This window comes from Copidosoma floridanum, unplaced genomic scaffold (assembly GCF_036245765.1).
Source record: "Copidosoma floridanum isolate Cflo_tuat_1 unplaced genomic scaffold, Cflo_Japanese_pri ptg000004l, whole genome shotgun sequence".
Taxonomy (NCBI): Eukaryota; Metazoa; Arthropoda; class Insecta; order Hymenoptera; family Encyrtidae; genus Copidosoma; species Copidosoma floridanum.
In genome coordinates, this window is record NW_028321881.1 from 38289482 (window position 1) to 38433660 (window position 144179).

Consider the following 144179-nt stretch of genomic DNA (forward strand, 5'->3'; position numbering starts at 1 on the left):
AGTAATTTTCTACAGTCCTTTTTAGCTGTACGTTTTGATGCATCGTTATCTAATAATAACCGTGTGAAAAGCTACTTTAATTTCATTTGTATTTTCAACTGTTATCAATATTAATTAAAAAAAAAATACCAAAAAATACAACTGATACTTTTGCTTTTTAATAGAAAATGATTTTCGTCTCTTTGAGCGCTATATGTATATATATGTATTTTTTTTTCAATGTTCAGTTAATAATAAACTAATGAAATGCTGCTTTACAGCTGTATTTGTAACTGTTATTATTAGGAAAAATTATTGCTAAAAATGCAGATAAAAACTTATCTTTAATCAAGAGTATTATTTAAAGTCCTGTATAGCTACATGTTTAGTTAAACACTTAGTCAATATATGATACTGTAACTTAAATAGTTCACTTCAAATGCAAGGTTATTTCTAATTTCTATTCTACGGCGTGATGACAAGAAAATTGAAGGGAGTGTAAATAATTCAGCATTATTTTGAGCTGATACAGCAGATACAATTTAAGGTAGATTAATTTATTCGATTGTACAATTAATAAAGAAAATTTGATACATGAAGATATTTTTAGAGTGAGTTGAAATAATTTTTAGGTACATAAGTAATCGGAAATGAACAAGAAATATATGTATGTAATTTGTCTCTTATCAATTAGAAAATATTTTCCTAAATTATTTTGCCTTCTACGAATACATCGCCGTAGTTGGTTCGCAATTAACTTTATATACGAACATACCTCAGTTATACCATTACGGGCATTTAATCTATTGTAGATAATTAATTGCCGATTATTAAGTGGATTAATTAAAAACTCTAAGATTTGGGCAAATTCGCCAGTTTCTAATTAAACTATTGAGTTGTTAGATTTAACCAGGTTTTTTTTGTTGATTGATATAAGCAACCATTCATAATCATTCTGTGATAACTTACAGTATCATCTAATAATTCACATTGATCTGATTCAATACTTTCTGGTATTTTTGGCACTCCAAAATATCGACAATGACCAATTTTTCTATAGTTTTCAATGTATATCTACTTGACAATTCTTCGCAATATTATAGGGCAGGTGATAACCCTGATAAATGGTTTCGGTACAACATGATAAAGTCTGATATAAATTTCTTTTAGTATACCGGACATAAAATTGTGAGGTATCATATTTTATCAGTAAATTTTTTGTCTTTCCAATGTATCGGTGTATATGATGTAAAAATATTTACCATGATTCGGAACTGTCAAGAAAGTGAGCTTTGAGCAATCAAAGTTCCCGTCTTGCTCACACATGCGCCGCCTTATGGATACATCGGGCACTACAATCACTTGAGCTCTTCGTGGTCGTCTGACGACTCTCTCTACTTCTCCGGCAGCCGACCGATACCAGCGCTCGGAGACAGAATATTTTTTCCGAGGATGCAAGGTTTAAGTTGGTAGCACCTTGCATCCAGCACTCTCAAAAGTAACTGCCAAACTTGCGGGAAATTCAAATTGGCTATATGAAGCAAAACGCAAAACCCCAGATAACTCGACAACATTTCATACACCATAACTCGATAAATTAATCCTAAGCTATTTAACCCAATAACCCAACGCGCCTAAAAGCAGTACCACAAGCTTTAATGATTAAAAAAATACAATAAACAATAACGCAAGCGCCAATCCCCACACAACCCAGGGCGCTTACTGGCCGCTTTGTTTATTAATTAAAAAAAATAAAATAACACAAGCACCAATCACCACACAACCCGGAGCGCTTACTGGTTGCTTTGTTAATTAAAATAATAAATAAAATAACACAAGCGCCAATCCCCACACAACCCGGGGCGCTTACTGGCCGCTTTGTTTTTTAATGTAATAAATAAAATAACACAAGCGTCAATCCCCACACAACCCGGGGCGCTTACTGGCCGCTTTGTTTATTAATTAAAAAAAATAAAATAACACAAGCACCGATCACCACACAACCCGGGCGCTTACTGGCCACTTTGTCTATTAATTGAAAAAATAATTAACGCAAGGGCCAATCACCACACAACCCGGGGCACTTACTGGCCACTTTGTTAATTAAAATAATAAATAAAATAACACAAGCGCCAATCCCCACACAACCCGGGGCGCTTACTGGCCGCTTTGTTTTTTAATGTAATAAATAAAGTAACACAAGCGTCAATCCCCACACAACCCGGGGCGCTTACTGGACGCTTTGTTTTTTAATGTAATAAATAAAATAACACAAGCGCCAATCACCACACAACCCGGGGCGCTTACTGGCCACTTTGTTAATTAAAATAATAAATAAAATAACACAAGCGCCAATCCCCACACAACCCGGGGTGCTTACTGGCCGCTTTGTTTTTTAATGTAATAAATAAAATAACACAAGCGCCAATCACCACACAACCCGGGGCACTTACTGGCTGCTTTGTTTATTAATTAAAAAAAAAAAATAACACAAGCACCGATCATCACACAACCCGGAGCGCTTACTGGTTGCTTTGTTAATTAAAATAATAAATAAAATAACACAAGCGTCAATCCCCACACAACCCGGGGCGCTTACTGGACGCTTTGTTTTTTAATGTAATAAATAAAATAACACAAGCGCCAATCACCACACAACCCGGGGCACTTACTGGCTGCTTTGTTTTTTAATTGAATAAATAAAATAAGGAATAACATTCCGGAATGTTATTTTATTTTTTTTAACTAAAACACAAAGCAACCAGTAAGCGCTCCGGGTTGTGTGGTGATCGGTGCTTGTGTTATTTTATTTTTTTTAATTAATAAACAAAGCGGCCAGTAAGCGCCCCGGGTTGTGTGGGGATTGACGCTTGTGTTATTTTATTTATTATTTTAATTAACAAAGCAACCAGTAAGCACTCCGGGTTGTGTGGTGATTGGTGCTTGTGTTATTTTATTTTTTTTAATTAATAAACAAAGCGGCCAGTAAGCGCCCCGGGTTGTGTGGGGATTGGCGCTTGCGTTATTGTTTATTGTATTTTTTTAATCATTAAAGCTTGTGGTACTGCTTTTAGGCGCGTTGGGTTATTGGGTTAAATAGCTTAGGATTAATTTATCGAGTTATGGTGTATGAAATGTTGTCGAGTTATCTGGGGTTTTGCGTTTTGCTTCATATAGCCAATTTGAATTTCCCGCAAGTTTGGCAGTTACTTTTGAGAGTGCTGGATGCAAGGTGCTACCAACTTAAACTTTGCATCCTCGGAAAAAATATTCTGTCTCCGAGCGCTGACCGATACACTCTCTCTTCTTGATCGCCACGTTACCGCTGTTAAACTACTTTCACTGTAACAGCCTAAAGCTGACCTTGCTGTAATACGTTTATTATAATACTTTGTGAGATCAAATCTTTTGTGTTTTTTTCCTTCGCGAGTGCCTACCGTCATCTCTGAGCCACCAACTCTGACAGGAACGAAATATACCTATATGTGGATGTCAAGTACATATGGTCATTTACAAAATAGTTGTACACATTATTTTATATAGGTTATTTTCTGATGGTTGCGTATGGCGAACCTTGAAGTTTATTTACAATTTTTCGACTTGTTTGTATTACCCGTCCAGAATTAAATATCCCTATTTAGTGACGCAAACTTTATGACATAGGTTTTTCTTGATACACTTCTGATAAGTTTGTATAAGAAAATTCTTTATACATTTGTATCATGTCTTAAAAGCAAATAACTATGCATAAACCATACAGGATCATATACATTTAACTTCATGTATATTATTTTTTTCTTAGTATTTTGATGTATTCTCGGTATATAAGGTCTTATAAAATATGTCAGGTGCAAATAATACACACATTTATTCGTATAATTTTAGTCATTAAATGGTGTCATATGATGTTATATGATTCTCGTCTAATTTCTACCGGTTTGGTATTCAATGCAGATATGACTGACAATGTCAACATGAAACTTCTTGTCTTAGGGCCCACGGAGCTGAGCTTGCCAAAATATTGTGTAAATATTAAACGAACAACTACAATTGTGATATACACGTTCTGACGTGTGCTTCAATGTAACGGATTCACAAGATATCGAAAGACTCCCGCGTGACGTAGGTACATTTATATCAGTTAAACAATTTATATCAGTTTTTCTTCATTCGAATCCAATGTTGCCATAGCCCAGCGGTAACGCGTCGGATTCAAACACCTGTGGACTCCGGTTCGATTCAAGCTCACGGTAAAATTTTTCAAATTTAATTTTCAGGGTGGTAATTAATATAAGGTTATGTAAGTATACGTGATAAACAATAATAATTGTAAGATTAAAATTTATAAACTACATTGCATTAAATAAATACTTAGTAATTGAGATATGATCTATGTTGAGGCTCTTAAGTAGGTAAAAACACATAAAATTTATGTAAAGATAGTCTAGTCAAAGGCAAGCCACAAAAAAAGGCACGTTTAATACGTTTTTTATTTTTATAAATGATTATTTTAAATTTCAATAAAGTATTTTTATTTGACTGAAAATTGAATCTTAAAATAGTGTGTTAATCGAATTTCCCAAAAGATTTGAGTTCTAGTCAGACATCTAAACTCAGTTTTAAAAAAACATTAAATTTTCAGTATCACGCGTATCTTAATAATTGAGTGGATCCTGATAAATAATTTGGTAATGTAATTAATCTTATACGGCATGATACAATTTTATGTCAGCTCTATACTCTTCATAAAAAAACCTATAAACAATTGTAAGTCGTATGTTTGAATCGAAAAAAATTCATATATTTTACAATACTGTTTAAAACTTGTATGATCCTATAAAGTTGACATAAAATTATCCTGGGATATTCATACGAAAACACTGATCAATATATCAGGTTTTGTTGGTGCAAAGACACACATCTATCCTGATATAATTTTTTTTATCGTGTTTTATCGGAACCATTCAACAGGGAAGGGTTCCTTACTTTTTATGTAACTAGTCAACGAAATAGTATTGCGGCTTATGCACAAATGCCGACCAATTTGATGAATGACACCCTTTGCTGCATGTACCACCTTAACAATTTTTCCATTACCAGACTCAAACGGATATCCACTATGAGACCATAATGGTCCCCAATTTGAGATTTGAGACGCTTTGAGATAAGTGTATTAATTGATGCACATTCTAACTCATTGCTCTCTTCGTGTAGTAGTATTCCCTCTTTGCAACAAATTCCCTCAACATTTTATTTGCTTTCAATAATTTTTCAACTTCAATACTGTCACTTATTAAAATAGAAATCCCCTGAACCAATAGACTCCAATGATTCACATAAGGTGTAAAAGATGGATTTGTTATTGAAACGGCATTGAGTAAAGGTAAACTGTAAAACAACAGCCAATTCTCCCATTCGCGTGATTTCCATACTTGTCTACCAGAAATAGATCTTGACAATCTTGATAAGTGACTTGGTACTTTAAAAAGAGAAAATCTATTTTGTACAAGTTTAGTTTCACTGACTGACAAAGAATATTTTTCTCCACTTGAGTCAAACCAGTGTTCAAAAAATTGTTTTGCAATACCTGGAGCAACACAATGCATGTAGTCGGGTACAAATCCGTTGATCATGTCAAATCCTTTTAGAAGCCACAGTGGAGAAGCAGCTTTGAAACCAGAAATAGTAGAACCACTTCTTAAAGCTTCTTGCACATGAGTTAAGGTATTTTTACTGTTCTTAACTAAATATATTCATTTTCATTAGAAACTGGAAATTTTAGTGCATGGCCTCGACCATAATAAACTGTCTCTCCACGTTGCAAACACCAGTTGCAACCGTAAAAACCATTAAACTATACAATTCCATGCATTTGTGCTCTTGAAACGGAGTCCACGCAACAATACAGACAATACAGTTTTATTTTTATTTTTTAATTATTAAGAGATTTCCTCTAGAGAGTATTTATTCATATTTTCCACAAATGATGTCAAAAACCATATTATGTTTGGTTTGTCACGTCCGAATCAGAGTGCTACCGTAATTGACTCATTTCTGTTTGACATGGAAACTTCATTGATATTTATTTGAATTGGCCAGACGGAAAATTTAGAACTTTTAAATACTGGTGATCCATCGCGTCACTACTGAATACAAAAGTGGCAAAACTATTTTTTTCATCGTTAGGCAAGGACTTAAGAAAATCCTGATAGCACCGACCATCATAAATATCGTTAATATAACCACGAACTATTTCATTTGTACCAGAAACAATTGAATTACAATATACAGCATTATTAGCAAAGAAATGCTTTATATCCCGTTCAACGTCATGTATAATAAAATAATCTGTGCACGATGGGTCTTCAATGTTAATATTTTTTTCGCAGTCACTGCAAAAAATAAAACGTTAATTACGATCAAATTCACCTACGTAACCTTTGCAGTAACAACAATTTGCATGATACTAGATATTTTCCGTGTGATAGAAGTATTTATCAAAAAAATATCTACTTTCTGGTATTATGTGGTCATTAAACAAACTATTCATCATCTTACACAACCATACCATTCCGTCGACGGGAAGATTGAATTTCTTCATAAAAATCGAATTCAGAAGTAATATTTAATTTACTGAATATTACATTTCTTTCTATGCGTTCATTGAATTCAGGATTTAAAAAAAAATCTGATAAGTTATGAATATTTTCTTGAAAAAATTCATTGTCTTCGTGTCCCAAATCGGGATCACCTGGGTTATCTTGGTAAATATCATTATATAATATATTATCAACGGATTCCTCGTGCAACAACTGAAAGTTTATTTTTACTTAAATCATTACGTTCAATCTATTTTTTCTCACCATAGGAACAAAGTGAAATACCGCTTTGCGCCCTTTTATCCACTTTGAGCCCATGGGCAGAAAAGTTTTTTGGACTCTCCAGGCCCTATTACAGTATTTTTCTTTGCTAGGGCCTAAAGTGATTTACTGGGCGCAAAGTGAGAATCAAGGGCAAAAAATACCACTTTGCGCCTTCAATCAGAAAAACAATATACGTGACTTGGGCACAAATATACAACTACTACGCCCTTCGAGCGCTTTTATTAGTACTTTCTGCCCTAATGACATAATATTACCGAAAAACTATTGTATAACGTTTATTAGAATAATATTTTAATATAAATACATTATAACATCGTAATAGCTAACATCAATCCAAACATTTTCTGTAACCACTCCGCAATTTAGGTCAATACATAAAAAAAAAGAAATTCTAATAATTTCAAGTTTTCACGATAAATTTAAGTTTCCTGGAGTAATAAAAACTATGCAGTAATGTATACTTTTTAGTTTTTAGGGCTACTGGTGTTATGAACGTTTCGTGTAATTATGTGAGCAAATGATATATACATCTCCCTATATTATATAGGTGTATTGACGAAAGTGAGTCTCAGCCCCCCCCCCTGCTCCCACTCAATTTACTTAGTTATTTGATTGTTTTAACGTCATTTTTGATCAAATTATATTTAAGTAAGTTCCACCCACTCCCCCTCAGCACCCCCTCCACCTTTCCTCCAAAGAATACTTATTTATAGAATGTTTTACCATCATAAATGTTAAAAAATATACGTAATTTAGTACCCAAGTCATACCTCGTTTTTAGGGTATTTTAAGTCACTGTTCATAGGTCTCCCTCTGTCTATTCGCTCCCCCTTACTCACTATATGTCTCTGAAGTACCATTATTTGTTTAACTTGATTGACCTTTTACATTTCAAATCTCCTTCTGGTCCATGTTTACTTTACCCAAATATGAAATTCTTGATTACCTGAGGACTTTATGAACAAACAGACAAAATTCAGAAGGAGGTATAATTAAATAGACAAACACAATTAAGCTTTTCTTATCTTACTAATATATAGGGCAAATTCTCTAAAACCGTTGTAATCGCTAACCACGAAAACTACTGAACCGATTTTGCTGAAATTTTGCACACTGATTCATGATACTTCCTAGATGGTTTTAGTATAGTTTTTATCTTAAAGAATTTAATAACAATAGCAATAAATGAGCTCAAAGTTTTGCAAAAATACGCCAGCTTTTCACTTTAGTTCAGTAAAATCCGCTAGGTGGCGTCGACATAAAATCAAGACTACCTGCAACAGAATTAAATAAGTGTGGTTATAATACGCCGAAGCGTCTCGATAGTGATGCGACGTGCTTCGGCAGGTCAACGAGCTGCATAGAGAATGTTGATGATAGTCTTGCAGCTGGATATCCCGTTTACGGACGACACTCTTCTGTAAGGGGAAAGGGACCTAGGTTTCCATTCACCCTAAATCTCGACGAGTGCGATCCAAAAAAAATTCATTTCAACCGATGACGTCTCTGGCATAATACCAGGAGACATATCTAGCCAGAGCACATTCTGCACCAACTCTTCAGAGTTGTGTGGCAGTCCCACCATCCCAGCTGGTGCAGTCAGATAATTTTTGGCTACAAATGTAAGCCAGGGAAAACAGCTCTGAGGGGCACGGGTAGCCACAACGGCTACCTTCTTAGTTGTCGCGTCCCCAACGTGCTTACCCACACGTTCCCGTCTAACGATGAGCGGTTGGTTATCCGGAGAACGACCCGAAGACGAGATATTCTTTGGTCAGCGGCGTATCTCCCTTCATCACAGTCTCTGTACATCGAGACTCCCAGGGTAAGAATCAAGCTACCCGTAGCCAGCTCTTCATCATCAGGAATAATAATAAAGAATAGCCTGGAAGTTTCACCACTGGCGCTTTTTAGGGCCATTATAAGTATTTACGTTCCCTACTTAACCATGAATTTTATCGGTTCTTTTTAGGGGCCACCTAAGTCTAAACTACCTTGCCAACAAATACATTTTTATTACCATTTCCGGAAGCGATTCGTCGACTAAAAGACTATATTAACTAAAGACGGGCACTATTAAACCAAGTCAGCCATTCACTAGCAGACGTCACCTGCGGAGTTGTTCTTCGCAAGGCTGGAAAACCTGGTGACCGACGACCTTATACTACCCTCTCGACTCTAAGCATTCAACCAGGAATCACTGATCCTCTCTAAGGTCTGCATTGGGCAAATCTATAACAGCTATGAAGGAAAAAAAACTTGAGCCAACGGGACAGCCTCCACTGGACAAGTATCACCAACCAATCTCCCCATCTAAGATCACCAAAACAACTGAATCTGCAAATTCAAAAGGTGCTTTAGACACCAGCGTCTTCAATGTTATACCGGGAGACGTTGGGAAAGAGCACTACAACTAGCCCCAAAGCTTCGGACTTTGTAATTTTTCTCCCAATCAGTCTGGGTCTTCAACAGCAAGCCAGAGAAGATCACCCTGAGGTATCCAGGCAGTCACAATTGCTGTCAACTGCAGTCAAGAAAGAGTTAACTGAAGAAGCTCACTGGTCTTTTTTAGGGCCATCAGAGGTCGAACTACCTTGCCAACAAATATATTAGAACTTAACAAAGTTGACAGAAAACAGCCTTTAGGGGTCACAAAAATTTTAAGCATGCCAAAAGTCTCAAGAGGGTGAATTGTAAGAAAAACTTCAAGTGTATCTAATAAATACAATTTTACTTAGGCGTCAAGAAACTGACGCAGAACATTTTTCGAGATTGAAACAGCAGCGTCAAAATCGACAACTAAAGAGTCCATTACGTGAGAGATCAGCTTTTCATTGTACCCTCACAGCAATCTCTGAAATCTTTAAAAATCCTACTTCAGATTTTTTAATGAGTAGAAAATGTATTTGTGTTTTTGTGGCAATAAAAATGTAGGGTTTAAGGTCCAGGACTTTGTTGCTCTGGTAATAAAGTTGTCAAATATGAGGAAAAAAATTTTTTTTTTAATATAAATTTTTTGTGGGTTTAAAATCTTAACAGCTTTAAAAAACAGCCGTTTTCGTGAATAACATGGAAGAAACTGTAAATCAACGGCTTCTTATGGCCACCGATTATTTCATGGCATAAGGAACGCGCGGTACTTTTAAGCATAATTATTTTTTTGAATTTTTACACCTTATTATTTAACCAAATAAACTATATGGATTCCGAAAAAATATGTTTTTAATAAGAAGATTTTTGTTCTGAGATGTATCAGGAATATGTGTAAAATTTCTAACTGAAATTGTTTCACATTACATGTCAACACACTACGGTGTTTTATTTAGTAAGTCTCGGGCGAAGCCGAGACGGGGGGCTGCTAGTGAAACAATAATTCATTCTGTTAGCTTAATGTTGTGACATTTCATGGGTCGTTTTAACCCATCTGTTCTTTTAAAACCATTTCCACATTTCTCACATATTTGTTTTTCATAATTTTCATGAATTAACATACGTCTGTTTAAATGTGACGATCTTCAAAGTTACATATTTTTGAATTACTGAAAAATGTCTTGCTAAGCAATATTTTTAATTTATGATTTATTCTCGGATTCAATTTGAATTAAAATTCTTTTTGGATTCTTACATCTTAATAAAGCAATATATAATTGTCCGTAAGAGAATAAAGGTTTTTTAATATACAATCTTAAGGAATCAAAACTCTGTTTTTCTATTTATTGATAAACATAGAACATGCTAATACAATGGCAAACTGTTTCCTATAGAAGACAAAAGGTAATGATGATAAGGTGCCAGTATTCAATGTTTTTCTAGGAATATAAACTTTGTTTTCTTTTTTTTCTTCCGTTAATATTTCTGCTTTTAAATTATACTTAAATAATTCTATTTTTAATCTTATTTTACATATCGTACAGCTAAATTTTTAGCGAAACGTTTTAGATATATTTTTAGCTGTTAATTTTTTCCCAGCTCATGCTGAAGTTCTACTGTCTTGCGATCCATGTCGGTAAATTGTTATTAATACGTATTTATTGCAAAAACACTCTGGATTTGCATTTAAGTGTTCGAGAGTTTTAGAATCCTTGTGGTTTTTTACATGTGTCCTCAAAATCACAACCCAAACGGTTATCCTCCAGAAAATTTAATGTGGCTTGGGCGGTTGGTACCGTACCTAGGGTAGGGTGCCATAAGAGCCCCTAATAAATCAACGCTCTTCGACGGTAAATTTTTCAATAAATATAGTTATTTCGACAGAACCTAAGTACAAGATCAAGAAATTGCCAGAAAAGTACCGTCATAACTGTGAAAATTGGGAGATGCTGCAAAGCAAGCCAGATTAATATTTCATACTTTTCTTCTGATTTTCTCTCAAGTTAAGTCGTTGACCCTACATTTTTAAGAAGTTGATAGATTCTTTGTAAAAAAATACACTAAAACTGTTTTAAATTTTTTAGGTTAATCAAAGATTTTTGAAGGTATAGTCGATTTTGTGACCACTTTCCATAAGAGTGGGTGTTAAGTTGGTGAATTCTCAGTAGCAATTTGTGAAACAATTAAGTCGCTGACCCTAGTATTTTCTTATCGCAAATAAATTTGGCAATCTTTATTAACATATCCCAGAATTTTAGAGGTTTTGATCAGGCCGCTAAAAATTGCTCTAACCACCTTAAGCTTAGCAGCTTGTTATATTTTCCAATCGCACGGATTTGTCGCCCAGAAAGGCCCAGGCCCCAGCGTGAAAGGGCGAAATTGCTCGTGTCACAAATAATAAATTGTGTATATGTGGCAACTCAGCAATGCTTGCGAGCTGCACACTCAAGGCTCAAGCTGCAGCTGATACCTCGTGTCTCCTTCTAACTGCAAAGTAGCATAAGCCGATCCAACCCTACCATTCGTCGCTTCAGCTGCGGAGAAGAGAGAAGAAGATAGAACAAGCAGCAGAAACGCCTAGTTCAGGCACTTTAGTAGATTCTTTCTTCTAGCCAGCGCTATCGCCGGAGACGCACGTTACACCAGAGATAAGTAGGGAGATTGCCAGTGCCTATGCTAACGAGTGTGCCCATGTTTTGGCGCTGATTTGAGCGCCAATCCATGGTGGCCAGCAGAGGAACTATGCTTTTGTTTTCTATTGGATGGCAGCTCATCGGCTCAGCTCGCGGGAGAGGTGAGGGCAGCGCTCGGAGACAGAATATTTTTTCCGAGGATGCAAGGTTTAAGTTGGTAGCGCCTTGCATCCAGCACTCTCAAAAGTAACTGCCAAACTTGCGGGAAATTCAAATTGGCTATATGAAGCAAAACGCAAAACTCCAGATAACTCGACAACATTTCATACACCATAACTCGATAAATTAATCCTAAGCTATTTAACCCAATAACCCAACGCGCCTAAAAGCAATACCACAAGCTTTAATGATTAAAAAAATACAATAAACAATAACGCAAGCGCCAATCCCCACACAACCCAGGGCGCTTACTGGCCGCTTTGTTTATTAATTAAAAAAAATAAAATAACACAAGCACCAATCACCACACAACCCGGAGCGCTTACTGGTTGCTTTGTTAATTAAAATAATAAATAAAATAACACAAGCGCCAATCCCCACACAACCCGGGGCGCTTACTGGCCGCTTTGTTTTTTAATGTAATAAATAAAATAACACAAGCGCCAATCCCCACACAACCCGGGGCGCTTACTGGCCGCTTTGTTTTTTAATGTAATAAATAAAATAACACAAGCGCCAATCCCCACACAACCCGGGGCGCTTACTGGCCGCTTTGTTTATTAATTAAAAAAAACAAAATAACACAAGCACCAATCACCACACAACCCGGAGCGCTTACTGGTTGCTTTGTTAATTAAAATAATAAATAAAATAACACAAGCGCCAATCCCCACACAACCCAGGGCGCTTACTGGCCGCTTTGTTTATTAATTAAAAAAAATAAAATAACACAAGCACCAATCATCACACAACCCGGAGCGCTTACTGGTTGCTTTGTTAATTAAAATAATAAATAAAATAACACAAGCGCCAGTCCCCACACAACCCGGGGCGCTTACTGGCCGCTTTGTTTTTTAATGTAATAAATAAAATAACACAAGCGCCAATCCCCACACAACCCGGGGCGCTTACTGGCCGCTTTGTGTTTTAATTTAAAAAAATAAAATAACACAAGCACCGATCACCACACAACCCGGGGTGCTTACTGGCCACTTTGTGTTTTAATTAAAAAAAATAAAATAACACAAGCACCGATCACCACACAACCCGGGGCACTTACTGGCCGCTTTGTTTTTTAATGTAATAAATAAAATAACACAAGCGCCAATCCCCACACAACCCGGGGCGCTTACTGGCCGCTTTGTTTTTTAATGTAATAAATAAAATAACACAAGCGCCAATCCCCACACAACCCGGAGCGCTTACTGGTTGCTTTGTGTTTTAATTAAAAAAAATAAAATAACATTCCGGAATGTTATTCCTTATTTTATTTATTCAATTAAAAAACAAAGCGGCCAGTAAGTGCCCCGGGTTGTGTGGTGATTGGCCCTTGCGTTAATTATTTTTTCAATTAATAGACAAAGTGGCCAGTAAGCGCCCGGGTTGTGTGGTGATCGGTGCTTGTGTTATTTTATTTTTTTTAATTAATAAACAAAGCGGCCAGTAAGCGCCCCGGGTTGTGTGGGGATTGGCGCTTGTGTTATTTTATTTATTATTTTAATTAACAAAGTGGCCAGTAAGCGCCCCGGGTTGTGTGGGGATTGACGCTTGTGTTATTTTATTTATTACATTAAAAAACAAAGCGGCCAGTAAGCGCCCCGGGTTGTGTGGGGATTGGCGCTTGTGTTATTTTATTTATTATTTTAATTAACAAAGCAACCAGTAAGCGCTCCGGGTTGTGTGGTGATTGGTGCTTGTGTTATTTTATTTTTTTTAATTAATAAACAAAGCGGCCAGTAAGCGCTCTGGGTTGTGTGGGGATTGGCGCTTGCGTTATTGTTTATTGTATTTTTTTAATCATTAAAGCTTGTGGTACTGCTTTTAGGCGCGTTGGGTTATTGGGTTAAATAGCTTAGGATTAATTTATCGAGTTATGGTGTATGAAATGTTGTCGAGTTATCTGGGGTTTTGCGTTTTGCTTCATATAGCCAATTTGAATTTCCCGCAAGTTTGGCAGTTACTTTTGAGAGTGCTGGATGCAAGGTGCTACCAACTTAAACCTTGCATCCTCGGAAAAAATATTCTGTCTCCGAGCGCTGGGTGAGGGGAGATGGATGGCTAAAAATCTATAGCTATAGTTGTATACTCATACGCACGGAGAAGAGCTGCGCGTATGACTTACTTTTCTTGCTTCTTTTTTCTGAAAGCAAGATAAAATTTTTAAATGAAGTTGATTATTCATTCAGCTGTAAAAATAAAAACATAATTGTCAAGTTATTAAAATTTTTTTCTTTCATTTTTCCAAAAATGACGAGCTCAATATAATTAAATTACTATTGTGCTTAAGTAATAATCAAGTGCCTTTACTCCAATGGCCCAGTGCACTCAATTCTTCTTCACTTTTATGACAAGTGAAATAATTGAATAATAAATGAACGCATTTATCACAATGACACAGTACGCTCAATTTTTTTTTTCTTTCTTTTTTTGTAACAAGTAATATATTATTTAATAGTATACGAACGCCTTTAACCAAACGCCCCAGTGCGCTAAAGTCTTTTTTATCTTTAAAATGATGTATAATAGTTAACCATTACTAGAAAGCTTAACTGTAACAATACAATAAAACTTAAATTAAATCTTAAATTAAAGCTTTGGAACTTAATGATTAACATATGTAACTTTTAATCTTATTCTATGCGTTGATAGCTCAGATGGCTAATACACACATCGAGGCCCATTGTTTTACGGCACTGGGATCGAATCTGACTCAGAGCAAATTTTATTAAAATTTATTTATTTATTTTTATTTTTATTACAAAATTCCATTAAATGTTGTACAATTTTTTTTTTATGATAACTAACGTATTATGTTTTACCAGTGGCCAAAAATTTTTTTTTTATTTCACAATATTATTATATGAACCAAGATAACCACTTGAAATTAAAAAAATTCATTTTGAAAGCAGTAGTAAGCCTTGATATGTCTTACATTCATATAAATATTTTTTTAAAGCGCTTGTGTAACGGTTTTTGGATAATTTACCAAGAAAAATCTGTTCTATTTATGGCTAAAAAAATCATTTGACGAATTACGTAAGAATTTATTTCACGATAAATGTAACCCATAGTTATGCGTCAAACGTTATTGTTTTTTTGTTAAATTATTATTTCGGGACTCCAGAGAGGCTGTCGTGCCTAAAACATGAGTAACTGGGAGTGATTTCAGCGAACTTCTTTTTTATTTAATGTGTTCAATGAGAGGGGCTAATCACTTCCAGTCCTCTTAAAGTTCTCTCCAAAAAGTCCTCTATAGTTTCCTCAGTACTCTTTGAGTCCTCTCTGTCCTCTTGAGTCCCTATCTATGCATTACAGTTGTGGTAACTATACAGAATATATACAGATAACCAGAAAACTAAAAAGAGTACCAAGAGGACTTAAAAAGAACCAAGAGTACCGCAGTGAGAATTCAGTAGAACAAAAGTAAGTTAGAGAAAACTTCGAAAACGATATAAATCGTGAAAGTAAGGAAACAAAGTAGATTAGTTACTCAACAGTTTTTTAGTGAATTAATTGATAAAATAATCTCTTTGGCGAGCAGACATCAGCGATTAAAAACCCAAAAGATTTTTATTAAATTTATTAATATACCAGAATCGTTGGCTAGATTAAAAATCCAATAGTTCACCAGTAAATTTTATATAAAATAATTTATTTGGCAAGTAAACATCGGCGATTAGAAACCCAAAAGTATTTTAGTGGATTTAAAATTAAAATAATTTCTTTGGCGAGTAATCTTCGATGATTAGAAACCCAACATATTTAAAGTTAATTCATATGTAAAATAAATTTTTTGGCGATTAAGTATCAGCGATTAAAAACCCAACAGACTTTCAGTAAACTTAAAATAAAATAATCTTTTGGGCGAGTAAGCATCGGCTAGTAGAAACCCAAAATATTTTTAATCGATTTTTAATAAAAGAATTTCTTTTGTGAGTAAGCTTTGGCAAGTAGAAGCCCAACAGATTTTTATTAAATTTATTTATAAAATAGAATCGTTGGTGACTAATCATTAGCGATTAGAAATCCAGTAGTTTATCAGTGAATTTTATATTAAAAAATTTTCTCAGCCGAGTAAACATCAGTGATAAGAAATCCAATAATTTTTTAGTATATTTATTAATAAACTGCCGAAGAGATAATTTTATTTATAAATGCCCTAAAAAACCGTTGGGCTTCTAATCATCGATGCTTACGTGCCTTAAAGATTATTTTATTTATAATAAATTCACTAAAAAACTGTTAGGGTTCCAATCGCCAATGCTTACTCGCCAAAGGATTATTTTATATAAAATTTACTGATGAACTATTGGATTTCTAATCGCCAATGATTAGCCGCTAACGATTCTTAAATTTAATAAAAATCTGTTGGGCTTCTAACCGCTGAAGCTTATTCACCGAAGAAATTATTTTAATTGTAAATTTATTAAAAATCTGTTGGGTTTCTAATCACCAAAGATTACTCGCCAAAGAAATTATTTTAATTATAAATCCACTAAAAAAATTTTGAGTCTGGAATTGCCGAGCTTACTCGTCAAAGAGATTATTTTATTTTAAGTTTAATAAAAGTCTGTTGGGTTTTTAATCGCTGATACTTAATCGCCAAAAAGATTATTTTATATATGAATTTACTTTATTTATAAATTAAATAAAATAGTGTTAGGCTTCTTTTCGTCAATACTTACTCACCTAAAAGATTATTTTATTTCTTAAATTACTAAAAGTCTGTTGGGTTTTTAATCGCCGAAGATTACTTGCCAAAGAAATTATTTTAATTATAAATCCACTAAAAAAACTTTAAGTTTTCTAATCGCCGAAGCTTACTTGCTAAAGAGATTATTTTATTAATAAATATTCTAGAAAGCTGTTGGACTTATAGTTGCTGATGCTAACTGGCCTAAAACCTTATTTTATCTATATATCCACTGATAAACTATTGGGTTTATTATCGTTGATGCTTACTTGCCTAAAAGGTTATTTTATTATTATTATTATTATTATTATTATTATTATTATTATATCCACTAATAAACTTTTGGGTTTCTTATCACTGATGCTTAATCGCCAAAGTGAGTATTTTATTAATAAATTATCTGGAAAGCTATTGGGTTTGTAATCACCAACTTTTACTATTTTTATTTAATTTGGGTTTCTAATGCCCATGCCTAGAAAATGATTTTATTAATAAATCTATTGAAAAATGTTGGGTGTTGAATAACCAATGCTTAGTCGGCTAAAAGCAGACATTATTAATAAATCCACTGGTAAATCATTGGGTTTCTAATCGCCGATGCTTACTCGGCTAAGAAAATTTTTTCTTATAAAATTCACCGATAAACTACTGGATTTTTAATCGCCAGTGATTAGTCGCCAACAATTCAATTTTATAAATAAATTTAATAATAATCTATTGGGTTTCTAATCACCAAAGCTTACTTGCCATAGAAATTATTTTTAATATAAATCCCTTATGAATTTATTGGGTTTATTAGCACCCATTTAGAAGGAAAAAATCAATTGTGTGATATAAATAATTAAACTGGTTGTTCATTGCTTAAAAATGGTACATCGCACGTTTCAAAACGCGTTGTGCGAGTTTGAGTAAATCTCAAGAGGTCGTGTAGTTTTTTTTAACGAAGTGTAAGAAATATTTTATTTCATAATATCAAAAAATTAAAAAATTTTCGGTCACTGGTAAAATATAATACCTTAGTAATCATAAAAAAAAAAAATTGTAAAATATTTGATGGAATGCTGTATTGAAAAAAAAAAAATTAATAAATTTAAAAACAATTTGAACCGAGTTAGATTCGATCCCGGTGCCGCTAAACAATGGACTTCGATGTATGCGTTAGCTATCTGAGCTATCAACGCATAGGATAAGATTTTAAATTACATATGTCCATCATAAAGTTCCAAAGCTAAAGATTTATCGTATCATTACAGCTAAGCTTTCTATTAATGGCTAACAAATATAAATCATTTTAAAAATGAAAAAGACTTCAGCGCACTGGGGCATTTGGTTGAAGGCGTTCGTGTATTATCAAATAATATTACTTGTAACAAAAAAAAACAAAAAAACAAAAAGTTGAGCGTACTGTGTCGTTGTGATAAATGCGTTCATTTATTATTCAATTATTTAACTTGTCATACAAGTGGAGAATAATTGAGAGCACTGGACCATTGAAGTAAAGGCACTTGATTATTACTTAAACAAAATAGTAATTTAATTATATTGAGCTCGTCATTTTTGGAAAAATGAAAGAAAAATTTTTAATAACTTGACAACTATGTTTTTGTTTTTACAGTTGAATGAATAATTACCAATCACCGCACAACCCGGGGTATTATCTGGTCCGTTTATTTATTTAAAATAAATTAAATAATAACACAAGCGACAATCTCCACACAACTCGGTGCGCTTACTGGTCCCTTTATTTATTTATAATGAATAAAATAGCACAAGCGCCAATCACCGCACAACCCGGGGCGCTTACTGGTCGCTTACTTATTTTACAATCAATAAAGTAATAAGGCAAGCGACAATCACCAGGCAACTCGGGGCACTTACTGGTCGCCTTGTTGATTAATAAAATAAATACAACAACACAAGCGCCTATCACCACACAACCCAGGGTGCTTACTGGTCCCTTCATTCATTTATAATGAATAAAATAGCACAAGCGCCAATCACCGCACAACTCGGGGCGCTTACTGGTCGCTTTGTTAATTAGTAAAGCATTCGAAAATAATATAAGGGCTCATGATTAGGCTACTCAAGGCACTAACTTGCTTTTTTATTAATTAAGAGAGCATTAATTAATAACGCATGCATTATTTATCATAAAACAACGAATGCTTTAGCTGCGGTGTATAGGTCAACTGATTTAGAAAGCGAACTAAATGCGCCTCAAGTTGCTTAGTGATTGGCGATTGTATTATTTTATTTATTAATAAAACGACCAGTAAGCACACCGGGTTGTGTGGTGATTGGCGCTTGTGCTATTTCATTTATTATAAATAAATAAAGAGACCAGTAAGCGCCCTGGGTTGTATGGTGATTGGCGCTTGTGTTGTATTTATTTCATCACCAAAGTTGTGTGGTGGTTGGAGCTTTTGTTATTTTTTAAGGGGGCTCCTTCACGAAAGTCCCCAAACAGAGATACATTATTTCTTGTAAATAAAAGTCTACTGAATTTAATGGTGGTCTAAATTATATTTCGAATGGGTCAAAATTTTGAGAAATCCGAGCTCAAAGTTGTAACTATTAGCACGTGTTCCTATGGGGCAGCGTGAAAAACAATTTGTTTTCGTTTATAATAAACCTAAATTAAATGTCCCAGCAGACTGAACATATACGTTTTGTAGATGAAGTCTTCCTCTGTAATATGCTGTATTAAAAATTGTGGATAAAGGACCATTATAGCGAGATATTTGTGATGGAAATAAATAAATAGTGTCTGGGAGGTCAGGAGGTCACGTGGGTAGCAGACGTACTTGTTCACCTAATCGCGCGAGTTTTCAAAAAGTTGAGATTGCCTTTCCTCCATCCTCTTGAGACTCTATGTGCGTGGTATTCTTTTTTTTTAGGCGGATTAGAAGGACCGTCATCCATTGTTTATCAATTAAATGATGTTAATGACATACAGATACTAAACACTACAGAGATAGAGTAATAGCAGAAAGGCATGCAAACACGACATATATATACCATATACCTATATATTATATCGCTATACTACACCAACACAGGTGGTGTACCACTGTACCCTCGTATGCACTAGACTGGTCAAAACAATAATTAATTTTTCGTACAAAGTTAAACTACATACATAAATATCATTTTTCCCACTTCATACGTTATTAAAAATATCATAATGATTTTCAGACACATTTGTTTATTGAAAAACAAAACTTTATTTTTTGTTTGTCTTTGACCTCAGCAGTAGTCGTAGGAGCCCCCTTAATACATTAAATTTTAAAGTGGCCAGTAGGCGCTCTGGGTTAACTCATGAGGGCCATGATGTAAGTAGATAAGGTGTGTGATGGCGCAACTTTCCGATGAGTCCGAGTTTCTCCAATAGCGTGCCTCATCCGCACATCGTCCATATTGGGATTTAAGCCAATCCGAATGTAGCGGTATTTCAAAAATATGTGATTGTCAATGGTTTCAAAAAGGTTTTAGCTTACGTTACAATGTTAAAAGTGATGCTTAAAAATTGTTGCTGAAAACGAGAAAACATCATTGAACAGTTATTTCGAATAGTGATGAGACAATAAAAATAAGTTATTGCCGGATTAAAGACAGAAATTATTTCAAGTAAGTCATGTACATACGTATTTATGGTAAAAAAATTATCAATAAGTATATTAATTATAATTTTTTTTAAATTAATGAATGAATTTTGGTTGATTGTGATTGTTGTTGTGGTATGATTGTTCTCATCCAGTTATAAAAATATAAACAGCCCGCAATGCAATAACAAAAATAAATAAAAATTCAAAAATTGATAACAAATTAACTTTACTATTAGATAATATTTTAAAGGGATCATGACTTATGCACAACAATAGTTAAAAAATCACAGAGAGCTTTCAATATTTTAAAAGCTGCTGTATTCAGTGAGGCTTCAAGCTGTATTTTTCTTTTAGTTGCACATTTGAGATTACTACATGAGTTTAAATTTTATTTCAAAATTGAAATGTAAAGAGCATACCCTACTTACGATAGAAAAATGTTTGACTGTTCATTCATTCGTGTGAAAATATTTACATGTAAGCGAACACGATGGCATATTGTAAATATTAATTTATTACACCACTCATGTTCTCAAGTAAGTGTCATGAGTGCATGTATATATATTACAGTAAACAAAGCAGACAACATAATTCAACATGGCGGAATTACGGATGTGCGCAGGAACAGTCTTAATTCTCAATTTGAAATTTGAACCAGTTGGGTTACACACATTTACTTGCATCATGCTTTAGTGCAGTACACAAGAACGAGCAGTCTATTTCTTATCACTCTATGGTTGCATCAGCTGGCCTTAGTTTACTGACCCTCATCTTTGGCAATGTGCAAAAGAGACAGATACCCACGTTCAATGTTGTGTCTTTTTTTACTCGTGCTTCAGCGCCGTACATAAAAACGAGCAATCTACATTTCTTATATGTCTATGGTATAATGAGATTGTGGAATGGTAATGGTGGTGTGATGTGAAATGTTATTTACCATTTCAAATTGACCACCACTGACATGTACTATAAATGGCGGCTATCTGCCGCATAGGGGTCTGATTAGGGCATTCAATATTTCAATATCTTCCTTGAGTAAGCAGTTATTTCAATAATCCCTATAAAATCACTATAAATATTAAAATAATGATAATGCGCATGCGCAGTTGAGGAATCATCGCCGATAATCGACAAAAAAGCTTACTTTTGCGAGATATCAAATGCCTCGATCAGACCCTTAGAGAATATATACATGGGAGCTGTTCACATAGACATTTTTTGCTTAATTCAATGTGAACGTTCATATTGAAAAGGGGGTTCCACTGCTCCGCTAAACTCAAATTGAGTGAACAGACTGAACAGACCTATGCTGTGTTCTCTGTCAGTCAACCAGTCAACGTAGTTGCGACCATAGGCTTTTGTTGCCTGATGGAAAAAGAGGTATAGGTCTGTTCAGTCTGTTCACTCAATTTGAGTTTGGCGGAATGGTGGAACCCCCTTTTCAATATGAACGTTCACATTGAATTAAGCAAAAAATGTCTATGTGAACAGCTCCATGGAGGAAGCATTGTATGCTCCGACCGCGAGACGAGATGAGAGAGACAAAAGACAAATAGCGGTACAACCTTTCTCTCTCTTACATGCCTCGGATTGGTTGGCCCCCTTCCGTATATATATGTGTAGTCGTATCCACGAGTGGCGGTCGTGGGGGAACAGAGCAGATATATGTAACCTAAGCTCTGATAGTCTGATAAAAAAGAACTTACACATTACCAGAGAATATAGAATATATCCTCTTTAAGTATAGAAGGCCAAAGCGAAATTCCGAGCAATAAACACTAAAACAATAATCTTCCATTACAACATAAATATAACAACAAAATTTGAATAAAAATTTCCAATTTCAATTAAAGCCCTCATATCTGGTTAAACAGTTCATGTATGGCTAATGACTCAATTGAAATGTTTGTCTTCAATAGCTGAGCGGTCAAGAATGCTGCCTTAGCTTTTGCGCTCTGGGCTTCGGATCTGACCTATGCTTTTTTTTTTTTTTTTTTTTTTTTCAGGTATACATTTTCATAATACTTGTTTTATTACGTTTGGTTTGTTTATAATTTTTATATATTTTTATAAATAAATTTATTTTATAAGATTTTACACTGTGATAATAAGATTTAAAAAACTACTCTTGGCTAATGCCAATAAAATACTAATGCGAGGATAAATTCAATATTTTACTATTACAATACGTCGTATAATTTATTTTATTTTGGCATTATTCAATGGAAACCGACGGGAAGGTGGCAGTATTTTTCATTAGGATAGAATACATGCAGGATAAAGGGCATATTAGATATTAGAACCCCAATAAATCCGTATCGATCAATGCAGTAAATAATTAAACAAATAATATTTACACTTGTAATAATAATAATATACAAAAAGTATTTACACATTTTTGCATTAGTATTTTACTGGCATTAGCCAAGAGTAGTTTTTTAAATCTTATTATTAAAGTGTGAAATCTTATAAAATAAATTTATTTATAAAAATACATAAAAATTATAAACAAACGAAATGTAATAAAACAAGTATTATGAAAATGTATACCTGAAAAAAAAAAAAAAAAAAAAACATAGGTCAGATCCGAAGCCCAGAGCTCAAAAGCTAAAGCTGCATTCTTGACCGCTCAGCTATCGAAGACAAACATTCTAATTGAGTCATTAGCCATATATGAACTGTTTAACCAGATATGAGGGCTTTAATTAAAATTGGAAATTTTTATTCAAATTTTGTGGTTATAATTATGTTGTAATGGAAGATTATTGTTTTAGTGTTTATAGCTTGGAATTCCGCTTTGGCCTTCTATACTTAAAGAGGATATATTCTATATTCTCTGGTAATGTATAAGTTCTTTTTCATCAGACTATCAGAGCTTAGGTTACATATATCTACTCTGTTCCCCCACGACCGCCACTCGTGGATACGACTATACCTATATATACGGAAGGGGGCCAACCAATCCGAGGCATGTAAGAGAGAGAAAGGTTGTACTGCTTTTTGTCTTTTGTCTCTCTCATCTCGTCTCGCGGTCGGAGCATACAATATATATGCTTCCTCCATGTATATATTCTCTAAGATCAAACCCCTGTACGCCGAAGCATCGGCACAGCACACTCTTTGGCATAAGCACTGGCAATCTCCCTACTTGTCTCTGGTTACACCTGTATGACTTGTACGTTGAAATAAAAGTTTTTTTATGTTTATCGTTGTTGAAAGTCTCCTATCTCGATCTAGTGCTCCTCCTTCCGTACCCGGACACGGAGGCACCTTATTATCCAGAGCCTCAGTGCCTTACCCGCGCTTCATTCCCCATATTTATACTTTTTTTATCAGTGTAGAACCATGATTATAGGAAAATTTATGCTTTTTGGGCCATATTTCAACAATGAAGAACGATTCAATCATGTCATGTACTTTAAAAAAAATAATGTTTGTAATATTTATCGATAAAAAGAGACTTGCTGCTGACTAAAAAACGCTAAAAACTGAGACAAAAAGTTTTTGCTGTGATTGATCAACTTACATAGATTTCGTTAAATTGTCAGTTTGTAATATAGTTATAGACCAGTAAGCATCTGTATTGGCTTAGCCATTTTGAGTCGGAGCTCAAATTTTTACGGGAATACCTCCGAAATGTTGGTAGAAACCAGAATTGTGATATGCTCCCACCCCAAAAGTTGTGCTACGCTCGGTATAGACAATGTAGTGAAAAATGTGTCGTTTTGACCCCTATTTTTTGGCCATTTAGGCCAAATATCTTGGAAAATATCGCGTCTACGTGAAAAATGAAAAAAAACAAAATTGTTTGTGAGAAAATTTCCTATCGGATAAAGATTTTAAAAGTTGAAAAAAAAATTTTTTTGTTGCAAAAAATCCGAAATTAAAAAAAAAAAAAAGCGAAAAAAAGTGCAATTTGGAAAAGTTGGAAAACAAACTTGAAGACAACATTATATTCGGTTGAAAATACTGTCAGAAAAACTTCAAGTTATAATAAAAATAATGGCGCAAAAACCAGCTCGATATTGTTTTTTGTTTTTGCACAATAATTTTGCAATTTAGGTATCTCCGAAAAATATCGAAATTTTGAAAATGTTGCTAGAGCTTAAAAAACAAATTCCACAAATTGCTGATTTTTTAACGTATAGTAGATCATTAGACCTTTCAAATCCATTTTGAAAAATTAAAATCGGATAGTTAGGAGAGCGTACATAATTTTTTTAAATTTGCTATCATTTTTTTGCTTATAAACAAATTGAACATCTTCGCGAATTTCCCAGTTTTTGGATTTAAATTTTGTAGGATGATAGTATTCGGCAAGACGCTTCTCCCAAAAAAAAAAAAAAAATTGAAATCCGTTCATCTGTTCCTTAGATATAGCTAGTCAAAGTCAACTTAAGTTTAACAATAAACAATAGCAGCTATCCAACTAATTATAGAACGAATGCCCTCGTTTTGTCCAGTACTTTACTAATTAACATTAGGCATGCTGAAATGTATTATTATTTAACGATAAATGCGCAATTCAGTTGATCCTATTGCGAAAAAAATTGCTGCGAGGTGGTGGTGGGGGGCGACCATCAGACCTTGCTTCAAAAGTGAACCAGCAATCTTAAGGTGGTTCTTCACGATGGTGCCGTATCAAAGTGACACGGGACCCTGTGGTTTTCTAATTTTCGATTAGCGTATTATTTGCAACATAAAATATGTTGTACTGGCACTTGACTATAATATCATTGCATTTACATACAAATAAACAAGCTAATAAAGTCAGAGTAAGAGTTATAAAAAAATTTTTTTTTGACGCAAGGTTCTGAAAATGGCATGTACGCTCCTACTCAAGCAGACGTTGCCGCAGTTTACACGGCAGACATTTCGTTTACGATTAAATATCGTATACTATTTCCCTGATTAGCCCAAACTTTTGTTATATTATTAGAAAGCTAAAAAGTTCTTCTTTCACTACAAACTTTTTCTATTACGATCTTAAGTCTACTTTACGAGATATTACATGATATCGTAGTATGGAAAAGTAACCTACGTAAGAACACATGTTAAAAGTGCATTTTTTGACTGACTTGTTTTCAAAAATTTGCCTGATAAAGGGACTTGAAATTTTAAAGAAAGATGCCTTATAACTTTAATAACAATCCCTCCAAATTTCCCTGTAAGTTTAAGTAAATGGGTTAGGTGAAGAACCACCTTAAAACGAACGCGCGCTTCAAAATTGACAAAATCTCGGCTTCTAATGAACGGATTTGAACGTTTTTTTTTTTAATCTGGGGTAGCATTCAACAACAAGTTCAACTGTGATATTTGTATTTGCGTAATATATTAACAATATGCCTTAATTAATTAACAATTATAAATGAGCTGGAAATTTAGCGTTTTACGCCGGATAGAAATTTTTTTTTTCCTCAAACAGCATTAATAATCTTTATAAATTATAAAAACCAAACAGTAACATGTTTAGAAATTGTTGTAATAAATTTTTTAAACATTTTTATTGCAAAAAAACATTTTTCTTTGGGATACAATTTTTTTTTTATTTTCAAACAAAAGAAATTAATTGATTTATGATAATTGATTATAATGTATCTTTCTCTTCATCAGAACAGCACATCTATACGCGACCATCACTAATTCAACGAGACACAAAAGACGTGCAACGCTTAGTAAATTTTTATAACAAATGGAATCCTTTTGCACCATCACCTATTCTGGATTCTCTCGTGACAGGAAATAAAGCAGGGGAAAATATTAATTGTCACGTTGCTGTGGAGGAGGGCGTAAAAATGATTGATAAAATGGTGGGTCTACAAATCACTTCTTTTAAGTTTAAAAGGAAGGATCGCGTTGTTCCTCTGCAGCAAGCTAATATGTGTAAAAAAGTAAAAGACAAAGAAATCGTAATAAATCTCACGCTAATTTTTCAAAGAATAAGTGCCACAATGCATGACAAAACAACCGAATTGGAAGATTATTTTAAATACGAATTAGCTCCGTATCCTCTCTCGCTATTTAAAGATGGCTGCCTACGGACAGATAAGTCGCAATTTTATAATAATTTGAAACATTTTTCAAATATTCCATCCACAGATAACTCTGTTCATGTTATTGATGGAGGTTTTTTGTTGCACAGAGTTGTATGGCCTCAAATAAAAACTTTTGAAAACATTTTGAACAGCTATGTCGATTATGTAAAAAAACACTATGCCTGTGGGAGTTACATAATTTTTGACGGCTACCCAGACGACTTACCAAGAAGTACCAAGATCGTAGAGCAGCGTCGAAGACAAGCACGAAAATTCTCTCCTGACATACAATTTGACATACATACGACCAGCACAGTACCTCAAGATAAGTTTTTGAAGTGAAAACTTCTTATGGCGCGTTGGGCACTTTTGTGGGTGAGCATTTTCAGCCGTTCTCGCGACAGACGAGATTTTACACAGATATACTCCGCGTGTATATGTATACTGTACGCGCTCTTTGCATGGGCATTTGTTCGTGCTCTCGCGACAGACGAGATTACATACCTATATGTATACTCAGAGTGTATAGGTATGCGAGTGCGCTGCATGCTATGAGGCTCTTTTACCGTCAAGCTTGAATCAGATGGCGCCAGGGCACGTCGCAGCTGTCATGGCCGTTGCACTTACACACCGTCAAATTTACAGTTGTGTATTGTGTTCGTGAGCCTATCTGTGTGATGAGCAAAGCATAAGGCATAACCTTTGTAAATGATTGCTGTTGTTTGCAGACAATTTTTGTTTGCATTTACGTTTAAAGATAGTAGGAAAAATGAAGTGCAGTGTAATATCCTGCGATAAGAAAGTGAAATTTAAATTTCCTTCTGATAGTGTGAAAAAAAAAAGTGGCTCGAAGCAATTGGGAGACCAATCATTAGTAAACAAATACATAAATAGCCTTGTAAATATAAACTAAAATGTACACTTACCTGTCCACGAGTTCTGCTTTTCTTCCACTGACTCTTGCTCCTTTCCCTTTTAAAAGCTTCTTCAATTCTGAAACTTTTAAGCTCCCATAATATTCTTTCTTGTCTTCCTTATTCATTTCAAAATTTCAAATATTGCGCTTTACCACTACACTTTAGTTTCCTGTATACATACAATACTAAAAAGTAATGTTGTGTGAGTGAGACGGCCATGACAGCCACGACGTACCCTGGCGCCATCTGATTCAAGCTTGACGGTAAAAGAGCCTCATACGCAGCAGCGTTGGTCTTTGGTCTGGGCACTCTGGGCATTATTCCTTATTCCCAGCGTTGGGTTTGGCGGATTCAATATCGAAACTTTTTCCCTAGATCGTATATATAGCTATACGATCTAGGGAGAATGTTCCGTCGAGCACACAGCACAGCAGTGAAGGGGCATTGCCAAAGACACGCGGAAATTCAAAATTGTAATATTAATAACACAAGCGACTATCATCCAATGACCCGGGGCGCTAACTGGCCACTCTGTTAAATAAATAACTTTTAATAACACAAGCGCCTATCACCCAATGACCCGGGGCGCTAACTAGCAACTCAGTTAAATGAATAATTATTAATAAATAACACAAGCGCCTATCACTCAGTGACTTGGAGTGCTTACTGGCCACTCTGTTAAATAAATAATTATTAATAACACAAGCGACTATCACCTCATGACCCGGGGCGCTTACTGGCCACTCTGTTAAATAAATAATTATTAATAACACAATCGACTATCACCCAATGACCCGGGGCGCTAACTGGCAACTCAGTTAAATGAATAATTATTAATAAATAACACAAGCGCCTATCACTCAGTGACTTGGAGTGCTTACTGGCCACTCTGTTAAATAGTTTATTATTAATAACAGAAGCGACTATCACCTCATGACCCGGGGCGCTTACTGGCCACTCTTTTAAATGAATAATTATTAAAATAACACAAGCGCTTATCACCTCATGACCCGGGGCGCTAACTGGCAACTCAGTTGAATGAATAATTATTAATAAATAACACAAGCGCCTATTACTTAGTGACTTGGAGTGCTTACTGGCCACTCTGTTAAATAAATAATTATTAATAACACAAGCGACTATCACCTCATGACCCGGGGCGCTTACTGGCCACTCTGTTAAATAAATAATTATTAATATAACACAAGCGACTGTCACCCAATGACCCGGGGCGCTAACTGGCAACTCTGTTAAATGAATAACTTTTAATAACACAAGCGCCTATCACCCAATGACCCGGGGCGCTAACTGGCAACTCTGTTAAATAAATAATTATTTATAACACAAGCGCCTATCACCCAATGACCCGGGGCGCTAACTGGCCACTCTGTTAAATAAATAATTATTAATAACACAAGCGCCTATCACCAAATGACCCGGGGCGCTTACTGGCCACTCTTTTAAATAAATAATTATTAAAATAACACAAGCACCTATCACTTAGTGACTTGGAGCGCTTACTAGCCACTCTGTTAAATAAATAATTATTAATAACACAAGCGCCTATCACCTAATGACCCGGGGCGCTTACTGGCTGCTCTTTTAAATAAATAATTATTAAAATAACACAAGCACCTATCACTTAGTGACTTGGAGTGCTTACTGGCCACTCTGTTAAATAAATAATTATTAATAATACAAGCGACTATCACCCAATGACCCGGGGCGCTTACTGGCTGCTCTTTTAAATAAACAATTATTAAAATAACACAAGAGCCTATCACCTCATGACCCGGGGTGCTAACTGACAACTCAGTTAAATGAATAATTATTAATAAATAACACAAGCGCCTATCACTCAGTGACTTGGAGCGCTTACTGGACACTCTGTTAAATAAATAATTATTAGACTAAAAACACAGAATCTCTGTGTGGGAAAAAAGCAATGACTAGCAATCTGCATCAAATGCTGCATCTTCTACAGAGTATAATTAATTGGGGCCCATTGGTGTATCATAACGGTTACGTTTTTGAAAATGGTAACGGTAAAATCGTAAGACTGATAAAAGCTGCTAGAGAAGTACTTTTGCAGGTATGTCGTTTTATTAATTACAAAAACAGTTGCGAGATTTTGGAGGCACATGTCAGAAAAGCAGGCGATTCTGCCACTGTTGATTTTATAAATGATTTTGGACAGCCGTATACCAAAAAATCCATAAAAATTTCAGAAAACAGATATACAAGTAAATTATATCGCTAACAAATCGGAGAAATAGATTCCAGTTTCTTAATAGAACCAGAATTTTTTTCTAGATTAATAAAAAACACGGTTCTGTTAACATCCTGTAAAAGACGTACTATTAGATCGAATAATTCTTTTGCTACTCTGAAAAGTGGTGAATTTATTTCTATAATTGCATTTGCTGTTGATACACACGATGATAAGGAGTATACATTTTTCAAAAAAATACTTGTAGAAGATGGATTCGAGTTTTGCAAAGCCATTAAAAGGGTACTTCATATTGAAGAAGATATAAACCATATTGAAACGTCATTTTTAAAACACGTTGCAGTTTGCCTCAAGGTTAATGGAGAAAATTTTATTGTTAATATCCCTAATGTGTGTCATTACTCGTAACTTCAATTGTAGGTTTTTTGGATGTATCAGTAAATATCGATATTGTAAAAAATTATAATTGTATGTATACTTTATATTTCTGGTCTAGTATAAGCTTATTTTTATGAATTTTTTTGAGAATTTAAAAAAAAATTGTATATGATTAGAGATTCGTAAATAAATATCGTTCAAAAAATAAGAAAGAATTATATTGAATATGTATGGTAACCATATAATTTAACCTTACTTTTCTAGTAAAAAACATTTTTATCATGCAGGTATGCATAAAAAAAACTCCAATTCAATAAATGTACATAGATGATATTATTCTATTTATCAAACTACCTTAAATTGATTATTCTGTAAGAACATCACAATATATTAAGTGTGGGTTTTATGCTGATTGTGAACAACTAATTAAAATGGATTGAATGCCGAATTACTGCTAATATTTAATATTCCAGCAGCGTTGAATCAATGTTGAATCAACACTGAATCAACGTTGATTCAGTGCTGAATCAACGTTGATTCAGTGCTGAATCAATACTGATTTAACAATGTAATTTAGGTCCGATTTCAATGTTCCGTATTCATTGATTCAACGCTGAATCAACGTTGATTCAGTGTTGATTCAACATTGATTCAATACTGAAATCAGCATTTATTCAGCATTGATTCATCACTGATATTTTTAATAGGGCAGTATAAACCTGGAATTTCTGCCGATATTATTACTCATATTTCTACTATCGTTGAACAAGAATCAAAAAAGGGTAAGAATCTTGTTTTTAATCTGACGTTTGATGAGATGCACATCAAAAAACATCGAGAATGGGATAAAAATACCCACTCGTGGAAGGGTTTAGTTGATTTGGGGGGTCAATTACAAGAATGTGAAGATAATGGTGAATTGAAAGTTGCTACGAAGGTTTTAGTTTTTATGCTGGTAGGCATATAAACGTTGGGTTTAAAGCTCCCGTAGCACACTATCTCATACATTCTTTAAGTGGCGTGGAAAAATCTATCCTTATTAAAGACCTGCTGATTCAATTACATGAAAACAAGATAAATGTTGTTAGCTTAACTTTTGATGGCGATAAAGCTCACAAAACTGCATGCGAAGCTTTAGGCGCACAACTGAATTGGACAAAACAAAATACATTCAAACCTTTTTTCGATCACCCAAGAGATTACCATCCCGTGTACATTTTTTACGACCCGTGTCATTGTTTGAAACTCATCAGAAATTATTTTGGTACTAAAGGGCCAATTATATACAACGGTACTTCTTACATTGAATGGAAATACGTCAAGTTATTAAATGAAAAGCAATTGAATGAAAAACTGCACTGCGCGTGTAAAATTCCTTGGATTTGTGATATGCTTGACTAATTTGTACAATTTGTCAAAATATTTATTAGAGAATAATTATGTTAGTTATTTTTTAAGTTACAAGATCTCACAAGATCACTTGGAGATGTTTTTTTCCATTATCAGACGCATGAATGGATTTTGTAATAATCCGACTTCGACACAGTACTTATCTGCTTATAAAAAATTACTTAGCAACAAATTAAGTGTCTATGTATCTCATTCTGCTAATTGTACCCCTTTAGATGATACAACACTTATGAGTCAAGATTGCACGATAGAAGAGATGATACTAATAGTAGCAGTAATGAAAACAGTATTAATAAAAATTGTGATGATGATAAACCAGAGAGTATTCGTGCACCTCAAATACAAGACTTGATTGGTACAAATTACACTCTTATTTGGGAACATGATTATAGTCAATCATGCACATCGTTTGCTTCAGAATATGCTGAAGAAATAATTAAGCACGTAGCAGGTTGCGTAGTCAAAATTATAAAAAATAAGATACATTGTACCAAGTGCTGTGATATTTTAGATGGCTCAAACACTGGTAGTGTAAAAACTGATTCAGGTACTATTAAAAATGACTCGGGCAATAAATCAAAATTAACTTTGATAAAAAATCGTGGAGGTTTACATTTTGCATCTGAGGATGTTGTTTGCATTTGCAAAAACACAGAAAAAGCAATTAGGCAATGTTCTAATTTATTGCAAAAAAATGTCAATACGCTTTTATTGCACGCAACATTAAAATCTTTACCGCCATCCATTTTAGATGATAGAGATCATTTTTTAGAACAAGAGCCTCTGCGTGATCATCGTAGTCAATTAATTTTACTAATAATACAAAAATACATCGATCTACGATTAAAACACGAGTGTGATATGCAAAACGATGCAACCAGAAGAGTTAGAATGATGAACAATAAATTAACTATATTTCAGGGTCAATAAATAATAATTGCATAAGTGCCTCTCATAAGTTATTAAGACTCGGCTTATAAATAAATAAATAACTATTTATAATTGTTGTTCAATGAACATCGTTTCATATTTACCGCTGCGCTTGTAATTGATATACATTTGTGTATTAATAAAGAAATTCGATAATTAATTGTATACACTCCAATTATTACAATACAAAAATCCGTCTCATATTTTTTATAGCAAACAAATATTACCCTGCATTTGTGCAAGCTCTGCGAACTCCGCGAGCAACTTGCTAATTTCGACTTAAAAAAAATACCCAAAACTGTGGAATCGTTAGCAACGTTTGCAACCGCTTTGTAAAAAACTGTCGGATCAAGCAGTTTTGCAAAAAAAAATAAATTTGATACCGTCGTGCGAGAGACATAAAAAGTATCTCATCCACCCTTTGTAGTGTGTCTATACTATCAAAATTGATATCGATCGTTTGCAATTTAATTGTCGTTTATGTTGAACAGTTGCAAATTGTCATATTTTTATGTATAGCAGGTAAAATAATTATTTTTGTCGAATGTGGAATGTGCGATTTTTTCTCAATACAATAATACATAATACGTATTGCTGCGCATGCGCCGTGTATACAGTTCCACTAGCGATGGGATATAGTTCCGGCCAGATTTGGGAATTCTCTAGGACCCAACCTCTCTGACGTGGGAAATCACTAGATCAAAAAAAAATTAGTACCAAAGGTGACGCGCGAGATTCAAATAAGGTCCAATAACACAAGCATCCATCACCTGATGACCCGGGGCGCTCACTGGCCACTCTTTTAAATAAATAATTATTAATAACACCAGCGCCTATCACCAAATGACCCGGGGCGCTTACTGGCCACTCTTTTAAATAAATAATTATTAAAATAACACAAGCACCTATCACTTAGTGACTTGGAGCGCTTACTAGCCACTCTGTTAAATAAATAATTATTAATAACACAAGCGCCTATCACCTAATGACCCGGGGCGCTTACTGGCTGCTCTTTTAAATAAATAATTATTAAAATAACACAAGCACCTATCACTTAGTGACTTGGAGTGCTTACTGGCCACTCTGTTAAATAAATAATTATTAATAATACAAGCGACTATCACCCAATGACCCGGGGCGCTTACTGGCTGCTCTTTTAAATAAACAATTATTAAAATAACACAAGAGCCTATCACCTCATGACCCGGGGTGCTAACTGACAACTCAGTTAAATGAATAATTATTAATAAATAACACAAGCGCCTATCACTCAGTGACTTGGAGCGCTTACTGGACACTCTGTTAAATAAATAATTATTAGACTAAAAACACAGAATCTCTGTGTGGGAAAAAAGCAATGACTAGCAATCTGCATCAAATGCTGCATCTTCTACAGAGTATAATTAATTGGGGCCCATTGGTGTATCATAACGGTTACGTTTTTGAAAATGGTAACGGTAAAATCGTAAGACTGATAAAAGCTGCTAGAGGAGTACTTTTGCAGGTATGTCGTTTTATTAATTACAAAAACAGTTGCGAGATTTTGGAGGCACATGTCAGAAAAGCAGGCGATTCTGCCACTGTTGATTTTATAAATGATTTTGGACAGCCGTATACCAAAAAATCCATAAAAATTTCAGAAAACAGATATACAAGTAAATTATATCGCTAACAAATCGGAGAAATAGATTCCAGTTTCTTAATAGAACCAGAATTTTTTTCTAGATTAATAAAAAACACGGTTCTGTTAACATCCTGTAAAAGACGTACTATTAGATCGAATAATTCTTTTGCTACTCTGAAAAGTGGTGAATTTATTTCTATAATTGCATTTGCTGTTGATACACACGATGATAAGGAGTATACATTTTTCAAAAAAATACTTGTAGAAGATGGATTCGAGTTTTGCAAAGCCATTAAAAGGGTACTTCATATTGAAGAAGATATAAACCATATTGAAACGTCATTTTTAAAACACGTTGCAGTTTGCCTCAAGGTTAATGGAGAAAATTTTATTGTTAATATCCCTAATGTGTGTCATTACTCGTAACTTCAATTGTAGGTTTTTTGGATGTATCAGTAAATATCGATATTGTAAAAAATTATAATTGTATGTATACTTTATATTTCTGGTCTAGTATAAGCTTATTTTTATGAATTTTTTTGAGAATTTAAAAAAAAATTGTATATGATTAGAGATTCGTAAATAAATATCGTTCAAAAAATAAGAAAGAATTATATTGAATATGTATGGTAACCATATAATTTAACCTTACTTTTCTAGTAAAAAACATTTTTATCATGCAGGTATGCATAAAAAAAACTCCAATTCAATAAATGTACATAGATGATATTATTCTATTTATCAAACTACCTTAAATTGATTATTCTGTAAGAACATCACAATATATTAAGTGTGGGTTTTATGCTGATTGTGAACAACTAATTAAAATGGATTGAATGCCGAATTACTGCTAATATTTAATATTCCAGCAGCGTTGAATCAATGTTGAATCAACACTGAATCAACGTTGATTCAGTGCTGAATCAACGTTGATTCAGTGCTGAATCAATACTGATTTAACAATGTAATTTAGGTCCGATTTCAATGTTCCGTATTCATTGATTCAACGCTGAATCAACGTTGATTCAGTGTTGATTCAACATTGATTCAATACTGAAATCAGCATTTATTCAGCATTGATTCATCACTGATATTTTTAATAGGGCAGTATAAACCTGGAATTTCTGCCGATATTATTACTCATATTTCTACTATCGTTGAACAAGAATCAAAAAAGGGTAAGAATCTTGTTTTTAATCTGACGTTTGATGAGATGCACATCAAAAAACATCGAGAATGGGATAAAAATACCCACTCGTGGAAGGGTTTAGTTGATTTGGGGGGTCAATTACAAGAATGTGAAGATAATGGTGAATTGAAAGTTGCTACGAAGGTTTTAGTTTTTATGCTGGTAGGCATATAAACGTTGGGTTTAAAGCTCCCGTAGCACACTATCTCATACATTCTTTAAGTGGCGTGGAAAAATCTATCCTTATTAAAGACCTGCTGATTCAATTACATGAAAACAAGATAAATGTTGTTAGCTTAACTTTTGATGGCGATAAAGCTCACAAAACTGCATGCGAAGCTTTAGGCGCACAACTGAATTGGACAAAACAAAATACATTCAAACCTTTTTTCGATCACCCAAGAGATTACCATCCCGTGTACATTTTTTACGACCCGTGTCATTGTTTGAAACTCATCAGAAATTATTTTGGTACTAAAGGGCCAATTATATACAACGGTACTTCTTACATTGAATGGAAATACGTCAAGTTATTAAATGAAAAGCAATTGAATGAAAAACTGCACTGCGCGTGTAAAATTCCTTGGATTTGTGATATGCTTGACTAATTTGTACAATTTGTCAAAATATTTATTAGAGAATAATTATGTTAGTTATTTTTTAAGTTACAAGATCTCACAAGATCACTTGGAGATGTTTTTTTCCATTATCAGACGCATGAATGGATTTTGTAATAATCCGACTTCGACACAGTACTTATCTGCTTATAAAAAATTACTTAGCAACAAATTAAGTGTCTATGTATCTCATTCTGCTAATTGTACCCCTTTAGATGATACAACACTTATGAGTCAAGATTGCACGATAGAAGAGATGATACTAATAGTAGCAGTAATGAAAACAGTATTAATAAAAATTGTGATGATGATAAACCAGAGAGTATTCGTGCACCTCAAATACAAGACTTGATTGGTACAAATTACACTCTTATTTGGGAACATGATTATAGTCAATCATGCACATCGTTTGCTTCAGAATATGCTGAAGAAATAATTAAGCACGTAGCAGGTTGCGTAGTCAAAATTATAAAAAATAAGATACATTGTACCAAGTGCTGTGATATTTTAGATGGCTCAAACACTGGTAGTGTAAAAACTGATTCAGGTACTATTAAAAATGACTCGGGCAATAAATCAAAATTAACTTTGATAAAAAATCGTGGAGGTTTACATTTTGCATCTGAGGATGTTGTTTGCATTTGCAAAAACACAGAAAAAGCAATTAGGCAATGTTCTAATTTATTGCAAAAAAATGTCAATACGCTTTTATTGCACGCAACATTAAAATCTTTACCGCCATCCATTTTAGATGATAGAGATCATTTTTTAGAACAAGAGCCTCTGCGTGATCATCGTAGTCAATTAATTTTACTAATAATACAAAAATACATCGATCTACGATTAAAACACGAGTGTGATATGCAAAACGATGCAACCAGAAGAGTTAGAATGATGAACAATAAATTAACTATATTTCAGGGTCAATAAATAATAATTGCATAAGTGCCTCTCATAAGTTATTAAGACTCGGCTTATAAATAAATAAATAACTATTTATAATTGTTGTTCAATGAACATCGTTTCATATTTACCGCTGCGCTTGTAATTGATATACATTTGTGTATTAATAAAGAAATTCGATAATTAATTGTATACACTCCAATTATTACAATACAAAAATCCGTCTCATATTTTTTATAGCAAACAAATATTACCCTGCATTTGTGCAAGCTCTGCGAACTCCGCGAGCAACTTGCTAATTTCGACTTAAAAAAAATACCCAAAACTGTGGAATCGTTAGCAACGTTTGCAACCGCTTTGTAAAAAACTGTCGGATCAAGCAGTTTTGCAAAAAAAAATAAATTTGATACCGTCGTGCGAGAGACATAAAAAGTATCTCATCCACCCTTTGTAGTGTGTCTATACTATCAAAATTGATATCGATCGTTTGCAATTTAATTGTCGTTTATGTTGAACAGTTGCAAATTGTCATATTTTTATGTATAGCAGGTAAAATAATTATTTTTGTCGAATGTGGAATGTGCGATTTTTTCTCAATACAATAATACATAATACGTATTGCTGCGCATGCGCCGTGTATACAGTTCCACTAGCGATGGGATATAGTTCCGGCCAGATTTGGGAATTCTCTAGGACCCAACCTCTCTGACGTGGGAAATCACTAGATCAAAAAAAAATTAGTACCAAAGGTGACGCGCGAGATTCAAATAAGGTCCAATAACACAAGCATCCATCACCTGATGACCCGGGGCGCTCACTGGCCACTCTTTTAAATAAATAATTATTAATAACACCAGCGCCTATCACCAAATGACCCGGGGCGCTTACTGGCCACTCTTTTAAATAAATAATTATTAAAATAACACAAGCACCTATCACTTAGTGACTTGGAGCGCTTACTAGCCACTCTGTTAAATAAATAATTATTAATAACACAAGCGCCTATCACCTAATGACCCGGGGCGCTTACTGGCTGCTCTTTTAAATAAATAATTATTAAAATAACACAAGCACCTATCACTTAGTGACTTGGAGTGCTTACTGGCCACTCTGTTAAATAAATAATTATTAATAATACAAGCGACTATCACCCAATGACCCGGGGCGCTTACTGGCTGCTCTTTTAAATAAACAATTATTAAAATAACACAAGAGCCTATCACCTCATGACCCGGGGTGCTAACTGACAACTCAGTTAAATGAATAATTATTAATAAATAACACAAGCGCCTATCACTCAGTGACTTGGAGCGCTTACTGGACACTCTGTTAAATAAATAATTATTAATAACACAAGCGCCTATCACCTAATGACCCGGGGCGCTTACTGGCTGCTCTTTTAAATAAATAATTATTAAAATAACACAAGCACCTATCACTTAGTGACTTGGAGCGCTTACTGGCCACTCTTTTAAATAAATAATTATTAAAATAACACAAGCACCTATCACTTAGTGACTTGGAGCGCTTACTAGCCACTCTGTTAAATAAATAATTATTAATAACACAAGCGCCTATCACCTGATGACCCGGGGCGCTCACTGGCCACTCTTTTAAATAAATAATTATTAATAACACCAGCGCCTATCACCAAATGACCCGGGGCGCTTACTGGCCACTCTTTTAAATAAATAATTATTAAAATAACACAAGCACCTATCACTTAGTGACTTGGAGCGCTTACTAGCCACTCTGTTAAATAAATAATTATTAATAACACAAGCGCCTATCACCTAATGACCCGGGGCGCTTACTGGCTGCTCTTTTAAATAAATAATTATTAAAATAACACAAGCACCTATCACTTAGTGACTTGGAGCGCTTACTAGCCACTCTGTTAAATAAATAATTATTAATAACACAAGCGCCTATCACCTAATGACCCGGGGCGCTTACTGGAAACTCTGTTAAATAAATAATTATTAATAAATAACACAAGCGCCTATCACCGTATTACCTGGGGCGCTAATTGCAAATCTAGTAAATAAATAATTATTAATAAGTATGTCAAGCACCTTCTTCCTGAGGATCCAGGACACTTGTTTGCAACACTATTAAATGATAAAAAGTTGATCGATAACACATTAATTATATCACAATTTTGATTGCCTATCTAGTACGACAAAGATCTTTTTAATTGGCGCTCTTGTAATTACTTGATAATTTATTATTCAATAGTAGCTAGTAAGCGCCCCGGGTCAAAAGGTGATAGGCGCTTGTGTTATTATTAATTGATTATTTAACAGAGTGGCCAGTAAGCGCCCCGGGTATTTAGGTGATAAGCGCTTGTGTTATTAATAATTATTTATTTAAAAGAGTGGCTAGTAAGCGCCGTGGGTCATCAGGTGACAGGCGCTGGTGTTATTAATAATTATTTATTTAAAAGAGTGGCCAGTGAGCGCCCCGGGTCATCAGGTGATGGATGCTTGTGTTATTGGACCTTATTTGAATCTCGCGCGTCACCTTTGGTACTAATTTTTTTTTGATCTAGTGATTTCCCACGTCAGAGAGGTTGGGTCCTAGAGAATTCCCAAATCTGGCCGGAACTATATCCCATCGCTAGTGGAACTGTATACACGGCGCATGCGCAGCAATACGTATTATGTATTATTGTATTGAGAAAAAATCGCACATTCCACATTCGACAAAAATAATTATTTTACCTGCTATACATAAAAATATGACAATTTGCAACTGTTCAACATAAACGACAATTAAATTGCAAACGATCGATATCAATTTTGATAGTATAGACACACTACAAAGGGTGGATGAGATACTTTTTATGTCTCTCGCACGACGGTATCAAATTTATTTTTTTTTGCAAAACTGCTTGATCCGACAGTTTTTTACAAAGCGGTTGCAAACGTTGCTAACGATTCCACAGTTTTGGGTATTTTTTTTAAGTCGAAATTAGCAAGTTGCTCGCGGAGTTCGCAGAGCTATTTGTGCATCTCCTTACTTTCCTCCCCGCTACGGCAACCCCCCACCCCAGAGGGACATTATGCAGCTTTCTCTCTTGCACCGCCGGACACGACACTGCATTGGGTTAGGTGGGGTTCTGCTACTCTATTCTTTTATATCTCTATGTTAGCCACTGCCGCCGCCATATTGCAGGCGTCGCCGACTTAAGCTCGCGCGCTCTGGACCGCCACGGCCGCCATGATGCCCGTGTCGCGGATTAGAGGTTTGGCTGCTCGCCGTGCGAGCGTTAGCCCCCGCGGCCGCCATGTTGCCCGCATCGCATGACTGCTGCTCACAAGTGTACGCGCACTCGAGACCACCACGGTCGCCATGAGGCCCGTGTCGTGGATTTTATGCAGCAAACTGAGCGTCTGGCGCCTTGCTGCCTCGCTCGCAGAGTAGTCATCCTTTCCGAGCGCCTGGCGCCGTGTCGCCTCGCTTACGAAACAGTTGGCTCAGCAGAGCGACTTATAACTGATCAAGAAGCGTCCGCCTCGAGTTCCGTTGATGATTCAACGTCGAACTCATTATATTCATGATTTTCAGGGAAACCGGACAGGCGTCAGCCCTGTTCGCCACCCAACAACGGCTTGGCGACGTCATCGCTCGGTTCACGGCCGCTGTAAAGGCCACTGAGACAAGCCACTGGACCCCGGGCCTCGTCACGGCTCGGCTTGAGCTCTTGGACGCCTACTGGAATGACTTCCAGGTCAACCACGTGGGTTTGTTGACCGCAGAAACCACCGAACACGGCGACGCCGCGGACGACATATACGCCGCCGCAGAGGCCAACTTCGTCGATGCCCGGTCACACCTGTATGACGCTCGGCTCGCACTAGCCCCGCCTGGGACCCACGGGGAAATCCGCCCAGCCGGAGAACCGGTACCACATCGTGGGCCCAAGTGGCCTACGATCACCATCCCGCCCTTCACGAGACGACGAGAGGACTGGGAATCCTTCAGGGACCTGTTCCGAGCCCTCATACACGACGACAAGCAGCTAACGGACGTTGAGAGACTCTATTATTTAAAGTCACTCACTTAAGGCGATGCCGAGGCCGTCTTGGACTCCGTACAGATCGTTGGGTCCAACTACCCGACAGCCTGGAGCCTACTCGAGGCCCGCTATGAGCATCGGCGGCTCCTCGTGCAGGACCACGTTGCGGCGCTCCGCAACATCAAGCCTCTGCGGGAAGAGTCAGCCGGAGGTCTCCAAGCGCTGTTGGACACGCTTGAACGTCATCGCGATCAGCTTAGTGCTCTCGGCCGCCCTGTCGCCTCCTGGGATGATTGGTTCATCGCGTTTGCAGCAAAGGGCATGGACGCCACCACAAGACGTGCTTGGGAAGACGAGCTGGAGAAGCTGGAGATTTCCAGCTACGGGCCCGGTGATTCCTGGGCCACCTTTACCATGCTTGCTGCGTTTCTCGTGCTTTGAGATCTCGGCCATCTCTCTCAAGCTCGCTCGCCGCCTGAAGGCCCTTTTGGAGGATTCTAGAACCAGCGTATCGGGCATCGGCGGTGAACATGCCGTAAGGTCGACACTCCGCGCCAGCCTGCGCCTGATGCCAGGGAATGGCACCCCCAGTTTGCATCTGGAGGCGCTGTGCATACCCCACCTCGGTCTTTCAACTGCTGCGGCCCTGCTTGACCCCAGCATCCTGCGAGTCTGGGCCAGCCTGCAGGACCTCGCCGACCCCGACTTTGGTCTTCCTCGTGCGGTCGATATTCTCATCGGCGCTGAGGTCTATACAGCCGTCTGCTGCGCCCTGGGTACCATCAGCGTGGAGAGATTGTCGGTCAGCATACAGCACTCGGCTGGACTCTAGTCGGGTGTGCTCCTGGGCGCCCCTTGGACAGCGCCGTCGCGTGTCCGACATTGCACGATGAGCTGGCTCCACCCTGGCATCGCGAGCTTGTCATGCTACTCCAGCGCTTTTGGGAACTTGAAGAATTGCCCTCCGTCTGCCGCCGCGCGCCAGATGACATCGACTGCGAGCGGATTTTCGCCAACTACCAGCGCGACGTGGACGGCCGTTATATCGTGCGTTTGCCTATAAAGCCCAATGCTGCACCGCTCCTCGGCGATAGCCTGGCTAGCGCCCTGGCCTGACTGCGATCTCAACACCGTCGCCTCCAGCGGGACTCAAAGATGGCGACCGAGTATAACCGCTTCATGAGCGAGTACCTCGCCCTCGGTCATATGAAGCAGCTCTCCAGCCGAGAGCTCTCCGAACCGAGCAGCACGGTCTGCTACGTCCCGCACCACGGCATCTGGCAACACGGGAACCTTAGACCAAAGTTGCGCGTCGTGTTTAACGCCTCGCACCCAACCTCGAGCGGCTACAGCCTAAACGACATCCTGCACTCCGGGCCGAGACTCCAGACCGCACTACCGACAGTCCTGCTGCGATGGCGAAGACATCGCGTCGCCTTCTGCAGCGATGTCCAGATGATGTTCCGCCAAATCTGGGTCGACCCGCGAGACGCAGACCTTCAGCGCATCGTCTGAAGCCCCGATCCAAGTCAGCCGCCTGTACACTATCAACTGCGCACCGTCACTTATGGCGCGACTTGCTCGCCCTACTTGTCACTGCGTGTGATTCAACAACTCTGCCATGACGAAGGACACTTGTGGCCGGACGCCGTACCTGTCGTCATGAACGATCGGTACGTGGATGACATCCTCTCGGGTGCCGATGACCTCGAAACGGCCCGCCAGCTTCGGGATCAAGTAATTGGTCTGCTGCGCTCAGGCGGATTTCCACTCCGGAAATGGGTCGCCAATGACACCGAACTTCTGGCTGATCTCACCCAGGAAGCTTGCCTGCGCCCTACGTGGCGTGAACTCAGCGACGCCGGCCTCGTCAGCGAGCTTGGCATCAGCTGGGACCCAGCCTCGGATACTTTCCGGCTCACACCCCCGGCAGCTCGAGAACAGGACACCAAGCGGAGCATTCTTGCTGGACTCGCGAGCCTCTTCGATCCTTGCGGTTGGCTCGCGCCGACCATAATCCAAGCCAAGCTCCTTGTGCAGGATCTCTGGCGCGCCCGGTTAGATTGGGATGAGGTCGTGCCTGCATCAATGGCTCTTCGATGGTCAGCTTTCACCACTGAGCTGAAATCAATCCAAGGCTTCTCCATTCCACGTTGGACTGGATCTTCGGCTCCGTCGAAGATTCACCTCCACGCCTTTTTAGACGCCAGCCGCCGCGCGATGGGCGCGGTGGTGTACTCCCAGCTGCAGGACTCCTCAGGGCAAGTCCGCTGCCACATTCTGCTGGCCAAGACGAAACTTGCGCCCATCCGAAGCCTCAAGCCGTCAGCCACGCCCCAGGCTCGCATGACGATCCCTCGCCTTGAGCTGCGTGCCGCGCTGCTTGCTGCAAAACTACTGCGCTTGGTCGTCAGCGAGTGGAATATCCCTATTGAGCAATGCTACGCTTGGTGCGACTCCCAAGTCGTTCTACGCTGGCTCCGCTCCACCGAGGCGACCAACCACGCTCTCGTCGACAACTACGTCACCCACATCCAGGAGGTACTGCCACCGCACATCTGGCGCTATGTGCCTACTCATGACAGTCCTGCCGATGTGGCGTCTCGAGGCACCGATGCCCAGACTCTACACCGCCAGCAGACATGGTGGACTGGCCCTTCCTGGCTGTCCGAAGGCCCTGATCGTTGGCCCCAGGAGCCCTCCGAGCCGCCACACAGCCCTCACCTCCTCGCCTCTGCAACGTCACGCAAAAGGTCGAGTTCGACCTTCTCCGACTGTTCTCCGATCTGGGCGTCCTCCTGCGCACCCTCACCCACCTGCGTCGGTGGGCAAGACTCCATCTCGGTCGAGCCCCTACACGACCGATGCTCTCAGCACCGACGGCTACCGAGTTGACCGATGCCTACCTCGCTTGCGTGCGCTTGAGCCAGCAGCGTGCCTTCTCTGATAAACTTGCACTGCTTCGCCCGGGCCGCGCTCTTCTCAAGCGGCACCCACTGACATCGCTCGCAGCCTTCGTCCATACAGACGGCGTTCTGTGTGTGGGCGGTCGCCTCCAGCACGCCGAGATGACCTTCGCGGAGCGACACCCACCCATCCTTGACGGTGCTTGCCCTCTCGCCACGCTTACGATCGCGTGGGCCCATCACCGAGCGCTCCACGGGTGCTTTCGCACCACCAGCGCGTACACCGTCAAGAGTGCTTGGATCATTGGTGGCTCCCGGAAAGTCAAGGCTTTCCTACGCAGTTGCGTTACTTGTGCTCGCCTCCAAGCCCGATCAGCTGTCCAATTGATGGCTCCTCTCCCACGGTCACGAGTTACTCCCTTCCGCGCCTTCGGTCGCACTGGAATCGATTACGCTGGGCCGTTCCACGTCCTCGCAGCTAAGGGCCGAGGCGTTCGCACCACGAAGGGTTACATCGCCATATTTGTCTGTCTCACCACGAAGGCACTACATCTGGAGCTCGTAGGCGATCTATCAACCGTCTTCTTTCTTGCGGCTCTCACCCGCTTCTCTGGGCGCCGGGGAAAACCGTCTGAACTCTGGAGCGACAACGCGACGTGCTTCCATCGAGCTGACACCGAGTTGCGCAACGCGCTCCGTCTTGCTGAGCACCAGTGGGCCCTCGTCGCGGGTGCCCTAGCGGATCAAGGTATCGAGTAGCATTTTATTCCACCCGGGGCCCCTCACTTTGGAGGTCTCTGGGAGGCCGCGGTCAAGTCCGTCAAAGGTCATCTCCGACGAGTCATGGGCTCGCAGCACCTGACATACGAGGAGTTCTCAACCGTCTTGGTCGGGATCGAAGCTGTCCTTAACAACCGACCCCTCACTCCACTGTCGGGCGACACGGACGACCTGGGTGTGCTGACCCCCGGTCACTTCCTCATCGGAGCACCCCTCAATTCAATCATCGAGGCCGCGCCACCCGATCAGGATCTCGACCATCTGGTTCATTGGGAGCTTGTCCGGGGCATCAGAGCACAATTCTGGGCCCGATGGAGTCGGGAGTATCTTAATACTCTTCAACAGCGATCGAAGTGGATCACCCCTCATCGGAACCTGACCTTGGGTGATATCGTCGCCGTCCTTGACTCATCTCTACTCTGGACCGACGGCCGCTGGCCTCTCGGCCGTGTAACTGGTGTTCACCCTGGCCCGGACGGCCTCGTACGCGCTGTGACCGTCCGAACGGCGACGGGAGAATACACCAGGCCAATCACGAAAGTCACGCTGCTTCCTGTGATAACCCGGACGGCCTCTCAGCCTGCATCGCCCGGAGGCGAAACCGCTCTGGATACGGCGGGCGGGACTTGAAGTTTCGTTCCTGGAACGAGGCGGGCGGGATGTTTCGTTCGACGATATACTGTCAGTCGGCCCCCCATCCTGATCGTCTCGGCGCTTCATTACGCCGCTGCCGCTGGCATCGACGGCCTGTGCCGGGACCAGCTCAGTTCGTCTCCTGATACACAGGTTTACGCATCAGCTGGCCAGCTACAAGCCTCTACCAGCCAAGCCACACCAGCAGCAGCCAGCAAGCCGCTCGAGACAGCTAGTCCACCAAAAATATCAGCAGAGCATAGTACGCAGAAAGCACGCTATTCATTGTCGCCGGGTCCGCTTCCCTTGTACTCAACAAATAAAGAGTTTCTTAAACACTGTAAATGTTTGTCCAATTGAATAAAAAATTGTATCCCAAAGGAAAATGTTTTTTTGCAATAAAAATGTTTAAACAATTTATTACAACAATTTTTAAACATGTTACTGTTTGGTTTTTATAATTTATAAAGATGATTAATGTTGTTTGAGGAAAAAAAAAATTTCTATCCGGCGTAAAACGCTAAATTTCCAGCTCATTTATAATTGTTAATTAATTAAGGCATATTGTTAATATATTACGCAAATACAAATATCACAGTTGAACTTGTTGTTGAATGCTACCCCAGATTAAAAAAAAAACGTTCAAATCCGTTCATTAGAAGCCGAGATTTTGTCAATTTTGAAGCGCGCGTTCGTTAAGGTAGTTGACAAGGAAATCGATTTTCTATAGATTTTCTTGAAACTTAGCAAATAAGTACATTTTAGTGTCCTTCACACATCAGTACAATTTCAACATAGGTACCGCAGCTAAAAACTAAGATATTAACTTATAAATTTATGGCTTTTATCATGGGACGCCTCTGTTACGCTGATGTGAGCCATGCCGTTTTAAAGATTACAAGAATAGTTTTATATACATTTTTAAAGAAAACTATTTTTTGAATCCATGGAATCCAAGGAATATTTTGCATTATCTCATGATATTCCTTCCGCTACTTGTTTTTGAAGAATTTTAGTACAAACATCGTGTATTTCGAGTGAACGTAACCAATTTAGCAGACAGCTTATATATACAGTTTGAGACTTGACAACGTCGTTCGCCCTCGTTGTATATATACATCTACTGCCGCTATATATACACGTCATTCATGAACTCAAAATATAATTTGAAACTGTGGAATGTAATTCGTTTAAATAATAAACTTCTTAATAAACAGAAAAATGTGCAATAAAATTATCAAATGAATAATCTAGTACATAATTACAGAAATTAACCAAAATATATTTGTATTACAACAATCTGTGAAATAAACTTTTTTTTTAGCAACTTTTGATCTTCCTTTCTGTGCTCACAAAATTCTTTACGAATCACTGCTTTCTTTGCTTCATTCATACGATGTACACAAGTACTGTATTTCTTACCTAACTTTTTTGTTACAAATTTTCCGTTCTTCAATCTTAGATTATTCATATTTATTTGCAAAATAAACCGGCTGAGCACAAATTAAGTAATACGATAACCTAATTCTCAAAAAAAAGGTAAACAAAAATAACATACATGTATGTATACATATACATATATATGAGAATACAACGTTGCCCGATTTCGTCAAGAAGCGCAGACAGCCAATTTTTGCTCTTCTGCGCATGCAAAGAGACGAGTGGTAGTGTGGTACTCAACCATTTCTACTTTGACTATACAGTAATATTATACGCAGTAATCTTCGTTCTCACTGAGCACGACTGCATCACTAGAGCTATGGTGGCGCGTGGCGCGTCTCTTCTGTATCCAAAGGAGCAGTCCCACCAATTCCCTCTCAGTGCACCTTCTTCACTTTTGAAGCAAGGTCTGATGGTCGCCCTCCACCACCACCTCGCAGCAATTTTTTTCGCAATAGGATCAACTGAATTGCGCAATTATCGTTAAATAATAATATATTTCAGCATGCCTAATGTTAATTAGTAAAGTACTGGACAAAACGAGGGCATTCGTTCTAAAATCAGTTGGATAGCTGCTATTGTTTATTGTTAAACTTGAGTTGACTTTGACTAGCTATATCTTAGGAACAGATGAACGGATTTCAATTTTTTTTTTTTTTTTGGGAGAAGCGTCTTGCCGAATACTATCATCCTACAAAATTTAAATCCAAAAACTGGGAAATTCGCGAAGATGTTCAATTTGTTTATAATCAAAAAAATGATAGCAAATTTAAAAAAATTATGTACGCTCTCCTAACTATCCGATTTTAATTTTTCAAAATGGATTTGAAAGGTCTAATGATCTACTATACGTTAAAAAATCAGCAATTTGTGGAATTTGTTTTTTAAGCTTTAGCAACATTTTCAAAATTTCGATATTTTTCGGAGATACCTAAATTGCAAAATTATTGTGCAAAAACAAAAAACAATATCGAGCTGGTTTTTGCGCCATTATTTTTATTATTACTTGAAGTTTTCCTGACAGTATTTTCAAGCGAATATAATGTTGTCTTCAAGTTTGTTTTGCAACTTTTCCAAATTGCACTTTTTTTCGTTTTTTTTTTTTTTTAATTTCGGATTTTTTGCAACAAAAAATTTTTTTTCCAATTTTTAAAATCCTTATCCGATAGGAAATTTTCTCACGAACAATTTTGTTTCTTTTCATTTTTCACGTAGACGCGATATTTTCCAAGATATTTGGCCTAAATGGCCAAAAAATAGGGGTCAAAACGACACATTTTTCACTATATTGTTTATACCGAGCGTAGTACAACTTTTGGGGTGGGAGCATATCGCAATTCTTGTTTCTACCAACATTTCGGAGGTATTCCCGTAAAAATTTGAGCTCCGACTCAACATGGCAAATCAAGCCAGTTTCTAACAGATGCTTACTGGTCTATTATGTAACTTTATGTATAGAAGAGTTTAGAGAGTTAGTTAAGCGCCTGAAGAGAGCGGGAAGTTGTACTGTGTGCTCATGAGCACACTTTGCTCCCAGCTCATTACTTTGGGCCCCCAGGCAAAAAAGTGTTTTGTATTCTGCGGACCCAGTTTTTTGCAAATGGTAATAATAAATTCATAAATTATTGTGATAACAATGTTCTCATATAATACTGACTAAAAAATGGTTCAATTCTACAAAAAAATTTAATGTGATTCTGGTAGCACGTAGCAGTAAACTATAATACTAAAAAATCATTTGATCACAACTTTGAGCATTTTTCTCTTTGCAAAGTCTGTATTGCTAAGTATAAGGACCTTTGAAATTAAATATTCCAGTCTTCTCAAGGCAATAATAGTTTCCAAAATATGCATTCTGTACATAAAAAATGCATTTATATTGCATTCAAATAAAATTAATAATGTGAGGAATAATCAGGTTGAGTCGATGGACTTTTTGATCATATCTCCAATCATTTGTCCCATTTCGACAGAATCCTGCAAAACAAATGCATGACGAAAGCTTCTTTTACACAGATGAGCATCTATATCAGGAAATCTTTCTTTCAAGTCTTTGTAATATCGAATTGGTACCCAGCCATCCATCATGCCATAATACAGATAAAGCTTGTTTTTGTGTTGAGATATTATGGAATCATTCCTGTTTTTTATTTGATGCATCTCATTTTCTCCTAAGAAAAAGGCACTTTGTACAGGCAAGGGACTTACTAATTGTAAGATAGCATCATCCAGCTTTGATGGTATTCCATAGAAAAATCCAAATATCCTGATTAAGGATGCTTGTAAAAAATAAGGAAATAGAGTAAATATCCATGATAAGAATACAAGTATAAATGATATCCTTAAAGCCTGAAATTTTTTATTTACAATTGTATTATTTATCATACTGGTAAGAATTATATTCTTTCACAAGATATTAATGACTTACAAAGTTAATTAAAAATTTTCCATTAACAGTTTCTGCCAGTCTCTCAAGAGTAGGAAACAGTAGGTAACACTTGGATACTTTTTTTTCAATGTCATTGTTCTTCAATAAATTCAAAACAAACCATGCACCAATGGAATGTCCTATTAGGTGAATCCTAGCATCTGCAGGTGAATATTTTCTTACAAATTGTACCTGAAAACATATGTAGTGGTTGTATTAAATAAAAGTTTGAAAATATATGTAACACAACATTGAAACTCACTTTGTGCTCCAAATTTCCATTTAAGTTATACAAGTGTGAGTGAGTTTTTAAATCAGGATAAGAGTGGTTAACATTGTCCTCTGGATTGATAGCATGACCTGTGTGCCCAATAATCCAGATTGGCACCTCTGTAGGTAGCATTGATTGAAGTTGTGATGCAAATTCTTTGTAAAAGGCCGGAACACCAGGATTGCCTGTTATTAAAATGACTATGTCCTTTTTGCCATTTATATCCAGTCCTACTTCTTCTATCCAGCAGTTATAGGCAATTATCTCAGTTGGTACTCGATTAATATTCACTACAGATGTGAACATTTTGTTCTCGAATTGGCTAATACTATATCAATTGCTTGTAGATAGCGATCTTTCTCGAAAAAAGCTTTCAAGCTTGAGAATATAAAAAAAATATTGTAAATGAATATCTAAGACGAGTAAACTAAAAAATGTTATGGAAAAAGAATTACGCTGCGTTTATAGGCTGCAAAACTACGTAATTGCGTTGATGTGAGATTAGAATGTTTAAAGTAATATCACATTACTGTTTCATATTAACGACGCTAATTATAGGCAGTTAGGTACTTATAATGAAGTTTACGTTTGCACTGGGACCGTACCATGTAACTATTTTTCTGTACATTGGCCTATGTTATAAAACACTGGCCCCCGAAGCGAAAAAAAGTTATATGGTACGGCCACTGTTCACTTCGCACACTTAATTACGATAATTACGATATATGCATAGACATATAAGAAAGAAATAAACTGCTCGTTCTTATGTACAGCGCCAAAGCACAAGTAGAAAGAGACACAACATCGAACGTGGGTATCTGTCTCTCTCTCTCTCGCACGTTCCCAACAGTGGGGGCAGTAAACTAAGGCCAGCTGATGCAACCTCCCCACAGTCCCCACCCCCACTGTAAGCAACGTGAGAGAGAAAGAGAGACAGATGTCCCGCAGTTGCCATTTACTGCAAGATTATAATTTATTTACTACTCGAAAATCGACCTTAAAAAAAAAAAAATGAACCTGACGGAAAATCGTACGCGTTCCTGTATTTCGACGAAGATTATCGTACGCATCCCTGTATTTTGACGAAGAATCGTATACGCCGCTACATTCAAATATCGATGAAAGTATTAAAACTATTAAGTAAATCTTAATAATAATTGCGTGCGTGTCAGCGTGTGACGTATCATGCCATATTTTATTTATTACGTTTTGTGAGTGCTTCTTGCTAACAGCAGAATTCAACATTTGTTCTTGTGTAAAACTATTTCATCAAAAAATTGTTTATTTATGTGCACTTAAATTTGCCAGTGGAAAGATAAAAATTAGAGAGTAGAGGTACACATAGCTGTCAGTCAGAAACGTGAGAAAAAAAAAAAATGAAACTGATGTGGACATTTTTGTATATGTCATCGCTTTTGTGTGGAATCTCTGCTTTTCAGGAGCAACCTTTCAAGAAAAGGAACGTTCTTGACTACACGGATGCAGACATAGAAAAGCTCTCCGAAGAGTGGGAGGTATTGTATAGTTATGATAACTGTTAGTTTTTACTTCATTTCTTTTTAACTTTACATTGTTAAACTAAAAGGATGCAGAAAAATGAACCAAGTCCCAGTATTTTCTTAATACACGAGATGTGTTATCAAGCTGTCAAGTATTTTGTCAAAATTAACTATTAACGAAAGCCTAGCAAAGAAGTTTGCATAAAAAAAAAAATATGCAGATGTAATTTCTGTGTTAAAACTACAGCTTAACTGTTAAATAAATTTCAGAATCATTATTTATATTGGTGTAAGTATCTATTAATGTTTAAAATGAATTTCATACCTGAGAGTTCACACAACTAATTGACTTACAATAAGAGTATTGCTTTACATATTTTTACCATTGTACAATTTTGTCCCACTTTTTTCTGAACTTAGAACCAGTTCATTTTCATTGAAGTTAAAAAAATTTGTGTGAAAAAAAATAATTATAGAGAAAATTGCAAATTTCAGAAGGATGATGACCCCTTAGAACCTGATGAGCTCCCAGAGTATAAACGTCCTCCAGCTAAAATTGATTTTTCTAAAGTATGCTTGAGAAAGTAACGAAAATTTAAAAGAAAAAAAAAATGAAATTCATGATGCAGTAATAATAATTTATGTTTAAGTTGGACATGACAGATCCAGATAACGTTCTTAAAGTATCAAAAAAGGGCAAGAGTGTAATGATGTTTGTAGATGTTAATCCTGAGCTCTCTGAATTCGAAGCCGCATCCGTATTAAGCCGTTGGCAAAGTAATCTACAAAATAATCACATAGTTGCCGAACGGTAAGTTCACCTGGTATTGTGAAACTGATGTGTCCATAATTTATTTGCCCATTTTCTTTTACCTAAATTACCCAAAAACCCATTCGATTTTTAGGTATCCTATAGATTCCAAAAGAGCAATATTTAAGTTCAGTGATGGAGCTCAAGCTGTAGATGCCAAAAATTTTTTTATTACAGAGCGTGAGTGTTCACATGTAACTCTAGAAGGCCAAAATTACATTGGACAGCATGCATCTGCGGTAAGCTTATTATGAACTCTAGAGGTATAATCTTGTTGAAATATTTAATCTGAAAATTGTGTTGCAGTCTACTGTTAAAAAACTTGAAAAAATGAATCCAACTGGCAAAGTGGAAAAAGTCAAAAAGGATGAGAAAAAGCATACTGAATTGTAATTTTTCCCCTATTATGTATCTTTTGTCATGAAAAAAAAAGAGAACAAACAACTTCATACAATTTTTTAAAGAAAAATAACGAATAAAAATCGTATGGTTAAAATAAAAACATTTTTAATCCTATTAGCTGAATTTACACTTTAGATGCTAACATACATTTTGAGTCAATCAATGCAAGTTCATCAAGAACAACTTAACAGTGACCAGTCTTATAGACACAATCATAATTGCTATTGTTATTAAGAGTTAATATTTTTACTGGCATAACTCTGGGTACTATTGAAAGCTTTAGTTTCTCTTTGGAGCTCTTTCACAACAGTAGCCAATGCCTGAGGATTGACTCCATTCTCGCACAGCCTGACGCAGTAGCTCAGAGTCCCTGGATCTAAATTGGTGTTAAGCAGCTTGGAAATGCGATAAAGTGCTTGGAAGGTCTTTCTGGCTGTGTTTATTTGATGATTCACTGGCTCTGGCATGTTTGTCTTACTTGGGTCCTTCCTGTGTAAATAAGCATTAAATATTCTTCATGATAACAATACATACAATGAGACGTCAGATAAGCTATGTTAAATACTTTTTTCTAACGACTAAGGGTAAATGCGTGGAGAACCATTGCGCCGCAATATAGATCAGACGAATTTGTTTAACTTACCCTTGAAAGTTGGACAGTTTTTCAACCTTTTGAATGAATCTAAATACTGTATACGTCCTTTTTCGTCGTAGAAATTAAGTGATTTGTATGCGAATAGATTAAAATTTTTTTTTTTTTTCACAAACGTAATTTAAGTAATCAGAAGTTGCAACTGACAACGTATTCGTTGTAAGTTAACCCCACATTTTAGTTGTTGCGGATATTATGAGAAACAGTGGCGCTTGAGTCGAATATGACAAATTTTGATGGCGCAAAATTTTAAAATGGCTATAAATGAATTGGTGGTTCATCTGTGATTGGTCGATAATGATTCTGTATCCATGACAGTCTCAACAAACGTTTATTTGTACCTACCAATTTTTTAAAGTGGTGTTTGTTATTTACGTGGCAAAGCACGATTGTTTCAAGATGTAAGCTGGATTCTATTTTCTTTCATTAATTTTTAACTAATAATAATACATGAGCTATTGAATCAGATAATAATAGGGTGGTGGTTAACTTATTTTTAAGTTCCCGTGAAGCGTTAATCTACGTGACTGTAGTTTTGATATTTCCGAACAACTATGTGTTGAAGGTTCGTTTTTTTTTTTTTTTCACAATAATTTTGCGTCGCGATGACTGCACAATATTTCCGTAAGTGCTTTTAGTATATATTATAAAATTGAAGTTTACGGAAATCATTATACTTCTAAAACTGACAACAAAGTCTTTAATTTTTTAAATCAGAAAACTCTTCACACTTCGCTGTATTTATCTACTTTTTTTCATTTAAAACAAAAAATACATTAAGAAGATGAAGGACGAAGACAACGAGATAACAACTTGCTCTCCCAATAACCCGAAACAGTCGCTTCTAAAAAAATTTGACATACCGATTGGCCACCTGTCTTACGATTACGTTGGAGTGTGCAAAAACGGCAAAGACCTCGAACGCATTGTTCAAATTTTAAGGTATGTTTACCATCTTCTTTTTTCAATCTAAAAATAAGAACCATATCAATTGATAAATTAACAGGTCGGGTGAAGAAGGTTCGTTTCCACACCTGACAAGTACAGCGGAAGCCCGTCTGGCATTAGTGAAACCAGAGAGTGCAGTACTAAGGGTACCTCAGCCAGTGCTAAGTCGAGCTAGTTTACCATCAAATGAAAGGAATGAGCTTGATGCCGAGCTAAATGGTTGGCTTGGCAGGATAAAACTTCTCGAACGTGATCTTGAGGATGAAAAAATAGCTGAAGACTTGCCCAAACCTGCAGTTAGAATGTCAAACTCTATTAGTGACTGTGAGCCCAGCAAGGTTGGTCATATTAATTAATTTTTTTCTAAGGTCAGTTAGAATGATCTATCAAAGTACTTTCCTATGCTTGTGTTGTTCCCACATTAAAAAAAAATTGACTTCTTTCATGGAGATTCGGGAGTAATAATAATGAAACGCAGAGATCACAATAATATTGAGTTTTCATAATAGTTGACAATACTTAAAACTTGTAGGAATTTTTTTCAATATTTGTCACAGGTCATTTTTAAAAGAACTATACAAATGAAAATCATGTGATTAATATAGCCTCTTATGGGACGTTACTATTTTCATGCTTGTATTAACAAAAATTTTAAAAAAATGCAGAGATATAAAAAAAAATTACCTGCAACCTAATCGTTATTTAATAATTCATTGAGCACACGCTCCTGAATCTATTTTATATATTTCCTATGTTTTATATAGTTGTAAGGATTTCAATGGCAGCTAAGACTAAGACCCCTTCCCGTCACCATTCGCCCATTGCCGCCCCTGGCATAATTGTTTTATTTAACTTCATTGATTTTGTAGCGATTTTATACCATGGCGCATTAGCTTTTTAAAAAAATTACAATAAAATTGTGCAAGCCACATCACATCATCATACTATAGTTTTAAGATTAGTATGAAGATTGAAAAATTATGTTAAAATTTAAAAAGCTAGATATAACTTTATTTAAAAAGTTATCGATCAAGTATTTTTCTACAAACAATATTTTTTATTTTGAATTTACTGTTTGATTCATTTTGTATACATACTATTTTTTGATTTTTACGTATTGAAAAAAAAACGTACAATTGACTATGAGAAAAAAACTCCATCTTAAGGTACAATCCAACCTTATCGAAACTTTGTCCTTGTGATTTATTTATTGTCATTGCAAAGGCTAGTACAACTAAAAATTATTTTTTATAGAGAATGAAAAGGAATGATGAAGAATTTCTCGTATTTAAAGTGATTCGCGAGTAAATACTTTATTTCCTACATGTTCATCTGTAATAATTTTTGCTTTGACGTTGTATTCCAAAAGTTTTGAAATTTAGTTAATGTGGTGGGAGGCCTTTATTTATGTTATTCAAAACTTTTGAAAGAAAATTCAAATGTATATCATTACGAGTTTGATCGACATCTTCTAGGGTTGCATATTCGATGCTGTAATAAATTTTAACGAACGTCACCTTTAATATTATTCATAACTTTTTTATTCAATAAAGTACTGTGCCTATTCATTATGTGTTTCTATAAGAATGACATTGTTTAAAAAAGTGTCATTTGTATCATTATAAATTTGTGAACAAAAGTTAGAATAGCTAACCCTGTTGTTGCGGTCCAATAAAAACCAATAAAATTTTACAATGGAATTTTTCTATTAGTTTCTTATCGGTATTTGCACCCGTAAATCCAAATAAAATCCGAAATGGTTAAAAATAGATTTTCTATATCATTTATTATAACTAGGACATGATTGAACAAAAATAAATTGACAAATTTATGTCATACCATTCGGATGGTAACATCAAAACGGGGGGATTAGAGTATTTTATATGTAAATTGAAAGAAAAGTTAGTTATTAATTTTTATTAGAATTTTGTAAAAAATACTTTAGTCCCCCCGTTTTGGTGTTACCATCCGGATGGTATGACATAAATTTGTCAATTTATTTTTGTTCAATCATGTTCTAGTTATAATAAATGATATAGAAAATCTATTTTTGACCATTTCGGATTTTATTTGGATTTACGGGTGCAAATACCGATAACAAACCAATAGAAAAATCCTATGGTAAAATCAATGAATTTTTTATTGGTTTTTATTGGACCGCAACAATAGGGAATATAAATAGTAAAAGCAGAAATGTCTCTAAGATAATACTTTTTACAATCTCCAATTCTAATTTAGAAAACATTTCTAAAATTTTTGTTTGAATCTAGTAGTTTTCGAAAAAACTTAATTTTATGTTATAAACTTATGTTGCAAGAATTTATCCAAGTACTGTACAAATGAGGTGAAAATAATTTTTCTGCTGGTATTTGATACGCACATAAAAGTATTAAAGAGAAAAAGGTAATTCACAACTTTGTTGTAGCGATTACAACAAATTTATTGCTCTTTTAAAAATAGACTACTTTCCCTTGGAATGGAAAGTATATGTAAAGTTAAAGTAAAATCTGTGAACAAAACGTAGTTGTAAAATAAATTACTAGATTTACTGTTGACGAAGAAATTAAGCGACACGAAACAATGTAAAATGTACATTTATAAAATATTAATTATCAATTAGGTAACTAGGGCAGTAAATGTTAATAATGAAATAAACATTAGTTTTAGATGTACTTGATAAGGACGTAAATTCTGTCCCAAGTGTCTAATCCATTCTGACCAAGTGGTAAAGACACTCGACTACCAATGATGCGGACAAGGTTCAAATTCCTTTACTGAAGCTAAGGGATGCTTTTTTTTACTATTTACATTAGCTATTCTCACAGCTTTTAAGCAGTTAAAAGTACAAGTTTTACTTTTTCATTTTTGAATCGCCGAGAATCTAGCTTATAAAAATCCACATGACACTTTCACATGACAATTCTATACATGACACTTCTATATGGTAAATTGGCACAACTTTTCACCTAACATGTCACCGGAAAAATAACATGAAAAGTCACCTGAATATTCTTAGTAGGGGATGTAACTTGACTATACGTTTATTTAATGCTCCTAATTATAAGTGTGCGCTAGTTGGCAGTTACCTTATACGGACTAACTCGCTATTGCTCGCCTTACATGCTCGCAGCCTTACACTCGCGACCTATAGGTTCACACTTCTACGCCATACAAACACAGACCTGCACACACATTTACTCTTTCGCGTTCGCTCTTATGTGTGCGTAAGCATCGACTCTCACGCTCACACCTAACAATGATCTATAACTGTTTTTTATTTTTCGTAAGATTTGAAGAAAATTACCCACCTGAAAAAAAATGTCGGAATTCTATGTAGAATTACTTCTGTAATACTTTCAGGAAAGCCATATGGCATTACACATGGTTTTACATACGGCATTACATAAAGGGTTTCAGCTTGGTGATGCCATATGTAATTCCATATGGAAAAACACACGGAATTACTAATTGGAAAAAGAAAAAATTTCTATCATCTAGAAATAACTTCAAAATACCATAATAGGTTATTTGCAGTTAACAATTTGTCTTACCATCGGGATGATAACTCCAAAACAAGGGGTTCAGCTGATTTTACTTCTATATAAAAAAATTTAATTTTTCAATATTTTTTTTTTTATTCCTGAAATATAACTTGAATCCCCTTGTTTTGGAGTTATCATCCTGATGGTAACATTCATTTTTCACAGTAAATGACGCATTACAGTATTCTGCAGTTATTTCTAAATGACAAAATTTTTTTCCTTCCAATTTGTAATTCTATGTGTTTTTTCAAATGGAATTACATATGGCATTACCAAGCTAAAACCCCTTATGTAATGCCATACGTAAAACCATATGTAATGCCACATGACTTTCCTGAAGGTATTACAGAAGTAACCACACATGGAATTCCGTCTTTCTTTTTCAGGTGGGTACCACCTAATATTATTAGTTTTTCTCTGAATGGGTTTTCACAGTTACATAAATCTTTCAAAGTGTTGTTTACTATATCTGAAGCTTTTTTGAGAATCATACTAGCTTCATCCGAAATTATTACATCTGCTTCTTTCAATACTTTTTATCACAAGCTTTGTCTAAAAGTACACCTTCTATAATACTTATTTCCAATTGCAGCTAAAAAGTACGATGAGTAGTCATCCTTTAGGTAGTAAAATTGACGCAATAATTGTATAAACAATTTTTCTTTTTAAAGTTATACTTCTATAGGCGCGTTCTGCCCTATGGAGTAAATCAACGATTTCAGACTGGTGACTTTAAAAAAAAGTGTAACGGAAGTGGATTTTGCTTGATTCTCCCCCTTTGCCCCGCCCCTCTTGACGTACTTCCGGTCCCTCTACACCACCCACCATCCAACATCATCGCACCACACTACACAACATTATCGTACCATATCACACCACACATTTTGATTTTTACCATTTTTTTTTCTTTTAACTAATTTCTGGAAAAAAAAAAAAGATTTCAAAAAGATTTGTACACCCGTCCTCTTACACTCTGGGCAAGCCCTTTACCCACTTTGCTATGAGCAGTATTTATTCATTTGGTTTCATTTTACATGAAATAAATAAGTTATTTACAAATATAAATTTTTTTGGTACATGTTTTTTTCAGAAATTTTGAACATTCAATTATTTTGTATTCATTTGTTACTTTTAAAATAAACAAATTATTGTTCATACAATTATTTCACATTTTCGCAGAATTTTTATAAATAAAAAAAAAATTTCAGTACTGTATAAATACAATTGATTTTTATTACGTTTTCTTCTTTCACAATTTTTTCTTTGCAATTGCGAACAAAATTCATAGAGGTGTGAGGAGGGCTAATATATGCTGCAACACTGGAAATTATTTTTCTCATAAGGATGAACTTACATACACACTTAAACGCATACTTGACCCTTTTTTTTGTGTTATTAAAAAAAAAAAATTATAGATCTATTTAAAAATGAAACAGGTTTATTGAATGGTAATCTTTCATTCAAACAAAAAATGGGAGCTTTACATAGATTTTATAAATCAAATTTAAAGTGATTTTTCCATAAGGTTACATGTTAAATTGCAAATTTTTAAAATTAAACATGTAAAAAAAGGGTACAGTTAAACGATCTGCTATTTTATAAGGGTATTTCTTATTTTCTTAGGAAGTTGTTTTGAAACCATCGGAAGATTCGATGAAAGAGCACAGTCTGGTACTGGCCATTCACCACATTGTTTATAAAAATTGTTCTGTCATTAGATATTAAAATATTTATTGAAACCACACCCAATTAACGTAGGGATACTCATTCCAACAGTAATTGCACCACCTTTGTACATAATATCATTTCATACGAGGTATAATTATATGTATAATTATATTATTTGCCATATAATTTTATAGATGTATAATTTCTTACTTGGGTACCCAAGCACCCACTGTCCACTGGTTTCGTTTTAAATCTTGTCGACTTGAGCCAGTACGTCGTCAAAGAACATTAATCAAAGGCATTAGAACGGCAGAGGCTCTCTTACTCCCTTCATACTGGATGCCAACCATATACCTTCTGGACGCGTACTTTCTAATATCCCTCGACAGGGCTTGCAGGAAATACGTACGGCTTCAGTTTCAAGGCCTGACATACGAATTTACTTGCCTGCCCTTTGGACTTAGTTCAAACCTTTTTGTGTAAGCAAAGCTGCTTAAACCTATAATGAATCATCTCCGCGCAAGGGGTTATGTATCTATCGTCTATTTAAATTATTTCCTGTGTTTAGCGAAGGGACGCGACAATTACTCGGAAAATACCAACTATACGACCAGCCTACTACAATCGCTCGGATTCTTAATTAACTTTCAGAAAAGCCATTTGGTCCCTTAAACTAGATGTAAATATTTGGGAGTAACTTTAGACTCAATGAAATACCAGGTAGCTCTGACAGACAAAACAAAGGCGAACACGCTACTTGAGGCCGCATCGAAAAGGAAACCTTGTAGCATCTCCAACTTTGCAAGTCTTATAGACAATCTAACTTTCGTGTGCCAGGGGGTAGAGTACGGACTCCTACAAGAGATAGAAAAAAAACAAACTCTAAGAAATATGACGGCAATTTCCATGCTCGTCTAACGTTTTCAGTAAATAACACAACTGCCATTGCCTACGTAAACAGGATGATGGGAATCAGATATAAGACGTATAATTCTGTGGCTAGGAAGATCTGGTTCCGGGATTAAGACCGAAAAATTTTTCTAACCGCTTCCTACATTCCATCGCGTGTAAACACAGCCGTGGACAGATTATCGAGAATAAAGAACCAGGACATGGAATGGTCTTGGGCAAGATGTACTTCAAGCGAGTCATTAGGAAATTTTAGACCCCCGACATCGACTTATTTGTGACCACAGACAACACAAAATGTAGAAAATTTATATTGTGACGGCCGTCGCCAGGAGCGTCCACTGTCGATGCTTTCACCATGAACTGGGCTGGGAAGTTCTTTTATGCTTTTCTTCTTTTAGTGGCATATTAAAAACACTAATAAAGATCAAACGAGAACATGCAAGAGTCATCATTGTATAGTGCCTTACTGACCATCGCAAATTTGGTTCCCTCTGCTCCTTCAAATGTTAGGTTACGATCCCTTGCTGCTAGGCCCAGATCATAATATGTTATCTTATATTTATAGACGACCACATCCTCAGGCACAGCACCTGATTTTAGTGGCCGGAACTGTATGCGGCAGGCGTTCATTGAAAGAACGCGTCCCCTCGATCGTCCTGGACATAGTCTCGGCATTTCTAGCGCCGTCAACAATAAAACAATATACACCAGAGCTCAAAAAAGTAGCATGCATTCTGTACTCGAAAAGATGTGGGCGTATTTAAGCCGAAAAGAGAATCACATCTAGAGATTTTCGTGGACCTATTTTAGAGCGGTGTGTCTTACAGCACCCTTAACCCAGCACAAGCGGCTATTTCATTAATTTCTGGGGACATAAATATAGGCAAGGACCAGCTAGTATTCCGGTTTCTAAGAGATACCTTCAAACTAAACCATCGTGTCCTAAATACGAGTACATGTGGAACGTAAACTTTGTCCTGAAGTTTCTAAAAAGTCTTCATTCCACAGAGACTCTTTATATTCAAACCTTAACGACCAAAACAGCCAGTCTGCTAGCACTCGGTGCAGCGTACCAGATGCAAACTTTAGCGGCTTATTAGACTGGAAACAGAATCGCTCAGAGAGGGGAAGGATCAACTACTCCTGGGCACAAAAAAGCCTTACAAACTGGTAAGCATGTAGACGCTAAGCAAATGGGCGAAATCAGCTGTAAAAGACTGCAGTATCAATGTGAGCACCTTCTCCGCACACTCACTGCGATATGCAACGGTTTTAGCAATGAAAAGAAGAGGGGTCATTTTGGACCTGATGAAAAAAACGTCTAAATGGTCAGCAAATTCCACTACATTGCCAGATTTTATAATCGACCAGTACTATCTGACAACTATACATTTTCATCTGCTGTCTTGCTTAATAGTGCAGCAGATAAGTAACACCATAAAATTTCTTCGAAGCCTAATCACGATGGCAGAGCTATGAAACATTTCGCTGAGATGTAAGATTCGAATATAAATCACAAGACTGATAGTACTAAGGCCATAAAATGCTTATACTTCCGCGTACAATTGTTTTTAAAAGTGGACGTTACAAGGAATTAATAAAAAAAGATCACTTAAAGCGGCGTTGGCTCAGTGGTAAGCGTCCTTGCTACTGATACAACGCTGTTCTAGGGGTCGTGGGTTCTATTCCCGGTGAATGCAGATTTTTTCAAAAACTGTTTTCATCGGGAAAAGTTCCTATGTAACCCTGTCTGTTCTGGGGCGAGTTTTTCCATGGAATCTTCCTTCAGAGTAATTCCAGAGTTTTTTCCTTGCCCCACAGGTCTTCGGGCCTGGGTGAATGCGAAACAGTGTTAGGGCTATAGGTAGAGATTAGCGGATCCAATGCCAGACGTTGGGCAGGGATCGCCAGCCTTACCGGTGAGGAGTATTCCCTGAATCATGGGGCTTCTCCAGGGATGCTTATTAGCCTGGATCCGATGCTTCGGCAGAGAGCGCTGGCTTAACCAGTGAGGAGTGGACGTCCTGGAATAATGAAGTCTTCTCCGGGGAAAGGCTACACAGTGGCGAGTGGACCCGATGCACCATTGGTGCAGAGAGCGTCAGCTTAACTGGCAAGGTGTTACACCGGAGATACTCACACTGTGCCCATGGATTCAAGTATGATATCAATAACAGGGTTGGAAATAGGTGTGTGGCAATACACCCCCACACATAGGTGGTGAGTGGGTAGCCCCGGCGACTAAGCCAGTAGGCTGTCGTGGTAACCCGGTAGAAAAAAAAAAGCTATTAAAAGCGAAAAAAATATAATTATGCTGAAAAGTACCGTCCTTTCCTTATGTCATTAAATAATTGCTCGCCCTACAAGGCCGTTTATTGGCAGTTTTTCCCGTATAATCTACGAAAAAGGCTATTTTTATAAAGCTGAAAAGGTTTAAAACTCACAAAAAATATATCATTAAAAAATTTTTTCTCTTATCTAACAACTTTACTACCAAAACAACAAAGTTCTGGAGCTTAATCTCTCCATTTTTTATATCCACAATGAATACAAATACACATTATGTTACCTATTAAGAAGTCTGGGAGATTTAAATTATTACTGTCAGGGTTATCATGGAAATCTGAGCTCTTATACATTGGATTCTTTATTTGTCGAATATGATGATACTGATTCAATCTTGATGAATGTTCCAAAAATTTTAAACCTTTGATGCATTTGAAGTTTTCCTTCTAACTCGCTCTCTTGTGACTATAGGCATGGTTAAAACTTTTGTGAGCCCTAAGGCTGTTGTTTGTCTACTTTGTTAGGTTGTAATGTATTTTTTGGCAAGGCAGTTTGATGTCTGACAGTGTTTCTAACAACCAAGAGTTCTCGCGCATGCGCACAACGGTTTTACTAGCAGTGGAGAGAGAGCTCCCCCTACCTTTACCTTTAACCCAAGCTCCCCTCGCTCTAACACCTTTAATATAATCTTATATCTTTGAGGGGTATACTCGTCGTTGGTCGAGCGGGCTACGTCTTTTGCCCGCGTATAGAATCTGACCAACATGCCATCGATTCTTCATCAATACACTTTTTTCTTTTTTTTTACTTTTATCATTCATTCAAGCGTCATTTTTTACAATAGTCATTTTATTTATTAAATACTTTTTCGAAAAGCATCACATTTTTTGTTAAAAAATAATCTTTAGATCCCTTTAAATTCGATTTATAATTTAAATAATGTAATGTTAAACACGAAATATTTTTTGGTATGTTTATAATAATATTTTTGACTTGTTTTTAAACATTCTCTTCAAGTAAAAAAACTTTTTTATCATGTATTTACATGCTTGTGCAGCAAATAATATTTTTTCCATACCACGTTGCCGTTAGTATCCAGGTGTGTTGTTTTTTAAAGAAAAAATTCAAATTCCGCAACAATCCTTAGTTTAAAAAAAAACTAGATTATGTGCCATAGAATTTAGTAAAATTCAATAAAAAATACCTTTAGCACTGTAATTATCTTTGCTGATTTATTTTTTCTTCAAGTGGTTTCCTACGCCTAATTCTACTCGTAATCAATATTTTATATAATAAATATTTTTATTACTAAAGGAGACTAGTTAAGAGTTTAATTATTTAAAAAGTTTTTAAGTTTACTATGAATAGTAAATATTGAAAAAAAATAGCTATTCTAGTAGTGCTAAGCATAACTTTAAATAAATTTTACTAAATTCTATGTCACATAATCTAGTTTTTTTTTTAAACTAAGGATTGTTGCGGAATTTGAATTTTTTTTTAAAAAACAACACACCAAGATACTTACGGCAACGTGGTATGGAAAAAATATTATTTGCTGCACAAGCATGTAAATACATGATAAAAAAGTTTTTTTACTTGAAGAGAATGTTTATAAACAAGTCAAAAATATTATCATAAACATACCAAAAAATATTTCGTGTTTAACATTACATTATTTAAATTATAAATCGAATTTAAAGGGATCTAAAGACTATTTTATAACAAAAAATGTGATGCTTTTCGAAAAAGTATTTAATAAATAAAATGACTATTGTAAAAAATGACGCTTGAATGAATGATAAAAGTAAAAAAAAAAAAAAAAAATGCATTGATGAAGAATCGATGGCACATTGGTCAGATTCTATACTCGGGCAAATTTTTGTTCGTCAGGAACCAGACATTGGCCCAAAGACCTTATTTGCTGTTACTTACAGTATACTTTTCTTTGAAATTGTTGACTCGGCGTTGTGGTGTTCGGTTTCATCGAGCGATATGTATGGAGTGGTTTAGGCTGAGCTAACGTTAACTTACTATTAGAATTTATGTCTTATGTCATACGGTAGTAGCGTATCTTATTCGTCTTTTTATCTCACGTCCTTGTAAAGGTCTTTGCCATACAGTGTCTATTTTATTTTTCCTTGATACTTAATTTATTCATTATGATAAGAATTATGTGTCAATTAATCAGAATTTTCAGATCTTGAAATGTTTCATATAATTTAGTAATTAAAATGTTTTTGAATTAATAAAATTAATTTAATCAACAACCAAGTTATGTCGTATCTGATGATTTAATAAATTTAGAAAAGCCAGAAAAAGTTAATTTTACCAGTAGTATAAATAATAAGGTTTTAGATTCGCATTTACAATGTTATACAATATATAGTTTTTCCTAACTTAACTTACTTCTATGATCGTTGGTTAGCCGCACCTTGCGCGCACGCAGTCGTAGGATCTTATAAGTTGACCGGAACGATGATCCTAATCCTACACAAGAGTACTCGTGGTGATGACAATAATTAGGCTGCTGCTTTTAACGCTGGAACCCAAGTCGACGGTCTTTTCTTTCTTGTTCCTCCTTGATTCACTTTTTAGGCGAGTTTAGTTAAAATTCACGCTTTTAACACGTAGCTAAATCACCGAACTAAGTCTTACATCCGCTTAAAAGACGCAACAGAACTCACTCTCCAACCTTTATAGTTACTTTGTGATGATTATTTCCATTTTTAACTCTGATAACAGAATGAGAACATAACCATTAAATACACACTTGAACGAGAAAAAAAAGTATAGTTTTGATATTGACTTGCTTTTTTAGATGCTCTACAGAAATTATATTTGCTTCACAATTCTATGAATAGTCGCTACATTATCAAAAGGCATTGAAATTATATAATTTGAAATTTCTAAAAAAGTTTGCTGTCTCATCCGTAAAAAACATCCTGCAACTTTGACACTTCATGACTGCAGATGGCGCCAGTACACTTGCATATAGCGAATACAACTACTAGCGTCCCCTTCGTCTCGGTTTCGCCAAGGATTCATTAAATAGAACACTAAAGTGTGTTGAAACGTAATGTAATACGATTTTAGTTAAAAATTTTACATCTATTTCTGAAACTTCTCAGAACAAAAATCTTTTTATTAAAAACATATTTATTCGGAATCCATGCAGTTTACTTAGACAAGTAAGCTGTAAAAAGTAAATAAAGTATAATTATGCTGTAAGGTACCATGCGTTCCTTACGCCATGAAATAGTTGCTGGCCCTACAGGGCCGTCGATTGGCACTTTGTCACGTAATAATAAGAAAAGAGCTAGTTGTTTAAAAATTTGAAACTGACAAAAAACGTATGTTTATAAAATATCATTATTATATAAATGTCAGGGCTATTATAAATACACTTATTTAATTTAGTTGCAAGTTGTTTCGATTTTATTTTAACTCCTCCTAGCGGATTTAACTGAACTAAAGCGCAAAGCTAGCGTATTTTTGCAAAACTTTGAGCTTATTTATTGCTTTGGTTATCAATTTTTTCAAGATAAAAACCATACTAAAACTATCTCGGAAGTGTCAAAAATCGGTATGCAAAATTTCAGCAAAATCGGTTGAGCAGTTTTCGCGGTTAGCGATTACAACGGTTTTAGCGATTTTATTTTATTAAAGGCTATTTTTGTCCATCAAAATAATATGAAAAACCATCAATTGTCATGTTGCTAAAGTTCTTAAATACTCTATAACATTCTTTTGGGCTCTCTGAAGTATATAGTGCATATATTATATTATATATAGTATATGTTGAGCCCAAAACAGAGTTAACAAACAAGGGGTTATAATAAAATAACAGTCTAAAACACTTTAGGAATATGTTAGTAAAGTATTTAAGAACTTTGGCAACATGACAATGTTTGGTTTTTCATATCGTTTTTCATAGATGAAAATAGAAATTTTCGTATTTTTTCGAGCTTTAAAAAATAATTAATATCTCATAAGGTATCAACTTTAGAGAAAAGTTGCAATAAATTTTTTTTTAAAGTCGAAAGATGAAAAAAAAAAAAAATTTCCGAGTCAAAACTAACAATTTGCAAAATTTGTTTAAAAAAAACTATTTAAACAATTTTGGACCATCTTTGGGACCTGGCAACATACAAATTCGTTTTTAGAAGATAATTTTATAGATAATGCAAAAAATTATTTTCTCCAAGGAATATCAGATTACGACCTGGACTAATTTTAGCTGTTTAGAGATTAACAATTTCAAACTGATTTTAATTACAGAGTTCAAGTGATATTTTTTTTTTCTGGGTTACCACGACAGCCTACTGGCCTAGTCGCTGGGGCTACCCACTCACCACCTATGTGTGGGGGTGTATTGCCACACACCTATTTCCAACCCTGTTATTGATATCATACCTGAATCCATGGGCACAGTGTGAGTATCTCCGGTGGAACACCTTGCCAGTTAAGCTGACGCTCTCTGCACTAATGGTGCATCGGGTCCACTCGCCACTGTGTAGCCATTCCCCGGAGATGATTCCACATTCTAGGACGTCCACTCCTCGCCGGTTAAGCCGCTAATCCCTACCTATAGCCCTAACACTGTTTCGCGTTCACCCAGGCCCGAAGACCTGTGGGGCAAGGAAAAAACTCTGGAATTACTCTGAAGGAAGATTCCATGGAAAAACTCGCCCCAGAACAGACAGGGTTACATAGGAACTTTTCCCGATGAAAACAGTTTTTGAAAAAATCTGCATTCACCGGGAATAAAACCCACGACCCCTAGAACAGCGTTGTATCAGTAGCAAGGACGCTTACCACTGAGCCAACGCCGCTTTAAGTGATCTTTTTTTATTAATTCCTTGTAACGTCCACTTTTAAAAACAATTGTACGCGGAAGTATAAGCATTTTATGGCCTTAGTACTATCAGTCTTGTGATTTATATTCGAATCTTACATCTCAGCGAAATGTTTCATAGCTCTGCCATCGTGATTAGGCTTCGAAGAAATTTTATGGTGTTACTTATCTGCTGCACTATTAAGCAAGACAGCAGATGAAAATGTATAGTTGTCAGATAGTACTGGTCGATTATAAAATCTGGCAATGTAGTGGAATTTGCTGACCATTTAGACGTTTTTTTCATCAGGTCCAAAATGACCCCTCTTCTTTTCATTGCTAAAACCGTTGCATATCGCAGTGAGTGTGCGGAGAAGGTGCTCACATTGATACTGCAGTCTTTTACAGCTGATTTCGCCCATTTGCTTAGCGTCTACATGCTTACCAGTTTGTAAGGCTTTTTTGTGCCCAGGAGTAGTTGATCCTTCCCCTCTCTGAGCGATTCTGTTTCCAGTCTAATAAGCCGCTAAAGTTTGCATCTGGTACGCTGCACCGAGTGCTAGCAGACTGGCTGTTTTGGTCGTTAAGGTTTGAATATTAAGAGTTTCTGTGGAATGAAGACTTTTTAGAAACTTCAGGACAAAGTTTACGTTCCACATGTACTCGTATTAAGGTAAAACCTGTGGGGCAAGAAAAAAACTCTGGAATTACTCTGAAGGGAAATTCCATGGAAAAACCCGCCCGGAACGGACAGGGTTACATAGGAACTTTTCCCGATGAAAACAGTTTTTGAAAAAATCTGCATTCACCGGGAATAAAACCCACGACCCTTAAAACAGCGTTGTATCAGTAGCAAGGACGCTTACCACTGAGCCAACGCCGATCCTACTTTTAATAGCTTATTATGTGACCAAATAAACTGTGTGGATTTAGAACAAAAATTTTTTTAATAAGAAAATTTTTTTTTTAATAAGTGTCGGGAATAGATGTAAAATTATTAACTGAAAACGTTTCACATTACGCGTCAACACACTTCGGTGTTTCATTTTGTGAGTCTTGGGCGAAGCATATAGGGGGGGGGGTGCTAGTTAAAACATATGCGTAAGTGCTATTTTTACATCAAGTTCATCTCAATTTTTGTAAACCTTAGGATCTAAAGTTATGTTCTTTAAAAAGTTCCAATTGCATGGATTATCTTGAAAGAATTTTAAAATTATTTATTTCCGAAGCCAAAACCTGTTCACCCTGCATGCTGCTTTTAACATAAATTAAATAGTCGCTATACACGCTCACTAATTTATTTTTGTGTACCATTGATTTTCATAAAGGCATATGATGACTAGTAGCCTTAATATACCCCTGATATTTTATTTTGGTCGTAGTGAAGCTTGTCAAATAATCTTTACACTGTAGCGAGAGTTAGCAGATCATTTTTTTTTTTATATTTTCTAAAAAGATATTGACAGATACTATGAGTTATGTTACTCGAAGACAAATCTGAGACATATCTTTTTTTTTGTGATACAGAAGTCACCAACGAGCAACGTTAAAGATAAACGACTATCTAGTTGTGACTATGCCAGTTGGGATAAGTATGATGCCGATACCGAACTTGAGCGCATTGATCTGTTGGAGGAACTTCGCATAGCTAAAGACAAGAAACGTCAACGGATGCGAGATGCTGAACTTGAAAAACATTTCACGGAGAACGTCGTAAAAAAGTGTGAGTGTAATTGATGCAGATTGTAAAGAAAAATTTTTACTATTCTTTGACTAACGCTTGCTCTATCTTTATTGCTGATATATTACAGCACTATTGACAGGTACCGAGCAACAGATACTACGGGTGCGTGAACGCGAAAAGGGTAACGAGGCTTATCGGGCTGGCGATTATATGGAAGCATTGAGGCTCTATAGTGCAAGTATTTTCTTAGATGATGACGTCAATACTTACAATAATCGAGCCATGACTAGTACGTTAAAAAATCATTTTTTTGTTATTTGTAAATGTATGAGTAAAATTTTTAAGCATTAAATATGAATACAAAAAAAGTAAAAAAGAGAAACGTAATCTTAAATATAATCATGAGAGTTATTAGCAGTAATAAGAAAAGAAATATTAAAGCCTAAGTTAATTAAATTATATGAATTAAATTTCAGTGTTTTAACATGTGTATCTTTACAGATTTAAAGCTGAAGAATCCTGAAAAAGCACTGAGAGATTACAATACAGTTTTAGAGGTGGACTGTACCAACGTTAAAGCTCTGCTTGGACGGGGCCTTGTATTCGAACATCTAGAAAAATATCTGGAGGTAATAATATATTTAATATAAGTCGATATCATTATCTTTGATTGAATACTTCAAGTATAGTTTGGATGCTTTTCAATAAAAACTGAGAATTTTAAAATAGTATGAATACTATATTATGTCCCCTATAAACTAAAAATCGATTAATAAATTTATAAGTGAGATAACAAAAGTTATAAACTAAATTAGAGAATATAAAACGATAAAAGTGATCTACTTAGAATTTTTGAGAATTCTAATTTTTTTGGTATCTTATTGATTGCCTATAATCTGCATTAATGTATGTATTAAAACTCAAATTGCTCTTATGATAATAAAGCTCCACGTAAGCAATCTTGTGAAAGTAAGCCTTGTGATTGTAACACAATTATAAGCACATATCATTATACGTTACAACTTCCGCATCTTTCTACCTTTCACCATCTGTCGTCATAACTTCCTCGCCTAGGCTATTTTCTCTTTGCAATTAAATATCTTCTCGTATTATACAGTAATTACGATGGGTCATTCTACACTACTCGCTCCCCTCCACCCCCTTGCCCTCCTCCGATTGAGGTAAAATTCAATTGGTTTTTACCTGATTTTTATTGGGTTAAATTTTTGTTGAGACCCCTCCACCCCTCCTACACCCCATCAGCCCCCCGCTCGATTTTGAAGAGATCTCCTCAGCCCCCTTCTTAATAATTTAAAATTCTGTGGATTTTTGCCTTGTTTTTATTGGGTTGAATTTTTATTCAGCCCCTCCTCCACCCTCCCTCTATTCCTTTCACTGTTTTATAACCCTCTTACCGTATGAATCAATTAGCTTCCCTCAGTATTTTAAAGAACTTCCTCCAGCCACCCTTCAATTGCATCTCTAAATGTAGTGAAAGGTGAAATTACATGGGTTATCATGACGTTTTTAGATAAACTACTTTTTGTACTCCCTCCTCTCTCAGCTTTTCTTATACTTTTGAAGAAACCCACCTCAGCCTCCTTGTAATCCTTAATTAAATTGTCTGAGCAATGTTCTAATATTTGTTCTAGCCCTTTTAAATCACTTTTCACTACTCTCTTAGAAATTACTTCATCTATATAATTTATTAAGACATTTTCTCACCGCCGTTAAGATAGTGCTATGGCACTCTGATTTGTTTTATCTTCGATTCTCAATGAGTTTATTAATTGCATTATTTTATATCGACATAACAGTTGTTCCAATTTTTAAATAAAGTTTATGTGGAGATAAGCCTTTACAGATATTGTTTAGAAATTTATATAAACATGATTATCAGATTTATCATCACCTTTATAAGTAGCATGATCTGTGCTGTAGTATGTTCTCATTTCTCCTTTAATATGAATCAGAATTTTGTTATTTGAAAAGTAAACATATTTGTTATAAGAAGTGAGTATAACGTTATTTGTTGAAAAGTTAATATCTTTATCAAAAATAGTAGAGCGAATAATTAATGATGATTTTAAAAATGTTGTGTTAATGAAAGGCTTTTTCGAAATTTCTTTAAATTTGAAAATTGAATGTCGCTGTAATAAAGCATTTTTTTTTTTTACTTTTTGGGAATCTTTTGTGAAAATTATTTGAAATTTCGTCTATAAATTTTTACCTCCAATATGTTCAGACATTCAGAACTACGCAAAAAATTTATCGATTGGCATGGCAGCATAACTGACTGTACTGTATCGCCTGTCCAACTAACCTTTGCAGAATTGGCGACTTAAATAACTATTTACTCAAAGACTGTCCATTTTTGGGACTTGTGCTTGTGAAAAATTTTATTTAGAAGATCATAATCTACAACATATATTCATTTCAGCCTATTTTACTTGGAACAAAAAGATCATTGAGTGGCTGTAGGGTCCTTCAGAAACATATTTTAAAGATCTTTTCGTTAAGCTCAATAGTGATAAAAAAAATATTTATATAAAATTATTGAAAGTGCAACAAAATTATACTTTATTGATGGTCTAGGAGGTTCTGAAAAAAGGTTTTTGCACAAAACATTTACTTATTATTTTTTGTTACTAAAAAAAAGAGTTAGTTTTATGGCTTTGACTGAAATAGCTTCGATTTTGTTACCCACAGGAATGGCAAATTATAGAATATTTCGATAATCATTAAATTTGACTAACATTGAAAGTTCTGTATTAGAATATGAATGGGATGAAAAAAAAAATTACATGAAGTAGAGTAGTTATTAAAAATAAAGTTTCAATGATCCTTAAAAAAGCTTTGGAAATTGTTGATGAAACATTAAAAGACTTAAGTAATAATGCCTCGCCGTTTGGTGGTGCATTATCTAACAATATAAAAGTACTGATTGATGATAAAGAAATTCATTTTCTAATCAAAACTCTCTATAATATACGTGAAGGCTTATTACCAACTAGACTTTGTATAACTAAATTATTTAAATACAACATTAAAGCAGAAATAATAATTGGAGAAAAATCAGGAATATAGTTTTCATACCCAGAATCACATTGAATACGGTTGTAATAATTCATCTTTACCATTTGTTTTATACAGAAAACATTTTCTCTGGTTCTAGTTTTTTCTATAAAAACTAATAAATTACAAGGCCAAAGTCTCAATAAATTAGGATTTTATTATAGAAGACCCTCATTTTTTCACGGTCAACTTTTTATATTGCTTTTTGTATGTAAGAATCATAATTATATATTCATTTAAAATTATTCTGAAAATATACTATGGGAAGAAATTTGTTATATTTAAAAATCAAAAAAAAATTTTTTCTAGTAAACATTCACAAATATGTTATGTGGGATAAGGTGGCAGGGAGGTGCTTCACAAATAGAACTCAACTCGTTTATCAATCCTGTATTAGCTTCTTGAAGGCAGAGGCGTGTGTCTCTCGTGCTGCATCCTCTAGTTGTCGCCTGGTCTCTTTCCTAGATAACGCTCGAGTACCCCAATTTGTAGCTCGTTGGGCCTTATATAACCTTGTTCCCATCCCGTCGCTGCTCTCTGCTAGAATAGCCTCGTTGATACCAGGATAAGTCAGTATGATGTGCCCAGCATATCATACGTAACACTTATTATTTCATATTCCTCAGTTTTATTTATTTTTTCTCCAGTGGTGAGAATCGCTTTGTACGTCACATATTTTATGTGGACTCACGACCCTTGGAGGATGTTTCCGTGATAATTACTGGAATGTTAATTAGGCATCTGAGAGTCTTCTTCTGCATTTAGATAGATGTTGGCTAAGATGCTGAGGGATTTGTTGCCGTATTTCCATATCTTTCTGTATTGTTTCTGCGTTGTCTACCTGTGAAAATTCTAGCCAAATTTAGTACTATGCCCCCCCCCCCATTTTAAGAATTCGAGCTACCCTGCTGCCATGCCTAGTGTTATTTCTGCCGCCACCCATGCGTATTCTTTCCAATCGGATAATTATCACTGTGTTTGCAAGAGTTCGCGCACGCGTTGGACTATGTTCATTAGCCTTCTGCCTGTTTTTGAGTTTTCTTCAGCCCCGTGCTATTGATTTCCGAGTTCCTGCAATCCATCCTCTTTTATTATTTTACTCATTAGTTCCCGTATCTTGTCCTTTTTTGTTCCTTTTATACCCTATATTATTTTTCTTACATTCAAGTTAAATTCTTTAAATTTGACTATTTGGCTCTTGCTCTCCTCTAATCTCAGACTCAATCTTGTTTCTGACGCTTCAGCTGAGCAATTTTTTGATAAATTTTTAACTCCTGCGTCTACAACTTTAAATGTTTTATGCTCTGTATGCTTACATTGCACGTGTATTTTCTCCTCCCCCGTGGTGCTAAAAGCATGCTGGTTCCTTGCATGTAGGCGCGTCCAGTAAGTGCTTTTAAATTTGACTAATATTATCGGGCGTTCCTTTGGATTTTTCATTGTACAACCTAGGATTAATTTTATTTCACAAGGATGGTCTTCCTCTACCTCATGTGCTGGTTCCATCCGTGTGCAAATGCGCTTTTGTCCTATTTTTATATTTTTCAACCGTTTCTTACGTTTATTATCATCCGGGGCATTATTTTATTAATTATTGTATATTAAAATAATCATTTTTCTTAAATTAGATCGTTACTACATAAATTTGAATTTTGAAATTTCGCGCGCACTTCCAACTTAGTATTTGATAGTACCCCCTATCGCTCGCCAGGTAGCACACTAGTCTTTAGCGAAAATCGCAAATAAGAAAGCGACGCAAAGTATGTAAGACGGACTGTGTGACGACTGATTGTATCGATCCGAGATATGCAAATACGTGTAATCCATACCTCCTAAGCCACTCAATTGATAAGTACATCTTACTAATATATAAAGCAAAGTCGCTAAAACCGTTGTAATCGCTAACCGCGAAAACTACTGAACCGATTTTGCTGAAATTTTGCACACTGATTCATGATACTTCCTAGTATATGGTTTTAGTATAGTTTTTATCTTAAAAAATTTAATAACAATAGCAATAAATGAGCTCAAAGTTTTGCAAAAATACGCCAGCTTTTCACTTTAGTTCAGTAAAATCCGCTAGGTGGCGTCGACATAAAATCGAAGCTACCTGCAACATAATTAAATAAGTGTGGTTACAATAGGCCGGAGCGTATCGATAGTGGTATAGTCGAGCTTCGGCAGCTCAACAAGCTGTTCAGAGAACGCCGGTGATACTCTTGCAGCTGGATATCCCAGTTACGGACGACACTCTTCTCTAAGGGGGCAGGGACCTAAGTGTCCCTTCACCCTGAATCTCGACGAGTGCAATCAAAGAAAAATAAATTACTTCCAACCGATGCCGTCTCTGCCAGAATTACCAGGAGACATATCTAGCCAGAGCACAATCTGCACCAACTCTTCAGAGTTGTGTGGCAGTCCCACCTTCCCACCTGGTATAGTTAGAGAATTTGTGGCTACAAATGTAAGCAAGGGAAAACAGCTCTGAGGGGCACGGGAAGCCACAACGGCTACCTTTTTGGTCGTCGCGTTCCCCAACGCGCTTACCCACATGTTTCCGTCTAAAGATGAGCAATTGAGCAGTTGGTTATCCGGGGAACGACCTGAGACGAGATATTCTTTGGTCAGCGGCGTACCTCCCTCCATCACAGTCTCCGTACATCGAGACTCCCAGGGTAAGAATCAAGCAACCCGTAGCCAGCTCTTCATCATCAGGAATAATAATAAAGAATAGCCTGGAAGTTTCACTACTGGCGCTTTTTAGGGCCATTATAAGTATTTACGTTCCCTACTTAACCATGAATTTTATCGGTTCTTTTTAGGGGCCACCTAAGTCTAAATTACCTTGCCAACAAATACATTTTTATTACCATTTCCGGAAGCGATTCGTCGACTAAAAGACTACATTAACTAAAGACGGGCACTATGAAACCAAGTCAGCTATTCACTGGCAGACGTCACCTGCGGAGTTGTTCTTCGCAAGGCTGGAAAACCCAGTGACCAACGACCCTATACTACCCTCTCGACTTTCAGCATTCAACCAGGAATCACTGATCCTCTCCAAGGTCTGCGTTGGGCAAACCTATAACAGCTATAAAGGAAAAAAAAACTTGAGCCAACAGGACAGCCTCCACTGGACAAGTATCACTAACCAATCTCCCCATCTAAGATCACTAAAACAACTGAATCTGCAAATAAAAAAGGTGCTTTAGACACCAACGTCTTCGACGTTATACCGGGAGACGTTGGGAAAGAGCACTAAAACTAGCCCCAAAGCTTCGGACTTTGTAATTTTTCTCCTAATCAGTCTGGGTCTTCAACAGTAAGCCAGAGAAGATCACCCTGAGGTATCCAGGCAGTCACAATTACTGTTAACTGCAGTCAAGAAAGAGTTAACTTAAGAAGCTCACCGGTCTTTTTTAGGGCCATCAAACGTCGAACTACCTTGCCAACAAATGTATTAAAATTAACAAAGTTGACTGAAAATAGCCTTTAGGGGTCATAAAAGTCGTAAGCATTCCAATAGTCGCAAAAGGGTGTATTGGAAAGAAAACCTCAAATGTATATAATGAATACAATTTGAGGCGTCAAGAAACTGACGCAGAAAATTTATCGAGATTGAAACAGCAGCGTCAAAATCGTCAACTAAAGAGTCCATTACGTGAGAGATCAGCTTTTCATTGTACCCTCACAGCAATCTCTGAAATCTTTAAAGATCGTACTTCAGATTTTTTAATGAGTAGAAAATGTATTTGTGTTTTTGTGGCAATAAAAATGTTGGTTTTAAGGTGCAGGACTTTGTTGCTCTGGTAATAAAATTGTGAGATATGAGAAAAAACAATTTTTTTTTAATATAAATTTTTTGGGGGTTTAAAATTTTAACAGCTTTAAAAAATAGCCCTTTTCGTGAATTACACAGAAGAAACTAAATCAATAACTTCTCATAGCCATCGATTATTTTATGGCATAAATTTTTAGTATAATTATTTTTTTGAATCTTTACACCTTATTATTTGACCAAATAAACTATATGGATTCCGAAAAAATATGTTTTTAATAAGAAGATTTTTGTTCTGAGATGTATCGGGAATATGTGTAAAATTTTCTAACTAAAAATGTTTCACATTACATGTCAACACACTACGGTGTTTTATTTAGTAAGTCTCGGGCGAAGCCGAGACGGGGGGCTGCTAGTATTCAATAAATATCACTGTACCAATACAATACTTTTGTCTATACCTTCTTTTCCCTCGAACCTTGAAAAAAAAAAAAAAAAAAAAAAAAACTAGACACCCACTAATCAACCTGGCGACCAACTCTTCGAGGTCTCTACGAATTACTACTCAATCGCCGCACCTCTCCGATGAGTGGGATTCCGATGAATCAAACAGAGCCTTAACGCCAACAACATTGGAAGCAGTGCCACCATCATTGTTCGACTTAAAGGAACTCGAGAGTGACTCTGATCTCTTCCAACCGCACTTCCCCACTCAAAGTCGCCCAACCCCAACGGCCACTTTTAACAATTAAACGGCCCCACGTCGAGCGCCAAATCTTGTATTTTTTCTTGTTCTACTACCGTTATTTATCCTTGAATCACTTGCATGGTTGCAGTTTGACTAAAAAATCCTTGGCCCACTACTGCTTTGTATGCCTCTAGCACCTTATCTTTCGTTCTTAGAACTTCGTCCATGACCTGATTTATTTGCTCCGTTCATTCGTTTTTCTTTCTTAATGTTACTGCGTACTTCCAGCTCCAACAATTTGGCGCTCGACGTGGGGCCGTTAAATTATTAAAAGTGGCCGTTGGGGTTGGGCGACTTTGAGTGGGGAAGTGCGGTTGGAAGAGATCAGAGTCACTCTCGAGTGACTCGAGCTGTTCCTTTAAGTCGGACAATAATGGTGGCACTGCTTCCGATGTTGTTGGCATTGTGGCTCCGTTTGATTCATCGGAATCCCACTCATCGAAGGCGTGCGGCGATTGAGCGGTAATTCGTAGAGGCCTCGAAGAGTTGGTCGCCAGGTTGATTAGTGGGTGTCTATTTTTTTTTTTTTTTTTTTTTTTTTTTTTTTTTTTTTTTCAAGGTTCAAGGGAAAAGAAGGTATAGACAAGAGTATTGTATTGGTACAGTGATATTTATTGAATATGTACTTAATTAATTGAGTGGCTTAGGAGGTATGGATTACACGTATTTGCATATCTCGGATCGATACAATCAGTCGTCACACAGTCCGTCTTACATACTTTACGTCGCTTTCTTATTTGCGATTTTCGCTAAAGACTAGTGGTCGCCACCTGGCGAGCGATAGGGGGTACTATCAAATACTAAGTTGGAAGTGCACGTGAAATTTCAAAATTCAAATTTATGTTGAAACGATCTAATTTAAGAAAAATGATTATTTTAATATACAATAATTAATAAAATAATGCCCCGGATGGTAACACGATATTGGTGCAAACTTCTTCGCACTACTACTGACTGCCACGTATTCGTTTGTTGGCTGTAAATATGTGACGGTGTATGTTGCATTAAACCCTTCTTATTCTACCGGTAATGGTGATATTCTAAGGAGATCGAAATCGTCTCTTTCTACTAAGGGTATCTCTATACAGCAGATCATTTTGCCATTGAATGCTATGGTCACTGTCTCAGAAGTTTCTTTGATTTCTTCCTCTGTTGTTACATTTTCCTCCCTTGGGAATTTGAGGTCCGATCTTACTTGTCCTACTATCAGTTGCTTTCCTAAATTTTGTAGCGAATTCTTTGGCTATTTGTTCAAATTCTTCTACAATATTTGACATCTTGTCTTTTCCTGTTATGAAGTCTGCAAATATTTTTAATCCTTCCATAATTTTCTTCAAATTTTTTCATATTCTATAATTATTTTTCATGATTCTCAAACGTTGTAATTATCATTTGTTCTATTAGATATTTATTCGTGCCGATTGTGATAGTTAGTTTTAAAACTATCAATTCTTGTATTTTTTCTTTTTCTACTACCGTTATTTATCCTTGAATCACTTGCACGGTTGCAGTTTGACTTAGAAATCCTTGGCCCACTACTGCTTTGTATGCCTCTTGCACCTTTTCTTTCGTTTTTAGAACTTCGTCCATGGCCTGATTTATTTGCTCCGTACATTCGTTTTTCTTTCTTAATGTTACTGCGTACTTCCAGCTAGCCTGTCTCTCTGTCCGTAAAATCTGTCTCGACTTTTCGATTAGCTTACTATAATCTACATACCATATTACTTTCCACGTTGATGTAGCTGGGATGGTCTGGGGGCCGCGAAAATTTTAAGCGCAGTTAAATGTTTAAGGAGGTTCCTTCGTATGCCGCACCCTGTTTGTATTCTCTGGTGGGGCCATTACCATACATGCTTTTTTGATTTTATCTACGTGCGATACTTTTTTTCGTCACCTCTATGTAGTTTTATATTTTTGTTAATATAATCAATACCTGTTATTTCATATCGGCTCTCATATTGTGAATGGTATTTATTTTTTGATGGCTGTTTCAGCACATACACCATTTCTTTTTCCAAGAAACATTTTGTATTCAGTTTGTGGTCATAGTAATACTTCGATCGGTATTTCGCCTAAACTTGGTTCATTGCTGCAATAGTTCTCATTTCTGTCAGGATCAACTAACTCTTTGAAATATTCGTTTAAAGTTTGTTCCTTGGGTGACAGTTCGATACTGGATGGTGTTCTTGCTCTTTGCCCAAAAACGAGTTCGTGAGGTGAGTATCCCCTACTCTGATGGTCCGTTATGTTGTATGAGTGTATACACATCGGTAAATGTTTGTCCCAGTGATCACTTTGTTCTACGTAGGCCTTGATGTACTCCGTGAAAGTATGATGCATACGTTCGATGGCGTCATTTGTTTGTGAGTAGAAAGCTGTGCTGCCCATTTTGTCTGTTTTAAACAACCTTGCGAGTTCGTTACTGCTTTTGTTCATAAAAAGAGTGCCTTGGTCCGATAATAAATGTTTTGTTAACCCGAAGTACGCTATAAATTTATCAGTAATCGTTCTTACTATTTCTTCGTCTGTTGCTCTTTTCACAGGTGCGAGGACGATAAATTTTGTTAGCCAGTCTTGCATACTATCTGTATGTGTGTGTACTGATTTTTCTAACGGTCTACTCGGTGTGTCGGCCATGAGCATGACTTGTTCCATTTTAACTTGGATGAGTTCATTCGTTTGGCATGATGCACATCCCAGAATGACTTGTCTCACATCTGGACGCATGTTTCTCCAGTAGTAGTTTTTGGCAATCCTGTTATATGTTTAGTTCATTTTCTTATGCCTGCCTATTGTCACCTCGTGGTATTCTCTGATAATTTTAAATCGTTGATCTGCTAGTGGGATTACTAGTCTGTTCGTGTAGAATATCGCTGCTAGTCTAATATCTTTGAATATTTCCTCAAAGGTATCGAAAAAGTATCCCCACTGTGTTAGATTAAGGATCGCTAGGTTCCTAACAATTCCAATCGTTTTTATTTCATTTGCTACTATAACCTCTTTAAGTGCTTTAATACACTTTTTTAATATTCGATTTAAGTGCGGTTTTTTCAAAAATGCTGCTTTACATACATGTGCATGATTTTCATTCTTCTTGCATTCATCATTTTAGTTTCTCCTACGCTTCTTTCTTCGTTATTCATGCGTACCGGATTAATGTATCCTCTCTCATGTAGCACATCTATGACCCCTGTGTTGGGTACTATTTCTATTATTGTCATAAACGCTAAGCTGTCTAAGTACATAAACGAGTGGCCCTTTATCTTGTTCAGTTTTTGTAGTAGGGTGGATCTTCCTCCTCTTTTGGTGCCCACGGTGTTCCCATTGGTAGGCGTGTTTTGCACACTATATTTTTCCATCGATGGTGAGCGTATGACGATGTAGGCTTCATTCTTGTTCTCTGTTTCGCATATCGCATTATTCAACTCGTTGGCTTGCTCTATTTCTTCCTCTACTGTACTTTCAAAACTGTTGTCATCAGTGCTCTTCTGCTGTCCGTTCCCTTCCCGTTTTCCCGTATGGTTACTTGTATCCGCTGCTCTTTCGAGAGAGTCTTGCTTTTTTTTGAATGACTTTTGTTTTCTTTTCTCTGCTTGCCTCTGTCTACTCTTTCATCTAGCTCGGACCTATGCTCATTCCTATCCTCCTTTTCCTTACCACTGCTGCGGTCTCTCCGTGATGGCTCTTCTTCTGACTTATGTTCTGTGTTTGCCGTGCCGGAAACTTGTATGAGAGGCGTATAATGTGCATTTTTACTTGTACCTTCTAGATGTAAATGATCAAATTAACCTTCTGTCGTTGCAATGAAATGAGTGTTAATGTTATTTCCGTCGGTTAGAGCAAAATGTACACACACGTTTTTCCTGAATTCTTGAGAGAACAGATAAATATAATCGCTGTCCCCGCACATTTTTTGTGATTCAAAAAATTTCTTTTGTTTCTTTCGGCTCTCTGCATTTCTGTGATAAGTATGAGTTAAGCAGAATTGTTCGTAACTCCCTAGTTGAGATATCTAGTTCATATAACCATATAAGGCTGTAAAACAAACAGTTCCCAGGTGGATCGGATGGTATATCTAATATTTTTGTCAGGGTAATACCAGGATGTGCGCATTTCCCAGTTTCTCGTCGCGTTTCGTCTTTTAAATATTCTAGCCTTTTATCTTGGGGTGTGACTTTTTCCGAGTGCTCATTGTGTTCGTCTCGTACTGCGTTCTCATTTTCCTCCGGCTGGACCATATTCCCCCCCCGTCATGGGTGTTTTTGTTTACGTCTGATGACGTGTGTAATGCTGCTTTGTCTGTCGTTATTATCTCGCTAGGTTTCCACATATCTATCCTCATTTCTGGTTTGCCTTATATATCTTGCCTTTTAATTTCAATCATTACTTGAGCCCACAATTCATCAGACCTCTTCTCTAATAGGTCATGTATATTTAGCTCTTTCCGTTTGTCTGTTAAAATTCTTTGTTTCATGTTTCTTTTTTTTTTCTTCTATATCATGTCTCTGTTCTTCTGTAATCAACTCTTAATTTTTACTTGTGGCGCTAGGTAGTGGTGTGTCGTAATTACCTATTATTATTTCTGTTAATGGGTGCGTAGTCAGTTATAGTCAGTTGCGTAGCTGAAAAACACGGTTTCTGTTTATGCAATGTATCGAGTTGTCATTTATGTGCTTTTCGTAATTTTTCTTTTTGTTCTTATATTGCTGGCGTGCTTGTAGCTGTTATTCTCTTTTGGAAGCCTGGTTTTTTTCATAGTGTAGCCTAATTTTCCGTCTGCTGGCCTCTTTAAAATAAGTTCTTCTTTCTCTGCAACATCTCGTGTTTCTAACTCGTTTTGATCCCTCAGTGCTTGCTGTGGTGGCGAATTCTTTTCGTTAGGCTCCTCTGATTCAGAGTCTACATCGCCGTTTTTTCCACCTTCTGTACTTATATCTGAACGTTTTTCAATATTTTCACCGTAATGTCGTTTGTTTTTCTGTATTACGACGTTTGAGTTTTCTGAGTCGGTACAATGGATTTTTATTTTCTTCGGATCCCCTTGAAGTCTCTTTGCAAAAGTTTCCTGTATTTTAAACATGCGCGCCGGTGATTGCTATCAGCTAGTCCTTCTTTTCCTTTTTCGTCTGCTAGCTGATATAGCTCTTAACGTGGCCGTTCGGGATTCACTTCCCCCTCTTGAAGAATTGGGTTTTGCGATAATGCGTTGGGTGGTCTGTTGTTTACGCTCAGGCAGTACATAATTTCGAACTAATATCTTCTCAGTTCCACTTTAAGCCTGTTAAAATGGATGTCTAGTTTTTTAAATGAGTGAAAGTGCTTAAGCAGCTCGTGGTCTGTCACCACTGTAAAATTGCATCCGTATAGATATGGTCTAAATTGCTCTTTTGCTAATACAATCGCCAATAATTCCTTGTCGTATGTCGGGTAGTGGAGTTTTCTCCCTGTAAGGCAGTGAGACGCGTACTCGTGTGGTTTATCTTTTCCGATTTCCCTGACTAAGGATTGCTCTCATCGCGTAATCAGATGCATCCGTCATAACGATAAAGGGTTTTTCTAAATCTGGGGCGATGAGTACAGGTCCACTGCATAGTGTATCCACGAGGGTTTTGAGTGTCTGCTCCTCTTGGTTGTCCCATTTAAATGCAGTGCCCGCTTTTAAGAGTCTTGATAGAGGTTGGGGAATTCGTGCATACTTTTTGATGAATCGCCTATAGTAGCCAACGAATCCTAAAAACTGTTTTACTTTTTTTGCGTTCGTTGGTCGAGGGTAATTTCTGGCTGCTTCGAGTTTTTTTGGGTCAGTCATTATCTGTCCGTTGCCTATAATATCGACGCCTCTTACGAAGAACAACGGAGCTCAGATTTTTCCATGTTAATTCAAACGGAAAAATCTGAGCTCCGTTGCTCTTCGTAAGAGGCGTCGATATGACCTAGCACTTTTGCTTCTTTTTTCAAGAATTGGCATTTCTTAGGTTCAATCGTAAGCTTTGCCGCTGCCAGCCGTTTTAATAGTTTTTTGAATCGTCTTCCATGTTCCTCAAGGTCAGGGACCATTATGTCGTCGAGATACACTTATATTTAATGGCCTTGTAATCCCGCGAGTACTAGTACGATAGCCCTTGGAAATGTGTTGAGCGATTCCTTGCACCCCATTGGCATCCTTTTATATTGGTAGTGCCCGTCTGGGTCTGAAAACACCATCTCATGTGCATTATCCTCGTGTAGTTTCACCTGAAAAAATCTCGCTTTGTGTGAGATAACACAAAAACAACACTCTGTTGTTGGCTTGTTGTATGATTATGTGCTTCACATAGGATCCTCGTGTTTAAACTTGTAATTTTGCCCCTGAATATTGGGTGCAAACCATATGTGAATTGTTTAACTGCCTTCACCTTCACACTTCCCTTTAGAACTTGCTTTTGAATAGGTGGTAGGCTTGGATTTGAGTCGTGGGTCACCGTCAAAAAACCGGATGTTGCTGGTCATATGGCTGAGCGTGGTCAAAATGTTTTTTCCGCGTTCTGTGGTCTGCGTAGGTGGTTATGGTTGCATGTAGCTTATGTATTTTCTGTATATGGGGCCATGGTTGGTGCTATATCACCCTGTAGTCTAGCCCTTTTAGCATCAGAATTGACCCAATTTGTGTAATTATTGGTTGGTGATAGTATCGTTATCACAAAACCCGGCTTCCTTCACTTTTTCAAGTTCCTTGGTCTTATCTTTTATTCTGTCACATATCTATTTGTAATGTAAGTCTGTCCCGAGGTTCCTTGACACTTAATATTCGTTACAGGATGCAACGGAAATCGGCGGTTCTAGTTTCCCTGGCATGCCCCGTTGTGTCGATAGAGTGTTTATTACATCTGTTTAAGCTCTGCGTATTTCTTCAGCTCTTCTCTCATTTTCCTCGCTGACTCGTTCGCTGGTGAGAAGACCCGCTTCTATGTTTGTAAGTCCTATGCTTACTTCTGTATCACGAGATATATCCCTAGGATTTCTACTTATCGATGACGCATCTAGGATAGTCTCTGTGACCGCTTTGTGTGGTGCATCCACTTCCTCTGCTTTCTTTAACTCTGCTCTGATCTTTGGAAATCAGCCCATTACTATCGCCTTAGTTCTTTCATCCAGGGCGTTAAGTCTCTCACATCCTGTTTATTGAACTGCTTAGCTCACTCGAAACTTATTAAAGAAAGTCTCGAGTAGAGAGCGTCAGCAGGATTATGATTTAATTAGTAATGTGGTATGAATGATTATCCAAAGGGAAGCAATGACGAAATAAGAAGTCGATTGCGTATCTTAAATCAACAAACAACTATAATTTTAATAAAAGAATATAAAAGAATTCAACTACATTTATCCAAAAGAAATACGATTTACATTGCTTTAGTTTTGTTAAGTTGCGCGGAAGAAACAACATCAATGTTTAAATACAACTAGAAAACGCTGATTTTCGATTTAAAAAGAAAGGAACTGTCTTGAATGTAAAACTAGGCTCACCAAGCCGAGGACGAGAAGAATTACATCCCAAGCAGCAAAAGTAGAGAGGCAGCACATAATTATTGAATAGCATGGTGTGCTTCAAAAACTGTCCCGACTCAGCAGCAGAAAACAGGCTCTCCCGCAGGTGTTACTCGCACACCGGTCTGTAGGCGAAGAGGGCAAGCGCGGGGCCTCAGTGCGTCGAGAAGCCCGAGCGCTCGAGGAGCCGGGGCGGGGATACCCTCGTGAGAGCATGTGTGTTTGGACAGTGGAACTTGGAAGTGGAAATAGAAACTGTAGTAAGCAAACCACTACATTCGTAACACCCACGAGAGCTCCCCACCGCCGCTCCACGGGCGGAGGAATGTAATAGCGCCGCTGCTTGGGCTCACCGTCGGCTTGGTGTTACAATCCTATTCTCCCGTGACCATAGCCGCCCGCCTTGACGCCGCTTGCGTCAAAAACGAGAGGAATCAACTCAAAAAAATTAAACTCGCTTGTAAGAAAGAAAAAAAATAAAAGAAATTATCTAAATTTTACGTAAACATAATAGTTGAAAAGTCCTTTGGTAGGCAAAAGTACTAAAGATAAGCTTCATTCAATTCAAAAATGTTCAATCCAGAATGATTAAGGGAAGAGTTACGAATAACATCTAATTAGTAGAAAAAACTAACGGTCAGAATCATGAAAAAAAACAAAGTAAACTATAGAACTTTTAATATGTCAACTGTTAGTGTCACCTTCACTGCACTTAGTCACTAGCTTGGTTCTTGAAGTGATCTTGATAACAACGTTGAAGCTCTGATTCAGTGGGTAGTTTCACCAATTTGACCACTGGTCGCTTAAAGGTGGATGTGGCCGTCTGTACAGTTACTGCACGTACCAAATTGTCATCCCCTTTGTGAGTTATCGTCACCCGACCCAATGGCCAATGGCTTGGCGGAATATTGTCCTCCTTTAAGAGAACGATGTCTCCGACCTGTAGATTTGGCTGGGGCTTCAGCCACTTGTTTCGAAGCTGCATGTGATGCAGCACCTCCTTTTTCCACCTGGCCCAAAAGGAGTCTCTGAGGTTAGTCAGTAGTCTCCAACGGCTGACTCTGTTTGACGAAGTTGGCTTCTCACAGTAGGGCTCAGGGTAGGCCAGTAATGAAGAACCCACTAAAAAATGCGCTGGAGTCAGAGCGACAGCTGAAGCTTCGTCGGAGCTGAGGGGACAAAGAGGGCGTGAGTTCAAGCAGGCCTCTATCTTGGCACATAAAGTTGCCAATTCTTCAAAGGTGAAGGTTGATGTTCCGACCACCCTTTTGAAGTGGTGCTTGAAGGACTTGACTGCTGACTCCCATGTGCCGCCAAAGTGCGGCGCTCGAGGAGGTATGAATGTCCACTTTATCCCTCTCATGGCTAGCTGGCTGTTGACGCCCTCGACAAATGCAGATGACTCGTTGAACAATTTGTTGAGCTCCGAGGCAGCTCCCTTGAATGTTGAGGCGTTATCTGAAATTAAAGTAGAGCAAGTACCTCTGCGTGCACAAAAACGGCTAAACGCTGCCAAGAAAGCGTCAACGGTCAAATCTGATACCACCTCAATATGTATGGCCTTAACCACCATACATATAAAGATTACCACGTAACCTTTAGTACTTTTAGCCCCTCTGCCTTTAGAGAACAGGATTGACAGGGGCCCCGCGTAGTCAAGCCCTGTAAGTGTGAAAGGCCGAGTTGGGGTTAGACGATACGCTGGAAGTTGTCCCATTAGTTGACTTGCGTTCTTGGCTTGGTGTCGTGCGCAAGAGACACACTGGTGAAAAACTGCCGTGATGACTCTCGTACCCCGAATTATCCAGAAAGTCGAGTTGAGAACCGAGAGCATCAACTGAGGGCCTCCATGAATGGTTAAACTATGAGCTTCCTGAACGAGTCTTTTGGTCAGCAAACAGCCTCCTGGGAGTATGATCGGGTGCTTTTCTCCGTAGGTTAGAGTAGAGTGATCAAGCCGACCTCCAACTCGGATCAAGCCTTGCTCACAGATAAACGGGTGTGAGCGTCTTAAACTGCTCCGTTTAGTCAGATCTTTGTCCTCGAGTAAGCGACGTCTATCATCGGCAAAGTGACAAATTTGAGCCGCTCTGAAGCAAAATATTCTTGCAGCGTTGATCTCATCCACCGTTGGTGGTCCGTGATTTCTCTGGCCACGAGAAAGTTTGGCATTGATTTGCCAACGTTTGATGTAGGCAAGAATTCGTAGAATTTTTAACAAACTAGTGGTTTGCTTAAGTGAGGGTAAGCAAAGAGATTCGAGTGGTCTACTAGGTTCGTGAGTGTCCACCAGTTCCTTGGCGAGGAGGGAATGAACTTCTTGCTCGTCCATTCGAGAGCGTGGCCACTCTAACTTGGGTGATGTGAGCCACGCAGGACCATTCCACCAAAGATCAGAGTTTGAGATTTCTGATGTTGTGAATCCCCGAGTTGCGCAGTCCGCTGGGTTCTGGGCCGATCTTACATGCCTCCAAGGGGCGTCTGGAAACGAGGAGATGATCTCGCTTGCCCTATTTGCGATGAAAGTCGGCCACTTGGAAGGCTGACCCTTAAGCCACTCCAAGACGATTTGAGAGTCGGTCCAAAAATTAACAGTCGTTGGTGGTCGACGTAGACTTGCCAGAAGCTGTGCAGCAAGCCTGGTGAGAAGTAAGCCTCCACACAACTCCAATCTTGGCAGCGAAACTACTCTTAGTGGGGCCACCTTCGACTTTGCTATGAGCAGGGTCGCCTTATTCCCAGGTAGCACGAAGTAGAGGCAAGCTGCATAAGCTTGTTTGGATGCGTCGGCGAACCCGTGAAGATGCCACTCGCTAGAGGTAGTTGAGCCGGTCCACCGTGGTATAGCAATTTCAGCCACTTGAGCTAGATCGCCGCGAAAATGCAGCCAGCGCTGAAGCAATGGATCGGGTAGTGATTCATCCCAGTCCAATTTGTGAAGCCAAAGTTCCTGTAACAGTATTTTCGCGACGACAAGCACTGGGGCTAACAAACCTAGAGGGTCAAACAACCTTGCGATTTCAGAAAGCATTGTACGTTTTGTAGATTCAGTTGCATGTTTGGGCGTTGACACCCGAAAATTGAAATGATCTGTTTTTGTATTCCAAAACAACCCAAGAGTAGATATCACCTCGTTCAATTTCACCTCCACGTTCAATGTGTTGCTTGACAGGAGTCCATCGAGTACGTAGGGCTGATTGGACGCCCACTTGCTTAGTTTCATACCCGCAGACGCAAGTAGGGAGATGAGCTGATCCCTTATATGACGAGCTCCTTCCAGATCATCCAAGCCAGCAAAGATATCATCGACGTAGAGCTGATACTGAAGAATGGCTGCGGCTTCTGGGTGTGTCTTTTCTCCCTCTAGTGCAAGCTGCCTCATAACTCGCAGAGCTAGAAAAGGAGCAGATGCCGTCCCGTACGTCACTGTCGTAGTCCTGAACTCCTGAACTGGCTGTGAATCTTCAGCTCGCCAGAGGATGGACTGCCACTTGGTGTCGTCTTGATGGACCTTGATCTGTCGAAACATTTGGACTACGTCCGTAGTAAAAGCATATCTGAAAAAACGCCATTGAGTTAAGACAGCCGAAATTTCAGTTTGTAACTTAGGACCTGGCAATAGGACATCATTCAACGAGAGCCCAGTTGAATCCTTCTGGGATGCGTTAAATACAACGCGAATTTTTTTTGAATCGTCTCGCTTGACGACGACATGGTGAGGCATGAAATAATCCTCATGAGATCTGGCATTTGGTAATACCAATTCCATGTGATTAGAAACCGAATAGTCGAGCATGAAGGCCTTGTAGGCGTCCGAAAGGCTCTCATTGTGCGCTAACCGTTTCTCTAGACGCAGAAGACAAGCGTGAGCGATTTCTCGAGAGCCGGTGAATCTGGGTATTTGCAAGAAGGGAAGACGCACTACAAACCTATCCTGCTCATCACGATAGTGAGTATCAACGAAATGTTGCTCACAGAATTCTTCTTCTGGAGATAGAATCTTTTGGCACCGAATCTCTTCTATCTCCCAGAATTTTGTAAGAAGACTTGAGATCGACGGTTCCGTGTAGGTATGGAAAACCTGAATTGAACTATTTGTTTCAGACAATACTTTCGAATGGGCCTGACCCGTGAGCAGCCACCCAAACACTGATTGTTGTGCAACAGGTGTCCCAATTGGTCCTACCTTTAGACCATCCTTAATGATTGATGCGTAAATGTCCGCTCCTAACACACAATCAACCCTGCCTGGTTTAGAAAACTGAGGGTCAGCCAAAGAAAGTCCTCGAATGTGAGACCAGAGCTGAACCACAAGTCTTCTCGAAGGAATGAGTTTCGTCAACTCATCCAAGACTAAAAGCGCGACGTTTAAGCTGAACTGTGAATCGACTTTGGATTTCACAGACAGGTGCACTTCAGCTTGTGACTTCGACGTGACAGCGCCACCAAGCCCAACAACTGAAATAGCCACCTTAGTAGGTTTTAACGAGAGTTGCTCAACAACTCGTTTGGAAACGAACGATCGCTGTGAGCCAGGATCGATCAAAGCACGAACGGAAACTGAGTTCCCCTTGGAGTTGACTAGCATCACTTGAGCAGTAGCTAGTAAAACCATACTCTCCACAGAAGTTGAGTTAGCTACGATGGATGAGATCGTGGCAGAACACGACGTCGTAGCTTGCTGTGTCGAGTCATTGTGTTCTGAAGAAGAAGTGCAACCAGTCACAGGTTTTGAAGAGCAACCTGGTTTTGTGACGTTAGTACCTGGGTTATCTGGATGAAGCCTAGTATGATGTTTTCCTTGACATATAAAACACCGTTTGGCCGAAGAACATTTATCGGCAAAATGGGAAGCCTGAAGACAGTTCAGACAGAGCTTCTCCTTCTTGCAAAACTGAACCCTTTGTTGGATTGACATGTCTTTAAACTTTTTGCAACCGAAGAGCCAGTGCGTACCAGAGCACAACACGCAAAACGGGTTTGACTTGTTAGGAGTAGAATCAACAGTTTGAGCTGTATGGACAGCCGCTTGTTTTTTACTGACTGACTGAAAACCTGACCGAGCATCGGATTTTTCTGCCGTTGTACGCGACTGCTCCAAACTTTGAATTCTTCGTTCGAGAAACTTAGTTAGATCCTTATATGAAGAGAATCCCTGTTTTCCCTCTTGTGAAATCTCCCAGTTTTCTCGTGAGATAGGATCTAACTTCCGAATGATACAATGAGCAATAAAAGAATCAGCCTGAGCGACCTCACACTCTAAATCTAATAAAGCTCGTACTGTTTCCTCGACCTGATCTAAGAGATCGTTCAGGTCTTGTGCGTTCCGTGCACGAACGTTAGGAAGTTGGATAAGTTTTTCCATATTGTTATAATGCCTGAGTCTTATATTGTCGTACCGACGAGTAAGCTTTTCCCAAGCAATGGTATAATTAGCATCAGTGATTTCTAAACCCTTCAACCTGTGCGCGGCTTTTCCCTGTACTGAAGCTAACAGGTGTGATAGTTTCGCGACATTTGAGAGGTTCGTTTTGTTATGAACCAGCGAAGTGAAGCGTTGTTTAAAAGATTCCCACTCTTCGTGATTACCGGAGAAAGTAGGTAACGAGAGTGCAGGAAGAGAAATCTGATCAACTACCGCAGGATTAGGCGTAGGGTCAATAGTTGGCCGTGGGACCGGCAAAAGATCTTTGATTCGCTTACGAATGACAGATTTGGCATGGGTGTAACTATCTTCCGCTTTTGAGTAACAATTTGATTTGAAATAAACGTGTTCTGCTAAGTTAACCTCGTCGAGATCGTCATGAGATTCGAAAAACTGAGACCAGTATTTTTCCAGCATATCTAAACGGGTCTCAAAATGTTCTAAGGTTTGTCTCTCAACACCTACTTTAGAGGTGGAGTTTTCTAGAAAGTTAACTATGTTGTTGAACAGCTTAACCTGCCTTTTCATTAACTTGTCCATGACGAACAACAAAAACCAACAAAGGTTAACTTAGACAACTGAACAATATGTATTTAGGATAACAACGAAGATAAGCACTGTTTAACAAGACAACAAGCAAAAACGTAATAACAAGCCTGAAGGTGTATAAGATTTCGAAAAAATAAGGAAAAAGCACTACTGGAATGTGAGAGCAAGAGAGAGAGAGAACGTGTGTATACTTACAGTACCTTTCTGCAGAGAGCTTCTCCCCCCGCTCGCTCGACCTCGCTCGATTGTCGAGGTATAGGCGCTTACCGCTGCGAAGTCGGCGATGGGGTGATGAAAGAGAAGGTGCAGATGTGACGTAATAGAAAAGGACAGCACGATGAAATGGCTGCCTAGTGTAGACGAGATTTTCCTCTCTCCTCTCCTCCCCGTGCCACCGAACCGATTGCCGAAGAAAAGATGGCCGACGTGTTGAACCACGTCGTCGAAAATGGATGCGGGGCCACTAGATTCCAGGAGACCATGTATCTGCAGCTCTGCTACCAATGTTTATTGAACTGCTAAGCTCACTCGAAACTTATTAAAGAAAGTCTCGAGTAGAGAGCGTCAGCAGGATTATGATTTAATTAGTAATGTAGTATGAATGATTATCCAAAGGGAAGCAATGACGAAATAAGAAGTCGATTGCGTATCTTAAATCAACAAACAACTATAATTTTAATAAAAGAATATAAAAGAATTCAACTACATTTATCCAAAAGAAATACGATTTACATTGCTTTAGTTTTGTTAAGTTGCGCGGAAGAAACAACATCAATGTTTAAATACAACTAGAAAACGCTGATTTTCGATTTAAAAAGAAAGGAACTGTCTTGAATGTAAAACTAGGCTCACCAAGCCGAGGACGAGAAGAATTACATCCCAAGCAGCAAAAGTAGAGAGGCAGCACATAATTATTGAATAGCATGGTGTGCTTCAAAAACTGTCCCGACTCAGCAGCAGAAAACAGGCTCTCCCGCAGGTGTTACTCGCACACCGGTCTGTAGGCGAAGAGGGCAAGCGCGGGGCCTCAGTGCGTCGAGAAGCCCGAGCGCTCGAGGAGCCGGGGCGGGGATACCCTCGTGAGAGCATGTGTGTTTGGACAGTGGAACTTGGAAGTGGAAATAGAAACTGTAGTAAGCAAACCACTACATTCGTAACACCCACGAGAGCTCCCCACCGCCGCTCCGGGCTCCCCACCGCCTCAATGTCGCGTAAATGAATCATTTTTTTATTCTACTTTTTTTTTAATTTATATAGGTGTCGTGAAACGTATCTTCCTGTTTGACTATGACAAAGCTTATATATTCTTCTAGTTACAGGGCAGCGTTAAATTACCTATGTAACGGCTTAATAATAATCGGTTGAAAAGAATAGTAATAAGCGAGACAAGAAAACAAATGAGCGGCGTTCGTATTTCACTTGGTTCATTCAATTGTGCGCTGTATTCTTGTTAGGTCGTAAATGGTGAGAAATATACTTTTGGGAATATCTGTTGTCTGTTATGTTAATAAAAATGATAATTATAAAAATAGTGATGTATTTCTCAGCCAATATGGGTGCGAGTTATTATTTCCATATGTTTCCTGTGTCTGTACAAAGTCAACTAATAAAATCCTTCTGTCCTACGTTTGTTAACCTGAGTTTTATATATTTTTGTCCCACTGTTAGGGAAAATGAGAAAGATAAAAAAATTGAAACAACTTACTTAACAAGTTAATAGTACCCCTGAGTTATGTATGCTGGGAACTTAAGTCTAGAAAGAGTTTACTTAAGAAACTCACCGGTCCTTTTCAGGATCATCAGATGTCGAATTACATCTGCAACAAATATATTACAACCTAATAAAGTTGAAAAAAATAGCCTTTAGGGCTCACAAAAATCTCAACTATGCCAAAAGTCGCAAGAAATCGAGTTGAAAGGAAAATTTTAAGTACATCTAATGAATATAATTTTAGGCGTCAGGAAAATGACGCTGAACATTTGTCGAGATTAAAGCAGCATCAAAATCGATTAATTAAGAATGTAATAAGTGAGAGATAAACTATTCACTACAACCCTTGTAGTAATCTCTTGAATCTACCAGATTTTCAAATAGTTAGAATACGTATTTGTATTTTTGTGTCGATATAAATGTAGAGATTAAGCTCCAGAACTTTGTTGCTGTGGTAAAAGAGTTGTAAGATAAGAGAAAAATTTTTTTTTAATTTCATATTATTTGTGAGTTTTAAATCTGTACAGCTTTAAAAAATAGACCTGTTCATAGATTATACGGTAGAAAATGCAAATCAACTGCCTTTTAGGGCCAATGATTATTTTACGGCATAAGGAATGCACGGTACTTTTCAGCATAGTTATATTTTTTTCACTTTCTACAGCTTTTTACTTGATCAAATAAACTGTATTGATTCCGAAAAAATAGATTTTTTACAAGAAGATTTTTGTTCTGAGAAGTGTCAGAAATAGATGTAAAAGTTCTCACTCAAAACTTTTTACATTAAATGTCAACATGGTGTTTCATTTAGTGAGTCTCTGGCGAAGCCGAGACGGGTCCGCTTGTTATTAAATAAATGATGAACTAATAACACATTTGCCTATCACAACGTGTCCCGAGGTGCTTACTGGTAACTTTGTACATAATTAAAATAAAAGCAATTAACATTAGTTCCCATTACCAGGTGACCCGAGATGCGTACTGCCCGCTTTATTAATTAATATAACATTAGTAAATATAATAAGTGCCTATCACTATGTGGCACGGGCGTGGAAAGCTTACTAGCCATTTTATACGTTAGCAAAATATTAACAAACAATAGAAGTCAGAAAGTTAGTCATAGTTTACTGTAGTTATTTATAATGTACATAATTTTATAATAATTAATAGTTACAATAATAAAATTCTATATTATTCAGAATAAAATTAAATGAATCTTCATAAGAAAGTATTAAAAATAAATTTGAAAGAAATAACACGTTATCAATAATATGTTTAGACGTTTCCGTATCAATTGTATTTATTGCATACTATCGTACAAATCATTCTACTTGTAGGCCCTGAGAGACTATGAAAAAGTTTTGACATTAGATGCAACAAACACAATTGCCATTTCCTCTATTCAGAAATTAAAGAATACGAAAAAAGTCCGGTACGCACTATTTTCCTTAATATATATTATCAAAGGGATGGTAAAAAAATTATTAATTAATATTTTTTACAGATTGACAATTGAAGAAGTACGACAAGAAGGGTAGAAAATGTATGATCAAGATCTGTTACAAAAAATAATAGAAGTATAATAGTAAATTTTTCTATAACCATGTAACTCGTACTATTTTATCTAGTAGAGTTCATTATTTCCTTATTATTAGATATAAATCATCTGGATTTACGAAAATCGTTCAAATCGCTGACGCTATCCACTGTAGAAGTTCTTGTATCAAGATCATTATAAAATAATTATTAGATAATAAAATTTTTTGTAGTAATTTTTAATGAGATAAAAAAGATGAGTGTCAAAGTATTCGATATTGTAGTCTGTGGAGTTGCCATTAGCTTATTTTAGTAAATGAGTATTGTCATAGAATAAAAATAAACGAATTGTTATATAAAATGTCAGGCTAATGACAGCACATAGATGCCATAGAGGTAGCACTTTTCGATTAACTTTTCTATCTATGAGTATAATAGCATGGACTACTTCTGCATGCACTGAGATATGTAAGGAAATCCACAAAAATCATCCTGTTTTTGTCTCCCATTTCAATAAACAGATTTTTTTTAGGCACTTTACTCGTAATGTCATGTACTACAAAAAAAATATTTTGAACACAGGTTTCACTGAGGGTGACACTTTTTTCCGTGGTTTACATCTTAAAATAATATCTATACACAACATCTATATAGTTATAATTTTAACATGTAAATCCAAAATTCCCGTGTTCAAATTGTATCCACACAGATGATATGTGTGGCTATAATTTTAAATGTAAATTAAGGAAAAATGGTGTCACCCTCAGTAAGATGATAAGTCAGTAAGGTAAAATAAGCCCATTTTCAAAGGTGTACTTCAAAAAAAATTTTTTTACTACGTTTTTGTCTAATACCTCATTTTATAAAATATAGTCAAAGTGCGAGGGAAAGAAAGTTGTGTATGAAAATAGTAAAAATCATTTTAAAGAATAGAATTTGTTTTATTTTGGTAGCTAAATATTGACGATTAAAATTTTTTGAAATTGTTCAATAAACGACTTCACTAAACTTTCACGCGCAACATTCCCTATACCGAAAACTTATAGGCAATACTAATATTTCTAATCAAGTGCTTTGTTGTTATACTTTCAATTATGATAAATTATTTTGTATAATGCATAGTATTTGTGGGTATTGTCAGTTACTACAATTTTATTAAAGCTGGTAAGCGGTTTACCAGCATAACTTTACATACTTGTAAAACGTCTACGTTTACTTATTTGTCTTTTCCTGCTTCAGCTAATTTTTAATCTTTTTTTACTTTTTTAAAAATACATAAAGCAAAGTCGCTAAAACCGTTGTAATCACTCACCGCGAAAACTGTTTAACCGTTCTGGCTAAAATTTTGCATACTGGTTATTGACACTTTCTAGATGGTTTCAGTATAGTTTTTATCTTGAAAAAATTAATAAAAATATCAATAAATAAGCTCACAGTTTTGCAAAAACACGCTAGCTTTTCACTTTAGTTCAGTATGGTTATGATAGGCCGAACCGTCTCAGAAATTTTTATAGATGTCTACTGACAGGACATCGAGAATACAGTTGTTAGTCATGCAACTGGGCATCCTGGCTACCGACGACACTCTTCTCCAATGGGCAAGCGACCTACGTCTAATTACACCCGAACCACCAGGATTGGAATACATTACATTACTCTCACGACTCTGTAAGCATTTAATCAGGAATCACCGATCCTCTCCAAGGTCTGCGCTGGGAGAACCTAACAGCTATGAAGGAAAAATAAACTTGAGCCAACGGGATAATCTCAAACGAGCTAGCATCACGAATCAATCTCTCTACCTTAGATCACCAAAACAACTGAGTCTGCAAAAAAAAGGTGCCTTAGACACCAACGTCTTTGGCATAATACCAGGAGATGTTGGGAAAGAGCTCTCAAACTAGCTCCAAAGCTTCTGATTTTGTAGGTTTGCTCTCAATCAGTCTGGTGCTACAACAGCAGGCCGAATAAAAATTACCCTGAGATATCCAGGCAGTCACGTTTGCTGGAAACTTAAGTTAAGAAAGAGTTTACTTAAGATACTCACCGGTCCTTTTCGGGTCGTCGGACGTCAAACTACCTTGGCAACAAATATATTACAACCTAATAAAGTTAAAAAAAACAGCCTTTAGGGTTCATAAAAGTCTTAACCATGCCCAAGGTCGCAAGAGGTCAAATTGAAAGGAGAACTTCTAATGCATCTAATGAATCAAATTTTAGGCGTCAAGAAACTGACGCAGAATATTTATTGAGATTGAAACATCACCGTCAAAATCGATAAATAAAGAATCCATTGCGTGAGAGATCAGTTTTTTATTATACCCTGACAGTCTTATCTTAAATTTTCCAGATTTTTAAATACGTAAAATATGTATTTGTATTTTTGTGGCGATAAGAAATGTAGAGATTAAGCTCCAGGACTTCATTGCTCTGATAATAAAGTTGTGAGATAAGAGAAACAATTTTTTTTTAATTTTGTTTTTTTGAGAGTTTTAAATCTTTACAGCTCTAAAAAATAGCCCTTTTCATTGATTATATGGAAGATCTGCAAATCAACGGCCGGTAAAGGCCAACAATTATTTTATAGCAAGGTACTTTTCAGCACAGTTATATTTTTTTTACTTTTGACCAAACAAACTGTATGGATTCCGAACAAATATGTTTTTAATAGGAAGATTTTTGTTCTGAGAAGTGTATAAAATTTTTAACTGAAAACGTTTCACATTACGTGTCAACACACTATGGTGTTCCATTTAGTGAGTCTCGGGCGAAGCATGAGAGCCGGGGGGGGGCTACTAGTTTCTTTATATTTCAAAGTGATCTAAGAATTTGTTTTGAAAGCATGAACGTATTTTACGTGATTACAGTTTTTGGTTTTTCTGTATTCTACAAAATTATTAAACCAAATAATTATATTACATTAAAATGACAATTTTCAGACCTCTATTAGTGATATATAGTAATTATTTAATGTTGTACAAGTAAATCTAAAAAAAAATATTCAAGAATTTTACAATATTATTGAAAACAACAGACTCTTATTACTTTTAGCATAGAACCTGCTGTGTCCCAGACACATTTTTCGATGTGCCTTGTAGTTATGTCATTTACTATTCTAAACATTTTTTCAGATTAACAGTAATACATACTATTGTTAACTGACGCTTCTAACAAAAAACAACAAAACTTAGGTTCTTACATATAACAACAAAACTCGAAGTGTCTTACAAGAAGTAGTGGAGCTCGTGATGTATTTATACTGATGGAATCTTACGAAAACTAACAACACGCAGATTACTAAAGCAATAATTACTCACAAAAGCACCTTTAACCAGGTAAGAGTTCGTACCCACATGCCGTAGACAACTTTTTCGTTTTTTTGACCCCCCTCTCCCGTGGAAACTTTGTGTGAAATAGAATTGAACCCCTTCTCCAAATTTACGCTGACTCACTTTTTTTTCTACATTAAAAAAAAAATTTTTAAATATATCTTTTGATTAACTACTGTTAAATATTAAAATAATATAAGTTTTTAATACGTTACAATGATAATTTTTTAAAACGAAGCGTTACAGCAAACGAAGCAACGTTAGTCATATATAAGCATAATAATTGTACACATAAGCATACTTATCAATGTTGTCGAAGAAAGACTTAATCAACAAATATCATTGTGGGATTTCAAAAGAAGTGACGTTAAATAAAATAAAAAATTTTTGTACATCAAGTATTAGGTAAATATAACTTAAATGCTAATATTTTAGAATAAAAAAAGGCTGTTTTGTCCCACATAAACTTAGTGCCTGGCTTTCTCACACCTAGTGTAAACATTCGTATGATTCAACCAAACTCCTCCTAAAGCTGTCCACGGTGTTTGGGTTCGAATTTTTTATTGAAGATTTAAAAGCCGATAAACGAAACAATGCTCTATTACATTGAAATAAAATCTTCAAATTGAAAAAAAACTATTGTAAAGATTATGTAAAAATTTACAATAAGTAAATGTTATTATTTGGGACAAAGCTTGAATAATCCCTAAAAAAGCTTTGGAAATAGTGGATAAAACTTTAATAGACTTATGTGATAATATTCCATTGGGTGAAAAATTATTTATATTAAGAGGATATTTTAGACAAATACTCCCACTGATAAAGCATGGGTGTAAAAGTTCTACAATTAGTAAAACTATAAAGTATTTATTTCTACGGAAACACTTTAAAATTATGAAATTGAAAATTAATATGCGGTGTACAGATTTAAAATTTTCATTATTGTTAATGGACATTAAAAATGGAACAATAAAGTCTTTTGAAATTCCACAGGGATGGAAAACTGATAATGTTTGTTAACAAATTTATGGAGATGGTATAAATAGCTGCCTAAACAAAGTAATTCTACTAACTTATAACGAACTTTTGTACATTTTAAATAATAAAATTTTGAACTATATTAAAGGAAAAGAACAGACTTATTACAGCATAGAATATGCAAAATATAAAGATAGTGATGACACTGATGAAAATATAAACATAAATTTTCTATAGAAACTCTAAAAAATATACATGAAGGATTACCGCTACATGTTATAAATTTAAAAGTAGACGGTATTATTATGTCAATAAGAAACTTGAGTACACTCGATGGGTTGTGCAATGGCACTAGACAACGTATAACAAAATAATTTCAATATAATTAAGAATCAGAAATGATAACTGGTGAGAAATCTGGTAAAAAAGTTTATATTCCAAAAATCACGTTAAGGTGGCTTAGGCGATTTTTATCGGCTTAATCAAAACCTCTGACATCCTGGAATTATGTAAATAAAGTGTGCCAAATTCATTTGCGATAAAAAAAATACTGGGGTCAACGACCTAATTTTTTCGACAATTGCTACTGAAAATTCACCAATTTCATAGGCAGTCTTATGGGAATTGCCACTAAAATGGCTATAATTCTCGAAGTACTTGATTAACCTCAAAAATTTAAAATAGTTCTCGTGTATTTTTTTACAGTTATAATTTCACGGTACTTTTGTGGCAATTACTTGATCTTATACTTTAGTTTTATCGAAATAACTATATTTATTGAAAAATTTACCGTCGAAAAGTGTTGATGTTTTAGGGGCTCTTATGGCACCCTACTCTAGGTACGGTACTAACCGCCCAAGCCACCTTAAATACCAGTAATAATTCATCATCGATTTCATAATCATAAAAATTTCATACTTCATTTTTTGTGCCAAATACCGTATCGCTGCTGTGTAATAATAACATTAAATATTGATTACTTAATATTACAATTCATTTGACTATACAGATATGTACATTTTTCTTCTACAAAAAAGCCTTTATAATAAAATTTCCATCTCTAAATACTTTAATTCCAAATATAAGTTGTATTTACTATATAATAAATTATTGTGATGCAAAACTATATGTTGTATGTATATTTTAAGTGTATTGGAATATTGGAAACATTATTAAGAAAAGTAAACAAATTGAGTAACAATTGATTATTTATCCAACAAGTCTATTATTTTGTAGATATTAAATGTAAATCATATGAATTTATTGAATTTTCAAGTTTTAAATATGTCTTACGGGGTTACCGCGTGAAGCGCGCAGGGAAGTGAAGATTCACTTATATATATTAGTGGGGCTAACGCCCCCCTGCGCGCTCTGTGTGCCAATCCCCCACTAACAGTTTGTGTCATAAATATAATATTTTCGGAATATGTTTTTATTTTTTATTTTACGAAGCCTTAACAAGTTATATAAATTATTATTTCTTAATAATACTAAATAAATAAGAATAAATTAATTTTGATGTAAAATACCTATTGGCGCACTTGAGGGTTCAACCGACGTGATAAAGCGACCCGTTCGATGGCACGATCTCCGGTTTAACTCGGCTCGGCTCGGCTCGGCTCTCTTTCTCCGCGCGCTCACTGTCGTCCTTTTCTCGTTTGTAAAGTGTACTACTCGTATATAAAGCTATGGATGTATTCGGAAATGATGTTTTGGTCAGCTCTTAGGTTGGTATCTACCCCTAAGAATAGAGGGGAAAAGCGCTATACTAGCCCATTAGCGGCAGTGACAGCATAAATAAGTGTAACGGGGCATCTATCCTTGTTGCCAAAGCCACGCTATTGGCTACTTCTTCGTCCATTGAGAGCCCTCCCTTCTTTGGCTTCCCTTAAGTATATATTTATATATACGTATCGTGAGTACAATATGTATCAGCGTAAACACCTAATGATGCTCTGAGTCTGACAGCTCCTTGTTGAAATTTGTTTTGTTGTAGTATTGTTTATTCATATTATGCCGACGTGTGAAAAGAAACCTGTTAAATATGACTAAAACATGTATTGTGTGCAAATGTGAAGCAACTCCTGAGTGTGATCTCAGCTTCCATACGTAAGTAATGATTATGAATAACCTCAAATTACATTGCTGAACCACTGTAAGTACGATGTTGCTAATATTGTTTGCGTTTATTGTAGTTTTCCAAAAGATAATTCAACAAGGAAAGAATGGATGGCATCTTTAAATTTGGAGTCTCATCAATACAGTTTAAAAACTGCAGTTGTCTGTAGTAAACATTTTGAAACAAAATGTTTTACTAATGGGTTCGAAAACCGTAAGCGTCGAAAATTACTTGGTGGGTCAGTTCCAGTGCCGTTTAATATTCAATGCAAGAATGTCATCAAATGTAGTGATATGAACTCGGTAGATGTAACGACACCAACTCTTGAGAAGCAAAAAAAAAGTCCAGATGTTGCTATGTCTTCATTCGTCTCCTCTACAGACTGCTTGACTAATAATGATAATGTCATCCAGAGAAATTGCAGTATTGATAATGCAGTCAACGGTTCTGTAGAGTCTATTGTTAGCACACGTGTACATGTTCCTGAAAAACCTAATGTACAAAGGTATGTACAATATTCTTTGTTATTATGCGACAAAAGCAGTAGTGTGTGCAATTACTTGAACTGAAAAAACAAACATCAATTCCAGGAGAAGCATCAAAAAACATAGTCCTAATAGAGTAATGTTCCGACATGGTAAAATTGTGAAATTTTTAAGCCGAGAGAATTTTGCATCAGATAACAGTTGGACCAAGTTTTTACAATATAAGGCTTATTGCGGATCAAAACTGAGTTCTATGTACAGCCGCAATCGTAGGAAAGTCAAAAAAATGCAGTCCCTTTCTAATGTTATAACAAATTTACAGATGAAAGAAGAGTTTAGCGCTGCAAGTTATTTGAAGGTTCATGTTTAAATTTTTTTTTTTTTAATTTTTCAGCCAAGCATCTTTCTTGTAGAATGTTATTTTTGCTCACTGTCATTTTTTTTGAGTGATGTGGTAGTCTAACAAATGTAAGGAACGTGTTTAAGTGAATCATCTTAACGAGTTCCAGTCAAGATGTGAATAGGACTCTTCTACACTATCGTAATTTTATACGCTTATAAATTATAAAACAATTTTGATCTTTTTCAAATTCATATGAGATATGGAATTTTTACATTCCGTTATTTATGTATCAAACTCAAAATCAATTTTTACACTGAATAAAACGATTTTTTATAAAAGTTTTTACTTTTTTCTTCAGCCTTCTTTGATTTTTACTATAATGAGACGTTCTTCTTTCAACAGAAATTGCCAGCACACGTTCAAGATCTAATTCAACGAATGAAGAAGAAACATAAAACAGCTGCCTTCCCATCTAATCTTAAAAATTTCGCCAGAAGTCTTCACTTTCACTCACCATCTGCATACGAAATGGTACGAAGAAGTTATCTACAGTGCTTGCCATCAGTAAAATATTTGAACAATTGGTTAAATTCCTATGATTATTGACCTAGAGTTTCTGAGCAGATGATAGATAAAGTTTCAAAACTAGTGGAGGAAGAGCGAGTAAAAGGTTGCAATTTGATTTTTAATTTAACGTTTGATGAGATGAGCATCAAGCAGCACAAAGAATGGGATGCATCTAGTCATACGTGGAAGGGATTAGTTGATTTGGGGGGTCAATTAAATGAAATTGAAAGTAATGGTGAACCCCAAATAGCTACAAAGGCCCTCGTTTTCATGCTTGTTTGTATCAATGGTGCTTTTAAAGCACTTGTAGCTCATTATCTCATACATTCGCTCAACGGTTTGGAAAAATCAATTTTGATCAAAGATTTGTTAATAAAACCGGAGAGCCATAATATAACTGTTTCTAGTCTGACATTTGATGGAGATGAGGCACATAGAACAGCGTGTGAACGTTTAGGTGCCAATTTGAGTTACGCTGATAAAGAAAAGTTTACACCATATTTTCTTCATCCACAGACAGGGTCACCCGTGTATATTTTTTATGATCCCTGTCACTGCATGAAGCTCTGTCGAAATTATTTTGCTCTCACAGGTCCTTTGATTTATAAGGGAGACCGGGGTAATCGTGGCCACCTGGGTAAACAGGCCACTGGATATATTCAACCATTTAATTGAGATAAAAATGTAATATATTTTTTTTTTTATTGAAATATATCTCTACTTACATGCCGTCAATAAAATAAAACCATAGAATTACTTTTTGTTAAATTTTTAAATAATTAAATTTGATAGTTAAAAAATTTGGAGGAACAGCTACATTATTAAACTTGCCTGAAGCGGAAAATACATCAAATCGATTCAAAATTGATACGAATTGAAAGTTTGAACCTCAATCTACAATCTGCTTTTTTTTATTTTACCAAATATTATTTAGAAATATAATTATAAGCAATTTAAAATAGTCCTATTTTGGGGTGTGGTGGCCATCTCTCCGGGGTACAGTGGCCATCGAGTTTGTTGTTTACGTCAATACTGAGTCAGTCTGCTAATCTGCGGATCCTAACCTAAACTTTTTAATCGTACTTATAGCCAAAACAAAACAAACAGTGTCAGGTGAAAGTTATGTAGTACTTAAGTAATTAGTCATATTTTAAGTCAATTCGGTATTAAAGGTGCAATAAAAATAAGTCATGGTGCGTAAGTATAAGAGAAAAACTGTGGATAAAGGCTGGAATGAATTCCAATTGCAGTTACGATATACCGAAAAATATATATTTCTCTTTATTCTATGTGTATACTGACAGAAAAATAATTATGTCGATATACATATTTATTTATCAATCTGTTATGTGAGTAATTATTAATTTACATAAATTTTCAATTTTTAGACGTAAGTTTAGTAGCAACATTTAAAATAACAACCTTTTAAATCGATGGCCACTGTACCCCGGGGTATGGCCACCTCTACCCCGGCCCTGGGTAAAATGGCCAGTTTGAGACGCATTCACTTTTTCATATTTAAACTACATCTATTATAAATAAATAACTCAACAAATTGGATACTATTTCTACACATCCGGCCCCTTTTATTTGCGTTTTTTAAATTATTCTACAATCAAGTAGTCGTTCATAACAACGTGATAAAGTTAGGGTGGCCAGACTACCCCGGTCTCCCTTAATAGTGGGGATAACATTACTTGGAGTTTTATTGAAAAGTTGAACGCAAAGCAGCAAGAAGAAAAATTGCATTGTGCAACAGCAATTAAAAACAGACACATACATTTTCATAATGAAAAGATGAGAGTTTTTTTAGCAGTTCAAGTATCAAGCAATAGTACAGCTAAGGCTTTAAATTTCCTTGAATTCCATTTAAAAGATGAAAAGTTTAGTAGAGCATCAGCAACTGCTGTCTTCTGTAAAAATTTAAATGACATTTTTGATGTTCTCAATGTTAGAAGTATATTTGGCAAAACTCCAGGAAGGTGTGCAATAACGAGTAGTTCTCTAAAAGACTTGAAACAAAAAATAGAAGAATTTATTGTATACATTGAAAATTTAACAGTATATTATGATTGTTCAAGAGGTAAAAACAAAGGTATGAAAAACAGCAAACTTGTTTTAATGAAAGTCACTGCTTGTCCAGGAACGTTTACTGGTTTTACTGGGCTTATAATATGTTTAAAAAATCTTGTTAATTTGGCACAAAGTTTATTTGAAAATAAATATATTGATTACTTGTTGAATTAAAAGTTGTCGCAAGACCACATAGAAATGATGTTCTCAATTATTCGCAGAATGAATGGGTTCAATAATAATCCCACGACAACTCAGTACCTTTCTACCATCAAGAAAATTATGTGCTATAAGATAAACGTTAGTGTGTCTCCATCAACAAATTGTTCACCATTAGACACCACTTTAATGATTTCTCTTGACAGTGATTCTGATACATCAGGCAGCCTCCAGATAGGTGGTGCTGGAGTTATGACAAAGACGTCTGAAATTGTTGGTAATTTTTTACAACCCTGTATTACAAAAAAAAACTCTCCAGATTCACAAAAAAAATGTTTAATTTTTGACCATGATTACTGTCCAGCTCAGTCTCAGTTGTTTGGAAGTGAATACTCCAATCACATAATTTCTTACGTTGCTGGTTCAGTAGTTAATTACTTGAAAAAAGCTGTTCACTGTAGCCAATGCTTAAATATCCTATAAGGTTCTGAAGCTGACCCTGTTACAAAATTAATAATGATGAGGAACCGAGGTGGACTAAATTTTGCATCAAATAGTGTTATAACTCTGTGCAAATGTACAGAAAAAGTCATACGTGAATCAGACAATTTATTCTCTAAAAATATTTATCCAATAATTGTGACTAAAACTATGCGCAGTTTACCAAATAACATATTTAATGATAAAAATTTTTTAGAACAAGATCCCTTAATCAATCATAGAAACTAAATAATTTCTTTAATAATACAGCGTTACACAAATATTAGAATGAGCCATGAAAGTCGTTTATTAAATGACAACAGTCAGCATATAAGAATGAAAAACAATAAAGTAACTATCTTCTCTGGTCAGTGATCGATTGCATGTATGCATTGATTAATAAGTTTGTGATTGTTATAAGTACATGTTATCCACTTAGCTTAAGATTTGTATTAATCATTCAATTTAGCATCTGCTTCGTCTTACATGACAATAAAAAATTTTTTATAAAAAATATGTTGTCCTTCCTAATAAAATATGTAATATTTTAATTATTCAAGTAAGTTTTTTTTTATTTACAAAAAATAAAATTTTTTTATAACAGTTTTTATTTTTATCTCTGATAAACAAATTAATATAAAAGACAATAAAATGTCACAAATAGTTCACACAATTTTTTTTTAGTAAGAGTCAAGGTTTCAGTTGAGAGGTAAGGTTATAGGTTATATGACTCCAGTTTGCGACTCTATTCCATAGGCTACAGTTGATTCAATCTCAAGTAGGACTCGACCAGTAGCATAACTGCCAGACAAAGACAGATGCCCCGTTACGTAGCGAATTCTACTGTCGCATATCACGCCTCCTTTTCTCCTCTATTCTTATACCTCTATCAGAGAATATAGAATATATCTCTTTAAGTATAGAAGGCCAGGACAGGCCTTTTCTTGTTTCCAACTTTTGAGGCACATAAATTTAGTTAGGTACCCCATAAGGCAGGTGGCGTTAGCGTTGGGGGTAGTGTACCGAAGCAGAAACTGTCGTTACCATGTGGGTCGGTGCTGTAGGAAACAGTTACCATGTGTTACAGATCAGCTGAATCTATTACCATATGCATCGACGTAGTAGGTAAACCAACTAAAATGTCAAAAAAAGCTCCTTTTTAACGTCTTCAATTTTTTATTACCACACTTGATTTGCCTAAATAATAATTATGATTATTCCACGTATGGATGCAAAATGTTACGTATTATTATATATTACGGCAATGTTCGTCTGCTCTCAGCTAATTCCAGTGATAAATGTAGTAAAACAAAGTGTTTTACGATTTTAATAAAGAATATATAGATCTACGATTATTGTTTGACTAAATTACTGGAATTTCTCAATGGAAGCCAACGTGAAGGCGGCAGTTTCTTCCATCAGGATGGGATGGGAAAGAGGTGCATTAGTTGTCTTATTGCCACAAGTTTATAAGTAATTTGAAAACTTTAAATTTAAATTTTTATATTGTTTTGTGATTATGTATGTACATATTACATGACTATGCTATAAGTTAAAGATATTAAGATACTATCTGTAGCAATAAGATAAGAGGGAACAATTAGTTAAGAGCAAACAGCAATTATCATCATGCACAGTCGAAAAATGGAACGAATTTTTTCTTCAATACAATCAACTCCAATGTATGTACAATAAACTGTAACAATTACTATATACATATTTAACACCAATACATACTTTCTAGGAACAAAAATGATTATATACTATAAATATTACTAGATACATACTTAACACAAATACATATTTTCCAAAAACAAAAATCACTATTTGCTTAACATGCCAACTATTATCAAACCGTACAATATTAATTATATACAAATATTAAATCAGTGTGCACAATAATGCATGCAAAAATATATTAATGAAGTACAGTGAAATTACAGTAATTAAATGATAACGAAAAAGCTATTAATATGATCTAATAAATCTTGACTAAAATTACAGCAATGAGCCAATACACTGAATGTTTTGGTCCATAAATTATTAATAAGTACAATGAACAATAAATACCACTTAAATAGTGTTCTAGTGAAAAACTTAGATAAACATTCTCGACGCTTAAATAACCGATTAGTGGGTAGAAACCTTAGAATAAGAAATCGCCACTGTTATTTATTAATAGTAATTACTCGCTTGGCTTACATCATAAAGGATATCTTCGAAACATTGTTACTACGTAAGAATTAATTTCTTTGGATTCGATACTCATTCTAAAATATTTAAAGTTACCGCTGCAATTTTTGTAATTTGGCGCAAGGTTTATACGAATATGAAGTTGTCGCTCTTTTTTTTTCGTTATCTCGTGCATCTCTGGACATCCATTTCAAATAATAAAAAATATGCATTCTTACAAAGAGTTCGATAACGTAATCCCGATGCTCTTTACACGTTTCTTCCGACCAAATACAGCTGAACCTCTGCTTAACTATCTTTTCAATACAACACTTTAAATTTTTAGCAATAAACTTTTCTGTAATGTGATTTCGAAATTCAGTATCAAAAATTTGCAAGTTGAATAAGAGAAAAAAATTCATCAGATGGCACAATTAAGTTTCCAAGCTCATTTTCTGGTATAGAGTATGCTTTAAAAAAAATTAAAAGATCACTTTCATCACAAAAACTTTTGTCATCTCTGGCAAACGCGTTCAAACAAGATTCGCAATTAAATTTATTTCTGCACTTATAAACAAGATAACCAGCAACATACTTCATAGCACATTTTTCCAAAGTAACTTTTTGTTGAGAAGTGATTTGTGAATCAAAATTTTCTTTTACGTCATCATCATAATTCTCTTCAACATCAAAATACTCCTGGCTAGCCCAGGTCTCAATATTCGATTCAATTTCATTTAGTGTTACTTCCTGTTTTCTATTCTTATTAACAACTTCAGAGCAATCATTCAATAAATTTATCGTCCTATCATGTTCACAATTAGTTCCTTTAGGAGGAAACAAAAAAGTCGTTACAATTGAATGCTGGAAAATTTTTCTAAATTGCAATGCTGTAGGATGGGCATTCTTTCCAAGTAAAGATCTAATTATGGCAAAAAAGTTTTCTAATGCATCTTAATTTAACTTTCCGGTAAGTAAATAGCTTCTACGTTGTGCTTTTAGCTCTTCCCACAATAACAATACACTATTAACGGTTAGTATTAAATTTACAAAACAATCCAAGACTTTAAAAGATTTACCAGTAAACATTACAATTTTAGCAATATAAGGAAGAGCATCACGCAAAGTTTCCTTGGTTTTGGGGTTATGTTTACTTAAGCCACGTCTCAAAAGATTATTATCTTCTGGATGCCGGGCATTTAAACAATCAAATATATTATTCATGATAAGTAAAAAATTGGCAGTTGCAACGCATGAAGAATCTTTTAACTCTCCGGTTCTCCATCCTGTTAACATTGCTTTACTTACTGAGGCGCTAAGAACTTGCACAGCTAATCTAACATTCATTCTTTCAAATTTCGTTGGATTCAAATGCCTATCAGTTAATTTAGGAGCGTCTCTGCATTTTTTATTACGCTCGAGATCACGCAATTCGCGAATAGAACTCCATGAAATATTTTGGCAATTTATCATGTAATTATGACCGATCAAATTATTTCTAAAGCATTTCATCACATGTGGAGGATCGTATAAAAAAAACATTTTTCGTCCATTGTACTCTATGTACGGTTTCTCATCTGTAATACTTAAAAGACCGATTGCTTTTTGATTCGAAGATCCCTGATCGTAAACCATCGCTCGAATTCTTAAACCCGTTTTTTCAACTGCATCAATTATATCCGGAATAATTAATTTCGAAAATTCCCCAGATACAGGACCCGCATAATACGAAAAATAAATTGCTTGCTTCCAAGAATACGATAAACCCGATACCATAGCAACTAACGCAATATTAGCCATTTTATCGCTACGCCCATAATTTCCTAAGTCAGCGAAACCTTCGATATAATCTTCTTTTCGATTGTACTCTAAACACGGTTTAATAGCTATCTCATCCCACATAAGAACACACTCCCGTTCAAGTTCTGACATTGTCTCGGCTTTTATTTTTAATAATCGAAATCGAAATACATCGCTGTTTATACCCGGACTTAAACTTAGTTCATTCGCCCACTCTTTCATTAACGATATACAAGGCAACGCGATCCCTTTTTCTTGTCGAAGATATTTGTAAGCTTTTGGTGACTTAAAATACAATCCCAGAGCAAACTTTTTCTCGTTCTCGTCCCATTTGCGAACCTGATTACTATGATACAACTGTATTTTCAATAAAATCAAAGAGTTTTCGTTCAAATAATTAGACGCCTGCGTAACGATTTCGTCTTTAGTTAACGGTTTCACTGGTTTTGACGTTAACCTGTTCAATTTTACTTGAAGACCTTTAATTTTCAACCGCATTTGCTGTAATTTCGTTAATAATTTATTTTTTTGTTTTTGTAAGTAATAAATACTTACTCGAACATTAGCACGAGATTTCCTTTTACGGGTAAAATTTTTTTGACATTCTTTTTCGTTATCATTTGTGCCGTTTTGTACAGGTAAATTTTCATTAGCAACATCTCCGTTTCCGAAATTATCAAGCAATTCACTACAGCTACTAACACCTCCAAAATTATCAAGCGGTTCAGTACAGCTACCAACACCTCCAAAATTGACATCAACATTACATTGTGAAAGAGTTACGTTCAAATCATTGATTCTTATTGTATTTTGTTGAAGTTCAAGTGTATCAACATCGGTAACCACTCTTTCAACAATAGCATTGATGCCAATCGGTACAGAATTATTTTGTAAAACCTTTTTACCAACTCCATGGATACAAAAATCAGCCGGCTTAAAGTGGTCAGAGCAGAGGCGTTTGTTTTCCAAAGTCATCTCATCCATCTCGCTGAAGCTTTCATTTCCAGATAGTCGAACCCATTCTTCCATGCTAGTTAATTTTTAAAAACAAGAGATGTGTACAAATAAAAACTTTTTAAGCGCAAACAACGGAAAAGAGAAAAAAAATTAGTTATCTGTTTCGCTAGTCAATACAAAAAACCACTGCAAATCAAGTTAAAACAATCTTAAATACTAAATACAAAATCATAAATCTGCTCCACATTACAATGAAGAAGGTCCATGCGTTTCGTAAGTAAAAGGTGTAGAAGTTTTACTGTACACACACACACACACACACACACACACACACACAATATTCATTTTTTTTATACGAAATTGAAAGTTTTTCGTGTTGTAAAAAAATACATACGTTCATGTTTTCTTATCAAAATAGTTTTCCAACTATGGCAGTGTATCTGTACACACCCATATTATAGATAAAACCATCCAGCACATGGATCACCTTCCAAAAAAACCATGCTGTTCATATTTTCAATTTTCTGATTAAATATTTGAAACGTAACTCAAATTAAAAAAAAAAAAAAAATATCACAAATTAAATAAGTTTAACTAACAAGTCTATATATATCTACCTTATATATTTTGGCTACAAACTTTTTATGCTAATAATCCTCGCATAATAGAATAATACAAAAAACCCTTTTTCTGTAATGATTAGATTTTGTAGATTACATATTACATTTTAATGGGGTACCCTATATTTCAATAAACATTCCTCATAAATAAGAAGTCACTCTACGATAGTTTGAAATATTTTCTTTGGTTTACACAAATAGATAAAAACACCCCAGTAAAATTTTTACATGAAAAGTATGGGATTCAAGTGTAGAAGATTGCATGGATTTTGTTTTTTTTAATAAAAAAAGATTTTGGTTTAATATATTTCCTTCTCTATATTGTCTAATAAAAATGAGGGGAGCTTCTGCATACTCAAGAGTTTCAAATACTTTATTTCATAGGAATAAAATTATATAAACTATTACGCTGTACTTAAATTCACTACAAGAGAATTATTAGTATTTACCTTCTAAAAAGTAGGCGGGGCTTATCTTAAATTGTATGTGTTAATGAAGGTGTTAATCACCTAGAGGCGCTCCTATTAGCATTCTCCGTCCTCACATCAGTTATCAGCCTTCAAAATTCTCTATTCTTTTCAAAAAAGGTCGAATAAGAGTGATAAGGACCCCCCGGTTATTGTAATTTAATCGTTCACGACCGAAGAACCATCCGCCTTCAGAGATAATATGGGGAGTGGTTTAGAAAGAATTCTGACTGTTTTCATTCGGCTATATGCGTTTTACTCCCAACCAATAGGATAGCGCTAGTGGGAAAGAAAGATAGAAACTACCATATATACGTATAGAGAAAAGAATCCTTCGAAAAAACATAGCAACTCTTTGTTCGAAAACTTAAAATTATATCACTTCTCATAAATTTTTGCGAAAATATTAGTTAGATTTTTTAACGAACATGAAAGGGTACGTGAGTTTTTTTTATGTCTGTTGTTTATGTATGTATTTATATGTTTATGGTATTTAAGCTCGTATAAATATAAAAGGTAAGTACATTGTACAAATACAAGGACTAACTCAAATTTTTATTGAGAGCGCCGTCTTCTCAGTAATAATAAAATTCTACACGAGCCAATAACACTACTATTATTCTTAAATAAAATAAGAAAGTCGTTGAAATTATTTTTTCAGTCCAGATCCAGCAGGGCCCCAGACAATTTGACTCATTTTGGTTACGGCTAAATAAACAATATTTTCACAATTAAATAGAGGTTTGTTTATTCCGGCTTTTGAAATTTTTTCCTTTTTCATAGAATAACCCATGTATACTATAATGTAGCTGTCAAACGTATATGGGCTAAGTGAGTAAGTAATGTCAATTTAAACATCTAAGGTATGTAACCATGCACACTGATAAAAACAAAAAAATTGCTGTTGTCATGTCATTCTATATGAACCTCGCAAATAGCATGAATTTGCATGACAATTAGCTAACACCGCGGTGACATGTAGCGTCAAAAACTATACTAGTATATGCTAAAAAACGAGTAAAAAGCTATTTGTAACGTACACAACTTCTTTTTACTTACAGAATCTCATTTTTGATTGGAAAGCGATGAAATGTCCGGTCTGGCGTTTTCATGGTGCTGTTGCCACACCCCCTGTACGAACAACTCACTCTAGTCATTTTAACGATGTTTTTTTTTCATCCGATCAGTAATTGATGATTTTCGACATCAAATAATAAATTTTTAAAGTAAAAAATAACTGTTGGCGATTTTTTTTTTTACACTAAAAGAAATTAAGAAGATGATTGTGATGCATCTGATACTCTGAGATCAAAGTCCTTAATCTCGTTAATCCTGATTATCATCCAGGTTATGACTTTAAAAACAAATGCAATTATGCATATATATCATATAACAAGCGGTCTGCTATCTACAAAAGTATTTAGATGCGCAGGCTATATTTAAAATAGTTTGACATAAAAATGTTGTGTAGTCCTAATGAAAGATTACAAAAAAAGAAAAACAATTTTGTTTCATCGCAAAAAAAAGTTTTTATTTAATCGAATTTACACCAGTTTTGATCTAAAACGCTATACATTATATATCATACTATAATTTACATGCACATAAGTATAATACGTAACATTTTGCATCCATACGTGGAATAATCATAATTATTATTTAGGCAAATCAAGTGTGGTAATAAAAAATTGAAGACGTTAAAAAGGAGCTTTTTTTGACATTTTAGTTGGTTTACCTACTACGTCGATGCATATGGTAATAGATTCAGCTGATCTGTAACACATGGTAACTGTTTCCTACAGCACCGACCCACATGGTAACGACAGTTTCTGCTTCGGTACACTACCCCCAACGCTAACGCCACCTGCCTTATGGGGTACCTAACAAAATTTATGTGCCTCAAAAGTTGGAAACAAGAAAAGGCCTGTCCTGGCCTTCTATACTTAAAGAGATATATTCTATATTCTCTGCCTCTATGCCCCTACCTCTACTAAACTAACCGAGTGTGTGTTTGAACACCGTAAACACAGTTTAGTTAAGAAGCTGATTTTGGAGTAGAACTTCTACTGTAGAAGTGAAGTCGTACTCGTATTATCTGTTTAATAAAACACTACCTTAAAATAAATAATGAATTTCAATATTTTCTGTGCAACATCGTCTGCGTCCAAAACTTTCTCCAAAATCAGCTTATTAACTAAACGGTGTTTACAGTGCCTCAACACACGTTTGGTTAGTTAAGTGGAGGAAGAGGTAGATACCAACCTAAGAGCTGATCAAAACATCATTTCCGAATACACCCTCTATAGAAGAGTATGTAAAAATTAAATTATCATGTGTATATATGTATTGTACATATCATACACATACGTCCGCATGCATATTATATACCAATATATAGTATGGGGGGAGCTGGCAGGGAGTGGAGGGGAGGTGGGGGAGCTAGCAAAAAAGTAGGATTACTCGAAAAATGCAAGAAAATGAAAGAAAATCTACCTTTTTTGGGAGCGAGCGATGGGAAGGTGGGGGGAGCAAAACCTTGCTCTTACTCTTACGATTATATTATATAGGAAGATGTATGTGTAAATAAAATTTCCAAGTTTTACTGACTCCGAGAATCGAACCCACATCCTTTGGATTGGTAGTCAGGGACCTTATTGATTGGGCTATGCAGCATGCCGATTTGATCTCTATTCTTAGTACTTATAGATACCAACCGAGAAACTTCTGAATTTGATAACTGATTGATAGTTGGGCGTTATATATATATATATATATATATTTTTTTTTTCTACCGGGTTACCACGACAGCCTACTGGCCTAGTCACGGGAGCCACCCACTCACCACCTATGTGTGGGGGTGTATTGCCACACGCATTTCCAAACCTTTTTCTTCATATCCTACCTGAATCCATGGGCACAGTGCCGGTATCTCCGGTGAAACACCTTGCCATTAGCTGGAAACTTCAGTCAAGAAAAAGTTTACAGCTCACTGGTCCTTTTTAGGGCCATCAGACATCGAACTTCCTTGCCAAAAAATACATTACAACCTAACAAAGTAGACAAACAACAGCCTTAGGGCTCACAAAAGTTTTAACTATGCCTATAGTCACAAGAGAGCGAGTTAGAAGGAAAACTTAAAATGCTTCAAATGTTTAAAATTTTTGGCGTCAAGAAAATGACGCAGAACATTCATCAAGATTGAATCAGTATCATCATATTCAACAAATAAAGAATCCATTGTATAAGAGCTCAGATTTCCATGATAACCCTGACAGTAATAATTTAAATCTCCCAGACTTTTTAATAGGTAGCATAATGTGTATTTGTATTCATTGTGGCAATAAAAAATGGAGAGATTAAGCTCCAGAACTTTGTTGTTTTGGTAGTAAAGTTGTTAGATAAGAGAAAAAAATTTTTAATTATACATTTTTTGTGAGTTTTAAACCTTTTCAGCTTTATAAAAATAGCCTTTTTCGTAGATTATACGGGAAAAACTGCCAATAAACGGCCTTGTAGGGCGAGCAATTATTTAATGACATAAGGAAAGCACGGTACTTTTCAACATAATTATATTTTTTTTACTTTTAATAGCTTTTTTTTTTCTACCGGGTTACCACGACAGCCTACTGGCTTAGTCGCCGGGGCTACCCACTCACCACCTATGTGTGGGGGTGTATTGCCACACACCTATTTCCAACCCTGTTATTGATATCATACTTGAATCCATGGGCACAGTGTGAGTATCTCCGGTGGAACACCTTGCCAGTTAAGCTGACGCTCTCTGCACCAATGGTGCATCGGGTCCACTCGCCACTGTGTAGCCTTTCCCCGGAGAAGACTTCATTATTCCAAGACGTCCACTCCTCACTGGTTAAGCCAGCGCTCTCTGCCGAAGCATCGGATCCGGGCTAATTAGCATCCCTGGAGAAGCCCCATGATTCAGGGACCACTCCTCGCCGGTAAGGCCAGCGATCACTGCCCAACGTCTGGCATCGGATCCGCTAATCTCTACCTATAGCCCTAATACTGTTTCGCATTCACTCAGGCCCGAAGACCTGTGGGGCAAGGAAAAGACCCTGAAATTACTTTGAAGGAAAATTCCACGGAAAAATCCGCCCTGAAACAGCTGGGGCTACATAGGAACTTTACCCAATGAAAACAGTTTTTGAAAAAATCTGCATTTACCGGGAATCGAACCCATGACCCCTAAAACTGCGTTGTATCAGTAACAAGCATGCTTACCACTTAGCTAACGCCGCTCCTTTTGGCGTTTTTTGATATTACATATAACTTAGCCTGCCGATTATAAAAGAAATAGTAATGATTATTTCTTAGTGGTCTAATAATGCTAAAATTTTGTAAAATGTTTTAAAGTTCGTTTTGTTTATATTTTTTAACGGTTAAATATACAAAAAAGAACAAAAATACCAGCGTGTAGGGTGAAAAATTGTCAGTACATTTGACGAGACACACATTATCCTCCAAGGGTTTGAGCATTAACGTCATTAAGAAAGCGGCAGGCTGGTCCAATAAGTCGGAAACAATCAATCCCTGTTATAATAGACCGGTGGAGAGATCGGAGGGTGCTTTTGCATCAGCGCTGCTGGATCTATGAAGAAAAAAGATCTGCTAGGAATATGTCGGCTATATTTCAACTTTCTGAATTAAAGAATAACTAATGATGCTCACTTTTAATGTAACTATTGATCTAATGTAAGAAAGTAAAGGTTCATCGTGTAAGACTGTAGCTGCCTGACAGGCAGAAATTTTACAAAATTATATTTTTGATATTAAAAATATGCAGTTATCTTAATATTTCAAGCTCTGATTATCTACATGTAAAATATCTTTGAACAAGAAAGGGAAGTATAATTAAAGATTAAATAAACTTCAGTGAAGTTTAATCTTAATTATACGAATGACTTGTTCGAAGATATTATTTTTCCACCCTAAGAGAAGTAGGTAATTGATTCAGCTTTTTATTCTTTTTATTTCTTTTTTATCCCTCCCATTACCTAATCAGATTCTCCAAACTATACGAGTGCATAAGCGACACAGTAGACAGACCCGAGATGTGTCGACCAAAGCTGTTCAAGCGATTTTTATTGGCATCGCCTGTTCAGGCTCACTATATTCTATGTTTGAGAGCTCTCAACTGTGGCGTCATTTGGACGGTAGAAGGAGTACTACAAACATTTTTAATTTTGTTTTAACAAGCGCAAAATGTTGAGAAAAAAAATAAAAAAAGGCATTTTAGCAGTACCCCTGTAAGAGTAAGTGAGATAGAGAGAGCCATCGACCGTCCTTTGTCGCGCTCTCTCTCTCTCTCTTTCTCTCTCTATTGTACTCCTACAAATAGGCCTTTTTCATTGCGCTATTTTCAATATTTTGCGCTTGTAGAAAATGATGAATTAATATTAGAATAAGTATCATTTTTTCATCATTTAAAAAAAAATTTTTTCTTGGGGAACAAGATTATTTTAAAATAATAACATTTATTCATAACGCAAATTTTTCTCAGGGTCTTTCAATTGTGTTTATTCAAACTCTATCTAATCCCGTGTGTAGTAAAGATGCAACTAAATTCGTGCACGTGCACAACTACGCACAGTAAACAGGTATCCGAAAAGAGATTTGTCTTGATTCGAAAGCTAATATATTATGTCAAGGATATTACACAACTGCTGATGTACAAAGATCTTAAGATTCTTACAATATCCATAACTTTAGGCAACCATTAGTATTTTTACATAATTTTACAAATTTAATTTTTACATGACTAACGATTAAACGTAATTATACCTATATTTGTATTTAAATACATTCAATTTTATTCATACTAACATTACACCCGCAGGCTCATACGAAAAATAGAAATTAATGGTAAAAATTATACCTTTAATACAAACATATCAATAAAATCATAATCATATTCATAATAGTTTATAAGGAGCGACGTTGGCTCAGTAGTAAGCGTGCTTGTTACTGATACAACGCTGTTCTAGAGGTGTCATTTTGGACCTGATGAAAAAAATGTCTAGATGGTCAGCGAATTCCACTACATTGCCAGATTTTATAATCGACCAGTACTATCTGACAACTATACATTTTCATCTGCTGTCTTGCTTAATAGTGCAGCAGATAAGTAACACCATAAAATTTCTTCGAAGCCTAATCACGATGGCAGAGCTATGAAACATTTCGCTGAGATGTAAGATTCGAATATAAATCACAAGACTGATAGTACTAAGGCCATAAAATGCTTATACTTCCGCGTACAATTGTTTTTAAAAGTGGACGTTACAAGGAATTAATAAAAAAAGATCACTTAAAGCGGCGTTGGCTCAGTGGTAAGCGTCCTTGCTACTGATACAACGCTGTTCTAGGGGTCGTGGGTTTTATTCCCGGTGAATGCAGATTTTTTCAAAAACTGTTTTCATCGGGAAAAGTTCCTATGTAACCCTGTCTGTTCTGGGGCGAGTTTTTCCATGGAATCTTCCTTCAGAGTAATTCCGGAGTTTTTTCCTTGCCCCACAGGTCTTCGGGCCTGGGTGAATGCGAAACAGTGTTAGGGCTATAGGTAGAGATTAGCGGATCCGATGCCAGACGTTGGGCAGGGATCGCCAGCCTTACCGGTGAGGAGTGTTCCCTGAATCATGGGGCTTCTCCAGGGATGCTAATTAGCCTGGATCTGATGCTTCGGAAGGGAGCGCTAGCTTAACCGGTACGGTGTTTCTCCGGAGATTCTCGCAATGTACCCATGGATTAGGTATAGTACTGGTAAAAGGGTTGGAATGGGTGTAGCAATACACCCCCACACATAGGTGGTGAGTGGGCGGCCCCGGTGACTTGGCTCAAGAGTGGTTGCGGTAACCCAATAAAAAAAAAAGTGCCTTATACTATTACAAAAATATCTCGTGAGTGTCCACGTGATTGGCAATCCGTCGCCTTGTTTTTCTAAGTAAAAACGATAAATGGTTGCCTTCAAAAGGTCCAGCGAATCAATCTGCTTATTACCCAATGGAATGGTATCCCACAGTCGCATAGCTCTTTGAGAAAAGGCTGATGCATATGACAACAAAGATGCAGTGTAGATCATGAACGTGGGCCGATCACGATGCGCGGAACGACGGAACTCATCCGTAAATCGAGGGAGCAGATCAAGCAACTACCACGGCTTACCCGAGGCCAGGAGTTTATAGACAAATACCGCAAGAAAGTACTCCCGTCTAAAGCTTGGTTGCAATCAACCCTTTTATAATACTAAGAGAGTGATGCATCCCGCCTTAGTCTATCGGACAACAGTCTTACACAGGCGATCAAGCTTGGTGGCCAGGTACCCCGACAATTCCATGTAGACCAAGCAGGCATAATCGAAATTGGGCACAACGCGACACACGGTAAGGATAGTTCTGAGTCGAGGTGAAAGAGTACCACCTGTATACCGAAGACGTTACAGCAGCCCATATACTCTCGAGCATACTGCCGCAACATGAGCGTTCTAAGAGAGGTCTCTCGTGAGGGTCAGCCCTAAGTACTTAATTTAACTAACGAACGGGATCACTCTACCGTTAATCAGTAGCAGCGGCATGGTGTCAGTGTCGATTCGCATTAAGTTTTGGCAGGTAGCCAGAAGTATAGCGCACATTTTTTTAAAATGAAGTTCAAAAGCAGAATCAGATGCCCAGGCCACCATCCTCTTGATATCCCCATTGAACCTGCTCACAGCCCCAGGGAGCTCTAAAGGCCTGCACCAAATATACGCCTGCAAGTCATCTGCGAAGAGTATGCTTGTGCTATAGGACAATACCGCCAGAATAGAATCAATCACTAATAAAAACAAAAGTGGTCCCAAAAAAGAGCCCTGGGGCACACCCGACGTGCATGGAAGAAAATCTGTTTGAGCTCCGTCCAGATCAACAACAACAGCTTGTGATTGATCAGACAAGTACGAGTGAAACCATCTAATAGCGTCCGCCAAAAAACCTATCCTGTTCATAGCTCTCAGCAGAACCAAGTGGCTGATAGAATTAAATGTTTGCCTTAAGTCAAACAACTCCAGTATCGTTACCATACCAGATTCAATCCCAAGGCGAACATCCTCGGTCAACTTAAGGAGAGCAGACTGTGTACTGTGACCCCTCCAAAAATCCGACTGTATAGGTGAGAGCAATCTTCGGCTCTTCAGATAAGCCACCACCTGTCGTGACACAAGGATATTCTGTCGCCTAGGACATATCCATGCACGACACCGGAGTAAGGGCGAAACCATCATTCCGGGCACCCGTATCCCTTAGGATACTCTTCAGCACCCACACAGTTCATGGCAGATGAACGCACAACATTGCTGAGAAATACCTGGCCAGTACCATGGGCGAGATATGTTGCAATGGTGACCACGGCGAGCCTTCAACTATCCCAAATCTACGGAGAACGCTCTAGCGCTGAGACGTCTTACGTGCACCCTCCAAAGCACTGCGCAGGTATGCGTCTCTCACCTCTCTTATGTCACGTTTAAGGGCTGACCTCAAACTCCGATACTGCACAAGACGGCTAGTATCACCCGTTCGTCGAGCAACCCCATACAATCGGTCACGCACCCTACAACGCTCACGCAGTTCCGCAGTGAACCATGGCGCAGGCCTACGATGTGGCCTCCTCTCCACAAGCGGCGCGGCACATGGGTATCTAAAGATGAACTCAACACCTCCTGAAACTGCCTAAGTAACAGAGCCACATCCTCACAGTCGTTTACATCGATCTCAGACGACTCTGACGCCACCTCCGCTGAAAATCTGTCAACCGAGAAGAGGTGAGACTCGTGAATCCGCGTCAAAACCCTTGACAATGGCTCAGTCAATAATGTGTAATCTATGTACAGATAGTCATGCCCGTTGATGTATGGAGCGTCAGATGACACTGCATTTCGCACCACCTCCCTTGAATTAGTCACTATTACGTCAATCCAGGTATCAGTTGATGAGCAATAGTGCATTGCATCTGTAGGCATGAGATACATCGAGTTCTCAAGTATCAAGTCACACCGCATATAACAAGTAACACCTCCATCCTGCATGTATTCGCGCCTTCCGTCAGTCCCCCTTAGGCCCCTGTCATTTCACACGAGAATGTACCTGGGTATCTCAAAAAGCGATAAACAATGGCGTAGCTTTTAACTAAGACTCTGAGATCGACAATATATCAATATGGTTGTTTTCCAGAAAAATTCGCACTTCAAGCAGATGCTCATGCAAAGAACTAGCATTTAATTGGGCGATACGAATAAAGTCCTGAGCCTCTGAACCCGCTTAACGAACATTAGGTCTTGCAAGTCATTTGAGTGCCTCCAGATTATCCTCTGAGGCGATGCCGTGGCGTACTGACTGATCATCCCGTTTAACACATACAAACTTTCCCTTTGCCCAAACATATTTATAATTAAGACTCTTAGCCCTAGCTTTAGTTTTTAATAATAGCAAGTAAGTAGCGGAGGACAGCATTTCATAGAGCTTTATTACATTGCTTCCAGAGAATTCCGGGTAAATATCAGAGAATTTCAGGTCACTAAACGCTTTTTTCTTTCGTAGTATAAAGTCACGCGCCGGTGTTGACTTAAGCCAAATAAAAAATAAGCCGAACCCACTCTCACCTTCATGCCCTGTCTCCACTGCACGCTTATTAACCAACAGACGAACCTCAATGATGGCTGACGTGAAGGACTGCAAACCCAAAACCATCATAATCCTGTTCAAAACCTCGGGCAAGTCGTACTTCTTGTTAAGAAGCAAGCCCGTTACTCTCAGCTCGTCAGAAGAATTGTCTGGGTACTCTCTCGCTCCATTCGGGCAATCAAGCCTTGTTCTCAATGTCGCGTTGGACGCCTCCAACTCCACGATACGGCGATCGTGGTCATCCAAACGACGCTCAACACACTTGATCGACTCTTGGATCACACGACTGGAAGTTATAGCCTCCTTAAAAAGAGCAGCAAACTGTTCCAAGGGTATAAAGGATTCCTACCCACTAGACAGATTGGCAGATACGTCCCCCTGCAAACCCTTCCCCCATCTAGCCGCTGAATCAATCGCGTTCAGGGCCACCCATTAAAGCCATCAAGACTATTACCCTCATTCAAGTCCATTTCTGAGTCAGAATTTGACATCTCTGGCTGATGAGCAGATGGCACGACTACTTCCTGAGCAGCGTCAAATTTGTGAGGTGTCAACTGGAGACTGAGACAGGGTGCGAGAAGACGCAGATCTAGCACGACGCACCGACTCCGACAGTGCACGAGCACAACAAGAGTTGGTTCCTTTGTTTAGGAATATTTTAACAAAACACGATTTGTGATAATATCAATTGCACGTGGCGCAGGTCCTATCATTACTTGATACCTTACACAAACATCCAGAGTACAAGACAGCCTCGTCAGGCATCTATCCAACGGAACTGCCAATATCAACAAAAATAATCTACACACAATAAAACGTTAGAGTATAGTAGGCACTGGGAAATGTGGACAATTTCAAAAGTTAAATGAACAAGTTGATTAAGTACGTGAACAATAAAATATACTGCGTTGGAATGACCACTTGCACTAAGATATTAAATTAGCTAATAGTTTTGCAGAACTGCTATAGACAGAGAGACAAAGAAAGTAATACACTCGAACGTTTGTTAAACTAATGTATGTACTTATGTATAGGTAGGTTGCGTATATACTCTTTGCCGTGTATTATTATTCTTTCTCGTTCTCGTTGTTTATATGTTAGTGAACAAAAAAAAATGTAAACATAATTTTCTTTCTCTTAATCTATAATATTTACTGATAAAAACACATACTCATGAATAAACTGTCTTTTTAATATAAAATTTATTTAGAGTAAAAAAAATAAAAACTTTTCCTACCTTGCGCATTTTTGAGAGGCTGGTGTGCACTCGGTAGAAAAAATAGGATTCGCTACAAAAGTGCAGTTGCTCCGTGGCTGCCTTACGTCCCTCGGGTCCTGTTTCACCGGTCCCTTGGGCCGCAAAATAGCCCTGGAGACTATAGCACTTACCTCACGAAAACTACTATTTTCTTCATAGACAATTAAATACTACCGAGTTAAATAACATATTCTTTAATGTTTCACATCTGTCGGAGGTCCTGAGACCCACACCCGTTTTTTTTTTCGTTTTTTTTTTTTAAATCTTACTAGTAATTTCAATTTTTGTATTTTAAAAGGAGACAAGAGGTGTTTTTTTTAGTTAATAGTGCTGCTGTCGCCACTTACTGATTGTAGCTTTGTTTTACTAATATACTTAAGCAGACAAAAATAACAACATAACTCGTGTAATTATGAATGCAGGCTGAGAGTGAGTTTATATTAGCAGAATCAAGCAACAATTAAAAATAGTTAAATCAAGTTAAATAAACACGTAATTTGAGAGACATATACTAAGTAAGCGAGAGAGAATAGACAGAGGGGGACCTATGATCAGCGATTCGAAAAAACATAGAAGCGAGGTGCAACTTGGGTACTAATAACATATAATTTTCAATACGAGGTGCGACTTGGGTACTAAACTACATATATTTTTTAACATTTCAGAGGGTAAAATACTTTATAAATATATGTATTTTGGGGAAGATGAGAGGGGAGGTGGGTGCAAGCTTGCTTGGAAATAATTGGATCAAAAACCACGTGAAAATAAGCAAATAACTTTGTGAATTGGGGGGAACCGAGAGGGTGCTGAGGGAGCTGATACTCACTTTTGTCAATACAACTATATAATATAGGAAGATATATATATATATATATATATATCACACAGTTATTTTAAGTGAATTCCACCTCAAACCCCCGTCCATTATCCCCATCCTCCTCCATCCCCACCTTACTTCTAAACAACCTCAACACTTTAAAAAATTATTGTGTTTTGTTGGGTAGTTGTTTTGATTGCGCCAATCAGTTTGAGTGTAGAACAAAAGCCTACGATATATTTTTAAGAAGTCTTCAAACTGTATAATAGTAAAATTTTTTAGAATAACATCCTGTAATAATAAAGAAAAATAAGCTATTCTTGTACCAAAAAGTAATTTATTTCCAAAAAATTGTACACTATAAATTTATAAATTGTGAATTTTAATATGGCTTTTTAAATTTTCTAACCTTGAAAATCCTTTTTCCATTCATATGCCTATTTAAATGTGTTAATCTCTTGAATTTTTTATTACAGTATATGCATGTAATTATTTTTTTTTAAACTGTGTTCCTTTGATGTCTAACGAAATTTTATTTTGTAGTGAATATAATTTTCCAAGTATCACAAACGTATAATAATTTTCGATGTGTCTTTTTATGTTCTATTAACTTTTCAATGTTCAAAAATTTGGTTTTGCATGCATTGCAAATTAATAAATATTTCAAACTGAAACATAATTTTTTATGACAAGTTGTATTTAAATAATTGTGTCAGTTTAATGATACATTTTTACCTCAACTGCATTGTGTGACCTAAAATAAGTAACAAATTTAATTTTCCAATGTTGGAATGTCTATTCATTGGAATTTTTTTGGCATTAATTGTTGTTACATTTCCAAAGAACCTGGAAACTGTTTGTGTACATATAAAAAACAGAAAACTACTTTTTTTTTTTTTTTTTTTTTTTTTCATTAAAAAATTCAGAAAAACTTTTAATTCCTACTCCATTTCCGTAAATTCCAAATAGTGACGTATAAATTAAATAATCATTACTATTAGTAACATCAGTATAACAAGAATTTCCAATAACGTAATTTTTTATCTCTTCATTTCTTTTTAAGTGTAAATACTGCTACTTGCTTTTTCGACAAAAAGGCAGTGCGTCATCAGTGCACTGAAAATTCATGAAAAAAATATACAATAAAAATTTTTTCCTATGCAGCATATGCAAAATAGTGATACGAAATTGAAAACATTTCAATCATTATAAGAATAAACATCAAGATAGTAAATCAAAACTATGTATTATTTGTAACGAATCATTTAAAAGACAAACAAATCTAAACAGGCATTCATTCATACATAAAGAAAAAAGACAAATATTGTGTCGTCAGTGTGGTAAAAATTTTTTCCTAAAAAATACTACATAATGTCACCATAAAAGTGTACATGAAAGAGGTAATCATTAAAAAAATTAAATTTCAATTGAATGTAATTTAAGTTTCAAATTGTTTTTCATTGAAAATTTTTTTTTAAGAACATTCACACTGAATGACTTCTTTTAAATTATTTTTATGTACGAAAGTAATGATAAATTTTTATAGTTTTCAAAAACATTTTTCTCAATATATTAGACACTAATTTTTAATAAAATTTTTTTATAATATAATGAAATACTTTGTAATTCATAAATGCGTAGTATTTTTAAGTAACTTCAAACAATTCTCTGTTAATGGTAAAAACGCGAATAGTCCGCAAAGACCAGCTTATAATAAATAATTAGTTTTTCAAAAGTACTGCTAATTTTTTCGTGTTTTTGATTATCTTACTAACTTCTAAATTATAAAAATTATTATGTTTGAATATTTTATCTTGAAATTCAATGTGTTAATAATTTCGATTAGATTGCTTTTTGATAGAAAATTGTAGAAAATAAAAAAAAAAAGATCAATCAGAAACTTTTTTATTTTACTAATCAGTTTTAAACTGGAAATGAGGGCGGAGCCCCATTAGTGTACACACACACACCCACACACACATGCGTGTGTGTGGGGGGGGGGTGCGTGCACGTGTATGTGTGTATTGTCTGTCTTTACTCCATTTATTGTTTTCATTTGCCAATAGGTTCTTGTTTTCTTTTAGTGGCCTGTGTGCAGTAGTGTCTTCCCCGTTTGTATGATCATCATCTATCTTTTGAGCTTATTTTTTCTTTAGAGGGTTGCCTTGACATTTCTGTATTATTTCCCGTAGTTTCTGGTGGATTGCTCAATGGTTGACTGATTAAAGTATTGGAATCTTAAGCATCTACTCTGATGCCCAGCTTACTTCCAAAATCTTGGCTTTTGACATCTAGTCTAACTTTTCCATGGAACCTGTGTATTGAGTCATCAAGTATCGCTTCGATTTCTTCATTTGATCTGGCCTCCCTTCCCTGAATTTTTCTTTTGCTTGTATTCACCTGTCGCCTGTATGAGATTTATTTACTTGTTTGTCACTTACAGGCTAACGAGACGGTCAGCTCTGCCATTTCCTACGATGACGGTTGGCTTGATTCACTACTATTCGTTATATTTGGTTGCTGCTCGTTATTATCTTGGAGTACGCCTTGTACGTGAGCTTGGGCCTTTCTGTCACTCTCCTTCTTCCTCTTATTCCCATCCATGCTTAACATACCTACGACTGCGTTTACGTTCCCTACACGATATCTATATAGGATCAAGGATTCTCTCTTTGTCTTCAGCTGCTTCTACTGCCAGGCTTGCCCTTGGTAGCTGGTGGCCCTGGTGCATGTCCTTATTTAAATTTATTTTTGTGATTTCTTTATTTACTGTTTCCGTCTCCTCTTTATATTTTTCGTTTGCTAGGCTAGCTTCGGCAAGCTCGAATTCCAAATGTTTTGCCGGTTAATTTTTTTTGTATACAGCTGTTAGTGTGTAACAGTTAGCTATAATAATTTCTTTCGATACACTTTCTATTTTTGGCGTTACAGAAAAGTTTGGCAGGTATCTATCATCGTTGGCCAATTTATCATCCACTGGTTCCTGTGATAAAATTTCTTTGCTGTCTTTGTCCAATGACGTTTGAGTCATGTTTTTCTTGTTTTGTCCAGCGATCCGTGCTGTATTCCCGCATAACCCACTTTTTATTTCGAAATTTGTTTCTTTCTGTACCTGCTTTTTCTTTGGTGCTATCTGCTGTTTACCACCCTTACTCTGAATTTGCGTCGCTCTGCCCACTCAACTCAGTCTTATTAGAATTATTACACTTACATGTTTTTTTCTTTTTATTTTAACATCTGAGTTTTCCGAATCTAAAATATCTATTCCTTATTCTTTTTGTTTTTTCTAATAATATTTATTTCCCTTCTAGTACGCATTTTAAATATTCGTACAGGTGGCAAGTTGATATCACCATAACCGTCTCTCTTCTGCTTTTCGGCAAGTTCGTATAACTTTCGTTGCGGTAGTTCAAGGTTTTTCTCTCCATCTTCTATAATTTGATTTCAGAATAGTGCGTCCGGTGCCTTATTGGCTATGCCTGGTCTATCATACGTAGGGTATCGAAGCTCACTACCCTTTAAGTATAAAGAGGTATACTCGCACGGGTTGTCTATTTTTATTTCTCCCTGACTCAATATTGCTTAGATAACATAGTCTGATGCGTCTGTTGTCACCGCAAATGGTTTTTCCAAATCAGGTGCCTTAAGTATAGGTTCACTGCAAAGTTAGTCTACGAGGATTTTAAATGCTTATTCATGCTGCTCTTCCCGTTTGAATCCTATTCTTTTCTTTAGAAGTTTACACAGTGGTTGAGCGATTTCTGCATAATTTTAATAAATCTTCTATAATATCCAACGAATCCCAAAAGTTGTTTGATTTTCTTTGCATCTGTAGGCCTTGGATATTTTCTTACAGCTTCTATCTTTTTTGAGTTCGTTTTTATTTGGCCATATCCCATGATATGCCGTAAAACTTTCGCTTCGTTTTTCATAAATTGCAATTTTTTTGGCTTAATTGCTAGCAGAGATTAGTAGGGATATCGCCAGTGCCTATAGTAGAGAGTACGTTGCTTTTTTCCACTGATTTAAGTGCCCCGTTGTCGCCAACCAGTCGAACTATTTGCACGTTTTCAGCAGCGGAAACGAAGACCAAAATGTGCGTACGATTGGTACCTGGTAGAGGAGAAAGGAAATGTGCGTATGCTATATATATCTTGACTGCCTCCTGCCTGAGCTCTTAAGCCTCTCGGCTCTCAACTCTTGCATGCATGTATACCTGCATCTGTTACTAATGGGCTGTGTTCCCTCAAAAAAGATTTTATTTTTAATGTTGGACAGCTAAGTATGTTATTATGCCTGGTCATATATTACTCGTTCAATGAGTATTAAATACTCATACAGCTAAGTATCGCTAAATACTGAGTTATTCCTCGCATAAAGTGACAGCATTGAGTAATGATAACGTAAGATCCGATATTTAATGTTAACTTTCGAAACTTTTCTATGAAATGATTATTTTTACGACTGAAATACTATATGTTATTACAGCTACATTGAAAAAAAAATTTATATAAAAAATTTACGAGATAAATAAACATGTACTGTAATGTTGAATAATATTATCTATTTAATGAATATTTTGCCTATTAAAAATTTTTCAATAATGCACGCCCTCTTTGCTTTTATTCTTACTTTTATTTTATAATGAAAGACCTTTTTTGTAATTTAAATGCTATCCTTCAGCACATGTAACTTTCCAGTAGGAATAAATAATTATTATTATATTTAAAAAAATAATAACTCTACTTTAAGATAGTTGAACTTGAACACAATTACCAGTAGAAAAAAAAAATAATATGTAAACTTAAACCGTGGCACTTCACCAAAACATATGTCAGTTTGAATAGCTTATGGGATAGTGTGTCAGTAGTCGAGGCATCTAAGTACCGGATCATGAACTTTTGCTCTCATCACTCCCAGTTTAAATCTACGGGTTCAAATCTTCATGTTTTTTTTAATTTCGTGTCTTTTTTTTACATTACTTCGTATCAAATTTTTGTTCAATAAAAGTATTTTATTTTTGTGTACGTTGCGTAATGAATACTCTTTATGAACTTGTTAGTTGGAGGATTTTCTTACATTTGAACGAATTTTTGAAAAAACATAATATTAATAACAGGGAACATGTTTATTACCACTTCATCCTTGTTTAGATGACTATACTAGTATTATTGATTGACTTAAAAACTATTTTTCAAGTAATTTAATTACTCTTAGTTGTTTGATGCCGTTTTAAAGAGTGATATGATGAACACTTTTAAAGAGAATCACACGTTTTACAACCTAATTAACAATTATATAAAATTTAACTAAATAATTAACAAGACTATTAAAAATTAGAAAAGTTAAACCAAAATTGTTACTGCATGATTTTTTAATCAACAAATTGATAAAGTTGGTTATCGCAACACAAGCTCTCATTAAGAGCAGTTTTTCTCTGCGTTCCTTTTTAAAGAAACAATACATCAATGGGACTAACACATTTACAAAACAAATTACTTACAATTCCTTTTATTATTTTTAACAAAATTTTGATATAAAAAATTTTCATGGCCACATCGGCTCTCGCAACTTGCATATCAAATATATGAATATGTTATGTATTTGTTTTGATGGCCATATCGGCTCTCGCAGCTTGCATATCAAGTATTTGAGTTTATTATATATTTTTTCGTAATAAAGTAAAAAAAATACGTGTGTAATAAAGTACTGAGTTCTTTGTCCCTTATATTACATTGACAAACCAAATTACGATACACACACATAAATATTGTAATTGTATTTAGTTGAAAATATTAATTGGGTTTAAAATACATTAGGCATAGATAATTTGATAATAACATGTTCCACTCACACACACATGTATTCATGAAAAAAAAAAAATTGTTTGCAACTACGTAAACCCAATTTTATTATCCAACACATAAAAATTTATTATTTATAATAAAAAGCTTAGCTTTAAAAAAAATAAAACTTTTATTCTAAATTCTAACTTTTATTCTTATTATCGTTACTTTGGTCAGCTAAGTTTTACTTTCACTTGAGCTTTGAAGCTTTATTATAAATGTTGCGTCGCAAAACACGAAGGCGGACGGGCTCGCGTCAAACTGGGTGCACATATGCGTGAGTGTGTGTGCACGCGGGAGTGAAGGCTAAGTGGCTGGCCCGCGAACGGGCGCTAAGTCAGTAGTAAGGTGGCTGAGACGAGAGGCGGTACAGGACAAGGGCAGATAAGGATGGAGATGAAGAAAGGCTGATGCTTCCGTAAAGGGTAAATCATCAACACGAGAGCGGAATTTTGATGTCGAGCTAGATTGGTAAGAAATCGTTACGATTCCACACAATCTCTTGTTATCACTCACTAAATCGAGTCTTTTGTTCAGACATTGCCTCACGTGCGCTTGTAGTGTGTCAACTGTTTAAAGGCTGCCCTACAAAATTGAACGTCATTTCACCTTCCGAGAAGCGCAACGAAGCGCCACCACCTCCGAGAGGTGCATCATCATTACACGCTTCCGAGAAGCGTGGTCTGTACACACGCTTCACGCATCTGGTTACCACGCGCTTCCGAGAAGCCACCACGCTACTAATTACAAAGGCCACCAAGTAGCATACATGTCTGGGTTGTTGACCGGTCGCTCTCGACAGGGTGATCGCGTGGTCAAGTGTAACGAGGTAATCAATGGTGTGCATGTTAATACTCATAACCTCTCGTCATGCGTGGCGTTCATTTATCTATATTATTAAAGATCCAATCCTCGAGTCCGATGCAATAAATGGGTCATTCTTTTACAAACCGAACGAATTTTGCTAAAAATTAATCATCACCTCTCCAATTCGGCTAAAAATTTTTATCCAGTTTTTATATTGAAAAATAAGAGATACGTGTCCGAGGAATTTATTTTTTTATCGCCTATATTCGATTTTATGAGGTATAACAAATTTCGTAATAGGGGTTGGAGACTCATTTTAAACAATGTATAGCTCCAAATCCTTAAGAGCAACAAAATTTTCACCATTGGCACTTTTGTAGCTAAAGAGTTGAACTTTGAGAAAAAAAATTAAAAAAAAAACTCGTAAACAAATTAATATTGTTATTAACAATTTAATTGTTTTAATCGATTTTTAAAAATGCCCCGAAAATTAATCGAGTTTTTATTATTACCATCGTATTCTGCGTCGAATTTTACGTAAAAATCATATTTTTTAAATATGAAGACTTTTCAATTGTTATTGTTAAAATATTTAGTTATGTAGCGCGTAATGGTAAAAAAAACTGTTTTTTGAGTATAAAATGATATCTGTACCTCGTATCAAAAAAAGTTAAACGTAAAATTTGTAGATAAGTTAAAGATCTACAACTTTTGTATTTCCCACTTGTCAGTATAACCTGAAAATTTTGTATTATCATGCAAAAAAGCGAGAAATCACCATTTTATCAATTATTTAGTATTCATTTTTATTAAAATTAAATCATGAGTGATGTGTTTTTTAATCTAATCTCCTGAATGATGAAAAACGAATTTTCATTAGAGAAAAAAAAAAGATCATTAACCACTAGACTGTTTTTTGTTCTTCACATTTTTTTATTGCTACTTTGTTTTTTATTGTTTTATTAATTGTCTGCTTTTATATAATAAATACATTTTTTATCTCTTTGATTTTTTGGAATGTTAAAATTTCGCAGGGAAGCCTGCCTACAGTACGATCTATGATCCAAAGTGTTACCCACGCTACTCGCGTACATTCCCCGTACTACAAGTTCGTTGGCTTTTGGATCAGCTGTGCGTTTATTTTGATCCGCTACCAAGACATATTCTCACTCGTTGTAACTTAAAGTTAAATAATTTTTACTTTGTAACAATGCCACGGAAAGAGGCACGTAAAATGCAAAATACTAGTTGTCGATCAGACAGATGTTTTAATCCTTTTAATCTAAAACATCCAACAACAAATACTTCTGATTTGAGGACAGTAAATGAAAACCAACTTTTGAAACTGGACTTGGCAATTTCGTCAGATGCATTACAACAAAAAATTTGTTCTTCTTGCTGCTTAAAGTTATGAAAGTTAAAAAAAATAGATACAAAAGAGAAGGAAAATGAACTACCAGAATTGGTACGTATAATATTTTGATTATTATATCGAGTTCAGACATACCTAACCTTTCGTAGAATTTTATGTCGATGTTTTAGTCTAATTTTTTTTTTGACGCTACTAAAGGAGGATTCTTCAAGTGAAGAATCTGATATAAAAGTTGGAAGCAGTGACGGTACATCTGGATTTTTCAGAGATAATCCATCTTTGCAAAGTGAACTAGTGGATTTTTTCAACAAAGGATTAAGCTCTTAGGATCTTCGCCCATCAAAAAACAAAAACTATCGTTGAAAGGAATTTGGAAGAAAAATCAAAACAAATATCGTCCGTCATTGATAAAAAAAATTTTTAATTTGAGCTGAAATGATCCAGATGATCTTAGCAGATGACGATGAGTCCTCGATAATAAGTGCTTTGCAAGAAAGTTTTAATACTTTGGCCAACTGCGTTCATAAAATTAAAATTTTGACTATTTTTCGATCGTGGTCTTATAAAAAAATGTAGGACACATTTCCTTTCGCAACTCGTCACATGATAGGCATAACAAAAAATGTTGCTCGAGATAAGGAATTAATTGGGGATCCAAATCCAAAACAACATCCATCTCTAGATGATAATGTTATTGATACAATTGTTAGCTTGTACCAGTCTGACGACTACACTCAATATATGCCCGGAAAAAAAGATAACGTTTCGATGAAACTAGACGGCAAATCGGTACCTATTCAAAAGACTAGAATTAAATAATTTAAAAGAATTGTATAAAATTTTTACTAGTATGTATCTAGCTATGAAATGTAGTTTCTCAAAGTTTGCTAGCTTAAGGCCGAAATATTGTGTTTTGGCAGATGCTTCTGGTACTCACTCTGTTTGTGTATGTCCTATACATGAAAATGTTAGTTTATTAGTGAGTGGTGTTAATTTTAAATCACTTACTGACGGTTCTGAGCTGCCTTTGATCAATTATAAGGATTGTTTAGATCGTATAGTATGCAAAAACAAAACTTCAGATTCTTATTTAAATTCTTGTAAGAAGTGCCCAGGCGTGACGAATGTTATTGAGCAACTGGAGGAAATTTTTGATGAAAAATTACCCTTTTTTGATAAACTTTTGATAAAAATAGACTCTAATATCTCCAGTTGATGAATTTTTACAAAAGTTAAGTGAATTTTTGCAAAAACTGTTGATTTATTTATTTTTGGTTAACAAACAAAGGGATTTTTTAAATGAGATAGAAAATAAGCTGAGAGAAAACGAGTACCGTAATTTGCAATTTCTCAGAAAATAATGCTTTCACAATGTAAAATTCGGTTTAGGGTGTACATTAGAACAACGATCAGGCAACCGTACACCCATTTACAATTTATTATAGAAATGACTTGGATAAATTAAAAAATTCTTCGTTTAATAACATTTTTTAGATAGAATCCTGCCCCAACGGTACCTACCTTAGAATATTTTATACAAGTACATTAATGATAATATCATGTTAAAAATATTTATAATTTATTATTTACTTATTTAATAAATTTATTTATAAATTTAAAAATATTTATATAATATAATAATAAATATTATTTTTTAGAAAAAAAAGTATAGAAAATAAATTTAATTTAAATAATATTATTATTTTCATAAATTTATTAAATATTATTAATTTAATTTTTAAAATGAAATTTTATAAATTTTAACTGTTTTAGTTAAATTACTATTAGTTTTTTTTTTTTAAATCTGAATTCATGTTTTCACGTTGAATTATATATATGTATATATAAATTTATTAATTATAAAATTTTTATTTATTGAGAACACATATATAATTAAAAATAAATTATTTAAAAATTTAATATAATAATAATTAAATATCCATTTGTTTAAAAAAAAGAAATAATAATATAAACAATTTATAATGTATAAAAATCTCAAATTTTATATATTGTTATTTTTTATATTTTAATTATTTAATTGATATCAATGAATTTATTTAGTATATTAACAATAGTATAAATATATACATATATGATAATAATAAATTTATAAATATTAATTAAATAAGTAAAATATTAAAAATAACAATATATAAAATTTGAGATTTTTATACATTATAAATTGTTTATATTATTATTTCTTTTTTTTAAACAAATGGATATTTAATTATTATTATATTAAATTTTTAAATAATTTATTTTTAATTATATATGTGTTCTCAATAAATAAAAATTTTATAATTAATAAATTTATATATACATATATATAATTCAACGTGAAAACATGAATTCAGATTTAAAAAAAAAAAACTAATAGTAATTTAACTAAAACAGTTAAAATTGATAAAATTTCATTTTAAAAATTAAATTAATAATATTAAATAAATTTATAAAAATAATAATATTATTTAAATTGAATTTATTATCTATATTTCTTTTTTTTTTTTAAATAATATTTATTATTATATTATATAAATATTTTTAAATTTATAGATAAACTTATTTAATAAATAAATAATAAATTATAAATATTTTTAACATGATATTATCATGAATGTACTTGTATAAAATATTCTGAGGTAGGTACCGTTGGGGCAGGATTCTATCTAAAAAATATTGTTAAACGAAGAAATTTTGAAGAGTATACTGCAAAATATTAATATGTCTTCTTACAAGGTATGTAATCAATGTACCCGTATAAAATATTCTAAGGTAGGTACCGTTGGGGCAGGATTCTATCTAAAAAATATTATTAAACGAAGAAATTTTGAAGAGTATACTTCAAAATATTGATAATTCCTCTTACAAGGTATGAAATCAATGTACCCGTATAAAATATTCTAAGGTAGGTACCGTTGGGGCAGGATTCTATCTAAAAATATTGTTAAACGAAGAAATTTTGAAGAGTATACTGCAAAATATTGATAATTCCTCTTACAAGGTATGTAATCAATGTACCCGTATGAAATATTCTAAGAAAGGTATCGTTGAGGCAGGATTCTATCTAAAAAATGTTATTAATTCGAAGAAATTTTGAAGAGTGTACTGCAAAATATTGATAATTCCTCTTACAAGGTATGTAATCAATGTACCCGTATAAAATATTCTAAGGTAGGTACCGTTGGGGCAGGATTCTATCTAAAAAATATTATCAAACTAAGAAATTTTGAAGAGTATACTGCTAAATATTGATAACTACTCTTACAAGGTATGTAATCAATGTACCCGTATAAAATATTCTAAGGTAGGTACCATTGGGGCAGGATTCTATCTATAAAATTTATTAAACGAAGAAATTTTGAAGAGTATACTGCAAAATATTGATAATTTCTCTTACAAGGTATGTAATCAATGTACCCGTATAAAATATTCTAAGGTAGGTACCGTTGGGGCAGGATTCTATCTAAAAAATATTGTTAAACGAAGAAATTTTGAAGAGTATACTGCAAAATATTGATAATTCCTCTTACAAGGTATGTAATCAATGTACCCGTATAAAATATTCTAAGGTAGGTACCGTTGGGGCAGGATTCTATCTAAAAAATATTGTTAAACGAAGAAATTTTGAAGAGTATACTGCAAAATATTGATAATTCCTCTTACAAGGTATGTAATCAATGTACCCGTAATAAATATTTTAAGGTAGGTACCGTTGAAGCAGGATTCTATCTGAAAAATATTATTAAACGAAGAAATTTTGAAGATTATACTGCAAAATATTGATAATTCCTCTTACAAGGTATGTAATCAATGTACCCGTATAAAATATTCTGAGGTAGGTACCGTTGGGGCAGGATTCTATCTAAAAAATATTAGTAAACGAAGAAATTTTAAAGAGTATACTGCAAAATATTGATAATTTCTCTTACAAGGTATGTAATCAATGTACCCGTATAAAATATTCTAAGGTAGGTACCGTTGGAGCAGGATTTTATCTAAAAAATATTGTTAAACGAAGAAATTTTGAAGAGTATACTGCAAAATATTGATAATTCCTTTTACAAGGTATGTAATCAATGAAAACGTATAAAATATTCTAAGGTAGGTACCGTTAGGGCAGGATTCTATTTAAAAAATATTATTAAACGAAGAAATTTTGAAGAGTATACTGCAAAATATTGATAATTTCTCTTACAAGGTATGTGATCAATGTACCCGTATAAAATATTTTAAGGTAGGTACCGTTGGGGCAGGATTCTATCCAAAAAATATTATTAAATGAAGGAATTTTAAAGAGTATACTGCAAAATATTGATAATTCCTCTTATAAGGTATGTAATCAATGTACCCGTATAAAAAATTGTAAGTTAGGTACCGTTGGGGCAGGATTCTATCTAAAAAATATTATTAAACGAAGAAATTTTGAAGAGTATACTGCAAAATATTGATAATTTCTCTTACAAGGTAAGTGTTGGATATTGACTGTAGTGGAATGTATTGTGGTTCGCGTGGCTGAGCTTGAAAAAGCTTATTACAGTGATCTGGGTAAGGTTTGTGAATAGATGCTCTTCGTGCACTCGAAAGCACACGAAGAAGCAGCAAAAATATGGAGGAAGACTGAGATGTAATAAAACTGTTGGAACTATTTATTTACAGACTATTTTACGTATTGGAAAACGCGGTTTTTATGTATATGCTAGGCGACGAGTCTCGAGCCTCCTTACATATAGCAAGCAAGTACTGTGAGTTGCTTTAGCTGTACGCGCCGAAAGCAGACTGACTCATTAGGCTGCTTCGCAGAGCAGTGCGCGAACAGATATGTATTTGTTTGCATATATGTGTACTGCTACGCAGAGCAGTGGCTCGTGTGAAACTAAAATATTAGAAAATAATAGAAAGAGAAAGAGAACTTAAGAAAAGATAAAAATTGTCTGTTACATGGGTGAAAGTCTTTGTTTACATTTGCAGTGTGACTGCTTGCAGAGAAATAAAGATGTACAAGTCAAGGTGAATTTCTTAGAATAGGTTTAATGTATAAACGCGGACTAAATTCACTTCAATCCTGAACAGTATGTAATCAATGTACCCGTATAAAATATTCTAAGGAAGGTACCGTTGGGGCAGGATTCTATCTAAAAAATATTATAAAACGAAGAAATTTTGAAGAGTATACTGCAAAATATTGATAATTCCTCTTACAAGGTATGTAATCAATGTACCCGTATAAAATATTCTAAGGTAGGTACCGTTGGGGCAGGATTCTATCTAAAAAATATTATTTTATTGAATTTTTAATTAGCTTAATAATAAAATTTTACGAAATAGACTAAGTTTAAGTCCTTAAATTCATAATTTAAAAATAAATATATTTTTTTCTTAAAATGAAAATTTTAGTTTATTGAAAATTTTTTTTTTACATAAAAAAGAAAATTATTAAAATTAAATTTTATAAATTTTAAGTTAATTCGAAATTTATTGCTTACAATTTGTATATATAAAATTTGATGATATAAGTAAATTTAAATAATTTATATAAACTTAATATATAGAATTGTTAATTATTAATAAGTTAATAAATAGATATAAAATTTATATGAAATTACTTTGTGCCAGTATTCGCGGTTATACAAAGCATTTAAATAAATAAATTTACATAAATAAATTTATGAGTATTAATTAATATAAATAATTTAAATAAAAATTTTATGATAAAATTTTAAATTTTTATTAAAAATCATTTTTGTTAAATTAAATAAAGATAATTATAAAAATATAATATGAAAACTAGGATTACATACCCTACTATTTTATTTAAAAACAGTTATACAAATTATTAATTTTTAAAAAATAAAAATTAAAAATTATGACGGTATTTTAATATATTAGGTGAATTTCTTATTTAATTTGATATTTCACGATATAATAAGCTTATATTATGAAATTTATGTATGTTTGTAATAAAATTATTTTTTTTAAATTTAATAATTAAAATATATATAAAATAAGATTATAAATCAATATGTAATTATATATAAGAATATAAATGAAATACAATAAATTAAATTTATTCAAATTATTAAAATTATTATTTTGAAATTGGATTTAAAAGTAAAAAAAAAAATTATTTTTTTTGAATTTAATTTAAAATATGTACAAATTGCACGTCACTTTAAAAAATTATTTAGAATAAGTCGAAACAAAGTAAATATACTGGAAAGTGTATTTAGTAATAGAAATATTGTTAAATTTATAACATTTATTTTGCTAACAAAAATTATTTTAATATATTATTTTAAAATAATAAATTAAATAAATTTTAAAGATTTTTGATTTTAATTTTTATTTAATTAATAATAAATATGTAGATAATTGATTTTTAAAAAATTAAATAATTTAATATTTTAAGTATTGAGAAAGAAAATGAATTTAATTGAATAAATTATAAATTTATTATTTTTTACCTTTTGTATCAGGGTTAATTAAAATTAAACAATTAATTTTATTTTTTTAAAAATAATTTAACTAATAAATATAAAAATTATTGAAAATCAATATTTTAAATATTTTTATTGAAATCATATGTTATTCATAATTATTGATATCTAATTATTTTATAATAAAATTTAATTTAGTTTAAAATTAATATTTAAATTAATTAAAAAATTTAAATATATTTTTTAAAAAAAATTTTTAGGGATAAGCTTAAAAATTATTTTTATAATTATAAAAATAAATTAATTTTAAAAATAAAATTAAAAATCTTTATTTTTCTATAATTTAGAATAATAAATTTATTCCATTAAAATTATTTAAATTATATTTTAATATCTATAAAATTATTTAATTCAATAAATAAATTAAATTAATAATGATTAAATTAGTAAAAATCAAATTATAAAATTTTAAAATTTAAAAATTAATTTAAAGAATTTGGCAATAATTATTATTTATCTGTTTAATAAAAACATAGTTTATTGTATTATTAATAATAAATAATTTCTGCTCCATAAATTTTTTTTAAATAGCTGCATTTTTGTACTAAGGTAGCATAATCATTTGGCTTTTTAATAAAGTCTAGAATGAAAGAATAAATGAAATAAAAACTTTATAAAGTTAAATAATTAAATTTTATATTTAAGTAAAAAATCTCGAATATTAATAAAAGACGAAAAGACCTTATAAAATTTTGTAATATTAATTTATAATCAATAAATAAAAATTTTTATATATTAAAAATATTAAATTGGGGATATAAAAAAATTTAAATATATTTTCTATCAATTTATTATAAATAAATTATATTTAAAAATTTAATTATAATAATTAAAATAAATTACCTTGGGGATAACAGCGTTATTTTTTATATAAGTTCATATTGGTAAAAAAGATTGCGACCTCAATGTTGAATTAAGATAAATTATTCATGAAGAAATTAATAAATTAAGTTTGTTCGACTTTTAAAATCTTACATGATTTGAGTTTAAATCGGTGTGAGCCAGATTGGATTCTATCTGTATAATTTTAAAAAATGTTTGTTCGAAAGGACTTTATTTTTTTAATAATTAATTTATTTAAAAATAAAAATAATTATTTTGACAAATAAGTGTGATAAATTTAGAATTTATTAATAAAATTTTTTTTTTAAATAATAATTATATATATATATATATATATTTACATTTTTTTTATCAGAAGATTAAATACAATTTTAATAGTTTTAATTAGAGTAGCTTTTATTACATTATTAGAAAGTAAAGTTTTAGGGTATATTCAAATTCAAAAGGGTCCAAATAAAGTTGGAAAAATAGGATTACTTTAACCTTTTAGTGATGCAATTAAATTATTTAATAAAGAAATCTCATGAATTTTTAAATCTAATTACTTATTTTATTTGATTAGTCCTTTATTAAGTATGTTTTTAATATTGGTTTTATGAAATTTAATTCCTTATTTAAATATAATAATTTTAAGTGAAATAAATTTAATATTAATTTTATGTTTCATATGTTTAAGAGTTTATCCTTTAATAATTGGAGGTTGATCATCCAATAGAATTTATTCATTGTTAGGAGGGTTGCGAAGAATTGCTCAAACTATTTCTTATGAAGTAAGAATAATTTTAATAATTTTATCAATTTTATTATTAAGGGAAATAATTTAATTAATTAATTTAATAAATTTACAAAAATTTTCTTTATTTTTTTTTTCAATTTTCCATTAATATTAATTTTTTTTGTTAGATTACTAGCAGAAATAAATCGAACACCTTTTGATTTTTCTGAGGGAGAATCAGAATTAGTATCAGGATTTAACATTGAATATATAAGAGGAAGATTTGCATTAATTTTTATTGCAGAATACGAAATAATTATATTTATAATAATATTATTTATGTTTATATTTATAGGAGGAAATTTATTTAAAATAAAATTTTATTTAATTTATTCAATAATTTTATTTTTAGTAATTTGAATTCGAGGAACATTTCCTCGATTTCGATATGATAATTTAATATATTTAACTTGAATAAGTTATTCACCTGTAAGATTAAATTATGTTATATTTATTTTATTGATTAAAATTTTAAATTATTAGAAAAATTGTTTTCTTACATGTGTATTCAAAACACATAGTTTAAAAAACCAAATAATTATTTTTTTTAAATAAAAATCAGATTTTTTACAAATATAAAAATATATAAAAAAATATAAAAAATAAAAAATTGATGAAATTTGTCCAATAAAAATGTAGGGATTTTCAACTAGACGGGCTCCAATTCAAGTTAAAATAATAAATAATCCAACAAAATTTCAAAATAGAATTTGATTTAAAAAATAAAATTTAAATGATTTTATTTTATATTTAAAATTAAATGGTATAATTAACAAAATTAAAATTGATAATAAGAAAGCAATAACTCCTCCTAATTTATTAGGAATAGAACGAAGAATTGCATAAGCAAATAAAAAATATCATTCAGGTTGAATATGAATGGGGGTAATTATAGGGTTAGCTTTATTGTAATTTTCGGGATCTGACAATCCATAAGGTATTGATAAGCAAATAAATAAAAAAATAATAAAAAATAAAATAAATCCTAAAATATCTTTAACTGAAAAATAAGGATTAAAAGGAATTTTATAAAAATTTCTATTTAATCCTAAAGGATTTGAAGAACCAGTTTCATAAAAAAATATTAAATGGAGAATAACTAAGGCTAATACTACAAATGGTAAAATAAAATGAAATGAATAAAATCGATTTAATGTAGCATTATTAATAGAAAACCCTCCTCATAATCATAAAACTAAAGAATTTCGAATGTAAGGAATAGCTGAAAGTAAATTTGTAATTACTGTTGCACCTCAAAAAGATATTTGTCCTCATGGTAATACATAACCTAAAAAAGCTGTTATTATAGTAATTAAAAAAATGAAGATTCCTGAATTTCAAGTTTTATAGAAAGAAAATGAATTATAATAAATTCCACGTCCAATATGAATAAATAAACAAATAAAAAATATAGAAGCTCCATTTATATGGCATAATCGGAAAAATCACCCATAATTTACATCTTGTATAATATGAATAATTCTATTAAATGCTAAATTAATATTAGGACAATAATGTAAAGATAGCAAGAATCCTGTAATTAATTAAATGATTAGGCAAATCCCTAATAATGAACCAAAATTTCATATCATAGAAATATTAAAAGGAGTAGGTAAAATTACAATTATTGAATTAATAATTCTTAATAATTCATTTGACTTTAAAATTGATTTTTTCATTTAATTTATTTTACGTTAAGTAAATTTATTTAAAATAATTAATTTTACAAGTAATCCTAAAACAATTAGAATGTTAATAATAGAAATTAATAAATTTAAATTTATATTATATATATATATAATAATATTGGATGTATATCAATTAAATTCAATTTATTTAATATAAATATTCTAAAAATTTCATTAAAATTATTGTACCAAATTAAAAATTTATTAACATTTAAAATTATAATAATAAAAAATAAAAATATAATTATTGATTTATTAATAAAATTTTTAAAAAACATTTTTTTTTTTGAAGTAATTATATTATTAATAAATCTAGTAAAATATAAAAATAAAATTATTATTCCTTCTACAATAACTAAAAATCTAATGTATGATCATCAATTATTTTTATTAAAAATTAATAAATTTAATGAACATATTATATTGTATAATAAAAGAATTGACCCTAAGATTATAAGATGAAATATTTTATAATAAGAAGGTCAAGAGTTAAAAATTAATGAAATTAAAGGTAAAAGAAATCAATTTATTATAAATGTATTGATTGAAAATTTAATTGTTATTTAATTATATAAAATTGAAATTTATAAATTTAATTTACAAAATTAATATTTTATTTAAATTAATAATTATTTAAAAATAGTTTAATCTTAAAATATTAATTCTGGAGATTAATGATAAATTCATTTTTTTTTGAATTATTTTTTTAAATTATTATTTATATATTTTTATATTTATTATTTCATTGTTTCTATATTCTTGCCTTTATAAAAACTTATTATTAAATTTAATAAGGTGAGAATTTTTAATATTAAGATTTTTAATATTTTTAATATTAATAGTAAATACAATAAATCTTTTAAATTTAATATTATTTTATTTAATTTTTGTTGTTTGTGAAAGTATTTTAGGTTTGACTTTATTATTATTATTAATACGAAATAAAGGAAGAGATAGATTTAAATTTTTATTAATAAATTTATGATAAAATTTTTAATTTATTTAATTATATTAATTTTAACTTATAATTTTTTTTATATTGATATATATTTATTTTTAAGAATTTCAATTTTTACATTTTTATTTATGAATATTTTATTATTTGATTATAATACTTATTTTATAATAAATTATTCTAATTTTATAATTGATAAAATTAGATTTATAATAATTATATCAACATTATTATTATTTAAATTAGTAATTATAGTGAGAAAAAAAAATTTCAATATATCAATTTACTTATTCTTATTAATTATTTTAATATTAGTTTTATTAATAAGATTTATGTTTATTAATTTATTTATATTTTATTTTATATTTTAATTTAGTCTTATTCCTACTTTTTTATTAATTATAGGTTGGGGATATTAACCTGAACGACTAAAAGCATCTTTATACATATTATTTTATACATTATTTTTTCTCTTCCTTTGTTAATTTTATCATTTATTTTTTTAAAAATATTTAATTCAATAAGATTTTTATATTTTCAGAAATTATTTTATGAAATAAATTTTGAATGGTTATTTATTATTTGTTAATGTTTAGAGCATTTTCAGTAAAATTACCTATATTTTTATTCCATAATTGATTACCTAAAGCTCATGTAGAAGCTCCTGTTATTGGTTCAATAATTTTAGCAGGAATTATATTAAAATTAGGAGGATACGGATTGTATCGAATAATTATAATAATAAATATTAATTTTTTAATTTTTAATGATTTAATTATAATTTTAAGATTTTTTGGAATAATATTTTTAAGATTTTTATGTCTTCGACATTATGATATAAAAACTATTGTTGCTTATTCATCTGTCGTCCATATAAGAATAATATTGATTGGATTATTTTCAATAAAAATTTGAGGATACTATGGTGCATCAATAATAATAATTGCTCATGGTTTATGTTCATCAAGAATATTTGTTTTAGTTAATTATTTTTATTTACGATCTAAAAGTCGAAATATAATAATAAATAAAGGAATAGTGTATTTTATACCATTATTAATAATATTTTGATTTTTATTATGTATAAATAATATAGCTTCACCAATTTCTTTAAATTTATAAAGGGAAATCATAATCGTTATAATTATTTCAAGATGAAGAAAAATAATTATATTAATTTTAATTTTAAGAATATTTTTTAGAGCATGTTATAATATTTGTTTATTTTTATATTGTTTTCATGAAATATGAAATAATTAATTAATAAAATTTAATTTTAATAATATAGTTGAATATTTAATATTAATTTTTCATTTTTTAACTTTAAATTTATTAATTTTAAAAACTAATTTTTTTTTACTAATTCAAATAATTTAATTAAAAATATTGATTTGTGGAATCAAACTTACAAAATTTGTTTTAAATACATTATTTTATATTATTTAAGAGGAATTTATTTTTTAATAATAAGATTATCAATATTTATTTTTGGTCACATATTTATATTTATAAAATTACATTTATTTATTGAATGAAAATAAAAAATTATAAACTCTCTATCAATAAATATATTAATTTACATAGATCGAATTACTATATTTTTTCTATTTACTGTATTTTTAATTTCTTCAATAATTATATTTTATTGTTGTGAATATACAAATCATGATTCATACAATATTCGATTTTTTTATTTAGTATTTTTTTTTATTATTTCTATATTGTTAATAATTATTAGACCAAATATAATTTCTTTAATTTTAGGATGAAACGGTTTAGGGTTAGTTTCTTATTGTTTAGTAATTTATTATCAAAATTTTTATTCTTATAATTCTGGAATATTAACAATTTTAATAAATCGAATTGGAGATATTGTGATTGTATTATCTATTAGATTAATGATAATTTATGGGTCTTGAAATTTTATAAATTTAAATTTTAATAATAAAATATTATTAATTTTAGTTATTATTAGAGCTTTTACTAAAAGAGCTCAATTTCCTTTTTCTTCTTGACTTCCAGCAGCTATAGCTGCTCCAACTCCAGTATCATTATTAGTTCATTCATCTACTTTAGTAACGGCGGGAATTTATATTTTAATTCGATTTTATAATTTAATATATTAAAATAGAATATTATTATTTTACATTACTATTACTGGGATGATTACTACACTAATAGCTGGTTTATCAGCAAATTTCGAGTATGATTTAAAAAAAATTATTGCATATTCTACTCTGTCCCAATTAGGATTGATATAAGTAATTTATGGGATAAAATTTCATCTCTTAGCTTACTTTCATTTAATTATTCATGCTTTATTTAAATTAATAATATTTATATGTTCAGGAATTATTATTCATTCAATGAATAATTATCAAGATATTCGTTTTATAGGAAATTTAATAAATTTAATGCCAATAACTATAATAATAATAATAATTTCTAATTTTTCTTTATGTGGTATGCCATTTTTTTCTGGATTTTATTCTAAAGATTTAATTTTAGAAAAAATTTTTATAAATTACTTTTTTTAATCTTATATTTTATATTAATTATTAAGACAATATTAACAGTTATATATTCTATTCGATTAATCTATTATTTAATAAATAAAAAAATAAATTTTATAAATAACTTTAATTGTAATGATAATAAAATTATAAATTTCTCTTTGATAATTTTAATAATTAATTCAATTATAATTGGAAAATATTTTTTTATAATAATTTTTATAAATATTGAAGAAATTTATTCAATAATATTTGAAAAAATTAAAATTTTATTTTTTTGTCTGATTTCAATTATTTTAAGATTTAATTCATTTAAATTTAAACATCTTAAAAATAATTTTATAATATTTTTTTTTGGAAAAATATATTTCTTATATTATTTAAATTTTCATTTGAATTTTTTCTTATTAAAAATAATAAAAAAATATTATTTTTTAATTGATAAAGGAATAATTAATTAAATTTTTGAAAATTTAATTATTAAAATTTTAAAATTTATAAATTTTACAATTTATTCTAATAGTTTAATAATAAATGTAATAATAATAATAAGATTATTTATTTTATTAATAATAATAATTTAAATTCATATAGTTTGTTTTAAAATTTAATAATGAAAATATTAAGAAAATATTTATATTTTTAAATATTCATAAAAATTAATTTAATTTTTATATTGAAAATATAATGTTTTAAAAATTTAAACTATATAAATAAATGAAAAAATGAATATTTTCTACTAATCATAAAAATATTGGAATACTTCATTTTATTTTTGGAATATGATCTGGAATTGTAGGTTTAAGATTAAGAATTTTAGTTCGATTAGAATTGGGAAACCCTGGATCTTTAATTGGAAATGATCAAATTTATAATTCTTTAGTTACAGCTCATGCATTTATTATAATTTTTTTTTTTGTTATACCTGTTATAATAGGAGGATTTGGAAATTATTTAATTCCTATAATTATAGGAATTCCTGATATAGCTTTCCCTCGAATAAATAATATAAGATTTTGATTACTTCCTCCAAGAATCATATTATTAATTTCTATAATATTTGTTGGATCTGGAACAGGAACAGGTTGAACTGTTTACCCTCCTTTATCTTCTAATTTATTACATATAGGCCCATCCGTAGATTTATCAATTTTTTCTTTACATATTGCAGGAGCTTAATCTATTATAGGATCTATTAATTTTATTTCATCAATTTTAAATATAAAAATTTTTAAATTAGAAATACTGCCTTTATTTTCTTGAGCAATATTATTAACAGCAATTTTATTATTATTATCCCTTCCTGTTTTAGCAGGAGCAATTACTATATTGTTATTTGATCGAAATCTTAATACTTCTTTTTTTGATCCAGTTGGAGGGGGAGATCCAGTATTATATCAACATTTATTTTGATTTTTTGGTCATCCAGAAGTTTATATTTTAATTTTACCAGGATTTGGTTTAATTTCTCATATAATTTGTAATGAAAGAATAAAAAAAGAAGTATTTGGCATTATAGGAATAATTTATGCTATAATTTCTATTGGACTATTAGGTTTTATTGTTTGAGCTCATCATATATTTACTATTGGAATAGATGTAGATACACGAGCATATTTTACTTCTGCAACAATAATTATTGCTATTCCTACTGGAAATAAAATTTTTAGATGATTGGCATTATTCAATGGAATAAAGCTTAAATTAAATATTACAAATTTATGATTATTAGGGTTTATTTTTTTATTCACTTTAGGAGGATTAACAGGAATTATACTTTCTAATTCTTCTATTGATATTGTTCTTCATGATACTTATTATGTAGTAGCTCATTTTCATTATGTTTTATCTATAGGAGCAGTATTTGCAATTTTTGGGAGATTTATTTATTGATATCCAATGATTTTTGGAG

General features: G+C 34.6%; 8 protein-coding genes and 1 long non-coding RNA gene across 10 annotated transcripts; 6 read left to right on the forward strand and 3 right to left on the reverse strand.

The window, feature by feature from the left end:
* The first annotated feature begins 41792 nt into the window (after positions 1-41792).
* On the forward strand, positions 41793-42152 carry LOC149375841 (uncharacterized). Its single transcript, XM_089597025.1, has one exon. The coding sequence runs from the start codon at positions 41793-41795 to the stop codon at positions 42150-42152; it is 360 nt and encodes a 119-aa protein (XP_089453151.1).
* A 147-nt stretch (positions 42153-42299) lies between these two features.
* Positions 42300-43532, forward strand: LOC149375842 (uncharacterized). Its single transcript, XM_089597037.1, has one exon. The coding sequence runs from the start codon at positions 42300-42302 to the stop codon at positions 43530-43532; it is 1233 nt and encodes a 410-aa protein (XP_089453163.1).
* A 173-nt stretch (positions 43533-43705) lies between these two features.
* On the forward strand, positions 43706-44953 carry LOC149375843 (uncharacterized). The gene is made up of 2 exons (XM_089597052.1): positions 43706-44291; positions 44337-44953. Exons 1-2 carry the CDS (start codon positions 43706-43708, stop codon positions 44951-44953), a joined length of 1203 nt encoding a protein of 400 aa, XP_089453178.1.
* Positions 44954-47897: 2944 nt separating this feature from the next.
* boca (LDLR chaperone boca) lies at positions 47898-51902 on the forward strand. Its single transcript, XM_014357481.2, has 6 exons — positions 47898-47999; positions 50535-50609; positions 51090-51164; positions 51245-51405; positions 51500-51644; positions 51712-51902. Exons 1-6 carry the CDS (start codon positions 47913-47915, stop codon positions 51796-51798), a joined length of 630 nt encoding a protein of 209 aa, XP_014212967.2. The 5' UTR covers positions 47898-47912; the 3' UTR covers positions 51799-51902.
* On the reverse strand, positions 48092-49841 carry sturkopf (lipid droplet associated hydrolase sturkopf). Of its 2 annotated transcripts, none has more exons than XM_089597808.1 (4): positions 49816-49841; positions 49087-49473; positions 48825-49016; positions 48092-48745 (listed from the first exon to the last, which is right to left on the reverse strand). In XM_089597808.1, the coding sequence occupies exons 2-4, from the start codon at positions 49399-49401 to the stop codon at positions 48311-48313; spliced, it is 942 nt and encodes a 313-aa protein (XP_089453934.1). In that variant the 5' UTR covers positions 49402-49473; positions 49816-49841; the 3' UTR covers positions 48092-48310. The 2 variants fall into 2 exon arrangements, with proteins under 2 accessions (XP_089453934.1, XP_014212970.2); XM_014357484.2 differs by lacking the exon at positions 49816-49841 and adding an exon at positions 49551-49807.
* On the reverse strand, positions 51891-52627 carry LOC106642647 (mitotic-spindle organizing protein 1). The gene is made up of 2 exons (XM_014357483.2): positions 52451-52627; positions 51891-52296 (listed from the first exon to the last, which is right to left on the reverse strand). Exon 2 carries the CDS (start codon positions 52272-52274, stop codon positions 52038-52040), a length of 237 nt encoding a protein of 78 aa, XP_014212969.1. The 5' UTR covers positions 52275-52296; positions 52451-52627; the 3' UTR covers positions 51891-52037.
* Positions 52628-52850: 223 nt separating this feature from the next.
* Spag1 (Spag1 axonemal dynein assembly factor) lies at positions 52851-92728 on the forward strand. Its single transcript, XM_089598022.1, has 8 exons — positions 52851-52860; positions 53244-53401; positions 53466-53745; positions 68177-68372; positions 68461-68622; positions 68835-68962; positions 92481-92575; positions 92648-92728. Exons 2-8 carry the CDS (start codon positions 53244-53246, stop codon positions 92679-92681), a joined length of 1053 nt encoding a protein of 350 aa, XP_089454148.1. The 5' UTR covers positions 52851-52860; the 3' UTR covers positions 92682-92728.
* Positions 92729-99078: 6350 nt separating this feature from the next.
* LOC149375845 (uncharacterized) lies at positions 99079-99812 on the forward strand. Its single transcript, XR_016293661.1, has 3 exons — positions 99079-99095; positions 99182-99610; positions 99696-99812. It is a non-coding gene; the product is annotated as an uncharacterized LOC149375845 (long non-coding RNA).
* A 16959-nt stretch (positions 99813-116771) lies between these two features.
* On the reverse strand, positions 116772-117500 carry LOC149375846 (uncharacterized). The gene has a single exon (XM_089597056.1). The coding sequence runs from the start codon at positions 117498-117500 to the stop codon at positions 116772-116774; it is 729 nt and encodes a 242-aa protein (XP_089453182.1).
* Positions 117501-144179: the final 26679 nt, after the last annotated feature.

Bases quoted from the DNA above. Each gene is read 5' to 3' on its own strand.
- LOC149375841 (XM_089597025.1), top strand. From the start codon at position 41,793: ATGGCGACCGAGTATAACCGCTTCATGAGCGAGTACCTCGCCCTCGGT.
- sturkopf (XM_089597808.1), bottom strand. From the start codon at position 49,401: ATGTTCACATCTGTAGTGAATATTAATCGAGTACCAACTGAGATAATT. The intron at 49,017-49,086 runs GTGAGTTTCAAT...ATATGTTTTCAG, and splicing joins ATGGAAATTTGGAGCACAAA to GTACAATTTGTAAGAAAATA. The intron at 48,746-48,824 runs GTAAGTCATTAA...AAAAAATTTCAG, and splicing joins GAAAATTTTTAATTAACTTT to GCTTTAAGGATATCATTTAT.
- Spag1 (XM_089598022.1), top strand. From the start codon at position 53,244: ATGAAGGACGAAGACAACGAGATAACAACTTGCTCTCCCAATAACCCG. The intron at 68,373-68,460 runs GTGAGTGTAATT...GATATATTACAG, and splicing joins GGAGAACGTCGTAAAAAAGT to CACTATTGACAGGTACCGAG. The intron at 92,576-92,647 runs GTACGCACTATT...TATTTTTTACAG, and splicing joins AAGAATACGAAAAAAGTCCG to ATTGACAATTGAAGAAGTAC.
- LOC149375843 (XM_089597052.1), top strand. From the start codon at position 43,706: ATGACCTTCGCGGAGCGACACCCACCCATCCTTGACGGTGCTTGCCCT. The intron at 44,292-44,336 runs GTATCGAGTAGC...CTCACTTTGGAG, and splicing joins GGGTGCCCTAGCGGATCAAG to GTCTCTGGGAGGCCGCGGTC.
- LOC149375842 (XM_089597037.1), top strand. From the start codon at position 42,300: ATGAACGATCGGTACGTGGATGACATCCTCTCGGGTGCCGATGACCTC.
- LOC149375846 (XM_089597056.1), bottom strand. From the start codon at position 117,500: ATGGTTTCGCCCTTACTCCGGTGTCGTGCATGGATATGTCCTAGGCGA.
- LOC106642647 (XM_014357483.2), bottom strand. From the start codon at position 52,274: ATGCCAGAGCCAGTGAATCATCAAATAAACACAGCCAGAAAGACCTTC.
- boca (XM_014357481.2), top strand. From the start codon at position 47,913: ATGAGCACACTTTGCTCCCAGCTCATTACTTTGGGCCCCCAGGCAAAA. The intron at 51,165-51,244 runs GTATGCTTGAGA...TTTATGTTTAAG, and splicing joins CTAAAATTGATTTTTCTAAA to TTGGACATGACAGATCCAGA. The intron at 51,645-51,711 runs GTAAGCTTATTA...ATTGTGTTGCAG, and splicing joins TTGGACAGCATGCATCTGCG to TCTACTGTTAAAAAACTTGA.